At 41.5% G+C, this 142,472-nt stretch overlaps 12 protein-coding genes, 1 non-coding gene and 4 pseudogenes across 15 annotated transcripts; 7 read left to right on the forward strand and 10 right to left on the reverse strand.

The window, feature by feature from the left end:
* Positions 1-6,854: 6,854 nt before the first annotated feature.
* LOC135703112 (uncharacterized) lies at positions 6,855-8,861 on the reverse strand (annotated as a pseudogene).
* Positions 8,862-12,307: 3,446 nt separating this feature from the next.
* Positions 12,308-12,380, reverse strand: TRNAV-AAC (transfer RNA valine (anticodon AAC)). The gene has a single exon. It is a non-coding gene; the product is annotated as a tRNA-Val (tRNA).
* Positions 12,381-12,522: 142 nt separating this feature from the next.
* Positions 12,523-13,691, reverse strand: mIF3 (mitochondrial translation initiation factor 3). The gene is made up of 2 exons (XM_065224183.1): positions 13,276-13,691; positions 12,523-13,216 (listed from the first exon to the last, which is right to left on the reverse strand). The coding sequence occupies exons 1-2, from the start codon at positions 13,611-13,613 to the stop codon at positions 12,757-12,759; spliced, it is 798 nt and encodes a 265-aa protein (XP_065080255.1). The 5' UTR covers positions 13,614-13,691; the 3' UTR covers positions 12,523-12,756.
* Positions 13,692-21,493: 7,802 nt separating this feature from the next.
* Positions 21,494-23,273, reverse strand: LOC135703073 (ornithine decarboxylase-like). The gene has a single exon (XM_065224184.1). The coding sequence runs from the start codon at positions 23,050-23,052 to the stop codon at positions 21,805-21,807; it is 1,248 nt and encodes a 415-aa protein (XP_065080256.1). The 5' UTR covers positions 23,053-23,273; the 3' UTR covers positions 21,494-21,804.
* A 33,345-nt stretch (positions 23,274-56,618) lies between these two features.
* Positions 56,619-64,695, forward strand: LOC135703134 (ornithine decarboxylase 1-like). The gene is made up of 5 exons (XM_065224237.1): positions 56,619-56,808; positions 62,775-62,886; positions 62,958-64,274; positions 64,348-64,541; positions 64,602-64,695. The coding sequence occupies exons 3-4, from the start codon at positions 63,073-63,075 to the stop codon at positions 64,445-64,447; spliced, it is 1,302 nt and encodes a 433-aa protein (XP_065080309.1). The 5' UTR covers positions 56,619-56,808; positions 62,775-62,886; positions 62,958-63,072; the 3' UTR covers positions 64,448-64,541; positions 64,602-64,695.
* Positions 64,696-64,723: 28 nt separating this feature from the next.
* LOC135703114 (uncharacterized) lies at positions 64,724-65,734 on the reverse strand. The gene has a single exon (XM_065224215.1). The coding sequence runs from the start codon at positions 65,732-65,734 to the stop codon at positions 64,736-64,738; it is 999 nt and encodes a 332-aa protein (XP_065080287.1). The 3' UTR covers positions 64,724-64,735.
* Positions 65,735-73,198: 7,464 nt separating this feature from the next.
* LOC135703177 (uncharacterized) lies at positions 73,199-74,511 on the forward strand. Its single transcript, XM_065224299.1, has 3 exons — positions 73,199-73,267; positions 73,337-73,684; positions 73,744-74,511. The coding sequence occupies exons 2-3, from the start codon at positions 73,343-73,345 to the stop codon at positions 74,464-74,466; spliced, it is 1,065 nt and encodes a 354-aa protein (XP_065080371.1). The 5' UTR covers positions 73,199-73,267; positions 73,337-73,342; the 3' UTR covers positions 74,467-74,511.
* A 33-nt stretch (positions 74,512-74,544) lies between these two features.
* On the reverse strand, positions 74,545-75,224 carry APC10 (anaphase-promoting complex subunit 10). The gene is made up of 2 exons (XM_065224311.1): positions 75,093-75,224; positions 74,545-75,014 (listed from the first exon to the last, which is right to left on the reverse strand). Exons 1-2 carry the CDS (start codon positions 75,199-75,201, stop codon positions 74,566-74,568), a joined length of 558 nt encoding a protein of 185 aa, XP_065080383.1. The 5' UTR covers positions 75,202-75,224; the 3' UTR covers positions 74,545-74,565.
* Positions 75,225-75,455: 231 nt separating this feature from the next.
* Positions 75,456-77,371, forward strand: eIF2D (eukaryotic translation initiation factor 2D). Its single transcript, XM_065224263.1, has 2 exons — positions 75,456-76,263; positions 76,329-77,371. The coding sequence occupies exons 1-2, from the start codon at positions 75,541-75,543 to the stop codon at positions 77,325-77,327; spliced, it is 1,722 nt and encodes a 573-aa protein (XP_065080335.1). The 5' UTR covers positions 75,456-75,540; the 3' UTR covers positions 77,328-77,371.
* A 122-nt stretch (positions 77,372-77,493) lies between these two features.
* Taldo (transaldolase) lies at positions 77,494-98,489 on the reverse strand. Its single transcript, XM_065224292.1, has 3 exons — positions 98,233-98,489; positions 78,382-78,505; positions 77,494-78,322 (listed from the first exon to the last, which is right to left on the reverse strand). The coding sequence occupies exons 1-3, from the start codon at positions 98,333-98,335 to the stop codon at positions 77,539-77,541; spliced, it is 1,011 nt and encodes a 336-aa protein (XP_065080364.1). The 5' UTR covers positions 98,336-98,489; the 3' UTR covers positions 77,494-77,538.
* LOC135703096 (uncharacterized) lies at positions 88,132-89,771 on the forward strand (annotated as a pseudogene).
* A 4,480-nt stretch (positions 98,490-102,969) lies between the features above and the next one.
* Positions 102,970-103,589, reverse strand: LOC135703136 (large ribosomal subunit protein eL20-like; annotated as a pseudogene).
* Positions 103,590-108,653: 5,064 nt separating this feature from the next.
* On the forward strand, positions 108,654-109,273 carry LOC135703135 (large ribosomal subunit protein eL20-like; annotated as a pseudogene).
* A 2,308-nt stretch (positions 109,274-111,581) lies between these two features.
* LOC135703137 (coiled-coil domain-containing protein 22 homolog) lies at positions 111,582-114,093 on the forward strand. 3 transcript variants are annotated; one of them, XM_065224239.1, is made up of 5 exons: positions 111,582-111,805; positions 111,892-111,981; positions 112,050-112,221; positions 112,282-113,253; positions 113,311-114,093. In XM_065224239.1, exons 2-5 carry the CDS (start codon positions 111,932-111,934, stop codon positions 113,902-113,904), a joined length of 1,788 nt encoding a protein of 595 aa, XP_065080311.1. In that variant the 5' UTR covers positions 111,582-111,805; positions 111,892-111,931; the 3' UTR covers positions 113,905-114,093. The 3 variants fall into 3 exon arrangements, with proteins under 3 accessions (XP_065080311.1, XP_065080312.1, XP_065080310.1); XM_065224240.1 differs by having other exon boundaries at positions 111,582-111,772; XM_065224238.1 differs by lacking the exon at positions 111,582-111,805 and having other exon boundaries at positions 111,821-111,981.
* On the reverse strand, positions 114,051-115,657 carry LOC135703139 (uncharacterized). The gene is made up of 2 exons (XM_065224241.1): positions 114,485-115,657; positions 114,051-114,424 (listed from the first exon to the last, which is right to left on the reverse strand). The coding sequence occupies exons 1-2, from the start codon at positions 115,550-115,552 to the stop codon at positions 114,143-114,145; spliced, it is 1,350 nt and encodes a 449-aa protein (XP_065080313.1). The 5' UTR covers positions 115,553-115,657; the 3' UTR covers positions 114,051-114,142.
* A 220-nt stretch (positions 115,658-115,877) lies between these two features.
* RpL39 (ribosomal protein L39) lies at positions 115,878-116,497 on the forward strand. The gene is made up of 3 exons (XM_065224319.1): positions 115,878-115,986; positions 116,090-116,193; positions 116,280-116,497. Exons 1-3 carry the CDS (start codon positions 115,984-115,986, stop codon positions 116,326-116,328), a joined length of 156 nt encoding a protein of 51 aa, XP_065080391.1. The 5' UTR covers positions 115,878-115,983; the 3' UTR covers positions 116,329-116,497.
* A 17,924-nt stretch (positions 116,498-134,421) lies between these two features.
* Ranbp21 (exportin-5-like protein Ranbp21) lies at positions 134,422-139,262 on the reverse strand. Its single transcript, XM_065224242.1, has 7 exons — positions 138,872-139,262; positions 138,346-138,605; positions 135,824-138,288; positions 135,557-135,760; positions 135,110-135,467; positions 134,875-135,043; positions 134,422-134,802 (listed from the first exon to the last, which is right to left on the reverse strand). The coding sequence occupies exons 2-7, from the start codon at positions 138,462-138,464 to the stop codon at positions 134,437-134,439; spliced, it is 3,681 nt and encodes a 1,226-aa protein (XP_065080314.1). The 5' UTR covers positions 138,465-138,605; positions 138,872-139,262; the 3' UTR covers positions 134,422-134,436.
* Positions 139,263-142,472: the final 3,210 nt, after the last annotated feature.

A 142,472-nucleotide genomic window follows, 5' to 3' on the forward strand; every position in this document is an offset into this window, starting at 1 on the left:
TCAAATGAAGAAAGAATTTTATGTTTGATTCGTCTATGAACAATGATGGCAACGCCACCACTAGGTTCAACAAGACGATCATTTCTATAAATTAAATAATTTGAGTCCTTCTTAACCTTATGGTCAGGTTTAAGGAACGTTTCAGTTATAACGGCAATATGCACGTTATGAACTCTCAAAAAGTTAAATAGCTCGTCTTCATTATCTTTAAGAGATCGAGCATTCCAATTTAAAATATTTAAAGCTTTAAAGTCATGACAATATTATTAGCAAATTTTACTCCAGTTTGAATGGCATCAAACATGGAGTTAGATTTAAGCATATCAGAAATCATATCAATTAATGAATTCTGTAAAAAATCCATTTTAGGGGCAGTAATGCTTCCTAAGTCAAAATTGTATAAATTTTCGTTAGAACGTTGGTTAGTATTTTGATTTCTACCCGCTGCAATAGCAGCATAGGTAGCTCCATTAACTCGCTGAACATTGTTAGCAGCGAGGGGAGTAGGTACAGATGAAAAATTTGAAGCAGGGGTGATATTTGTACCTACGGGTACGAATGTAGAATTTGTTCCTCGCTGTTGTTAACAGCAGAGGAATTTGTACCTGGTCGGAAACGTGGAGTGTTTCCTACCTGACGGTTAGAACGAGATTGTAGGATCGCTTTGCGAGTCTTACATTCCCAAAAATTGGATTTGTGGTTTTCACCACAATTTGAACATTTAAATTTCTTAGGATCTTCCTTCACAGGACAGTCGTGCTTTGCATGAGAGGAATCACCACAATTCATGCATTTAGCTGGCATGTAGCAATTTTTAGTTCCGTGACCCCATCCCTGGCACTTACGGCACTGGGTGAGGTTTTGGAAATTTCCTCCAGTCTTCCTGAAGTGTTCCCACTTCACTCGGACATGGAGCATAAAGCTAGCTTTTTCTAAGGCCTTAAGGTTGTTTAGTTCACTAGACTTGAAGTGAACTAAAAAAAAATCATTAGAAATCCCGTTGCGCGAATCACCAGGACGGGATTTCATTTCCATTTTGATTACTTGGAGTGGCACAACTCCAAGTAATTTTGCCAGTTCATCTTTGATCTGATCCAGGGATTCACCACTGGGCAGTCCTTTCATGACAACCTTGAACACACGTTCAGTTTTGGTGTCGTAAGTAAAAAATTTGTGCTTCTTCTCAGTAAGATACTTGAGAAGACATTTAAATCCGTCCAAGGTTTCAGCCAATACACGGCATTCACCCCGACGTCCAATTTGTAGTGAAAACTTAACTTTCACGAAATTCAAAAGTTCCATGCGAAGAGCATGGAAATCGGAAGTGGTTATCACAATAGGGGGAATCTTTTCCTTCTTGGCATTAAGCCGGGAAAGTTTACTAGATTTTTTCTTGGATGATGGATCATTCTCATCATCCGTGAGCAAATCAAATTGATTACTCAAATTAATTTCATCAGAAGGGGATCAAGAGTTTGCCCCTTTCTTTTGCGTTTAGGCGCCATGGCGGCAGTAAATTTTTATCCAAATCAACTTCCAATCAGATTACTATAAGAATCTGAAGGATCGAAGAGGAATTTTCCAAATCGATATCCAAGAAGGATTACCTCGGGTAGGGTCCAAACAAGGATCGAAGAGGAATAAGAGTTGAAAAAAAAAAATTTTACAGGGTGAGCAATGAAAAGTGCTGTTTAAATTTGTTGTAGCTTTAGGTAGTAGTAACACTTCCTTAAGCAAAAAGTAAATAGATCCGCACGGCAAGAGAGCACGATGCGGACCGCTTCCAACTCCTTCAACACTCGAACAGCATCTCTTTTAAACTGTTTATCTCTTTCTATCTATCATCCATGATAGTGTCTTGAACAAATGTCAAAAGATTCGGAGAGTGATTTCCAGATTGTAGGATTGTCTTATTCCAGAATGCATCAAGTCTTTGCTCTTCCCTGCTGTATGCAGTGAACGCCAATTTTGCGTATGGTTCGGTTAGTAGAGTGCGATATTCGATCATGATTTTATCGGCCAATGTCCCAGACAAGTGATCCCTTTCCACTACTAGATGGTCCAAAACCAAAACAAAAGACAGCCTCTTTCTGGCTGTTTCCAGCGATTCCGCGATTATTTCAGGACTCAAACATGAAATGTACCTCGTTAGCGGATATGTTAAGGGAGATTTGTCAAAGATTTTCTGCAGAAATGCAACGTAAAATGCCTTGCAATCATTTCTAAAGACCAAAACCTGCGAGTCTTTGACACCAGTAACAACCTTCAATGCTGCCTTAGCTGCGAATCCAATATCCACGCTGTATAGTAGATAGAGTTAGTGTTGAATAAATAATGAGTAGAATCGAGTGAGCGTGAAGCGTGATAGTCCGTATGTAAACGGAATCTCATTGGTTAGAGAATTTTGATAGGTTAGCAGGTATAAATATGAGGTACCTAAGCTCGTTGAAGACCTCCAAACTTTTGATTCGGCTCAGAAATGTTCGTAGACGCCAGTTTCAGCGGACTGGGGATCTGCAGCGTAAATACGAAATGGTCGATCTGAATCGGCAGATCGCTTCCAGAATGGTCTCAATCCGGAACGAGAGTTTCGGGCGGCTCGTTCAGAACCTGGACGACCGTTCCAGACCATTCTGGAAGGTTGCCAAGGTGCTGAAGTCTCACCCCAAGCCCATTCCACCACTTAGAGTCAATGACGAACGGCTTATCACCAACGAAGAGAAGGCCAATGCAATTGGGGAGCACATTGCCCAGTCGCATTTGCTTGGCTCTACAATCCCAAGTCCACTCGAGAACCAGGTTGTGCAGTGCGTCCAGACGTTAGATGCCTCCCCTTGTGCCGTCCCTCCAGAAGAACGGATTACAGAGGAACAAATTTGCTCAGCGCTGAAACACAGTACGAACATGAAGGCTCCCGGGTTTGACGGAATATTCAACCTAGAGTTGAAAAATCTCAGCGCGAGGGTGCACTCGCTGCTGGCTGCCATCCTCAACAGATGCTTGGAGCTGCACTACTTTCCAAGCATCTGGAAGGTGGCAAAAATCATCCCGATCCGCAAACCTGGGAAAGACCCTTCACTACCGTCAAGCTACAGACCGATTAGCCTGCTCTCAGCGCTGAGCAAGCTGTTCGAAAAATTGATCCTCAGCCGACTAAACAAGTTTGTGGAGGAACATGACATTCTTCTTCCGGAACAGTTCGGGTTCCGTAAGGGGCATTCCACCAATCATCAGCTAGTGCGGGTGATGAATAACATCCGAAGTAACAAAGCTGTATCCAAGTCCACAGCCATGGCCTTGTTAGACGTCGAAAAGGCGTTTGACAATGTCTTACACGACGGACTTATATAAAAGCTTTGTAACTCCAACTTTCCACCATACCTTGTGAAAATCACCCGTAACTATCTCCAGCAAAGGTCGTTCAGGGTGTCGTTGAATAGTTCCCTTTCGGGACAATTTCCGATCCCAGCAGGTGTTCCGCAAGGGAGTCTGCTGGGACCACTGCTTTACAGCATCTACACGTCGGACATCCCTCCTCTAGGAGACGGTTGCGTGTTCTTTCTGTTTGCAGATGACACCGCGATAGCCGTCAAGGGTAGGATGCCTCGTGAAATTACGAACAAGCTCCAACGATGCCTTGACACCTTTACTGATTATGCCACCACGTGGAAAATCAAAATCAACGCCTCGAAAACCCAAGCGATCATGTTCCTTCACAGACAATCATTAAAACTTAAACCGTCTCCCTCCTGTACCGTAATAATGGATGGTACAAGGGTCGAGTGGTCCACTGATGTTACTTATCTCGGGATGTTGTTCGATGAGAAGCTCCTGTTCCGCTCGCACATAGAGAAAACCCTAGTTAAGTGCTCCGCCTTGGTTAGGTGTTTGTATCCGCTCATTTGCCGCAGATCCCGCGTCTCAAGGCAAAACAAACTGGCTGTTTACAAACAGATCATAGCCCCCGCGATCTTATATGCCGCCCCGGTGTGGGAATCGTGCGCTCAGACCCACAGGAACAAAATCCAGGTCGCACAGAATAGAGTGTTGAGGATGATCCTAGATCGTCCATTCGACACAAGAATAGCAGACCTCCATCAAGAGGCAGAAATTCCCAAAGTAGATTCCAAAATTGATGATATGACAACTAAATTTATTCAAAAATGCAATCTTTCTGAACATGCTTTAATAAGCAATTTGTACATAGTAGGTTAAGTGTATATAGTAGAGTAGGTTAGTTTTAAGCTGTAAATAGTAGTATTAAGTAGTTTCTCTTCAAATTCTAAAAACAAAACAAACCAATCCCACCAAGGTGGTCGACCGTGTACTAAGTCTAGGACTAATTCTGTAAAACAAATTTTGAATTTTGCCCATACCTAAAGATGAAGAAAGCAATTAAATCACTTAGTAAAAATTTATATGGTAATCGTCCAAGTTAAACTAAAATAAAGATCATTTAAACTTAAAAACTTAAAAACTCGTTGAAGACTTTCTTGTGACGAATTTTGATGGAGCAGCAGGAACTGCGGCAGAGCAGTCAAGGAGAGAGCAGCCGACAACATCGCAGATTCGTGTAGCCGTGACCGAGGCTGGAAACCTCGGTCCGGTCACGACACACGCGACTTGAAGGAAGTAGATTATTGTCGTTGAGTTCAATTAATGCCAAGGATTTTTTGTTTACATTCAAACATTCTGGTTTAAACACTCTTTCCATGATAGGTTTTATGAGCTTCAAAAGATCACCAAACAAAAATGGAGCCATTGGAGCGTCGGTTTGAAACTCTATTAGAAATGGCTCGACATAACCAGCCATCCAACAATCGATCGGTAAGTCTCTCAGCAATTGTAGCAAACACTTTGGAATTAGAGAGGCTTACAAAGCTTCGCTTGAAATCAAAATTCGATTCTTTGATCTTCTTGTCACAGTGTTTTTTTACGGCTTCAACGAAAATCCTTGGCAGCATCTTAGGCTCTGAACCATTTGGCGAATTTTTTTAACTTTTGGTTAAAATTTGACAGATCGATAGTTATTTCCCCTCAAATGGTTATATGTTTCTTTCAAGGCAACCCATTTGGAATTTTGACAGATGGGTTGTTATTTTGATTTGACAGCTGTTGAAGTGATAATTAATTATTTTTTCAAGTCAGCTGATAATTCAGCGGAAATGTGCATGCATTGTATGCTGCCCGCTCCAAGAATCGTAAGCAAGGTTGCAAAGACTCATTTCAGCTAAAACAATGTTTTTCTAAATTATGAAATAATTAGATGCCATGATCAAATTTTGAATTGGTAGGATACAAGAAGAGGTTGCAAAGAATGTGTTTGACATATTAAACCTGTTTATTTCACTTCATGAGAGTCACAATAAGCGATTTTTCACAAACTCACTCACTCACTCACTCACTCACTCAGCGATCAGCAAATCGCTGATTGTGACTCATAGAAAGCAAAATTTACAAGTTTTATGTTTCCAACGCATACTTTGTAACCTCTTCTTGTAAGTTACAAGTAAAACATGCCATCATACCATCTTTTGGTTTTATTATTCCGAAAAACATTATTTTAGCTGAAATGAGTCTTTGCAACCTTGATCGTAAGGATAAATATTTCGACTGAAAATTTCATGTTGTTAATAAATGTATATATTTTTAAGGGAATGAGGTACGCTGTGAAATGTCCAGGATCCAGGGTTATGACAGAGATATTGAACCTAAATCCTGATATTATAAAGGAGCACCTAAGGGTATCAGCTGCCGTGTTCCAGAGAATTTGTACCTTGGTTCCCGAAAAACGATCTGGATGGGAAATTGAAATAGATGTTGCTATCTTTCTTTTCTGGTTAGCAACAAGAACAAGCCGTCGGGTGGTTGGTGCAGTGTTTAACGTCCATAGGAACACCACAAAGAGAATCTGTGACAAGTTGTTAAATTTTACACTTAGCACTTTAATGAAACAAATCATCAAATATCCTCGTGAAGATAAACTGGCAATTATTGCATACAAATTTTGCAACCGAGCTAGAATACCGATATTTGACAACGCTGTAGGGGCAATTGACGGTTCCCACATTCGCATTAAATGTCCAACTTCTCTTCATGACCAATACATCAACCGTAAACTGAGTTATTCGATCCAATGCCAAGCCGTTTGTGACAGTAATTTTAAATTCATCGACATATGCGTAGGCTATCCCGGTAGTGTTCATGATACACGAGTAATGTATAATAGTTCTCTATATTGCAAGAGATTGTATCCTCCTGGCTACTACCTACTGGGTGACAGTGGCTATCCATGTAGCTTGTACCCAATTGCTATAGTAACTCCATTTAAGGAAACTGTTGGGCAGAGGCTTGCTGCGAATAAAAAACGGTTCAATAATCTCCACAGTAAAGCACGAACCATTGTTGAATGCGTTTTTGGTCAGATGAAAACAAGGTGGCGATGTATTTTCAATAAGGAACTAGAACTGAACATAGTGAACTGCATAAAAACTATTGTGGCATGTTGTGTCTTACATAATATCTGTGTGGATATGAACGATGTAATGGAAGCTGACTTGGAAGTAGCAGAAGAAACCACACAAAGTGGTCAAAATGAAGCAGAATATCAACCTGTTTCCGATACAGGAGAAGGTATTGCTTTTCGTTTGCAGCTTTTGGAAAAATTGGAAGCTATTATAAGTCAGCAAAACTCACGGCACAATTAATTTCTAATGTAACGGATCATTCATTGTGGTTCAATAAATAAACCTGTACAAATGAAGCTTTTTTATTTTCCCTCCAAATCGAACAGAACAACAAAGGACAATTTAAAATACGGGTTGGTATTAGATTAGATACTGTAGCGCATTTGCTCAATACATATCGGAATCTGATGAACTGGAGATGTCAAAAGGTACAGAAATGTTCTGTGATTGAGCGATCGATTTCGAGAGCATAAGGCACTGTTTGCTTTCTTTCCGCTTCCGTTTGGATTCTTTTCGAAAGTACTCAAACATGTCCTGCTGCGAGTACCGCTTCTTTCTCTTTTTCTCAGATTGAATCCAGTTTTCCGGATCTTCCATGCCAGGGCTTATTCGATGACGTTCGTCTGAGGGACCACAAACAGGTGAAACGGATGAATTTCTCGTAGCATCATCGTGAGAAGACAGAAACGATGGATCTGGATCGTATGCGATGTAGTCGCTCACGTTGAAATCATCATGATCACCACTTTCATCTTGAACCGGATCTGGTATGTTATGTGCATTTTTAATCACGTCACCATTGCTGTTCACTACAAGTGGAGGATAACACGTATTGACGAGTGCACGGATGGATTTGAGTTCACTCACTCGACAAAAAGTGACACAACAGCGGGGCCCTGTTTACTAAAAATGAACACATATGTGTTCATTTTTAGTAACACATATGTGTTCATTTTTAGTAAACAGGGCCCCGCTGTTGTGTCACTTTTTGTCGAGTGAGTGAACTCAAATCCATCCGTGCACTCGTCAATGCTGTGTTGACATAAATTCATGCATTTTCTCGAAGTGCACCCATTGGTCAGCTCTCTGCTCTCCGTTCTCGATGGCACCTCCAGTCGGAGGAGCTAGAGTCGGTGTATAATGAGTCACGCCAAGAGTGAAGCCAAGTCTACCTATTGAACTGTCAAACCGGCTACCTATCGTGCAAAGTAAACAAGCATTACGATGCTATGAAAGGTCCACGAAAGGTATTGCAATTAAATAATAAATATAACCGAAGAAATGATCGTATACACGCAGTGAGCATTACATTTGTCATGCGATACGTTTTGTAATGATCAGTAATGACAATTTTTACTATTTTTCCTTAAGATAATTCGACAAAATCACTGATATAATGATTTACTACAGCCGTTAATTTTTTTCCCCGCTAGAAGTCATTTGAAGTTGATGCAGAAGTCCTCTGTTGCCAAGTTAAAAGAAAGGGAATCTTTCGAGAACCGTGATGCGAGTTCAACTGTTTTTCTCTTGGCGTGACTCATTATACACCGACTCTAGGAGGAGCGATAAGTTGCTGGAATAAAAAGGGTTATTACTGTTTTGTTCTACGAACTGAAGCATTACATTTACTTTGTACTTTTTTGCCAAATTATTCCACTTAGCCTTGATCTGGTCGATGGAAAAGCTTTGCAGTCCCGAAGCTTCTAGGATGGTTCTGAAAATCATTGAATATAGGCAGGGTTACTTCCACTCACTTGCTATAAAAAGATGTTTTTCAGAATTATGAAATCATGCAATAGTATAATGTAAATTAGTACTTGTTAGTTACAAGAAGAGCTCATGAAGTATATATTTGACACATAAAATCTGTTGATATTGCTTTCAGTGCGTCACAATCAGCAATTTTAGACTTGTGAGCGCTCACTCAGAGTGAACACTCACGAATGATAAGATCGCTGATTGTGACGCTCTGAAAGCGAAATTGACAGGTTTTATGAGTCAAACACATACTTTACACCCTCTTTTTGTTACTTAAAAGAAGTACATACCATTATAACATCTAATGATTGCTAAATTCCGAAAAATATTATTTTATAGCAAGTGAGTGGAAGCAACCCTGAATATAGGTAAAATATTTGGACAGAGCACGAATAAAATAGTTCTTACCGCCAGGCCTCCTTTTTGTCAAAAAACTTATTGGTAAACATTCCGTTGTGTTGAATCCGGCTGTTTACCAAATCGGAAACTTCGGTCACACTCACTGGAAAAAGAAAAATGTTAATCATATTAATATAATAATATCACGATTTATACTTTTTTACGCCTTTTGCTTGCCCTCCATTTCGAACCACCAAATTTCACTCTCGATTTGACCAACAACAAAAAAACACTTGATACGGGATGCGCTCTTTCACTTCTACCGAGCCCCAATGAAGCTTACTGTCAAATCACTGAGATCTGAAAATAACTATCGAACTGTCAAAACTAACCATGCTCCAGAGTAGAGTTGTTTTCAACCGGAGGGGAAGTAACTATCGATCTGTCAAATTTTAACCAAAAGTTAAAAAAATTCGCCAAATGGTTCAGAGCCTTAGACGCTCTTTCGGCGACCCGATAATTCTCTACCCATCGGACGTCACAGAATTTCAATGGAAACAAAGAAGAACCAGCCACTGATGAATATTCAGCTCAGCGTAACGGCACATTTTTAAACAGACTGTACAACGAGAGCAAAAATTCGTCCAAGTTCCAATCTGTTTTCTTCGCTCCACATTTGAATGCATTATTCACTACGTGAAGACCACAGCTTCCAACATTCAAAATTTCAAACGTTGAACTTCCTCGAAGCTCTCAGCTCAACCGATAAGTCCTTCAGAAATTTCCAGTTCACATTCGGTCCATCCATTGAAATTTGAACGATTTTCTTCAAAGTACTAGGATTGATTTTGAAACATTCCTTCAGCCCAATCAGCAAGTCACTCGCACGCGTAGATGATAGAAACGCAGAACCGACATAGTTTGTTCGAACTTCACATTTTTCCTTGTCATAGTACCGAACAGAAATATCCATCTGCTGTCGTTGGGCGATTTTGTTCAGCGACTCGTCAAATCCAACGACGATCCTTGAGGTCTGATTCAAAGTTTTGAATAGGTCCTCCTGAAAGGATAGAGCCACGCCGTAACCTATTTTCATACGACCCACACGCATCTATGAGGCAATTTCGCTATCCGGGAACATCTTCTTGAAAATGCCAACATCAGCACTCGCACTTCGGTTGGAATTATGGGTGAAAGCCGTTTCAAGCACCCACCTGCTGTTATAACTTTCTCTCGTAACACATACTTTTTCATGTTCACTGCGTATCCACTACTGATTGGTTCTGCCTCTGCTGTACTGGCTCCATCGAAATCCTTGGCAAGTACAACAACACCTGAAATATAAATAGACAAATTGTAATATATGAATCGGTCATAAGGCTATATTTCAGAACGTTTACCATCAGACGACTTTACTTGTGACTGAAAACAGGTCAACTTCATGTTCGTGCGTCAAATATTGGCTTTGATGAAATTTTCCTTTTTCGTAGCTACTAAAAGCCACCCTACCCATCGTATCTATTTCATAGATCATATTTTTAATCAATTTACTTGGTTTTACAGCTTTAATAGTCTTCTTCGCAAACCTATTTTGACCACAACTTGCGAGGATCAATGAATAAAATCATTTAAATAATTTGAATCACTGCTTGCTCGGATAATACCATACTTCTCGATGATTTTTAGAAATTCTAGGTACGTCCACGCAAAGCAACATTACCGTCGGGTAATGAAATCATCGAAAGAAGTCATTGTTGAAGCCTTACACTACCTACTACACTACTTTCAAGAAATCATCAAAAGAAGTCATTGTTTACAAAAGCTGTTACGCTCTAATTCCAGCTCTATCTTGATATGGGAACTGACATCCGTTTGATGAGCTTGACAAATGTCCAACACATAATCTTACTAATTTATGGTGGTCTTGATAAGGTCTGTTTTGTCGTGATGGTTGAGTAATGCTAAGCTATTAGGGTGTTAAACACACGCTTGGCATAGATGACCCACAGCGACTCACCAAGAGCTTCTGATTCAGATCAATAGCGGTGCGGCTTCTTATTCCTTCTATGTATGCTCATGTCGGCTGCAGCTCGCTGCTTGCAAGCAGCCTTTTATTGTGTACTGGAGAACAATGTTGAACGTCACACGCCGAAAGCACTGCTGCTGTTGCTGCTCCTGCTGATGCCGACGACCGGACACCACCACACACGGTGATTGGACTGAATCCGATCAGCGGTTGAGGGCAGCCTTGATAGCTAGCTGCTTGCGGGTAGCCTTTCGTTGTGTACTGGAGAACACCACCACTCACCACGCGGTGGTTGAATAAACACCATTTGTTGAGACCGGATGGAATTCAACTTTGAAATCTGTGTTAGGGAAATCGCTTTCGCAGGCAATCGGTGACATTTAGAAAAATTATAAAGTCTTTTTATCAAATGCGTAGAAATTTTTCTGATCGATTGGTGATACAATTATTGAAATTGGTCGAGGGGCAGCTGAGTTATTAACGTTCAAAATCTTTCATAAATTTGTTACATGTTCTATTTTCGGTTTTCACTAAGTGTACTCCCATATAGAAATTACTTCCCGCTACAGATACAAGAGTGGATGCAATCTACACGGAAATTCGCATCAACTCAAAATTGAGTCGAACATGCTCATTTCAGCGGGAAGTATGGCTACTCAAAAGTGAGTACGCGCACTTTTACTCACTTTTGAGTAAACGACGTTCTCGCGCAGAGTGAGTCAAAACCACTCTGTGATATTTTCAGCCGGGAAGTTTGGTTTTTTATTTTTATTATTATTTTTTTATGAAAAATTGTTATTACCTGCTTCAGATTTATTTAGCTCGAGCTGAAGACGACTGAAAACCGTCTCCGCATGCAAATCCTACTTACCTTCATACATTTCGGTCGGTGTTATACAATAATTTCGCCGTTTCATACAGTGCTTGCTCCGACACGACTGGCATTTTTTCTAAGTTCCGGATTTGGCTGACTGAGTGGCTTTTACTCAGTTTGGCATTTCTCGTTTACACAGATTTTGACAACCTAATGCATCAGACGACATGGAGTACGATCGACTCACCCGGTGAGTAAGCTGAAGTAAGAGTGTAGGCAGTGAGATTGGGTACACTGAAACAAGGACCATAGTTAGGAATACTATTTTGCAGAAAACACTTATTTTCAAAAACCACGCAAAACCACGCTGCCAACAACCGTTAAATCTACTATGATTTCAGTATAGTTGACTATGAATGTTAATAAAATGTACTATGGTACTAGCAAAACTACTATGCTTGATCAAAATGCATAGTAATTTTTATAGAAATAATAGTAAAATGAAATGAAATAGTTTTCTGCTAAAATCTATTGGTGAGGGTATTTAATTTAAACCAGCAATATAGTATTTTTGCCAATGGATTTTGTTTCAGTGTAGACTTAGAATAGCGTGAAACGTACGCAGCCATATTATCTCAAAAATGTTTGGCTAAGAGGGTGTTTGGTTTTGTTTTCAGTATGTGTCGCCGTTGCCAGTTTTCCACATAATTCAAGCAGTTTGTTTACCCTGCCGTATCGTTCTGCACGAAACGAAACGTATTGTTGACGATTCTCTGTACACCGTTCAACTGTATGCTTTTTTTTTCATACCTACTTACAAAAAAATATCAACAAGCAACTCGTTTGTCAAGTTAAAACATAAGAAAGCCATTGGAAATCGGGACGAATCACAAAAAGTTTACTTGTTTCCGCCCGGGATCGAACCGGGGGCCTTCCGCGTGTTAGGCGGATGTGATAACCACTACACCACGGAAACAGATGGATATACTAGCCATCAATTTCAATCAGTTTATTTGTTACTTAACCAACATTCAATTTACTACAACCTAGGAATAGCTTCGACAAAGATTTAGTTCTACTTCAATAACCAATAACCTAAATGAAAAAGAACTCTCTCATTAATGAACTGACTATATTTTCCTTAACACAATAAAAATCTAGGAAACTAAAACTACCGCTAAAAGAAGTCATCTCTTCGTCGAATCCCGTTGCCATACGTAGGACCAAAACGTGTACTTTGCCACAAGGAACAGCCCTACGAAACCGATTGGCTTCATAAGCTGCACCTTGTATCGCTGTCGTCGTTGGCTAGCGGCATCCGCTTGCATTTTCTCGTCCTCGGTCTTTGATTGTCACGCCAGCTTCCGTTCGGTATGAAGTGCTCTTACCGACGACTGCTGGCCACCTGTTGTATGGGAAGACTGCTTTGCTTCCAAAACGGGTTTCTTGGCAGACGGCTCAGGGGGAGCATTTTCCACTGGATTGTTAACCGGAAGGATTTGAAATCTCAAATCGCTATCTCGGAAGCGTTTTTGAACGATTTTTCCCACATCCTTCGTCCAATTTTCGAACTTGGTAGCGACGGCCTCCTGTTTGGATTTGTCGCCATCGCCGGAAATAATGATACGGACTTCGTACTGTTTGGTGAGCCACTTTTGGACGTGATGAATCTTAGACATAAGATCATGTTCCGTGATCCGAGCACTGACGTTGAGCAGTTTATCGCCTTTGATGGCCGCTTCCTGTTTGGTACGTTTCTTCTCCTCACGGCGCTTCAAATCCTCCTCCAGGTATTCTGCGCTTGACATGAGTCTAAAAATGGAAATTCTCTTTAATTTATTTCATATTAACCATACCGTTACGACTATTACTTATAAACGGGGCGCTGTGTCTTCATGTCCAAATCGACAATCTTAACTAGTTTGAGGTCCCGTCGTTTCGAAATCTTTTGCGCCTCGTCCAGACTCACAATCGATACCGCTTGGTCCGGTCCGACTAGGGTGATCTTCGGTGCCGTTTTCGGTTTTCTCACCGCAGTAGCCGGAGTAGTTCCAGCCTGTGCAGCTCCCCCTACATCCGCAGGCGATTTCGACGATTTTGAAGCATACTGAACGAAATTACTTACCGCAGCCGGAAGAGCACGACTGGAAGCTGCGAGCGATGATCTATAATGGAACGTGGTACGAACGATTCTTCCAAGGACGTTCATTTCGTCGCATTCAGGTTCGTTTTCTTTCTCGCGAAGGTTTATTTTTAATGCGATACGCAAAAGATGAGCGATGAGCGATGTAAACACGGTCGAACGACGATGTTTTGTTCGAATTTTGCCATCAGCTGGTTTTGACACAACGAGTCTAACGAAGTACTAGATTGAAGTGATTGGAAGAACGCAGCCAACTTGCTCTTTAAATTTGCTTGTTGCGGAATGTTTCAGCGCTGAGCACGTGGTCACTTTGGTGTCTAAAAATTAAGGATCAGCCCGAGTCAGTGCTGAGATTTGTCATTGTCATTGACAGACTTTTGCGCGATATTGACAAAATTTTTTTTCACATAGTCAATGATAGACTTGATCCTCAAAAAAATCTTTGTCAAAATCTCATTCATTTTTTCGTCAATGACAAAGATTCACCTGGTAACAGAAAGTGTAATTTCTTGCATTCTGAGACGTAGACGTAGATGCTTATTCACTTTAATGGCTCCATGTAATTGTTTTGCTCAAGCCATTTAATTTCATCTCAAATTTAGCTAATAAACAAATCAGCACATGTTCGTCACTGACAAAAATGCTACTGACAATTGGCATGGTTTGCCTTGACGATGACTGTTAGCTCAAACGAGTGACCAAAGCAGAATTTTGAGTATCACCGTGTATTGTCGAAATTTTGCAGCACTGGCCCGAGTATTCGACCACCATAATATTTAAGTAAAAATGATGCCCCTTCCCTTATTAATTTAATTTCAAGGGAAAGAATATCGCGGAAAAATTGCCTCCTTAAATTCGTCTCCATGGCTCGTCGAAACGGAATTTCACAGAATATTTTGTCGTTTATTTCTTGTTTCGAAAATTTCGATTTTAATATATAGATTTTAACAGAATTCCGCATAATTTCGTCTATTTACAATATTCCTATTAAAAAAACAATCTGAAAACGAAGAAGTCCAAGGCCAATCAAGTGAAATTTCAGGGTTTGCACAATTTTGTCAATTTATCTATATATCTATCTATCTATATATATAAAAATGAATTTCTGTCTGTCTGTCTGTCTGTCTGTCTGTCTGTCTGTCTGACCCTTATAGACTCGGAAACTACTGAACCGATTGGCGTAAAAATTTGTATACAGGGGTTTTTGGGGCCGTGGAAGGTTCTTATGATGGTTCGAGAGCCTTCCCCCTTCTGTAAGGGGGGGCTCCCATACAAATGAAACAGAAATTTCTGCATAACTCGAGAACTATCAAGCAAATGGAACCAAATTAGGCATGTGGGGGCGAGTGTGGAGGTATAAGGAGATAATCATAGGGGGTAGCCCCTTAGATAATAGGGGGGAGGGGTTACGTACAATATATCATGCTTTTTTTTTAATTCGGCGCATAAACTCAAGCTAATATTGAATCCCGAGCAAGACCGGGCACACTCAGCTAGTAGGTATATATAAATGAATTTCTGTCTGTCTGTCTGTCTGACACTTATAGACTCGGAAACTACTGAACCGATTGGCGAGAAAATTTGTATGCAGGGGTTTTTGGGACAGGGAAAGGTTCGTATGATGTTTCGAGACCCCTCCTCCTGTGTATGGGGGGGGGGGAAGGCTCCCATACTAATTAAACAGAAATTTCTGCATAACTCGAGAACTAATCAAGCAAATGGAACCAAATTTGGCATGTGGTGGTATAAGGAGATGGTCATAGGGGGTAGCCCCTTAGATAAGAGGGGGGCTACATTCGATATAGCATGCTTTTTTTTTTAATCAGCGCATAAACTCAACCTAATATTGAATCCCGAGCAAGACCGGGAACACTCAGCTAGTTTCTAATAAAAATATTATTATTATTTAGCTTTATATAGGAGGCTTTCAGCCTTAGGCTGGTTCGCCTCCACCAAATAAAAATATGTTTTACAGTCGCCATCAAGATCTATGTTTTTAACATGCGTTAATGCAATCAAACCATTGGAAAAGTAAAATATCATTGTGCTCAGAAAACGAAGCTCTTTCGGAAACGGATACATTTTAAAAAATTGAAGAACCCAATTCAGATATTTTTTTGAAGACTGAAATATAAAATGTTCGAAATTGTTTGTTTGAAATTAAGCTATGCTACATGTTAATTATACGAAGATTGAGCATAGATATTCATATATAAAACAACTAGCAGACCCTGCGAACTTCTTTCCGCACAAAACTTAATTTTTGTGCTAAGCAATTCCGAGCATTCACGATTCAACCCCTTTTTTTGCTGCGGGCGGAGATGTACACAATAATAAAAAGTCAGCTCAAATCGGATGATCCGTTCTTAAGTTATATATATCATATGTTTATTTATTTATGTATTTTTTATCTGATGAGACAACAAAACCTTACCCCCAAGCTCCTCCCCTGATCCTATCCTTCAAAAATGTATCTCTCTAATCTCGAGTAAGCCGCGAGTATTCGGCCCAACTCCTACTAGACATAGAATTAAGTGAATTTTGTTAGTCACTAGAAATAACCCAGGTTGCTTGGTTATCCATTTGTATGCCTCTTTTCACACCTACTCAATAGCAGTCCCGTGGTTTCACAAAATCGGCATTTCAAATTCTGAAAAGGGACAAGTTTTAATGCAAGTATTTTGGTTAAGGGTCAAGTGGGGGCGGTCTGGTTTCTTCACCATTTTATTGTATTTTCTTGTGCTTTCAATTGCTCAAAGAATGGCCTGCTCATTTTTGCCCGTTTAGAAGCTATTGATATTGGAAGTTGGGTAATTTTCAACCAAAAAATGTAAATAACTTTTCAAATATTGATGGTAGCAATTTGCAGTCTTGTAAAAAGATATGTAATTTGATATTTCTAACATCTTTGTAGAACATGCCAGACATGTAGAAATATTGTAGAAAAAGTTACAGATGCAAAACTGATTTTAACGATGTCTCCAAAAAAAAAACCTTTTTATCTCAGAAGTTATAAGAGCTAGAAAGTTATAATCTTCAGCAAAGTTGTTCACAGTAATGTTTCCTACAGCTTTGCCCGGCACAATTATTTTGTATCTTATTATGTTAAAAAAATAAATTTTGCATCTCACTTTTAGGTGGATTAATCTTTAATTTTCTTTTACCATAAGAAGGAGTGTTGTAACCCAAGAAACTTCTCAGAAGACACCTAGTAGCTTTAATCAACCATTTCAGCGTAAATAAAAAAAGCGTGTGTTTTGATACCCTTGGCACCACTGTGCAACGCAGCCAGTTCTTGAAAGCCTCCTGGAAAATGATATACACACTGGAGTCGCTTTTTACGCGGGTGAAACGTCCCGCGTAAAAAAAAACCACGTAAATTCCGGAATCCGCGTAAAAAAACGTGTAAAAAACCGCGTAAAAAGCGACTCCAGTGGATAACGATAAACCGCGTAAATTCTGAAATCCGCGTAAAAGAAATCCGAAATCCGCGTAAAAAACCGCGTAAATTCCGAAATCCGTGTAAAAAAAACCGCGTAAAAACCGTGTAAAAAAACCGCGTAAAAAAACCGTGTAAAAAAACCGCGTAAAAAGCAAGCTACATCATTTTCCTTGTCTATTTGATATATTTTTCACATCGAAGATGCGTCACACATATCAAAACGGCCAGGCCTACTGTGCAGCATTTAAGGGGCAAGATGACCCAGAAAACATCGAAGATTTGAACACAATGTTTCAGAATCCAATAAACGGATGAAACGTGGAAATCTCGTACTGTACGATCCGATTTTGGTAATTATATGATTGGTTGGTCGTTGGAAGCATCAAAGCTAGAAAGGTTAAGTGATGCTCCATTTTCTTCTGACGGTTGGGGCATGAGCACTAACTCTTGTCCTAGCCTTTTATGACTTATGGCTATAGCGCCATTACTCGTTTTCTGAAAAGAGAAGAGGGAAAGGAAAAGGAGAAGGACAAAGAGGAAAGGATTATGTGAAATCTATGAGCATAAACAATATTTTTGATTTGAAATATACAATATAGAAATGCATAACGGCGCGGTCACTACCCGAGTCTTGTCACTATTATCAAGTCATAAAAAGTAACAAGGGCTAAAATGTGATCCTTTGATTACTGGAAAATCCTGATTCCCTAGTTTGAAGTTGTCACGACTAGGGTTCGGTGGTAGATCTTATACCAGTAACGCACCACAAAAAGGTGATCTCCCAACGTTACTGGTTTGAAAAGATAAAAATTTACAAAACGGAACGAACCCGCTTAAAGGCGTTCCAATGCGCTCAAGGGACTGATTTTTTTTTTGGACACAGCTGGATCGAGTAGAAACACCTAAAATCTACTCGAAGGTTAAATGTTGTCAGACACAATTAATTGTAACATGTATTGTTACCGCGAGGCAATTAATTTAAAACCAAAACCATAAGATACCCACATAGTTGCATCTCGCTTGCATAGCCCTAGCTGACGTTGATACCAAGGCCAAGAATATGAAATGAAAAGTAGGGCAAAAGGAGCGAGAGCTCGTTTTACATAATCTAACTGCAGTATTTACTTAGGAACGTTTCTGCGTTCAAGTAGGATAAACACGCCCACGCATGGCATGCTTGCGCATCTAGGTTACGTTTAGCTTTCCCTCTCTGTTTATTCTTAACGAAGGATATAATTATAATGTTTAAACGTTACAAATGTCTCATTCTTATTTGTAGAGCCATATCAGATCTGAGTTACGAAAATAAATAAACTTACAAGATATCTGAGAAATCCCTCTAAGGTCTAAACAACACAAATTTACCCTTTCAAGGGCGATCGGAATCCTAGCTAATTAGAATAGGCAAATTAGGTTAAAGTTCGGTATTGAAAGGGATATGTTAAACCCTGGACAAATCATGTAAAAGTTTTACATAATTATAAGTTGCTAATGCAACACGTAGCCGTAAGATCACTTTGTACAATTTTGTTGAATAAAATTAAATTTCGTAGGTTACTCCATATTCTTCTCTTTTGAATCCTAAAGAACTTTCGGCCTAGAAGTGAAAACTTCTCTCCTTAACCGGAGAAAAAAGTAGCTCCTAGAAGAACTCTTGACTTGGAAGTGAAAACTTCTCTCCTTAACCGGAGAAAAAAGTAGCTGCTAGAATCGAGAAACAGTGTCTGACCTAGTAAGCGAAAGACTCTCCCTAACCGGAGAAGAAAGTAGCTTTTGGCGGCGACATGTATTAAGAGACGCACACATAGCGGCGCCGGTAATCGTGATTGCATCTCACCCCAAAGGGCCTGGGTTCAATCCCAGTCAGCGCTGCTGGGATTTTCTGAGGCATTAAATCTCTGATTACAAATTCCTTCGGAAGGGAAGTAAAGCCGTTGATCCCCGGTCTATGAGTTTTGATGGGTTGATAGGAAGGGTTTTTCAGGTGTGGGAGCTGCCTCCCTGGCGTCGGTAGCATTGGTACTCAGTACGGAAAACAAGATCGACGGAAAAAAATCAAGAAAAAAAAATATTAAGGGTTGTGTCCTAGACACGACCGCAGTATGACGTAGAACTACGCAAAATTGGTGTATTTCGTGCATTTTTGACCATTATACCTTATCTTAAATTTTTCAAGTATTACAATGTTGGTTCAACGTACGTGTATCTCTTAGCGGAAGTGAATATTCACTGTAATTATTTTTGAGAGGCATTGTGTACTACCGCAAACTACTTTATTAGAAATATTCTCAGTGATTATTCACTTTCGCTAAGAGACACATCTACCTGGAAAAGCAACCGTTTCGTGATGAGTGTGTGTTTGCGATTTGCGATTTGCGTCCATTTTTACAGTGGACGCGCAATGCCCCCCTTTGGCAATGTTGCCATACTTTGAAACCACTGGAAGTGAATAGAGGAAGCTTTTTGGATAGCTGTAGATGCTGCGGTTTATATAAGGCATGAGGCTAATTGCGACCTTAAACGAATAAAACTTATCATGTGACACCTCAAATCACATTAGAATGAAAAAAAAACTAGTTCAATGGTAGTCATTTGGTGACCCTGTGACACATTGGCCATGTTTTGATTCCTCCGGACAAGTGGCCAGTTACTGAATATGGTCGAAACCATCGAATCACTACCACTGACTCACTCCTGCCTGCTGCAGGACCCAGTGCCACGCCACTTTTCAGGTTCAAGCAGAACGATGTGCAACCAAGTGGTACTCGATTATGACGACTGGGTTTGGGGAAAACATTTATTTCATGAAAAAAATTATAACATTATCATTTGCAAATTTTTCAAAAGTTTTTTATAGAAAATTGGAAAAGCATTTATTTCAGAAGATGCGTAAAGTAATATCCTATCGATTGGCGTATTTGGATTTTCATTTCATCTATAAATGACAAATTTATGAGCGTTGAAAACCTAACACTACTTCACCACACATATTTTTTGATTTGGACCCCAGTATCCAGCTTTCCATTCTCAGTAATGGCGGCCTGTTTGTATGAATAAATGTATCCTTCCCTGTGCTATCTGGAGGTTCGCATTTTGACCCCTCCTTTTCTCTCTCCCAGGAACAGAAGAAAATGAAACAACATACGCCCTCCAGATAGTGTCAAAAAGCACAGTGAAGGATACATTTATTCATACAAACAGGCCGCCATTACCGAGCATGGAAAGCTGGATAGTCGACAAAGACGTAGTTCTACGTCAAAAAACAGACGCACACAGAGTTGGTAACGGTCAGTTTGGTCAGTGACGTTTGACGAAAACCAAAAATAAATTGTCGTGGTACAAAAACCACCATTTCCATACATCCTTCGTCATTGACGAAAAGAGCCTTCACTTCTCTTTTTTCTATCATGCATGGACAAAAAAAAGCAAATCTCGATAACGTTTTCAAAGGGACGTATCAGCTTTTGTAAACAATGCATTTGATCGTTAATTTAGCGTAACCATATGGTTTCCTGTGGAAAACCTAAAAAATCTGCCGGAAAATGAGGAAATTGACGAAAATTTTATTCAGTCTCGGAGTAGTACCAATAGACTGAGTGAATCCAATCTTTACTTTTCTCAAATTCGGGAATTTTTCCCTGGAAAATCCTGGAAAAACCTGGGAGGCAAATTTACTCATCGCTGAGTTCCTGCACTTTTGGCGATTATGAGTGAACTAAACTCAAATTTGGGTCGTTCTCATTCGCCGTGTAGTTTCGTTCCGTTTCCCATACAAACTTCAAAGTACCTTCGCAAATCCATATAAATAATAACCAAATTCGTTCAAATGTGTTACAGCTGTTGAGGATCTCAATACACATCAAAAGAGCAATGTGGAGCTGAAGGTTGACCCACCCTAATGTAATAAGGGGAAAAAACAGAGAGCAAATAAAAAATATTAAAAACGAGAGCAGAACTCAAAATATTGCTCCTTAGTGATGTTTAACTGGCAAGGAATGTTATAATGAACTGCTCAAATGACATAATTAAATTAATGATACATTACATATAATGTTGTCAATACAAATCTCAAAGGCAAATTCTGCTTGGTTTACTATCAAAAGTGTTTGTAAATTTTTCATCTTCGTGAATCGTTGAGTGTTGATATACTTTTGTGAAAACCCGAACAAACAAACAAACGCCTAGGAGAAGGTACAGAATCTGTACGATACTACAGCAATGGGAACAAATCAGCATAATGAGATTAGATCCTCGGTCTCTTTTATACCGCATTATGTGCATTAGTCCACATTTAGAGCAGATTATGGAACAACTTTTGCAACGTAATTATTCGAAGTAATGTAAAAGTGAAAGGAATCGTATAATCAAAACAAACATCTCTACCAGTCAACTACACTAAAGCTAAAACTGATCACATGGATTTCACAAGTCCGATAATTAAAACCATTCACGAGATAACTCCATAAATTGATAGTTATAATTTATTCAAGATTCACAGGCATTAGACACTCGTTGCGAAACATGCGTTATCACTTTTTTTTTCCAATTCATAAACCTAACAAATAATTTACAATCATCATTCCAGAATCCATTCATACACATACTCCTGAATGAATCAGATCTTGCTACCAAGCAATTAAAGCTTCGTTATTATTCTCACGATCACGATCTAACATCCATCATTAAAATCATTCAAAGACCTTATCTTAGCTACAGCTAGCGCATTATAATATTCGTAGCATTTCACAGTCCTAATGACTTTTAGAGAGAAACCAAATACGCACATCCTATCTCGGAAAGGAAATTTCCGCTCCACTAGTGGTTTCTCCGCTTCAATCTCCGATCAAATTTGCCCAATTTCAGCTGATCCCACGTCGAACGACTAACGTTGACCATCACCTTCGGTTTGGGAAATCCGTTGAAGTTGGTGGCCAGTACCGTCCCATAAGCGCCCATGTTGTCGAACACGAGAAAATCTCCAAGCTGCAGTTCCTCCATCATCCATCCGGAAGCGATCAGATCCGTCGAATCGCACGTGGGGCCCCACAACGTTGTCGAGTAGTGATCTCGGCTACGAACTAGCTGACGATTTGCGGGAATCACAACCGGTGGATAGCGACGCGGGTTAAGCCAATCGAACGAACCGAACATCCCGTCGTTGAGGTAGTACATGATCTCCGAGATGATGCCATGAGGCGATCGGATGACCCTTTTCGATTGCACATGTGCCACTAGGGTTACGGCAGATGCAACGTAGTACGTTCCAGGTTCGGCGATAACCCGAACGCCGGACTTTAACGGGAAGTAGCGTTGAAGTGCCAGATTGACTGCCTTGACAAACGCGTCGATTGGTTTGTCGTGGTCACCTGGAAAGCCACCGCCGATGTCCAGCAGACGGAGATCGAAGTCAAGGTCGGTTGCAAGGTTGAAAAGGTTTCTAGCCGCTTTGATTGCTCCGTAAAACGATTCTGCATCGCTGTTCCCTGATCCTACATGGAAGCTGATACCGACTACGGTTAACCCGAGTGATTTTGCGTGCTTCAGTAGCCGAGGGGCTTCGTGTTCCGGATCGCAACCGAACTTCTTTCCCAGAGAAACCTGGGCACTGGCCGAATCGTAGCGTATTCTCAGCACAAGTGACGCATCCGAGTGCAGTCCTTTGATCTTGTCCAACTCGATCTCACCGTCGAAGGTCATCATATTGATACCGCACGACTTGGCATAGCTGATCGAGTCAACCGATTTTGCCGTGTGAGCAAAGATGATCTTGTTAGGATCGGCCCCTAGTTTGAGTACCTTTTCGATTTCCTTTTTTGATGCACAATCAAAGCCAGCTCCAAGAGCGATCAGTGTCCTAATGATCGCCGAATCGTCGTTGCACTTGACGGCGTAGAATGGCTCTACGCGTGGTAGCTTTTCCCGCCAGTTTCGATGCTTCGCCACAACATCATCTAGATTGAGGATATGTACTGGGTTCTCCTGCGGGCCACGAGCCACGACCGACTCGATCACCTCGTCCAGTGAAGACCCGTCCTCGATCAGGTTGTACCGAATATTGTGCATCTCACCCGCGATCTCCAGCTGATCAACTAACGTAAACAACTAAGCCCTTGAACTTCGTCTAAGGTACTTTTATAGTCTCCGGATGCAACTCGATCGGTGTTCCTCGCTGGGAAAAATGCGGATCATTTATGAATGAACATGATCCCCGCTCACTCCGTCAGAGCCCTACAGCTAATGGGGTTTGTGCAACATTCGGAAAATGTTCCCGGTGCGATTGTTGATCCGAGTAATGTCGGATATCAGAATGGGAGTAAATGTACAATAAATTACGCTGTTCCGAGCGCAATTAAAACACAATTCTATTTCATCTGACATTGAGATTACCTAAAGTAATCCAAATCGGTGACATCAAAGCAACCAATTTCGTATTCAATTTGATCTCCAGCTTTATTCGGGTCGGTCAGCATCTTGAGCTGGTGCTTGGTTTGGCACGAGCTAACAGGGAATTTCCCACGACACTCATCGAAATCGCACAACAGCGTTTAAACTGGACGACTGCTTCCAATCCCGCTCGTATTCGCACACGATCGCTGACAGGTCTATGCACACGCTAATTAAGTAATCACAATGTAAAGCAAAGATTTGTACCTGCGAGGCAATTAAATCTGTGATCAGCTCATTTTAAGACGTGATAATTGTTTATGTGCGTAATCTGGATTGTTTTGATGAGTTGTGATTGTTGAAGTCATTTTAGCAGGCTTCTTCGGTTGGTGCACATTGCTGGAATTACTGGGGTATTTTTCTATCGTCAACCCCAATCAAGATGTCGTGACGAATGTTTAACCACAAGATCACAATCGATTTCGGCGAATTGACAACCTTCGGCCTAATTGTTCGATGTTTCGTCGTTTCCATTCGCGAAAAAATACCCCAAACCAACACAGGGCTGCTGGGATCCCCGACCGTTCGATAAACGAGTAAATTGTGAGAGATTCACATTTATTTTAACATCATTTCTTCATGCACTGTACTGGGTACTGGATGATGCAATAACGCTGCGTACTTAATTCACCAAAAACACAAAAAGCAGCAATTGGCTGCCAAAGGTTAGCTGTTGTCTTGTGGCTATTGGGCTAGAAAGCAAATTTTTTTCTGCCGAACAATGACAATTAACTGCGATTGATTCAGCAGGCTTAATGCAGGTCCAAGACAAGATGCAAAACAAAAAGTGCAGCAATAAGAACGGAGTACAAAGGTAAATATCAGACTTTTCCGAACGAAAAATTTGAATTTGATAACGACAATCACTGCGAAGGATCAGTAATGATGGATGTGCTTTTAGTGCTCTTTAGATAAGATAGTTCAAATTATTCACGAAGATAGATTGCGAAAAGAATTGTGAAGATTTTTCCAAGATCAGGAATTTCCCAAAAACTTAACGAAGTCTCAGCATCTTGATCTTTTTTTTTAGGTCGTGCATGTATATTTTCAGTATCTCGAATCTTAAAAAAATGTGTCAATGTCAAAACAACCTTGATAATTCCACAGACAAACAGACGTACCTCTTTCTCCTCGTACGTCGTACGACTTCGTACATAAATTAAACGTTCAATTAAGGGGAGGTTCTCATTCAAAATTTCCAAAAAATCATGGCATTGAGGTAACTCTACACACAAAATCACGGCCTCCCTGTTCGGTAATTTTTTACTGGGTTTTTGAACAGCTGAAAAAGTCAGTAAACTTAAAAAAAATGTAAAAAATTGTATAAAAGTGATTTTTTCTTGAAATTTATACAGACTGTGTTCTTATTACATTTATTTGATGATAAAAATAAAATATGTTAAAATTGTTCGTTGCATTACGTGTGACCGTTATTTTCAGTTTACTGACTTTTTCAGCTGTTTGAAAACCCAGTAAAAAATTACTGACCCCAGTAAAATAATCTCTGTGTGTAAGACCCGAAGAAACGTGCTTAAAATTTTCGCTCAGCTCTGGTACTCTCTTCGGTCCCAAGCTAATCGATGCACCCCTCGAAACATAGGAAAATCTATGAATCTCTCATTTTATCTGTCTAACTTTCATAGTGAATCAAAACAAAAATAGTGTAGTACTAGAATTTCGACTGAAATGGGGTACGTTAATCGATTTGCTTGGGACCAATAGGCTAGTCAAGTAGTGAGCCAATTTTAAATCGTTTCACACTATTTTTTTTAGCTGGAAACCAGCAACATTTTGCTGGATTTTGCCGAACTGTAAAACCAGCAATCCGTCCAGCAAAATAAATGTTGCTGTTTTTCCAGCAAAACTAAATTTCATGAAACTGACAGTACTTAACTGTAGTTTCAGCAAACTGGAGTTTGGTTTACTGAAAGATCAGGAAACCCACAATTAAATTTATTTGCTGAATTTCCAATTTGATGGCACATAAGATTTAGGATGAAAATAAATAAATAAATATGAGATTGAAGATACTTCTTCGGACATCCATTGATTAATAAAATCAAGAGATTTAATATTATTTAAACTTTCCTTGATGTATAAATTTACGCAAAGTAACCCGTTACACAATTTTCTAGCTTTTTCAGATCCTCGACGAGTGGTTCTAGAATTATATTGTAGCTACCTCCACCTCTACAATTATATTGTAGCCGTACCGCTTGGCATCTGTTGACTTCGCGTATATCAATGGAAATACAGATTTTGTCGAAGGATTAAGTTGTCTTGGTAAGTTCTGAACTTTAAAACATAAAGATGCGATCTTTTTATTACCGCATCTTGAACTCAATGCATTACATGGCTCAACATCGTCCTCATAAATAATTAAATAATTATCATTCTAATGTGTTTTCAAAAAATGCACTGTTCTTAAAGGTGTTTCCGTCAGTAAAGCTACCTTTTTTTTTTAATCGTTATTTAAGAGATTTTTAGCCTAGTTCATCCATAGAGGTAACTCTAAGACTAGAAGGTCCCGAAATAACGTGCTCAACTTTTTGGCTCAGCTCTGGTACTCTCTTCGGTCCCAAGCTAATCGATTCACCCCTCGAAACATAGGATAAACCAATAACCCTTCATTTTATCTGTCAAACTTTCATAGTGAATCAAAACAAACATTGCGTAGTACTAGAATTCCGACTAGAATGGGGTACGTTAATCGTTTGCTTGGGACCAATAGGCTAGTCAAGTAGCGAGCCAATTTAAAATCGTTAGTTTTGTATTGATTGTTGGTTCATCTCTTTGTCATGGGGAGGTCTCAGAAGGAGAACCTCGGAAACGGAGTTTTTGTTTGACAGAGTGTTTTAATTTTACTAACATTGTTGTTGGGTTGTTTGCTGCTATTCTGCGGGTGGACACCGTCTCGAGGGCCGACGACTCATACCATGTGGCATCCCACCGCCTGCTAAGGCTGTAAAGTACAGCCTTCCTGGCTCTTCATAGGAAGTTAAAAAGAACATTTAACATTGAACTGAACAAGACGGCACCGTGACGTGACGTCCCGACAGCCGGAAGAAAACTCACAAACAGAAAATACAAGAGGACCTAACTAAATACAATGGTACAGTTTGGCATCCCTAAGGAATACCAAGAGGGCGTCAGCAGCGGGTGCGTTGTCCCCGAGGAGGTTCCGGATGCTGGAGGTAATCCCGTAGGCCTCCCTGAGGCTGTGGAATTCTGGGCAGACACAGAGGATGTGCTCCACGGTCGCTGGAACTCCGCAGATAACGCAGCTTTTTCTGAATGGTCCTCCGCCGAAATTGTGGCTAAGTCTGCAGTGTCCGATTCGGAGCCTGGATAACCTTCTGATCCGGTTGATTCCGAAGGTCCGTCCATGCCTCCATGCTTCCTTTAACCTTCCGGATAAAAGGTCCCCTGGTGCCGAACCACTGCTCGTTCCATGCCTTGCGCGTTATGGCTTTGATCCATCGTTTAATGTCTTGCAACGGCACCTTGTCAGTGAACCTGGGGCCGGATGGTCCAGATCCAGAAAGGTGGTCCGCTGCCTCGTTGCCTGGTATCCCACAGCAAACTTCAATGTGGCCTGGATCCACGGATGTGACGGAGCTGTCGAACGGAGTTCCTGTATGGCACTGTGGGAATCCTTCAGGATGAGGATAGGTTCGCTGGCAGGTACTGTGGCTGCATGAAAAATTGCAGCAGCTTCAGCAGAAAAAACGGAGCATTGCGGCGGTAAACTATTGCTGGCAAGCATACCACTTCCGGATACTCCGATGCCAACGCCTGAGTTGGATCGGGAACCGTCAGTGTACCGGTGTAGGAATTCGGCGTATCGTGAGCTGAGAAGTTCGGCAATGGACCAACGCTGGGCCTGAGAGTTGTCCCCTGCCTTGAACCGGCTCTTAATCCTGCTGTCTATCTTGGGGTCGGAAGAGAGCCAACTCCTCTCTCCGTGCCAGTGGGTCCTAGCCACCGGGGGGAGGTCGATGTTGGCGATCGTGCGCAGAATTTTGTTCCCCTCGTCGGGGAGGAAGATCCTGCCATTTCCAGAAGTTTTCGCAACAAATGATGCGGCTTTGATTACGGTTGCATTCATGACCTGGTACCGGAAAGGCATAATCGCCGCTTCCATGCAGGCCGAATCGGCAGGAGTAGAGGGCAGGAGACCTGATATAATCCGGATGCTGTTGTTAAACGTTGGGCCGAGGATTTCGTTATGTTTCCCGGATGCAATACACGTTATCTCGGCTCCGTATAACAGGCGGCTGTCGACGATAGTTTGCGCGACTCGAAAGCGGACCGCTCTATTGTTGGACCGGTGGGACTTGGATATTGTTTTGAGCAGGTTAATTCTGCTGCGGCAGTTCCGTTTAACCTCGTGGAAATGAGGGACGAACGACAGTGTGCGGTCAATGAGAACACCCAAGACCCGGACGGAATTTTTCGCGGGGATGGCTTGATCGGCTATTCTGATAGGGGTTCCGCTGACTCTGTGCCGCGATGGGCACACATAGCACCTCTCCGAGAGCTGAAAGCCTGATGACTCAGCCCATTTTGCTACCGCTGTAACTGCAGCTTGGGTAGCAGTAAAGCTACCATGTTGGCGCGTTAGGTACACTGTAAGCTGCTATTTGATTTATCATAGCAGTACGATTTTCAGCACATCTTAGAATCATTTTTAATGACTCTATAATTGGGATGTATTGAAATGTATCTTGAACTTGATAAATAACGGAAAAATAAGTATTTTGGCTTAAACATAAAAAGATACTACTATCTTAACGGTGGCTTATTTTCCTTTTACGAAACGTGTTCCTTCCCGTTCTTTCAGCATAATTGTCCTTGGTTCCGGAATCGTCCCAACTGTTTTGTTAAGGAAAGCTCGTTGCTTCGCAGGTGTAGAAACATCTTTGAAAATGTTGTCTATTAGTAAGATGTTTTGCAATTGGACAACTTGCTCTGAATCGATGTGAGCTGTGTATTGGTCCATGAATGTTTTCACCGTTTGAGATATATATCCGTTTATCTGATCCACTATCGCTTGACAGAAGGTTATGATCTGGGAAAGTTTCGTGTCTGTAGGGAAACATCAGCTTTCAGATGCCACACGGAAATAGCAGCAAACTGGCGCAAATGTTCCATATGAAGAGTTCCAGATTTTGACGTTCCAGGTACCTCGGGATTGGTGCAAAGATCACTGATACCATTTTCATCTAATGCTTCTCGTTCTTTATCGATATTTGGTGTGTATAACTTTGAGTGGCTAGGATCGAGATGTGCCGGAAGAGGATGTTTTGTGATTATGTGCTGTTTTAAGTTAGAGAACTTTCTGTAACTCATTTTGCACCCATCAGCTTTCATGCAGGTATGCACGAGATTTTTGTCAAAATCTTTTCCATAAGAATGATAGTTCAGATGCCACCTCAAACCATCCACATATCCTTCCACAAGCCGCTTGCAAAAAAAGCACTTCAATGCTTCCATGATCTCCTCGTCCTGTTGGCATCAACCTACCAAAAAAAAAAGGCTTTTTTGCATGAGATTTTACTTGCTGAACAATTCTTCGAAATCATAGCAGGTCTTCAACTTCAGTGCTTCAATGATGGACTGCAGTTCCAGATCCATTTTACCAGAAAATAATTAAACAAAAACTCACAAATAACCAATCAAACCAACTTTCCGTCGCGTGTTGTATTTCGTTGATACGTGACTTCTATTTGACAGATAAAAATTGTTACTGGGTTTTCAGTAAATTTTGACATTTGCTGATTTTCAGTAAATAATCAAACCAATTGCTGGATTCCAGCAAAAAATTATATTGCTGGTTTACAACCAGCAAATCGTTTTGCTGGAACGAAAGATGAAATTTTGTTGTGTAGTTTCCACCGGTTGCTAGTACCAAAGAAGAATACTAAGATGAAACAGTTGGAAGAAAAACTTTCTATTTTAGTGTCCTCTGTCACGGTCCCTTTCATCCAATGAATACCCCCGTATGCAAGGTAATTTTGTGGTTTTGCTGCCCCCTCGGTAGAGATGAAATTTTGTGCTCTTTTTTATCAAAAAATCACACGAAAATCAGAGATGTCCCATTTTTTTAAATTATTCGATTAACATCTAATCGATTATGTTTTGTTCGCTGTGCTGTCATTTTTCCACCAATGAGAGTGCAGCATATGTTTGAAACAATGGGTGATGATCCTCTGGAGATGTTAATGCATGATATAACCGATTACAAATATTTTACTTTTCGGTTCGTTAATCGATTAATCGATTATTCGAATGAAAATCGGCCATCACTAGATGAATGTGAAACGTCATTTCAAATTCAAGGCCGTACATAAATAATGATACAGTTTGAAAGGGACCGGGGCTAATCACAAATTACGTCCCCATGGTAACTGAAATAAACACGAGTGCGGACCGGTTTAGTACTCTTTAGACATGTATTGAATTTCCACGTTAAAAATCTGCTACGAGTCAAAACGTATTATACGAAAATTCGAACACAGATCCACGTATCATTCAGCAACCATCCTACTTCCCTTCCATAAATGCAGACTTGAGTCATTTTTTCGGAATTTAAATAAGCAAGAAGGGTCAAATCTCACCATAGGTGGATAAATTTCGTATTTTTTTTAGATTTCAATCATTATAAAACAAGGTCCCAAACTCACAATAAAGTTTAAGATCCTGGACACATAAAAAACAACAATAATGTTCCCTTGGAGAATATTAGGTCACTATCCCCGGAATACCCGGAATAGGTCTCGGAGTGACCAATGTGATCTTAAGCCACCAATGATAGGGTATTTAATCATCTTGAAATTTTGCTTGACATGTGTTCACTGCCCATATCTCCGGAACCAGTGCAGTGATTCCAAAAAATACGCAATAGCGACTATGGAAATTTTTGTGAATCCAATGAGTTAAAACATAGCTGCCACTGAATGCCAGACAACAATCTACATTCTCCATTCACACGATCACTGCAGCTCGGGCACACAGAGTGATAGATACCTGTCATTTTGGCTTACCATTTTGATGAGTATTGGTTCTGTGCAGTGCTACAAAATATCGACCATACACGGCGATATTGAAAAAACAGCTTTCGTCACTCACTTGACCTAAAGATCATCTCCAAGGGAAATCATGTCAATTGTCAGTGACGAACATGTGCAGTTTTGGTTATCATCTAAATTTGTAACGAAATTAAATGAATTCAGTAAAACAACCCAATCCAGTGAACTTAGCATCTACGATCGTAACTGCCTAGATAACAATAATGTGAAAGAGATCCCACGCAATTTGTCTTGTTGTTGTTATCAGATGAATCTTTTTCATTGTTTTGACGAAGGCTTATGCGAAAGCCAATTATTGCACTGGCAATGTCAAAAATAACTCTTTTCATATCGCGTGAAAACTTTCAATGACATTGACAATTCCCAGCATTAATAGATTAATAATCCTGCTTTTCAAAAATTCTCAACGCGTATCGCAGAAAGCGGCGTTGAACGGACTCGACTCTCTCAGTACCATTGTTGTAGTTCGGACTCCAAACCATAGATCAATATTCTAGAATGAAACGTACACACCAAAACATTCTGAATGTTACTGGCGATGTAAACATTCATGCATGTAAACTTTTCACGTAAACTAGCAGCTTGCAAGAAATGTTGCAAACAAAAGTGGACAGTTGCATACAATATATGGAATATTGCATGACATGTCTCATAAATTTACACGATCTATAATCTACACTTCTATGATATATGACGCTCCATTTATGTGCATCATAGTAACGGAAATTTACACTACTTTTTTTAGCTGTGTACCAGGGAACAATAGAGTGACTTGAGGCAATGGATATCGGAGAAATTGTTAGCTGTTCTGAAGATAAAGCCCAATGTCCTTGACGACTCGTCGACGACGTACGAGATGTGTTGCTTATATGTAAGTTGAGAGTCCAGGATGACACCTAGATCTTTTACATGGCTCACACGTTCAATAATGGTGTCCCGGAGCGCATAGTGAAAAATAACTGGTTCTTTCTTTCGGGTAAAAGTGATGACTGAACACTTCGCAGGATTTACCGTCATTCGGTTCAAATGGCACCAGCTGGCAAACGCTTCAAACTGACGTTGGAGGAATTGACGATCATCGATCGAGCAGATCCGTAAGTAGATTTTGAGATCGTCATGGACCTTCGATAACTAAATTCACGTCATTGAAGTAGAGTAAGAAAATCAACGGTCCCAGATGACTTCCTTGAGGTATTCCTGACGTAGCTGCGAAAATGTCGCCAATGTCGGACTGGCAGTCACCATGGGCTACCACCAACTGACGATCGGCGAGATATGAGCAAAACCACCTCAAAAGATTTCCGCTAATCCCAAGTCTATCCAATTTGGCGATCGCGATGGCGTGATTTATCTTATCGAAGGCAGCAGACAAGTCAGTGTAGATGACGTCTGTTTGTGACCTTTCAACCATACTTTGCGTGATGTACGATGTCAGACACAGTAGATTCGTGGTAGTAGATCGACCAGAGGTGAAGCCATGGTGATCTTTACTTAGATACTGCTTGCAATGGGAGAGCAACAACGATGTAATTCCACGATAATTATCCACGTTCCGTTTTCCTTTTTATACACAGGGAACATATGCGCAAATTTCCAGTTCGATGGAAAAATGCCACACGATATGGACAATCGGAACAGATGTTGTAGCGGTGACAGTAAGTTAGCGATATGCTTCTTCAGAAAGACTGAAGGGACACCATCCGGTCCAGGGTTGATAGAAGGCTTTAGTTTTAGTGCGGCAGTCGTTATCACTTCAGCGTTGACAACAATTTCACCCAAAGCTTGACCGGAAAGTGGCACGTTGCTTGCTGCTAGAGTCACGTATTCGTTGGTTAAGCTCTCATCAGAGAAGACACTTGCAAACTTGTTGGAGAACAAGCGGCAGACTTCCTGTGGAGTGGAAGCGACTTCGCCGTTCAATATCATGGATGATGGTAGATCGGACTCTCTCCGCTGCTCCTTCACGTACTTCCAGAAAGACTTCGGGTGCGACTTGAATTACCTTTGAATCCGTCGCAGATAATGCAAGTAGCATTGACGGCTGACTCGAGCTGATAATTGAGCTTAACGTAGTGACGTTACAGTGACATCGTTCGATATTTCAGTGCCAACATTTCAAAGGGGCGTAATTGCTTTTGTAAACAATGACTTTAGCCGTCAATTTCTCGTGAATGAAATCTTACCTCTCCAAAATAACAATGCTAGCTGGTAGAGGAGACATTTATCTACCTGCTGATGTTATTATTTTTCATTAGTGAGCTTTTATTCGTGAGAAATCGACGGCTAAAGCCGTTGTTTACAAGTGCAATTACGCCCCTTTGAAATGTTGGCACTGATTTAGTGAATTTCCTCAACGTGGCTCTCTTGATCGATTTCAGCTTCTTCAATTCGTTCGTCAGACACCTGCTAACGTAAAGTGTAATTCTGTGCATTCTTATTCACATTATTGTTATTCGTGCAGTTACGGACGTAGATGCATGTTTACTTCGACGGCACTATGGACTTATTTTGCTTAATTCATTTAGTTTTGTTAGAAATTTAGTGACTGTGTGGTAACTCACTTCACGGATTATCGATTCCCGGTCATGGATACTGCGATGGACACTCTGTAAGTGAAAATCGTTAAAATATACGATTCTAGACATACCGCTTTGCGTATTCACTAATACAAATGACATCTCAACCAAGGTGGCTACATATAGGTGTTCTAATGTGTCAAATTCATGATTTAGCTATGTTGTATTTTTATGGGACAGCGACCGAGTTGTCCGCATCGGTGTTCTTTTTGTGAGCATTCTCCAAAGCTTTGATTAACTGTACCAAATCGCCACTGTTGGCGCTGCCATGGCTTCCGTGTTCAGCTGAAATTGCGATACGACCGGTCCCAGCTGTTCCTATTGCAGAGCATTAGAAAACATGGACAGCGCTTGTTGGAATTGCGGTGAGGATGTTGGTTAACCCTAATAATCAAATACTATAAACAAACGAACCAACAAACAATTTGAGTTGATTAACAGCTGCAAAGGGCATTTTTCAGCTGAAGAAGCTTATTTTTGCCTGAAAAAGCTCTTAATCAACATTCAATGTTTTTTGGGGATAACCCAAATAGTCGAAATTTTCCACAAATGGTTTGGATGATACCCCGAACACGTCGTGAAGCAAAATAACCATACCATTTTTATTAGGAAAATGTTCCACTAGTGCATCAACCTTGTGCTGATCTACGACAACCGACGAAAAGGATTCTGAATTGACCACCGTAGAGAGATCATCATTGCCTCATTCCTGCCAGATCCGAAAGGAAGATACGGTTATTGCTGCCGCCACTGGTGCTGCTGCCTCCGTTTCTTCTATTGGTGCCTCCTCCTGTGGTTGAAACAGTCACAGATGTAACCGCTGCGGTTCCACTGGATTTGGATGAATCGGAAGTCACTTTTCGCGGAGCTCTAGGGGTTGAAGGTCAATTGTAGGTGGCTGTCGGAGTTTTCAACACAGTACCACTGCCTGCATTACTCGACGACAAAGTGCTACGGCTTTACGGTGTTGTGGCACTGGTACTGCTGCTAAAATTACCCGAACATGAGCGACGCATCAACCCGAGCAAGCTGCTTAGTCCTCCCGTCTGGCCAACGCCTGCTAATATCAACTTTGCGGGTGATCCATTCAATTAAACAAATCGCAGGAAAATCCTATGACAGTTCAAAGCGTATTGGTGTGTATTGAAGTCTATATTGACGTATTACAAAAGCATTACTGATTTATTGATGCATTGACATATTAGTGGCGTATTTGCATGAAATAAGGTATTTTTGTGAATTGAAATAGTAGTAATGTAGTATGTGAGATTTTTAAATATTTCTTTTAGAAATCGTATTTTCCTTTCAGCACACCACATAGTGATTTGCCCCTCATCCCAGACTGCATGTCATTGACAAATGACGTGGCATCCTTTGAAGATCATTTTCATTTCAAGCTGTTTTGACAATATCGTCGTGTACGGTCGAGATTTTGAAACACTGCACGCCAGGCCATAATTACGGTGACCATAATAAAATTCATACCTGATACATTTTATTATCTCTTGTGTTCAATTTAAATGACCATTGCCATTACCTTTGACGTCGGTACTGCTCAAGTAACAATATTAGTTTTATCATGGTCATCCCAACTGTCAATCTATGCGTAAAGAGCAAGGGCCATCAACGCGAGTTCCCGTTCATTAAATTACCATACAGGTGCTGCGCACGCTCTGCCCGCGTGGCTTCTTCTACCGATACATCATGATTTGATTTGATTTATCTACTTCAAACAAAATCACAAACAAAATGCCGCAAATTCGGCCATTGAATCAGACACAAACAGTCCACGAAGTGATTGTAGTGCTACAGGCTGTACTGGTTCAATTTCCAACATCCTCGTGCAGCTGTCACTCGGAGTTCGGTACACCATCTTTATCTGGTCTTACGTGATAACAGCGGTATCATCTACCGACGAATGTTTTTTTTTTTTTTTCGGAGAAGGAATTAGACTTCTGTTGCAGTGTGAAGTGCGTGCACAGCTTCCAACCATTGTTTTTCGTATCGGGTTTACCGAATGTCGTCGTTAGCAAACTGTTTTTAGCACGACTAGGTCTTCGGGTGCACAGCTTGACAGTTGCGGCTTAGGTGCATCCCATCATTTATCGCTCACTCGTTGAATGCTTAATCATTCCACCATTTTACACACGGACAATGACGTCATAGCACGCAGCATTGTTTATAATCAATTACAGGAAAACATTTGCGTCTCCATTTGAATTCTGCGTAGATAGGGAGTTGCTGGTTCTTCGAAAACATTTGAATGCTATCGCCAAAATACCGAGAATCGAATTTTCATGGCAATTTTTCGGAAGCTTACATTGACAGAGAATAAAGAAGCCAAGCCATTTTTACTATCTTTGCCATTTACTGCCGATTTTAGAGATCAAAATATCAAATGAAAGGTATCTAAAAGTACTTTTTAGAAAAAATATAAAGAAATTCAAAAATTGAGATTTTGTATTTCCGAAAATGTTGTCCAGCTTATCCTGGAAGTATCGTCCAAGTTACCCTGGAAATTTATCCCAGCTTTTCCGTTTCATATTTAGTCTGATTTCTCTCGAAAGTTCCACCAAATTTCTCTCAATTTCTCCTGAAAGATTCTAATGATTTCCCCTGGAAGTAACATCCAAAATCCTCAAAAAGTCCTTCTGGTTTTTGCAAAAAAGTGCATCCGGTTTTCTCCCAACTTACTTTAATCTTTTCCAGAAAGTTTATTTCAACAACCATTCCATTAAACTTCCTCTGGAAGTTTCTCCCAACGTATGGTGATATGTTTCTTCCCTGGAATTCTCTCCCGACTTTCAAGGAAGTGTTTTCCGACCTCTCCGGGAAGATTCTTCCAATTTCTCCTATAACGTTCTGCCTTATTCCCTCCGAAGTCTACCTGAAATATGTAAATTTTAGCATACCTATTGTTTACACACAAACTGCTGCGCATTTACCTGTTTTGTATCTTTTCTTCGCGTGTGCTTCAGAAACTGTGGGAAAGATGAATGATGCAGTTGAAGATTAAAATCGATTTGTCAATCACGCAGCAACCGTGATATGGCGATACGATAACCGCATAGTACCCGCCGTAGGGATTGATGGACACCCGAATGTCGAATGACAGCTGAACGGTGAAAAGATAGACCTTTGGATGTGCATCAGTCATCGATCCAGAAAAATATGCTGCCACACTTGCAGTCATGCTCGCAAGACGTGATCGAGCGAAATACATTTTTTTTCGGCGGAATGAATGAAATTCTGTTTGAGATGTCTGCATGCGATAAAATCGGAGTGGAATTTGGATTGGAAAAGTGAGTGGCATGTTAGAATCAATAGAGCAAACTGCAGCAATACGATGGACTTTAAGGGCTAGGGGAAACGCACCTATTTTAGCCTTGCTCCTATTTTGGTCATGTTTTGAGGACGTTTCACGTTTTTTATCTGTGTGAGACCTTTGCGATTGTTGATTCAAAGCTTATTCATCGGGATTCATAGTGTACACTCAATGTTGGAAACCAGAAAACCAACAAATGAAAATAGATTTTACTCTCGTTATGTACGTTATAGGGTAGGGCATTACTTCGGCCTAATCGCCTATTTCGGACCTATCGAGCAGAAAACATCAAATAAATCCATTGTTTCAGAGTTAAAAGTCAATTGTGAGTTTGGTACGATACTTTAGTTCAATAGCTATCTACCGAACGAAGTCAATGAGTGATATGAATGTTTACACCCATTTTTCTCAAAATCAAACGAATAGCTTCGACCGAATCAATTTTTATCTTCATTTGATAGGACGAAGTGAATTCAATGGCGTTTGAATGGCGTTTCAATGCATTTGGCCTAATTAAGAATCTATAGGCCAAGTTTGGGGTCAAGAAGCAGTGTTAGATTTTTAACAATATCTCAACAATTTGTTTATTTTTAGCAAATCTTACGGTACATACGGATAGGTAAATAAATTTAGAAGTAATCTGCAGTGAAAATATTCCATTTTGTGAAAAAAAAAAATTAACACGAAAAATAGAGGCCAAGGGCGGGTGAAATTTAGGCTGTGAACCTTTTGCTGAGTTAAATTTAACTCGTGTTTAATAGTGACATTTCTAAAGTTATTTTCTATGTTCGAAAATCCCCGTGGTGTCGATCGACCGGTTTTCGAGCCACGGTTGTCAAAATTTAACTTCTTGTCTGTCAGAAATAACCATGCTCGGATAGCAGGGTTCATCGATAACTTTCCATCTGTCAAATTTTAACCAAAAGTTAAAAATCCGCCAAATGGTTCAGAGCCCTAGGCCTAAAAAGCAACATTAAATGCTTTTTGTGCTAATGAAAAACCTAATGGTTTATGGTTGCTTTTATAACGATAGAACATGTTTATAAAGTAGTATATCAAGACATTAATAAACAATTGCTAATGAAGTTTATGCTTGAATTATAGAACAGTTTTAAGGAGAGATTGAGAACTGCTTTAAATTTATTTTTAAAACAAGAAAGTTTTTGACTTTCTTGCCAGACTATAAAAGGTTTTTAAAACAGCAAAAAGCTGAATTACTAAGCACGAATGTTCTACACTTTGAAATGCTGTTTAAATAAAAATAAAATAAAATAAATGGATTGTTCATTGCCGTTATAAAACCATCATAAATCAGAGTGAATGCCAAACGGTTAATGAATTGTTACTTGGGCTAGCTTGATATGAAGGGGAGGAAGCAATATTGAGTCTCTGGGAACGAGTGGTGGGTAGATTACATTAGATTTCCTTAGGTGGTGTTGTCCACACATTTCCCAATCAGTTTTCAGTATACGACCATCTTCCGGCCAACATTCCAAAGTTCATAAAGTTCGGTACCAAAAAATTAGGACGTGTTAGGATGTAAGTATGTTCTAGACTTTTACTTAGGGGACAACAAGAAAGTCAAATATTGTAAATTTTCTCAGTCCTAGAAAGTTGTGTTATTCTTATAATCAGAAAAGGCCAGTAATATTTTTATGTTGAATAAAATAACAATAGAGTATGGTTACATCGGATTTAGAGTGTTTTCAGTCTTTTGGGTTATTAAAATAATTAATTTATGGGAATCTCAACATACCAGCACATGCTATGGTTTTTACAGTGAATTTACATGAATTCTAGATTTTAAGGGGGGGGGGGGGTACCCAATTAAAAAAAATCACCTAAACGAGGGGTAAGACACGATATATCGTTTTCTAATATTCTAAAAAAATCCTTAAGTCATTTTCTACAAAACTCTTCGACGGCAATGTCGTTACATACTTAGGCAGTATACGACCGACATCGGGCCAACATACCAAACTTCATAAAGAGGGCGGTACCACAAAATTAGGACGTCTTAGGATATAGTTATGTTCAGGACCTTTACTCAGAGGTCTACAAGAAAGTCAAATATGGTCAACTTTCTCAGTCCTGGAAAAAAAAGTTTCCATTTGTTGCACAGTGTAATTAGATCTATTATGGTTTATCCCACACTCATAAAATTCGACACATTTTTAAAGTCGAATTTCTACGAACAAGATTTTCATGTGTCCACACATAAACAGACTCCACTCAGAAGTACACATGAAATTTATGAGTCAAATGAATAGTATGTGGGTTACACACAAATTTTATGTTAACACATAAAAACTATGTGTCCGACATATATATATATATATATATATATATATATATATATACAGCAATTCCATAGAAAAAAGTTATAGTGGGTCTCAGAATTTCATGAAAATTGGTATAGTTCTTCCTTATCAAAAAATATTAGACTCGTATTTTTTTATTGCGCCATTAGAGTGACCATTTCCGTGTTAGGGTGGCCCAAAAAATCATTTTTTTTCAAAAATGTCTTTTTTCAAAAATTTATAACTTCTGAACCTCTTGACTGATTTTTACGATTGACCCTTCAAATGAAAGATGTTTTAATGTAGTTTTAAGAAAAATTATGAAACACTCAGAGATATTTGATTTTGTAGGAAAAAAATATGTTACAAATGCTTTTTCTTGATTTTCACTGCGAGGGTCTTCAACAACTTCTTATTTTAGTATTTTTAATTGAAAGATCATTTAATTTTACATAACATATCAAAAAATTAGCGATGTCGGAGAAGCAGTTTTGGAGATACAATTTTTTTAAAATAAAAAATTATTGTTCCGCAATATATGCACCACACGTGCATGGAAACGATGAAGACGCAAGGTAGTTCACAATGCGTCTCCATCGAGTCACAGCAGCTGTGACTAATGAAATCTATGAGTAACTTACAAGCTGGGTGCAACATTCAGTTCAGCCTGGAGGCTGTCCATAAACCACGTAGACCAATTTTTAAACATTGAAGATCCTACCTCCCCCCGCGTATACTTTACTAAAATTTTAAAATATTTTTACCGAGCGTATACTGTGGCTGGACTCCCCTCCCCCATTGAAGTCTTCGTGGCTTTAAAACAGGCTCCAGTTTGACATTATTAATTTTGGTATCAACATTCTGGGAGAAGTACTTAAATGCTACAAATAATGACGAGGTCGAAGAAAAATAAGTAAAACATGAAGCATTTATTTTCTTTAATTACAATTTCACACATTTTTCTTCCGTTGAAAATGAATACCGTTTGACAATAATATACTTTTCGTTTTGAGGCTTAAAACTATGGAATGATTGTGTCCCCGAAATTTGGTTCACATGTATATAACGGTTTTTCAATTTTCTTTCCATTTTATTGTAATCGAATTCCGAAAAAAACTGATAGTGTATTTTTGAATCTGGCTTAGAAATAGCCCATGAGTAAAGTTCTTGGGCCGTTGTTATATGGTGGCCTTGCAAACTCGCTTTCGCAGCGTTTCGTTTTAATACTCCTCCCAAAGCATCACAAGGGCCCTTTCCATGACAAGTTGCGAAAAAATTCCACTCGGCAGCAATGCCAAAATCTTTTTGCATGTTGCATAAATTAAAAGCGGTCATCTTATTTTTATATTGGCTTCCTGATCCATCTGAGAAAAAGTAAATCTGTTGTAAGCTTGGCAATTTACATTTTATGAACGCTAGACAATGCGTAAGAAATAAACGAACTGCGACATGATTATGTTTAGTGAAATCAGCAATTGCAATAACACTAGTAAATTTCAAATCGTTAGATTCTTCGTCTTTAAAATAAATAGCACAAGGGTGAATAGTACATTGGGCGTTCGCCCAATGAAAGCCTTGAACTGCATCCTGCACAACGAAAGAATAATTCTCCGAAAAATCACAGATTATGATGCATTCTGTAGCTTTCAAATTGCTTTTGACGTGTTTCATGTAATTTGCCTGTTGCTCAGCTATAAAGTTATGCGGCAATAAATTGAATAATTTTTCTAAAAAAGTATCAATAAATTCCTGTGTGTCCATTTCAACTAAGTCCATAATGCATCTCTCTACTTGACGCCATTGTTTGAATTGTATTGATTCAACATGTCCGTTACTAAGAATAGTCATTAGTTTTGTGGCCAAAATTTGCGTTCCTGAACAATTTTTGCAACACTGCAGCCAGCATTGTTCACTTGGATTTTGACAAATTATTTTTTTAAACAAATCGTGATAGGAATCAACACCATCTGGGAGTGATTGTCTGCTTTGTAGTGTTTTAAAAATAAGTTTAACGTTCTGATGATATATACAAACGCATACGGTATGCGTGCCACTTGTCCCTGCCAAAATGCAGTGTTTCGGACGGTTACTGGCGAACATGGAAAATCCTATTTTAATATCAGGATATGTATTTTTAAAGATGGAGTACTCCTCCTGCAAGTTACACAAAACTAATCTTCTTTGTACGTAGATTTCGCCTTCATCATTTTTAGATATTAAATAATCTCTTTTCCCCGGACAACCACGACTTATATCGTCACTATTGTAAAAATCACGAACAAGCATTATCGTTGGTTCTCCTAATGAAGCTCTGCTTAACCTCTTTACAGGCACCGACATTATTCCTTTCTCTTGCTGCAGTGCTTTTGCTTGGTTGGCCATATGTTGGGAAACATTGAACTCCTTCATAATTTTATATGTAGACCAACTTTTGGGAAGTGTGGTTAAAATCCTGTATCTCTCATTGCTGTCTCTTGTTTCTTTATATTTACCCTTAAGTTGTATAAGGAATTCATTTTCGTCCGACAAAGGTGCGTTGTAGGTGGTAACGATCGATTCAGAACTGGTTGTTTCCACTGATTCTGAAAATAAATATAAAAAATGATTGATTATTAGAAAAAAAAGCATACAAACGATTTATTTTTTTATTATTTACCTTGGCAGGGAAAAGGAACCATTCTGGACGGTCCCGCAACGGAAATTGATTCAATGCTAGTTGCTTCGATGGACTCTGAAAAATGATTGCAAAAAAGAAGAGTTTAAGTTAGTAGTTAGAAGAAAAGAATTGAAATTTGAAGAAGAATCACATGAATTTTCAAATAACGTACCTGCAGCAGCGATTCTGGATGGTCCTGCAACGGCTTCTTCGGTCACGGCATCATTGGGTTCATATAGTTTGTGTTAGCATCGTTGACAAATGAAGGAGCTACTCTCATCTATTTTAATCTTTTTTTCCACTGCATAATCGTACAATTTTTTGGTGATTTTTCTGGCACATGAACTCAACATCCAAGCATCACACATTGAACACTTACGTTTCATTTTTAGATATTCTTCAATTCAACTGTTCTAGTAGGAAACTTTGATTTCTAATTGATCATTTCTTTCATAACATTCGTTGTTTTATGTGAAGCATTATATCGTACCTACGAGTGAGTGATACAACCTACGAGTCTAAGCTGTAACTGATAGGTATATCACCTGTTCGTAAGCAATGACGTCACTTCAAACAGCTGTTTCAGGTAAATAGATGAATATTGCGAACAAATACAAACACCACTAAATATTTCCAAATGTCACTAACACCGCGAAGCCTATTGGACTGGAGCTTATGTAAAAGTCATTGCCTACGAACGAGTGATATACCTATGAGGTACAGCTTGGACTCTTAGGTACTGATGCAACATGCAAAAAATTTTGGCATTGCTGCCGTGTGGCATTTTTTCGCAACTTGTCATGGAAAAGGCCCTATGGGAGGAGTATTGAGACGAAACGCTTTAAAATTTGAGTATACGAAGGGAAAGGTAGGATCTTCAATGTTTAAAACTTGGTCTACGTGGTTTATGGACGGCCCGCAGGTTGAACTGAATGTTGCACCCAGCTTGTAAGTTACTCATAGATTTCATTAGTCACAGCTGCTGTGACTCGATGGAGGCGCATTGTGAACTACCTTGCGTCTTCATCGTTTCCATGCACGTTTGGTGCATATATTGCGGAACAATAATTTTTTATTGTATCTCCAAAACTGCTTCTCCGACATCGCTAATTTTTTGATATGTTATGTAAAATTAAATGATCTTTCAATTAAAAATACTAAAATATGAAGTTGTTGAAGACCCTCGCAGTGAAAATCAAGAAAAAGCATTTGTAACATATTTTTTTCCTACAAAATCAAATATCTCTGAGTGTTTCATAATTTTTCTTAAAACTACATTAAAACATCTTTCATTTGAAGGGTCAATCGTAAAAATCAGTCAAGAGGTTCAGAAGTTATAAATTTTTGAAAAAAGACATTTTTGAAAAAAAATGATTTTTTGGACCACCCTAACACGGAAATGGTCACCCTAATGGCGCAATAAAAAAATACGAGTCTAATATTTTTTGATAAGGAAGAACTATACCAATTTTCATGAAATTCTGAGACCCACTATAACTTTTTTCTATGGAATTGCTGTATATATATATATCTAGAGTAACATTTGAAATGGGCCTATGTCCAAAACGTATACAAATCGGGTTTTGATACCATTCTTTAGCACCGCTTGATAGCTACTAATCATGTAAGAAAGTTCCGCATAATCGAGAAAAATCATTAAAAATAACTCGATTTTCGAAACGGCCGATCAACGAAATTTTTCGATTCATTTATAGGCCCGCACGCTAAAACGGCCAACCATTCATTTATTTCATTTCATTGATAAGCCTAGTGACGTAGAAGGGCCGATGATTGAAAAATTTCAAACCAAAGCTAGGCCCTACTGCTTGAGGCAGGGCCAATGATTTGTTTTGAATTTATTTGACGTTGCGAAAAAGCTTAGCAAAGGGCCTACCATTTCTGATGACAAGCACAACGGCTTAATAAAAAGGGCCTATCCATTGAAAGATTCACAAAAAGGCTTATTAATTTATGAAATTGTATTTTTATCTATTTTCATATATTTTTGAAAGCTTTTCGCATATTTTGGATGTTGTATACTGAGATACAGTTACTATTATTATTGTGAACAATATAAATGCCTAAAATACTTCAATTTTCTTAAATATGAATTGAATAGAGGCGGCCAAAATTTAAAATTCATTTTCTGGTTTGTTCACGTTTTGGACATAGGCCCATTTCAAATGTTACTCTAGATATCATTTGTTGATCACATTGCAAAAATTCATGTGTGGAACACATAAAAATAATCATTGAATTGAACATGATACAGTTGTCATTAATTGTAATTTAATTATGCGGTACCTATTTCATCTTTAAAGTACAAACTATGGAGATAACAGTCAACTTCATTAGGATGGTCAACGGTGATATCAGTTAAGGGCTTCTGGATGGAGTACAATCACCGTGTTCCCGGAATTATTTGCGCAACATTCAAGGTTTCAGTGCTGATATGAGTAAACTGATTTCCATGACCATAAAATCCCCTGAAATGACAGATTGATTGTCTACGCACAATAAACGCAGTAGAGCAATTCTCGCTGAATCCTGTTCACTTTTTGCACGAGTTTCTCAAACATCAATTCTTTGTAGTTCTAGTAATGAAACTTAAAAAAAAGGTCAGTTATGGTCAATTAGCGGTATAAGAGCATATTTCAAAAGTGCTCAATTTTTGCGTAATCTTGATTCATTCAAATCAATATATTTTTATTTATTCTCAAGAAAACCCCTAATGTTTACATACCAATGTAAAGGAGAAAGTTAGAGCTTTCATTTGACATGTTTAAAAATTTTGGCGACAATATTGAGTTTGGCCGCTATATTATATTTTTTTTTCTTAAAAATGCGCTGTTATGTGCCTACCTATCACCGATTTTGAAAAGAACCACATCATTATTGGCAAATCAAAGTTGGCACTCGTGGAGAATAGAAGAACTATGAAAGTGATGATGGTTTCAAAATTTTCCACGGGGAAGTATACGAGTGCAATCTTAAAATGCTTTTATTTTGAAAATGGAGCATTTTATTTAAATCTGGTTACTGCTACAGTGGTAGAAAAGCGGAAGTCTATGTTTACACCTAAAAATCTGAAAAGAAATTATGTTTTCTGTATTATATGTCTATTGAGTAGTCCTGAAGTTTTCTACTAACGTAGCACTAACCAGATTTAAATAAAATGCTCCATTCACAAAATAAAAGCATTTTAAGATTGCACTCGTATACTTCCCCGTGGAAAGTTTTGAAACCATCATCACTTTCATAGTTCTTCTATTCTCCACGAGAGCCAACTTTGATTTGCCAATAAAGCTGAGACTTTTTTTTCCATAAGTAACAGTTATGTTTATGCGTTAAAGGAATGTTTATGCGTTCAAGTAGGATAAACACGCCCATGCACGGCATGTTTGCGCATCTAGGTTAAGTTGAGCTTTCCTTCTGTGTTTATCCTCAACGAAGGATATAGCTATAATGTTTAAACGTTACAAATGTTCACATTCTTATTTGTAAATAAATTTACAAAATAACCGAGAAATCGTAGATCTGAGAGGGTATAGTGGTATAGTGTATAAGGTCTAAACAACACAAATTTACCCTTACAAGGGAATCCTAGCTAATAGAATAGGCAAAATTAGGCAAAAGTCCGCTATTGAAAGGGATATGTAAAACCCTGGACGAAGCAAGTAAAAGTTTTACATAATAATAAGTTGCCAGTAGCCTTTTATCACCGAAAAACCGACATGAATTATCATACAAATTACAAAGAAATTTCTGATCAAAGCACAAAACTGACATCTGCCGCCGTGTTCGCGGAAAATATTTATCCTAGTCACAAACACGCGTACAAAATGTATGAGCGCTGGTTCGTGTCTAATCTATTTCAGACAAATTATTTTTATCTAGATAAAATATTTCTATGGTTTTGACAGATGGGATCGCTGCACATTTGAATCGGCCGTTATGGATTCTCGATCAAGAGTAAAGTTTCAGTTTCATGTCGGTTTGTCGGTGCTTTTATCACAGAACAGAAGTGGAATTACTAGCGCACTAGCGCACCTAGCGGTAGAAGGCATTTTCTGCCTGCAGTTAAGATAGGCAGCATGCTATGATAGTTTGAGTGCGCATAGAAACCCCGTGTGGAACGCTACCACAACGCATCGCTTGTTGAGCAGAAAAATGTATCACTTTGATTCACCGATTTGTTTGCCCTGGCCCTTCTGTTCTGTGCTTCTATGGTTCATGATTATAGTGCCATTTTCACCACCCGAGTCTTGTCACTATCAACAAGGACAAAAATGTGTTCCTTTGATTACTGAAAAATCCTGTTTCCCTAGTATGAAGTTGTGAGTGAACGAAAAGGTGATATACCAGCGTTACTGTTTTTTCGTTTCCCCTACATTTTCCTATACAAACTTTAAAATTTTCCCATAAATTCAGATCATTACCAAATTTGGCACAGTTTTTCAAACTTATGTTGTTCTGATACCATTAATGCAAAAATCTCAACAATAATTGGTTCATTTACTTTTCCGGTGGGTTCAACTTATTTGCAGAGTCATCATCGTGAGCGGTTCCTCCACTGGTAATCAAAGCGATTAAAAATACAATCGATGTTTCTGAGAATTCACACGTGCCAATGCCACCGATTCAATCAATATCGCTGTCAGTATGTATTTAGATACGTAAGCTGAGCTTAATGGTTCACTTTTCAATCAATATTCAAAAACAGTTCAACTTTCATCGACTCAAATCGTCTAGACGGTGACATTCAAGATTTTTGTTTTTAATGTATTTTAACAAAACAAGATTCAGATTTGGAGGCATATCACCAAGTGCAAACACATTCAAAACCAATCCCCCAGCGCCGACGATCATGTGACACCCTCAGATAAGACACACGCCACGCTTCTAAAGTATTACAGCTTCGCAGTTTACAGCTCGTTACACGACGTAACCAAGTAATTCATAAACAGCCAACTTGGTCGTGATTATCACTCGGAGCAGAGCGAGGGATGCAGAGTCCGGTTCGAGCCCATTTTTCAACACGTCGGCAAAAAATAAAATGCTCAACAAAGAAACTACACCATACCTATCAGGTTCACACATCTAAGCAAGTCCACCAAGTGGCTGACGGAAATGAGGATGGGGAATAACTATCTGAATGGGTGAGGATTAAGGATCAACTGCAGTCAATGGACTAGGTCAGACTTTCATTGAATTGTGCAATGCTTAGACGAACGTGTAGATAGCCCATTTTACTCATGAACACTCGACACAAGGAAGCCGCTTCTGGGAAAATTCCTGTTGAAATCATCATTTTTAATAGAACTCAAATTGAATTGTTATTCGAAATACATGTGTCATAAATACAAACTTAAGTACTTGGAAAATAACAATGACTCGCGTTTGTTGCTCTTATCATTCTTAATATTCTAACTATTTTATTTTTTCATTTCCTTTACCCACCTTCAACTATGTACCCGAGTTTCCTTCGATTATCGATTCGACCTCCAAGCATTAGGACTTTACTTCATCGACCAAGAGTATGGGATCCAGCCAAATAATAAACGATCCGTACGTTCAGTGGTCAAACAATGACGCTGCATCATCGTGATCAGCGAGAAGCGAGACAACCCGTCGCTTGGCTGTTTTGACTGTGCTGTGTTTGTCGTCATCGGGCTGTGTATCGTTCGGTCGGTAGCGGCAGCCTCTTCATATTCCACTCCACTATTGCAGCATGACCAATGACCACTTGTAAACGGGTTTCTTAAGCCAAACACGCCTCGATCGACATTATTGTAAACAAAATACAAATCAAATCAAGCCGGCTAGTTCCGTTACTGTCGCGCACTCCGGAAGGAGCGAAAGAAACAGAGTGAGAGAAGCATAGAGCGAGGAAGAGTGTCGGTTTGTTAAGCCGGTTAGATGAGAGATAATGGTTGGTAGTGTGTGTGTGTGTGTGTGTTTCTCTCTGTCACTTATTTCAGCAAGAGATAGAGATTAGTGCTCAAGTAGTTCACAATATTTAAAAAATTTGCTCCGGTTGTTTGCTCTAACAAATTATGCAACTCTTTAAGACATTTTCTATTCTAAGAATAATTAGTCGAAACAAGTTTATTTTTTATAAATATTACCGTAATTCCAAATTCATTTGACAATAACCAGATCATGTTAGTGCTAAACACATATTACACTAAACGTTCATTATGTAAAAGCTCTTTAACTGAAATGTCTATTTACGGAAAGTCTGCTATCTGAAAAAAAAATCAGTCAAAGGACAAGATAATCGAATTCATATTCTCAATGTACTTCACCAGAAGATCCTTGTTTTGAGGTTCAATATCCTCGGGCTGATCGCCGAACGGCACTGTTGATATACCCAGCAAATCCACCAGCATCCACCACCTTCGTCGAATAAATCTTCAAGTTGACCGATGATCGGACAAAAACGCTTGTTCATACGCTTTAACTCTCCAGCCATAGCTCGCCGAAGTCTGAGAAGAACTTGTTTTTGAGGTTTGAACGTTGACCGTGCCATGAACGGCGGAACGGTGCTCAATACCATCGTTTACCGTATAAACCATCTGCAGGACCAAAGGCTGAATTGGTAACTATACGTTGGGTGGTGCTGAACATCCTGTTGACTTTATACCAGCCAGAGCAATCCCTGAAGATAACCCTGCAAATGAAAACCTGATGCAAGAAGCAACCCAAAACGAAGTTCTAGTACACGGCGAATGAGAACGACTCAAATTTGAGTTTAGTTCACTCATAATCGCCAAAAGTGCAGGAACTCAGCGATGATGCCTCATGTTTTCCCAGACTTTTCCAGGATTTCCAGGGAAAAATTCCTAAATTTGAGAAAAGTACGTTTCGTCGATTTTCGTTTCGAGCCGTTTCGAGCGTCCAGGATTGAATCGCGACGGGCTTGCTCTAAAGCCCTACAGTAAAAGTATGGACTCACTTACCAATCAGGCTAAGGCCTTGTTGTCATCTGCTGTCCGAAGAAGTCGTCTCCACTCTACTCGATCCATGACCACACTTCGCCAGCCTCGTAGTTTGCGAAGGGTCCGCAGGTCGCCTTCTACTTGGTCGATCCACCTTGCCCACTGCGCGCCTCTTCTTCTTGTTCCTGTTGGGTCGCTTTCTAGAACCACTTTTACTGGGACGTCGTGCGGCATTCTTCCAACGTGTCCAGCCCACCGCAGTCGCCCAATTTTTGCAATGTGCACGATGGATGGTTCTCCCAGCAGCTGGTGCAATTCGTGGTTCATTTGCCTCCTCCAAGTTCCGTCATCCATCTGCACTCCACCGTAGATGGTACGCAACACCTTCCGTTTGAAAACACCAAGGGCGCGTTGGTCCTCCGCGAGCATAGTCCAGGTCTCGTGGCCGTAGAGGACCACCGGTCTAATCAGCGTCTTGTAGACAGTCAACTTCGTGCGGCGGCGAATTTTATTCCTCCGGAGTCCATAGAAGGCACGATTCCCTGCCATAATGCGTCTTTGAATTTCTCTGCTGGTATCATTTTCGGCGGTCACCAGTGAGCCCAAATACACAAACTCATCGACCACCTCGATTTCGTCACCGTCAATCTGAACTCGGGGTGGGAGGCTAACATTGTCTTCCGTAGAACCTCTTCCTTTCATGTATTTTGTCTTTGATGCGTTGATGGCAAGTCCAATCCGCCTAGCTCCAACCTTCAGTCTGATGTACGTTTCCGCCATCGTCTCAAAGTTCCGTGCTATGATGGCAATGTCATCGGCGAAGCCAAGAAGCTGGATGGACTTCCTGAAGATCGTGCCACTCGTGTCTATCCCAGCTCTTCTGATCACACCTTCAAACGCGATGTTGAATAGCAGACACGAAAGTCCATCACCTTGCCATAACCCCCTTCGAGATTCAAAGGGACTCGAGAGTGTCCCCGATACTCGAACAACGCACATCACTCGATCCATCGTCGCCTTGACCAATCCCGTCAGTTTATCCGGAAATCCGTACTCGTGCATAATCTGCCATAGCTGATCTCGATCGATGGTGTCGTATGCGGATTTGAAATCGATAAACAAATAATGTGTGGGCACGTTATATTCGCGACATTTCTGCAGAACCTGCCGAATCGCGAAAATTTGGTCCGTGGTAGCAAGGGCACCCATGAATCTCGCCTGGTATTGCCCCACGAACTCTCTTGCAAATGGTGACAGGCGGCGGCATAGAATTTGGGAGAGTAAAGGGTGATACGGTCAAAATTTGGTCAAGGGAAAACGCGTGTAAATCGGTGAAATCGTTTATTTAAAAAATCAAATTAAATTTCTTTTTCAAGTTCAATTAGTATAAAATTCAGGAAAAATATTCAGTTAGGCTTCCGCTTTTCCAAATCCGAATTGCCGGGCCTTACGCTTGACCCCTGCCATCAGATTTTGTACAGCCACCTTGTCCACCTTCTTCGCCGCAGAAAGCCAGTTTGCCTTGAACTGCTGCTCGCCCTTAGCAGTTTTTTTGGTCTTCTTTAGGTTCCGCTTGACAATAGCCCAGTATTTCTCAATTGGGCGGAGCTCTGGCGTGTTGGGAGGGTTCTTGTCCTTGGGAACCACCTGCACGTTGTTGGCAGCGTACCACTCCATGGCCTTTTTACCGTAATGGCAAGATGCCAAATCCGGCCAAAACAGTACGGAACAACCATAGAGGTAACTCTAAGACCACTGGGTCCCGAAGAAAATCATTATTATTTTTGGCTCACTCAGTACCAGAACAACGGTCCCAAGCAGTCCCAAGCTATTTTACTCACCCCTGCATGTTCTGCATGAATCCACACACCCCTGATGTTATCTGTCAAACTTTCATAGCGAATCAAAACAAACATAGTGTAGTAATAGAATTTCAACTAGAATAGGGTACGTTAATCGTTTGCTTGGGACCAATAGTCTACTAAAGTGGTGAGCCAAATTAAAATCGTTAGTTTCGTATTGATTGTTGGAACAACCGTGTTTCTTCAGGAAAGGCAGCAGACGTTTATTCAAACACTCTTTCACGTAAATTTCTTGGTTGACAGTCCCGGAAGCTATGAAAATGCTGCTTTTCAAGCCACAGGTACAGATGGCTTGCCAAACCAGATATTTCTTTGCGAACTTTGACAGTTTCATGTGCTTGAAAACATCTGCTACCTTTCCCCTTCCTTTTGCCGTATAAAACTCCTGTCCCGGAAGCTGCTTGTAGTCGGCTTTGACGTAGGTTTCGTCGTCCATTACCACGCAGTCAAACTTCGTACAGCCTCCGGGATCGCGCTTTGGCCGTCGTATTTTGTTTATCATCGCGATTTGGAGTCACTACCTTCTTGTAAGTCGATAGTCCGGCTCGTTTTTTGGCTCGATGCACGGTTGTAGACGATACACCCAGCTTATTTGCGGCATCTCGGAGAGAGAGGTTAGGGTTTCGCTTGAAACTACCGGCAACTCTCTTTGTCGTCTCAGCGGCTTCCGGTTTTCGATTTCCCCCCGATCCAGACTTCCTGGCTGTCGACAAACGTTCCCCAAACACTTTAATTACATTTGTAACGGTTGATTTGGCAACTTTTAGCGATTTTGCCAACTTTGCGTGCGAGTAGCTCGGATTTTCGCGATGCGCGAGCAAAATTTTGATACGCTGATCTTCTTGCTTGGACGGCATTTTGACAACTGAAGAGTGAATTCCAAAATCAAAATAGGAGCAACATTCTACACACACACACCTTCAAAATGAGGGGTGTTCAGGTTTTTTAAATGCAAAATTGAAAGAAATACGTCAAGTTGATATTGACTAAATTTTGACCGTATCACCCTTTACCTTGTAGGCGGCGCTCAGCAGTGCGATCGCGCGGTAGTTGCAGCAATCCAACTTGTCGCCCTTTTTGTAGATTGGGCATACGACACCTTCCATCCACTCCTCCGGTAATATCTCCTCCTCCCAAATCTTGGCAATTACCCAGTGCAGCGCTCTAGCCAGTGCTTCACCAACGTATTTTAATAGCTCACTTGGTAGTTGATCTCCACCAGTTGCTTTGTTGTTCTTCAGCCGACCGATCTCCTCCTGAACTTATAGAAGATCAGGGGCCGGTAGCCTGTCGTCTTTGGCGCGTGTTTCAAGGTCTGTTGCCGTGCCACCTTCGTTTTCTGCTGCTTCACCGTTGAGGTGCTCGTCATAGTACTGCTTCCACCTCTCAATCACCTCACACTCGTTCGTGAGAAGGTTACCGTCCAAGTCCTTGCACATATCGGCTTGTGGCACGTAGCCTTTGCCCGAACTATTTAGCTTCTCATAGAACGTCAGTGTGTCGTTTACGCGGTACAGATTTTCCATCGCCTCGCGATCTTGGTCTTCCTCCTGACGCTTAGTCCTTCGGAATACCGAGTATTGTCTGTTCCGCGCTTGTCTGTATCGCTCCACATTCAATCTCGTGCGGTGTTGCAGCATTCTCGCCCTTGCTGCATTCTTCTCCTCTACTAACAGTTTGCATTCGCCTTCAAACCAGTCATTTCTTCGGTCCAGGATTGCAGTACCTAGTGCCGCTGCAGCAGTACTACCTATGGCTGAACGGATTTGCCTCCAGCCATCTTCAACAGAAGCTGCGCCAAGCTGCTCTTCCGTGGGTAGTGCAACTTCCAGCTGCTGCGCGTAGTTCTGGGCAACTCCGGCGTCCCGTAGTTGCTCAATGTTGGGTCGCGGCGTTCGACTTCGACGGGTGTTATGCACCGTCGAGAGTTTTGAGCGCATGCATACTGCAACTAGGTAGTGGTCCGAATCTATATTCGCTCTGCGGTACGTGCGGACGTTGATAATGTCGGAGAAGAATTTCCCGTCGATTAGAACGTGATCCATTTGGTTTTCTGTGTGTTGGTCAGATGATATCAAGGTAAAAGTAAAAGTATGGACGTATGTCAAAATTTGTTCCAATCGAACCGTCAAAATGTACCACTTTGCTCGATTGGAACAACTTTTCCAGTTTTGTGATGACAGTCGTCCATGCTTTAACCAGAGTTGATAATAGAAGATTTACGCAGACTGAAACCAAAATCTACCTATCGAACTGTCAAACCATCTACCTATCGAGCATAGTAGACAAACTGACTCTGTTGCGTGGGAAGTATTGTGTGCACAAATCAGGATAACAGAGAAAACTTTCACAACCCAGGTGAAGTCATCCGAGGTGTAAACAAAAACAAAGGTTACCAAAATGAACAAAAGCCCATTGATCGACATCAGGGTTCCAAGTTTCACTCTGCGTAACTCTTTTATTATCAACTCTGACTTTAACTAGCTTAACTGCTCCGGTGAAGCCACACGGTAAGAAAAAAGTACCCAACGACCAGTTCACTTTTACCTACTTTTGACTAGTTTGTCTCCTTTTCTCCTCCTTTGTCAGAAACGGAGGAGCAAAACCACCCAACAACACCGTTCGAAAAATTCATGTAAATTTCTGCGAAATATAGCGCACATAAATTTAACGCCAGATTTGGCATAAATTTACGCGATATTTCGTGTAAATTTTAGCGCAATATCGCATAAATTAGCAATATTGTATGCAAGCTTGTAAACGATTTCACTGTTTATGCCAAGTGTAGCTCAAAATTAAACGAAGGGAGATTTTACGCGATAGTTAAAATTCAGAATTTTTTTCTGTGACTACTTTTGGGTAGGGGAAATGACGGCTTCGGCATGACAGACTATTTTCGGCAACGCAAATTGAAACACTATTTTCACTGGATTTTCTTACGAAAACACTTCGCTGAATGCATGCAAACGATTCTTTATGCTTTCAGCTTCAATTTGACTATATTTTTACCACTGAGAAAAAGCAATCTAGCAAGGTTTTCTTGAAATGCAACACACGCACTACAAATTGTAGCTGATTTCGAGTTGCCGATAATAGAACAGCAGATTTACATGCAGTTCAAATGGAACGGTTGCCGAAGAAAAACTGGTTGCCGACAATACTCGCTCTCACTAGAGAAGATTGGAGCTTTGTAAAAGCGTTTCAAAACAGTTTTTGACAATTCTTTCGACTGCAATTGTTAGAGCAGCTGGCAGCAAAAGATTGTAAACAAACCAATACTGCATATGTGTGTGTTCCTTAGAGAAAAACGCTATAGAAAGAAGGTCGCTGCTTAGGTTGCCGAGAATACGTAAATTCCCCTACAACTAACTTACTTTTGAGTAAAAAGCTAGTGGGAAATTCCATACGAATTGCACACAAGTAAATGAAAACTACTTTGACCAGCTTTACCTACTTTCAAATAGACCAATCTACAATAATCGATTCTCTTGATCACCTCTCTCTTTCGTTAATAACTCGGCTTCAAAAACATGTTCAGCTGTTCTTATCGTCCAATACGCTTAATAATACTTTCTTTTAGCAGACTATGTAGACAAAATAGCCCTAAATATGAATGCAGCCAAGTAACTAACGAAAGAGAAAGTCGATGAAGAGAATCGTCTATTTTGAAAAGTGACGCGAGAAATGAACTTATTCTGAATTATAAAGAGACGACACGTCAAAATTTGAGCAATCGATTATCTGCAAAAGTCCTAGGAAAAGCTGGGGGGGACGTGCTGTCAAATTAGCCTACTGATCATTCTTGTATGAAACTGGTTCCAAACGTAAACAAACGCTGCAGGTTTCTTATGGCTTGTTTACGTTTGGAACCAGTTATGCGAGGTTATAATTAGACCGTGCCCTTGCTTGATCAATTCATACTTATTCTTCAAACACAAATTTATGGCATCCTTAAACCATTACCTTTATGAAGCATGAAAAATGCGCATGATGGGTTTGTGAGGTTGTTATATTGCTGATTGCATCTGAAGCTGGACTGCCCCAAATATGCAAAAAGTGTGATAGAAGTGCACGTTTCCATCAGATAGGTTTGGTGTCGAATCTACCTAAGATGCAGGAAAATTTTGCTTTGCTCTTGTGATATGAATGTGAAAAAAAAAACTTAGGCGTCCATCTCTTAGTTCGCCTTTTTGTCCACCTAAAATATTCATAAGTATTACGATCAAGAGTTAATGAGCAATCAGCAAAGCACCCTATACACTAGCCACCCCGCAATCTGATGCTATCATAATTTTCAGCAATGCAATGTCAGAAATGCTCACGAACCCCCAACATTTGCCAGAAAACTTACTAACTCATGGTGTCTTCCAAATTAGCTTCAAAGTTGTATTTTTTTTATCAATCGCAGATGCACTCACGTTTAATAGATAGAAACACGATTGATTATGATTTTGAAGATTTCCTGCAAAAAGGTGGAGAGCGAAACGAATAGATAGATTTAGATGCAAAAGATGAAAAAATATTTTTCGTAGATTGATTCGTTAGTGTGAGATTTTTCGACCATCACCCCTCGACTTTTTAACTAGTGAAAATGTCCAGTTTGGTGTGAAATGCGCAATAAAATTTCTGTAAGTGGCAATCGCAATCAATCATTTATTGATCGAGAAGAATAAATATCACCATTGGCCACATTTTTATTGTTTTAAAGTCACTAATTGGTCACTGTTTTCGTTATTTTAGTCACTAAAGTCACTACTAGTATATCACATAACCACCACCCTGACAACTTGATCCAAAGATAGAACGGTAGGTAGTAATTCGTTGTAATCTCCATACAAATTTCGAACCATTTGTACGCTAATATTTTGAGATTATCAATCAAACTAGCGGGCGTTTTTCGACATTATGCAATCATTTGATGTTTTGATAATATTTTGTACTTGCAAGTTACAATAAGAGGTAGTAAAGCTTGTGTTTTACTCATAAAACCTGACAAATTCACTATCGGAGAGTCGCAATCAGTGGTTTCATGATCGGTGAGTTCTCACTCACAATGAACGCTTACCGATAAAAAAATTGCTGATTGTGACACTGACACGCTGATTGTGACGCTGACTGTGACACTTGTCCTTCAAAAATGCATTGGTTAATGAGACTGTAAAAAATCATCAAAGGTTTTATGCTGGAAAACAAGGAAGACATGGAAAAGGAAAAGGAAAAGGTCCCATCTACATTGATCGATTGTCCTCGTCAATGATTTCTTCGGGTCACCGCAGAGCTATATAAGCACATTGCCGGCTACTTTCCCAATGCAGTTTGATTATTGATGTAAGTATGTAGCACCAAGATGATTTTATAGACTGCACGAAAACCACACAGGCCTCAGATAGCCTACCCAGTTAAGGCACGATATTACCAAGCCGGAGGCGGTAGGTTCGATTCCCGGTCCGGTCTAGAACATGTTTCGGGCTGGAAATACTTTTGACTTCCTTAGGCATAGAGCAGCATTGTGCTTTTGCCACACAATATTAAAATTTCCATTGATTGGCTAAGAAAGCTCTCAATAATCCGCAAATGCTTCAAAAGAACACTAAGTTGAAAGTAGGCAGAAGCTCGAGGAAGAGCGTCAAGACCAGGAAGATATTTAAATATTTTAAAATTAATTGACCAGCAAGTTCGGTGCCGCCCGGGTTAGAATACGGGAAGACTTCCAAACCTACCAAACCAGAAAGCAATCGAATCGAGCCTTCACTCTGTTCCACTTGTTAAATGGAAGACTTTGAATACACTTTCATTCAGTTTGTAGCGAAAAAACTGCTTTTGTTTTTCTTGAAAATTCTGTTATTAAAAATTTGACAAATTTTAAGCAGAAGTAATAAAATTTTATTTAAAAAAAAAATATTTAGTTCAACACTGAATTTTTCAAAAACCGATTGTATTCCAATTAATTATAAAAATCGAAAAATTACAACCTGATTCCGTCGACCAATCCCGATTAATCCCACACCTGCACACAGCTCACGACACACGACGCGAGTGCTGACTACTGCAGCTTCAGAGTCTTAGCCAATCGGTACGCTCGGTTCAAAGAGCAAAAAAGAGAACGACGGAGAAGGGCAAAAGGCAAAACAGCAGAAGAGAGAGAGAAAACAACTGCACGCGTGCTCGCTCCCCCTACCATTCGATCATTCTGTCCAAGCGTGAACTCACGCCGGCTTTGACACTCATATAAAAAGCCACGCTCTATCGGTGGCCATCAGTTTCACAGAGAATATCTCCGGGACAACGGTGTTATAACGGCGACGAGTCGCTATATCCGTACGAGCAGTTTGCCGTCTCTCAGTTCAGTTTCAGTTCTCGGTGTGGTTGGTGACAGCAAAACGACGATACATCTTCGTATACGTAATATTTTTGTCTAGAAAAAGTTTAGTGTCCAGTTGGCACCCATCATCGGTTTCCGATTTCCGATCGCGTTTGCAAAACTACCAGTTAGCCAACCTTTCAGTTGATTTTTCCTAATTCCGTGGAATAGCTGTATGGTATTCGTCAGTGATCGTGAAGCGTTAACCTTGGTGCTACATCATTCTTTTCGTTCGAAATAAAGTTTCGAGAATTTCTCTAAAGGTACGTCCTCTTCGCCTGACAAATCATCGAAAATTGTCATCTTGTGACTATCTGACTGTTGTGTTTGAGTAAGGTGATAAAAAAAAATCAGATGCAATCATTGCGAGTTCGATGGAAAAATTTTACCGTCTATTTTTTGTTCGCATCCGCATGGGAATTTTCCTTTCCCAACTGATGGTCGAGCGAGCTATTTATATGAAATGGCTACCTCAATGAGAAGAAAGAGAACAGGAAAAAAAGCCGTCTGCCAATGTCTCATTCCCGTCCGTCCGTCCGTCTGTGACGAAGGTAGACAATCTGAACCCCAAAAAAAGGACAATGATCTGTGTCATAGAGCAACCACAGGATGCAGGGATGCTATTCAGATGTGGCTGGTTGCTAAGCGAGTCAAAATGCAAAATCAAAATCAAAATGTCATCAATATGTCGTTCCATGATTGAAGACTTCAAGGTTTTTTTTCTTTTTGTTTCTGCATGAGCATTGATTGCAGTGGTAGCATGCTTGGAAAATTTTGACAGTCAACGCGAGATAACGACACAATAGCCAACATTGAGTCAACAGTAAGCATTCAAAAGGGCCAATACCGCATCATGTTTACACGCTATTTCAAAACTACCAAAATTTGGGTAGAATCCACCCAGATCGGTCAAAACTGAACCTACGCAAAAATGGGTAAACTGTGTAGGGAGTGACAAGTTGACAGATGAACAACGTCGAACGGATTCATGTCAATGTTGTTCATTGACATGTTTTCCAAAATTATGAAACTATGCGCTATTATAATAATAACTTTCATATGTAAGATGCAAGAAGAGAAGGTAAAGTTTGTGTATGAAACGTAAAACCTGTCAATTTTGCTTTCAGAGGGTCACAATTAGCGATTTTAGCTGTAATTATAGATATTTGAATCAAATTCCACGGGCGTTGAAAATTTTACTAGGTTGGTTGATTTTTGATTTAAAATCTGTGATAAATATTAGAAAATGTTGAATGATAAATATTCATTCCAGATTCTAGAAAATGTCTTCAAGTATATTTATAAGACCAGAATTTCAAAAAACCTTAATTGGTCAAGTTAAAATCTGTGTAAAATATCCATGTTTCAGAAAGAGCCTCTGAATTTTACAATTTATTTGACACTGAAGATAAATCTGCCCAGGATCTATTGAGTGCAAGTGAGTGAGTGAGTGAAATTAAATAACTAGGAAATACAATTTTTGCATTATAAAATGCATTCTTTTCTTAAACATTCCTTAGCAAGAGAATCCCTATCGCTAGTAAATCATTGTAGATTTATTAGAAACAATTGAAGAAGATAGCCCCAAAACATAATATTCAAAAAATTACGTTGATATTATTTCCTTTCCGGAAAAACATCGAAATCACCTAATTAATAATTATTTTCAGTACTAGTATTAGACCCAAGCACCCACTTACCCAAATAAGTGACCCTTCCCGCCTTGAACGGGCCTCATCAAAACTTACACTGAAACAAAGACCATAGTTAGGAATACTATTTTGCAGAAAACACTTATCTTCAATATAACCACGCTTATTACCGTTCAATATACTATGATTTCAGTATAGTTAACTATGAATGTAAGAAAATTTACTGTGATTTTGAAAAAAACTACTATGCTTGCTCAAAATGCATATTGATTGTGATAGAAATAATAATAAAACTAGATGAAATTGTTTTCTTCAAAAATCTATTAGTGAGCGAATTTAATTTAAACCAGCAATAGCAAGGCTGGTAGCAGGTCACTTTTTAGTGACTTTGTCACTATTTTGAAGTCAGTCACTAAAAAGTCACTTTTCAAACCAAAAAGTCACTTTTTCACAACTAAAATAGAGTGAAATGGAAAAATATCAACAACATTTTTAAATTAAGTACTTGGCACTAAGGAAGTTATAAAAGAATTCTGGGATGATTTCTGAAGATACTTCCAAGAGAACTCTAAACAGTTCAAAATAAATTCCTAGAAGAATTCCAATGGAATCTACTTTTGAGGGTTCAATCTCAAAGGAATTCTTCGAAGAGTTTCAAGGGTATTCTGTGATGGATTTTTGTTTTGAGAATTCTGAGGAGAATACGAATTGAATTTCCAATATAATTCAGGGGAGGAGTCCAAGTAAATTCTGAGAAGAATTCATGTAAATTTAAAATGGCTTTATGGGAAGAATCTTCATGGAAATCCTGGAACAATAATTAAAAAATCAAATATAATCTACTTAAACTAATTATGATTTATTAATTCATGCATGAAGTTATCAATTAACATAGTTGAAAATGCTTAACGTCAAATATCAAACTTAAAATGAACATTTTATACGATAGATGAGGAGATGAAAGTATAGAGTTGACTACGGTAGTGTGAAAATTGTATACAGAAAGTAGAAGTAGAAAGCGAGCAAAGGACATTTTTTAGGAAGGTACGAATCAGGTATATCAATCAAGTAGATGCTTACGTCAGTGTGGTGGGGTGAAACACCCCTCACTATCCCTCATCAACGGATGAGTTTGGTAAAAGGGATGCTCTATCCGATTCGTACCTTCCTCAACAGTGTTTTAAGCTCGCTTTTTACTTTCTATATACAATGTTCACACTGCCGCAATACAACGGAACTATCAACTCTATACTTTACTTAAATTTTCACTTTAAGTCTGTTATTTGACGTTCAGCATCTCCAACTACGAAAATAATCTATTTCCAAGAATGTTGTCCATTGTTCTGAATTGAATTTCCAGAATGTAATATTATTTTTGTTATGCTTGTTTTAGAAGCAAGTTTAAGAGGAGTGGAATAATTCTAAAAAAAAGTTCTTGAGATTGTTCTGAAAAAAATATATGAAATATTCTTAGCGAATTCAATTATCAATGTAGCTCAAAATTTTAAAGATTTCAATGGCAGAATCAAATTTAAGATCTTCGATAAAAAATGCTGTCGTTGTAATGATCTATTTGACCCTATTTAAGCTGGTTTATTGATTTATACATTAATTTTAACGTATATCACGGAATAAGTAACATTTTTTAACAAATCTTTGGGAAAATCCGGAAATTGCACTTGAGAGTTTTGATAAAATTAGAGGAATTCATGAAATGTGATTTTAAGTTCCATGACAAAAACAGTTTATTTCAAGATTAAACCTTATTTGAGTTACTGAGTCATCATATAAATGTAACTATTGGTAACTTATTTATTATTCAAAAGTCACTATTTGGTCACTATTTCCGTAATTTTAGTCACTAAAGTCGCTACTATTATATCGCATCAGCGCTACCAGTCCTGCAATATAGTATTTGCCATTGGATTTTGTTTCTTGTACACTGACATTGGTATAGAGCTTTTTGACGTTTAATCGGCGCACACTAATATGCATCATTTAAATTGAAGGAGTGCAAGCAAGATAGAAACAGATTAGTGGGAAAACAAACCATCCTTTCATCCCTGTTTGCAAGATAGAGAAAGACGATTAAACGTCAAAAAGGTATATAGCCGTTGCTCAGCTGTATACAGTGGACCTCCGTTAATATGAACCAAGTGACATCAAGTAATCCTACACTCCAAAAAATCTTCACGTTGATGCAACGTGAAAAATCACGTAACCCCTTAAACACCCCACCTCAATCATTTTCACGTGCCGCAAATCAATTTCAAATGGAATTTTGATATAATTTACGTGATTTTCATGTCGGTTGATACTACGGGAATTTCACGTAAAAGTATGTGATAAGCATGTAAACTCTACAAAGTATACACGTTCAACCTACGTGAAAAATCAAGTAGCCATTTCGATTTCTTCAACTTCCAATTTTATATGATGGTAGTAAAATTGACAAAAATACCATGTAATGTTCACTGGAGCTGATGATGAAAGTGCTTACGTGAAATGGGTTTACGTGATTTACATGTATGAAAAAGTTATTCAATGTGGCGTCGACGTCATTAGAGGAAGAGTTGCTCTCAGCTTTGGATTTCCTAACACTAACACTGCATAAACTAGGTGTTTTTATACTTTTTTACATCATTCGAAGACCGCACAGATGATTGTATTTATTTAGAAATCAGAGGCTATAATCAATATCATTACTCTGAATAAGACAGCGGGAACAGATATTGCATTTGAATTGTCCTGATCAAATATTTGAGGCAACGAAATGTTCAGTGTTAATTTTTTAATGGCAATAGAGAAATGCTTGACGTATCATTAAAAAAATCTAACAATATTTAAATATTATTTTCCTGGTATTTTTTAGATCCTATAAACGTTGCTTCAAGATCACGTAAACTTTACGTGAAAATTTATTTAATCATTTCAAAATCACGTGAACATTGCGTGAAAATCTATATCAAATTAAGTGGAAATCACGTAAAATTTACCACTAAATGAGAATATTTTTTGGCTTCATAACAATAACGTAAATGTTACGTGAAAAGTAGTATGAACGAAAGCTACCTATGTTTTCACGTAGATCGGACGTGCATAGTTTTTGGAGTGTATGACCTGATCAGAAAAAGGAGTTCGGCTATGCAAATCGCGGCAAAAAAAGTTTTACTGAGATCTCAGCAAACATTTAATTTGTTTTCTGATATTCAGCTAAGAATTATCCAAGTCTCAGCAATCAAATGTCAATTTTGCTGAGATCTCAGTGAAACTTATAGCGAATTCGTTTATTATTCAGTTTCAACCTGGATCGGGTATACTCGTTTGTTTTTAAAGTCTAGCTCAGGTTGAGGTTCGCACTGACCACAAGTTCGGTTTCGCACTGATAATAAACGAATTCGCTATTATTTTTGCCAAGATTTGCACAGCCGAACTCGGTAGAAAAAAAAGTGTCTACAACTTGTTAGGTCAGTATTGATTTAAAGACTTTCGGCTCCGTAAAGTTCTTTTTAACAGGGAAGTCTGACCAAATAAACAAATTGAAGCAAATCTTCAAAACTTCAAAAATTTGCATGTTTCAAGAAAATCATACAGTTTTCTTGCAGTTTTTTGGGTGCATTTTGCCAGTTATTTTTGAAAACCTGATGGCAACCCTGGTCTCTTATGTGATTAATGTGATCACATGTGATAAATTTGCATAGTCTGCGAACTGCGATACGCAGATAACAAAATAAATTCACAGCAGAAAAAAGCCAAATTTCAAGCTAAATACCGTTCCGATTCAAATTTCGGACACTTTCATTTTTAATTAAATATTACATCCAGTTAGAAACAAAGTAATAATGTTAGATGATCGTGGAGGGCACTAGTCAAAAAAAATAAAAATTTACAAGACATGTGGATCATATTCGACCGAGATAATCAACTTTTAAAAGTGTCCGAAATTCGAGTTTAAGTGTCCGAAATTTGAATCGGCACGGTATGTTGGCTCACTCACAACAAAACAAAACAAATTGTTTATGGAAAAACGTGCACGCGGTATTCTCGGTCTTCCAACTTGCTCGCCGATGCGATGATGTCGACGAAAAAACGGTACCTTGGTAACAAACCAAACAAACCAACCCATTCGATGATCGATAATGGCAGTTTCTCACACTCTCACCATCACCATGCCTCTCTCTCTCTCTCTCTCAAACAACGAACTCTACCGCTCTCATTTGCCAGCACACACACACATTCCGCGAGAGATCCCGTGAGAGCCTACCACAAACTACGCTCATTTTTAGGCGGCATTAGACGACCATGCGCTGCTTCCATATGAAGCCAAACCGTGAATCAAAATTGCCCATCAATGTACGAGAGGGTTGATTGGAGTGATAAGAGGAATATCGTCTATCGTTGTTATGTTGATTTCTGTCCAAAATTGCCATTCGTATGTACTCAAACACCGGACTAGTCACGATAGATGAACAAATCAATCGCCCGTTGGCCTTGAGCGTTCGAAAAATAACGAGATGAACGACCGCTCACTCAAGGGCCTCTCCATTCCTAACGCACTTCTTCTTTGTTATTTCCAGAATAAAAGCACGGGTCAGCTAGCCCTAGTCCAGGGCACTGACCACTTCCGCGGAGACCCTCCCTGGTGACACGAACTTACGTTGGCTAACCCCCACCGAGACTGGCTGCCTCGTAAGTATTTCCCTATCTAGCACGAACACCGGCACAATTCCTAACTTTCCTTCTTCTCTTCTTCATTGCAGTTCGTTTTAATTGAAATTTTTGAGACTACAAAACGCGCTTTTTTCCCCCATCGGTTAAAGATTTTTTTGAATTTCGTTTCTACCCACGCACGCATCACACACTTCTTCAATCATCATGAAATTCCTCACCCAAAACGAAACCGAAATGGTGCAAATCGTGGACGGCCAGGTCAATGTACCGGCCATCATCGACCAGCTGACCGGTCAACTGTCCTCCGAGGAGCCCTTCTACGTGATGGACATCGATGACATCGTGCGCAAGCACCAGGCCTGGATCGAAAAGATGCCCCGTGTCGTGCCGCACTATGCCGTCAAGTGCAACGACACCGAAGTGGTCTGCGCAACCCTGGCCTCCATGGGTGCCAGCTTCGATTGCGCCTCAAAGGGCGAGATCGCCAAGATCCTCGCACTGGGCGTCAGCCCCGATCGTATCATCTTCGCCAACCCGATGAAGCCGAGCTCGCATCTGCGCTATGCCGGTGCCAACAACGTCAAGACGATGACCTTCGACAGCGACATCGAGCTGCACAAGATCCGAAAATTCTGCCCGGACGCCAAGCTGGTGCTGCGCATTCGTTGCGAAGCCGAGAAAGCTTCCTGCCCGCTTGGAAAGAAGTTCGGTTGCGACCCAGTGGACGAAGCTCCCCGTCTGATCAAGATCGCTCGCAGCCTGAACCTGGATGTGGTCGGTATCAGCTTCCACGTTGGTTCCGGCTGTGCCGACTTTCCAATCTACTACAAGGCAATCTCCATTGCTCGTAAGCTGTTCGATTACGCCAAGGGCTTCGGATATGAGTTCAACCTGCTGGATATTGGCGGAGGCTTCCCCGGAGACTTCGGAACCTCGATTGACGAAGTTGCAATGATCGTGAATACGGCCTTAGACAAGTTCTTCCCAGACAAATCGGTACGCGTAATCTCCGAACCCGGTCGGTACTACGTAGCATCCGCATTCACACTGGTCACCAATGTTCAGTCGAAGCGTATCTGCCTAGATCCCGCAACCGGAACCATCGATCGTATGATGTACTATCTGAACGACGGCGTATATGCTTCATTCAACTGCATCTTCTTCGATAATCAGACCCCGAAGCCTAAACTGATCGGAGAACAGAGAGGTAAAACCTACAAAACCACCATCTGGGGACCGTCCTGCGATGCGCTGGATCAGCTAATCGAGACCATCCACATGCCGGAACTGCAAATCGACGACTGGGTTATCTTCGAGAACATGGGAGCTTACACAATCCCCATTGCGAGCCCGTTCAACGGATTTCCACTGCCCAAGATGTACTGCTACATCAGTAAGGAATCTTGGTAAGTTCCACCTTTCACCGAAGCAAAAATCAACCAAATCTCTAACCAACTCTCTCTCTCTCTCGTTCAACAGGGAAATGATCGAACACCTGACGACGCTCTCGGACGAAACCTTGTGCAACACCTCCGCCGCCGAACTGCTAAGCAACTACGAGAACGTAGTTTGCGCATGAATCATCCCATATCACCGTAAAAAACCCAAACTTATGTTATCGTAACTTTACGTTTTTATTTGATACTTTTTTATTATTTACATTTACATGATTCGTACCGTCTCATTAGGTGAGTTAATTTGAGTGTCAAACAAAAGTACACTCTATGTTTTAGGTAATCTAAATTCAAACTAAAACTGTATTTCAAATATTCCAATAAACGAAGAGGCAGCCCAAAACTGCTCCTAATGCTAAGAATAACACAAAAACACTTCAATAGTTCTTTTATATGCAATACCCGAATCAACCCTAACCGACCATCTTCTGGACCTTCTCGTACAGCAGTTCCATCCGGCCCTGCATCACCGGTTGACCCTTTTTGGTCTTGGCCGTCATCATCTTGTGCTTACGCTGCTTCTCGCTCTGCTTCTGTTGATGCTCCGCTTCCCGATCTTGCTTGTCGAACCGCTTGATCGCCCGCTCCTGGGCTTCCAACCGTTCCGGTGCCAGGCAATAGTTCAACTTTTCCGGTTTCGCTGTAAACAGCGCATCCAGATCCTGACCAGATCGTTGTTGTTGTGGCTGCTGTTGCTGAGTGTTGCCGGATCCACCACGTGGTTTATCACCTCCACGTTGTCTTTGGCCCTGACCTTTTGACTGGTTTCGGTCATATGGTTTACGTCCACCTTGCTGACCACCTTCTCCACCCCGTGGTTTCCATTGTCTTCCGGGGGGACCGGAACCATCCCCACCACGATTGTCACCGTTTTGGTCACCAGCTTTTGGTTTCCATTGCCTACCGGGAGGACCCCCATCACCACCGCCACCGGGTGGTTTCCATTGCCTACCGGGAGCGCCACCCTGACGATTATCACTATTATGGCCACCGCCCGGTGGTTTCCATTGCCTGCCGGGAGGACCGCCATCACCTCTTGGTTTCCATTGTCTTCCGGGAGGTCCACCACCACGATTGTCCCCATTTTGGTCACCACCTGGAGGTTTCCATTGTCTCCCGGGAGGGCCTCCGCCACCACGGCCACGACCACCACCACCACGACCACCGCCACTACCGCGACCACCGCCACCACCGCGACCACCGCGACCACCACCACCACGAGCACCACCACCACCGCGGCCACCACCACCGCGGCCACCACCACCGCGACCACCACCACGATTGCCACCGGTTTGGTTCGGCTTGAAGAACCGATCGTTCTTCGGTTTATCGTTGTTAAAGTTTTTCCTGTCCTGACCTGGTCCGGCGCCGTTGCGGGGACCGCGAGGACGAATGTTTTGATCGGTTTTCATTGTCTTTACACGGATTTTACTATTGGAAGATGAAAAATTACGAATAAATCGATCAGAACAGAACCCCAAAATGTTACTTACCCTGGTGGCTGAGGCACACGCACGTTGTTTGTTGGTAAATAAAAATAGAGTTTCAATTCACGGTAAATGAGAATAACTCAGAGAGAGAATCACTTTTGTACTCATTGTTATATAGACGAGGTGACAGGCGGTTTTCGAGGGGTTTCTTGGGCTTGTATCGGTAATATAAAATTACCACAAATTATTAAAATAATTGGCTTGTTTAGGGGTATTGAGGTAACTACATATTCGTTATCTGCATTAAAAATGGAACCAAAATCCAAATTTTCAGCATTGGTACAGAGGAAATGTTTTAAATAAGTACGATTACATTAGCAAAAATTACCATCTTAGTGCCCCTCGGCGGGACTTTGATGGGAGCGAGGTGTCAACGAATGGATTTAGTGTAAACGATCAAAAATTTGATCTACTTCAACGAGATCAATATCGATTCGGGAACGATAAATAGGTATATCGTTGTTCCACCCTAATAAAAATTGTATGGTTAATTTGCTTAACGACGTGTTCTGGGTATCATCCAAACCATTTGTGGAATAGTTCAATGATTTGGGTTATCGTTCGTTTATGGTTATTTTTTATTAGGGCAGTGTATTATGTGTGTTTTTGGGTGTCGGAAAGTGTTTCTCTAGGGGGAAGAGGAGACAATTATAGTCGCTATATTCATAGTCTGGCGGATAGAATCTCGGGAACCAATTGAGCTGTCAAATAGCGGAACCAATCGAGCAAATCACGAACAACAACAGAAAAGAGCACATCTGCAATTACGAACAAAACTTCGGAAACCCTTTTCTCGTAGCTCAAGGCTCGCCTACGCAAACTAACACCATCTTTGGGTTGAGAAAAGTTTCTCCTATCCGATGATGCTGATAATTTGCGTTCGACTGGCGAGGAAAGAATAATCAACGTTTTGTTCATAAAAGTTGATAGTACCTTTTCAATTATTGGTTTAAAATATATTGACTTGGTTCCGCTTTTTGATGGATCGAAATTCTATCCGCCAGACTATGAATATAGCGACTATAGAGACAATAGGGGGCCTTTTTTTAACTAATTTTCTGTCAAACGCGAACCAGCGTCTGATTGGTCGAGTGAACAAGATTACTTACTTTTAGAACTACTTTTTATAGAACTCAATTTTGGGTTGTTTTGCTCTTTTCAACAAAAGTGCAAGTGAGAGACATCCATCAGTAAGTTTAAAGAACTCCCCGTTGTACTCTCCCGATGTGCGGTATAAGAGGTGAGGAGAAAGGAAACTAGTGGACTCTTTCATTCTGACGGTGTTCTTATGCAACAGCAGACGTGACGTGTTTTCTGCAGGAATAGGAATTTGAGCGGAGTTCTCTCTGTTTATACTCTTTAATATGATGCGCTTGACATAGATGGCCCACACAGACTCACGAAGAGCTACTAATTCCGATCAATAGCTGTGCGGCTTCTTCCTCCTTATATGGATGGTCATGTAGGCTGCAGCTCGCTGCTTGCAGGCAGCCTTTCTCTGTGTACTGGAGAACACCACCACTCGCCACGCAGTGATTGAATAAACACCTAGGGGCATCCCACTCTAAACTATAGCTCTAGTATCAATTAAGTATTTCCAAGTATCTGATAAGTATTCTTAAGTATTTTTAAGTATTTTAAGATTTGGATTTTTTAATCGTAGTGACCGGTTACTAATGTAGTTGTTTGTTGTTGTATATTCCGTCAATGTATTTCTTTTAATCACATATTAAAGCATAATAATACTAGTTTCAATATATTTTAAATTAAATGAAGTAGTGTGCTCATGTTTATAAGTAAGTATTTTAATTCTAGTTATGAAATAGTTCATCAAAAACATTTTACTTTCAGCGAACCAGTTAGAGCAGGGATAGTGAATTATTTATGATTTCGAACTGGCTGTTTAGTACGATATCAAACTTTTGAATTAAATTGTTTAGCTGGAGGTTAATGGTGTAGTTGTCGTCCGAACTCGTACACTCCCGATCATAAGTTTAAAGACACCCCCAAAAAAGGTATTGAATGGAACTTTCCTCGTAGACAAATTGTTCAATATGATTTTCAAATTTTGTGTGCTAAAAGTTCACCCAAAGTTACAATATTTTTCAAAATTTACTCTGAAGAATCGTGACTGATTTTCTCAGAATTGGGTTGGCCAAATTTCGAAATAAAAGTAGTAGTAGAACACTTATGCTATATCATTCATACCATTCAACAAATATTGAACGTAAAATGAGAGATCATTGAACAAAACATATTTGCATGGTTTTTTGGGGGTGATCGGTAGTGCAACTAGATTTCAAACTGAACTGCCGAAATAAAAGCGTATGTTGAATGTTAATTCGGCTAAGAACTATCAGCAAACTGCATGATTATGAAATTCTTGACTTTAAGCCGGCCAAGGATGCTTGGACTACACTGGTTATTTGCCAGAGGCCAATGAAGCATAACTACCAGCAATTCGTTGTGCTGGTGGGCTCGAAGTTAAACTAATTGCAATTGCCACTGGTGGTCGTATCGTACCGCGTTTTGATAAATTTACATCGGTAAAGATGAGTTATAACGGACTGGTGAGCGAGTTGAGTGAGTATCCTGATAGCAACCGAAAGCTTTATGTGAAATCAACATGAATTTCTCACTTTTACCCGTAAGTAAAGATAAGAAAATATTAATCTGTTCTGTAATTATAATTTATAACAAACCATTGATATACCAAATAAAACGATTTAGTTCCAACACGTTACTTATTTGTATCAATTTCATGTAAAATAATCGTAAGTTAAAATGTATGAATTTATTTAAAACCATTCCCCAAACAGTCCAAATTAAAGTGATAGAATCAATTAGAGAACGGTTCTGAGATTAACACGGAACGAATATGTTAGTTTGACCATGTCCAGCCTTATTACGGCTTAGATCTTATTTTGGGCCAAGTAAGCACAACCCACCCTTTACATCTATTTTTAGAACGAAGTTTTTCACAAAATGGAATATTCTCACTGCAGATGCCTTCCAAATTTATTGAACTTTCCGTACGTATCGTAATATTTGATAAAGAGAAACACATTGTGGAGATATTGTTAAAAATCTAACACTGCTTCTTGACGCCAAACTCAGCCTTCGGATTCTAAACTCGGCCTAATGCATTGAAACGCCATTCAAACGCAATTGAATTCACTCTTTTATTTTTTGAGAATAATGGGTGCAAACATACATATCACACTTTCTTATTGACTTCGTTCGGTAGATTTGGAACAGAAGTATCGTACCAAGCGCATAATTGACTTGTTAACGCCGTAATCATGGTTTGATTTGATGTTTTCTGCTAAATAGGCCCAAAATGGGCGATTAGGCCGAAGTAGCTCTCTACCCTAATAAGCCTTAAGCAGGAGAGCATCGAAGGTTCCAAATCCGAGGAAATGTGATTCTCTTCTTATTCGGCGGCAATCTATAGGAGATGTGGCTTTGCGAAAGGTGCAGAAAGCTTTCACAACTTCTTATTCAGCTTCAATCAGCCTAAAGGCCTGAAGTTATCGTCCAACGGTCAAGAACCTGATGGATGAAAAATCCATCTTTATGGAGACATGGTTTTGGGATAGAAACATTTGCTCAGGGAATTTGCTTCCACACGCAGTTTCTTCCACAGTAACTTTCCAAATAGTTCCTTATTCTTCCTTTGAATGACATGTGAATCGGTTTGGCAATGTAATATTCCTTGAATCAAAATCGTCTCCTCCTCGATTCCTACAAAAAAGGAATAAATTACTTGATTTTTCTAAATACGCACACACAAATTCTCGGAAGACACCGAGTAAATAATCGAATGAAATCTGTCTAGCAACGGAGGTAACAAACTAGCGCTAAATATTTCTTAAGTATTTTTAAGTATATGAAGGATTCTTAGATATCAGTAAAAACTTTCTGAGTATAATGCGAGAAATACAAAGTTTAGAGTGGGATGCCCCTAGATAAACACCGAGATAAACACCATTTGGTGAGACCGGAAGGAATTCAACTTCGAAATATGTGTCAGGAAAATCGCTTTTCGGAGGCAAACGGTGATTATTTTAATTATCATAGCAACAGTTGCACATTGGTGCAATTTTCAATAGTGACATTTTGAAAAATGATATAGTCTTAATTTTAAAAGATTCGTAGAAAAAAATCCTATCGATTGGTGTATTCAGAATTAAAATCGATCATCTCTGGATCAAAATCAGACCACTTTCATGCTACGACCGACTTTGGTGTTTGAAATTGAGTTGTTTAGGGGTATTGAGGTAAATACATATTCGTTATCTGCATTGAAAATGGAACCGAAATCCAAAATTTCATCAATTTTGGTACACTTGAACTATTTTAAATCAGTACGATTACATTAGTAAAAATCACCATCTTAGCGCCCCTTGGTGGGGCTTTGTATGGGAGCGAGCTGTCAATGAATAGATTTAGTGTCAACGATCAAAAATTTAAATCTTGATTTAAAAATCGAAATGAATGTCTACGAGATCGATAAAAATATCGTTGTGCTCAGAAAACGAAGCTCTATCAGATAATGTTTAAAAATTGGTATATTTTTTGAAGTTAAACAACCCAATTGCACCCCGAATGTTGCCTTTAAGTACATCCCTAATAAAAATTGTATGGTTAATTTGCTTAACGACGTGTTCTGGGTCCACGCAAACCAACATCACCATCGGGTACAGAAAGTGTTATCCAACCTGATGGTGACCCAAATGATGACCTTGACCACCACACACGGTGATTGGAACTGAATCCGATCAACGATTAAGGCCAACCTTTATAGCTAGCTGCTTGGTGGGAGTCTTTCGTTTTGAACTGGAGAACACCACCACTCACCACACGGTGATTGAATAAACACCGTTTGGTGGTGGAATTCAACTTTGAAATCTGTGTTAGGGAAATCGCTTTTCGCAGGCAATCGGTGGTAATTTTAATTATCATAGCAACAGTTGTACATTCGTGCAATTTTCGACAGTGAAATTTTGAAAATTGACAAATTCTGACAAAATGACAATTTTTCTGATCGATTGGTGATAAAATTATTGAAATTGGTCCAGGGGCAGCTGCGTAATTAACGTTCAAAATCTTTCATAATTTTGTTACATGTTTCATATTCGGTTTTCACAAAGTGTATCCCCATATAGAAATAACAAGTAAATGAAAATTACTTTGACCCGCTTTACCTACTTTTGGGTTCCTGCACTATAGTGCCGAGATGAGTGAAAAGAACTTAATGTTGGGTACTTTTTTCTAACCGTGTAAAGCCCTATACAGCAAAAAAAATGTAATATCGATCAACGTAATTCAAGCTGATGTACGAAATAATGATGTAATAGCAAAAAGCAGATACAATATTACATCAATGGATGTAATTTTGTTCGCAAAATAGATGTACATCGTACAATGTAATATTACACAACCGATGGATTGACCTGGTTGCAGCAGTTTCGATGTAATATTCAACAACTTTTTTTGCTGTGTACAGTAAAAGTATGGACGACTGTCACCACAAAACTAAAAAAAAAGCTGTTCCAATCGAGCAAAGCGGTGCATTTTGACGGTTCGATTGGAACAACTTTTGACAGACGTCCATACTTTTACTGTAGGGCTTTAGTTTCATCGTGTTGACCGAGCTGTCGAAACTTCAAACGAAAAAATATATTTACTGGCAACCATATCCTCAACCATAACAACATAACGCTAACGATCCTCCTGCGACTCCTTTGCTCCCTTGATTTTTGCCTAAAGGCCCACGCACATTAGATCCGGATCGGACGCGTTGCGGCAAAGTGACAGCTAAATCTATTGTATAACTGTCAAATTTACGTCAACGCAACGCAAACGGATCTAATGTGGGTGGCCCTTAAGAGAAGAGGTGACAATACGGGCATAGAGGTTACGGGGGCGAAAATGAACCACTTTGACGTGAACCAGCTGGCTGATTTCATGTGCGTAAGATAGAGCTACACAGAAAAAATTTTGTTGAATTTACATCCAAACTGCTGCAACCAGATCAATCCATCGGTTGTGTAATATAACGTTGTACGATCTACATCGATTTTGCGAACAAAATTATATCCATTGATGTAATATTGTATCTGCTTTTTGCTATTACCGAGGCTATTACATCATTATTTCATACATCAGCTTGAATTACATTGATCGATATTACATTTTTTTTTGCTGTGTAGTACGTTCAGACTACAGAGTTATAACATGTTATAGCGCTATCTTGATGGTGGTTTCTGTGTTGCAATTATTTGACAACCGTTATAACATGTTATAACCATAGAGGTAACTCTAAAACGCTGTAAAGACTGGATAGTTATAACATGTTATAACGGTTGTCAAATAATTGCAACACAGAAACCACCATCAAGCTAGCGCTATAAAATGTTATAACTCTGTAGTCTGAACGTGCTATAAGACCACTGGGTCCCGAAGAAAATCATTATTATTTTTGGCTCACTCAGTACCAGAACAACGGTCCCAATCAGTCCCAAGCTATTTCACTCACCCCTGCATGTTCTGCATGAATCCACACACCCCTGATGTTATCTGTCAAACTTTCATAGCGAATCAAAACAAACATAGTGTAGTAATAGAATTTCAACTAGAATAGGGTACGTTAATCGATTGCTTGGGACCAATAGGCTACTAAAGTGGTGAGCCAATTTAAAATCGTTAGTTTCGTATTGATTGTTGTTATAACTCTCCAGTCTGGACAGCGTTTAAGAAGCCAATTGGCACCTCTTCCTCTTTGCTAATGTAATCGTATTTATTTTTAACAGTTCCAGTCGTTCCAGTTTACCAAAATTGGGTTCTTTAAGGGTATTGCGATAAATGCATATTTGTAATCTGCATTAAAAATGGAACCCAAACCCTAAATTTCATCAATTTTGGTACACTGGAACTATTTTAAATAAGAACAATTACATTCGCAAAAATCACCTTATTAGCGCCCATCGGTGTCACTTTGTATGGGAGCGAGCTGTGAGTTTAGTGTCAAACAGTGAAGTTATTTTTTTTTGCTTTAAATCTTGATTTAAACATCAAGATGAAAGTGTGTGGGTTCGAAAAAATATCGCTGTGCTCAGAAAACGAAGCTCTTTCAAATGATATAAATATAAAAATCGATATATTTTTCAAAATTAAAGAACCCAATTGACAAAATTTTGGATTTCGGTTCTGATTTTAATGCAGATTTGCATTTACACCCTTAAAGAACCCCATTGAGTGAATGAAACTCAAATTTGAGTTGGTTTAATCGACCGTGAAACTTCACGCGTGAAGTAACGGATTACAATTTTGAGAACTCTTCGACCCCTCGCAATCTACTGATATCGCGTGAAGAAGAAAACCCTCAGAAACACAAACAAAATTTTTCCACCAAAAAATTAAAGTTCTCTGGTAAAAAATAAAATTCGACAGGTAGGTAAATGTAAACCGTTATTTTAAAACACCATATACCTAATTCAATTTTACTATTGATATCGTCAGCTCAAAATGACGCACACTTGCGTGATCTGCAACGACTACCCGGAGAAGAATCCCGACTGTCTGCTGTTTCCATTTCCGGACAAAACCGACTACCCGGTCCAGTATCAGAAGTATCTCACCGTGTGCGACATCCAGGAGGCATCCCTGCCGGCCAACGTCGTACCGCACATTTGCGCGACCCATTTCAACGATGACTGCTTCGACGAAGACGGCAATCTGATCGAAGGTTCCCTGCCCAGTGCCAATCTGGAGCGGATCGAAATCGAAGCTTACGCCGACGAGGATTTCCAAATGCTTGAAGAATATGAACCCCTGTTCAATGTGAAACCAACGGCTGCGGTAACGGTGGTATGTGGAATTTTGATATTAAGGTTTGAGCTCGCTACAATTACCATTACAATTTTCAGGAGGAGCCGGTTACATCTTCAAGTGAGCCTCCGGCAATTGAAACGGAAACGCTTCTCGTTCCAAAGACAGAACCACTTGAGATCATGGATGATGTGTGCATCGTAGAAGAGGCAGAGATCAAAACCGAAGCACCAGAGGTGGACGAAGGCATTCCGGATCCGTTCGATAATATCAAACCGGCTGAGGATGGCGGCAAATGCTGTATCCTATGCGGCGACAGTGAAGTCAAAAACCCCAACTGTCGTTTGTATGTGTTTCCGAGAAAAATTCCAAAAATCTATCGCAAATGGATGCTAGCTGCCAAGTTGAATATGACTCAGTACCAGGACAAGGACATCTATAGCTGCCAGAAACACTTCCCGGAAAATGGATTCTTTGCCGATGGGAAGTTTATTCAGAGTTGGGCTACTCCAAAGCTAAATTTGCCTGCTAGAACAGCGAAAAATTCAAATCCAGCTGTACCATCCGAGCCACAGATGATCTTGCTGAATGCCGAACCCGGACCGTCATCGTCCGGGGCTGGAAGCTCAACTGGTCCTCAGATAGTTATCAAGGTGAATCCGGCGAACAGGAAGAATGCCGAAGCGTTGAACATTGATCCGGACAGCTACGCCAAGACGTTTGCAAAGGTCGTAATGGAACTCATGCCCCGCAAGCTCCACTACAACGGCGAAGAACGGCCGGTAACGGGAACGATCGTATTCCAATCGAATTTGTTTTAATTCAACTTGACAATAAATTACTTTATTCCAACCAAACTAAGATATCAAAAGAACTTTCGGATCATTAAATTCTTCCAGTTTATACTTTTCCAATCTAATCTACCGTATCGTGCGGAACTGCTGAAATTCGATCGTACTAAACGGGCCGAACTGTTCCAACGGATAGGTCGTCCCTTCCGTCGGCGAGTGGACCCTAATCTGCCGCATGTGCGTGTCCCTCCCATTCTGATGGTTGCTAATGACGGCAATCTGAATCATAAACGTCCGCATCGGAATGTCCCGTACCTCCTTGATCGGAATACACACCCACCCGGATGGTTCGCACAGGTCCACCACTTCGACCTCTTGCAGATCGTTGAAATGCGTCCCGCAGCGGATCGAAATCCGGCTCGGAGTGTAGCTCTCGTCCAGCTTGTAATCGGAATAAATATAGATCTGACTTACCGTGGTTTTGCGGGGGAATTGAATGTTGACCAGATGCGGCAGCTGGCCGTCCGATTGCCAGTACGTTTCCATCGAATTATCTCGCAACTGTTCCACGCCGAAACCTGGTGGAACAAATCGAATAAATGGATGAGTGAGCGAAGTGATTTGATCGAACCATCAGGAGGAACTGGAGTACAAACCGGGTTTACAAGAAGACAAACTCCACACCGCTTGAGAACCGACTTCCCGAACAGCGCCGGACCTTTCCTCGGTTGTGGGACAAACGTTTGCACCTGTTTTCACACTCATTTTTGAATTAAACTTTTACCAAATTAGAATTCGACTTCAATCTTCGCTTACCGGCGTTTGTTTGCATTTTGTTTAAACGAGCTAGCGTCTGAATCCAACGTTATTTACATGAAATGAACTCGAAATGAACGAAATCAACCAGCTTCACGAACCTCGACACATTTATATGGCAACACTGGTCACACGACATTTTTGGACCCCTCGCTTCTTAAATCCGTTTGACAGTTAAGCACAACAACAAAAATAATCTCGATCCCACTCGTTCGTCATCATTCGTGACACCGCAGCAGTAAAATTTCGCTCCGACATTCGTGAAATTTCCCGTGAAAACAACGCATCATGTTCATCAAACCATTCAAAGTGAAAAGCAACATTCTGGTCACGGGATCGGAACGAAAACGCCTAAAGCAACGGGCCCAGGCTCAGTTCGGAGCGTCCGAATCGTGCTCGCTGGCGGAACTGTTTGGCAACAAGTGCAAGGTCTGTGTAGTCAAAATCGTGACCTACAGCGAAACCCCCGTAACCGTGTATACCAGCGATAAGCGACCAGTGTTCTTCGAGCTGGACACCAAGCTCATCCCAACGGTTTACACCCTGTGGACGTGCCCCGATGTAGTGCCACACTTTACCACTCAGCCGGGAGTGCTTCCCAAGCTGGCAAATGGTGCTGATCTAATGATTCCTGGTATTGTCCGCTCGGGGAACGATATGAAGTCGTGGGGAAACCACCGAAGGGACGATATCGTGGCGGTGAATTTGACATCCAACAAGGCTGCGGTGGGGGTGGGGCTACTGGCCCACTCGAGCGATGATTTGTACATGTGCGGTGGTCGGGGGGTTGCCGTCCGAATGATGCACGTTTTCGGTGACAAGCTGTGGGGAATGGAACCATCGGTTTGCCAGCAGGTTCCCCTGATGGACGCGATGCAATCCGTTCCGAAGGCTGACGATTTTCCTCCTCTGGGGGCGGAACCCGTGGTGCCGGTGGTAGATAAGAAACAAATGGCCGAAGTGACAGAGAAGCTTGCCAACGTGGGCCTAAATGCCGATGCGGGAGAAGAGGTAAAGACTGTGCTGAACTTAGGGTGCGAATTTTTTTTTTAATATTGCTTCTTATTTTTTTCTAGGATGGCGAACCGGATGTAGAATCGGAAGAGGAAACCCAGCCTGATCCAGACAAGCTTATCAAGTCGGCCTTTCTCAATGCCATCAAGCTGCAGGGCAAGAAAGTTGCACTACCAATCCTGACGAGCACGTTCTACCCGCAGTACGTTCAACCGGAACTGCCCGATGGAATCGAAATGAAGCGTAGTTCGTACAAAAAGGTCGGCACCTTCTTGAAGGAAATGGCCAACGATGGGATAATCCAAATTAAGGAAGAGAAGAAGGGTATCGAGAAGATTGTTGCAATCAATCTGGAACATCCCGATGTGTTGTCATTCTTTCCTTACAAAATGAAGAAACCGGAAGATCCGGAAGCCAACACGGTTGAACAGACCGCTTCTACTCCACTACTGCTGACAAAAATGGTTGAAATGTACGCCGTGAACGAAGCGACTGAAAAGTTTTTCGGTAGCGTTGGAGTTGCTTTGGGAAAAGCGTTGGATGAAACTCAGGCTCGGAATTACGTCAAAGACTACGTAGGCAGGAACAAGCTGATAGATCTGCAAAGTAAACTAGTCACCCCGGACGATACGTTGGCGCAAATTTGTGGTGGATCGGAAACGATGCGTTACACCTTACCGCAACTGTACGAAATAGTTTTACGGAACATGACCAGCACCTTTGAGATGCGCAGCCAAAAGGGACCGGTTACGAAGGGCGGCAAACGAGCAATAATCCATCTGACGACCGCGACTCGATCAGGCAACAAGAAGGTCACCCTCATCAGCAATCTGGAAGACTACGGAGTGAATGTGACGGAATTTGCCAAGGCCGTTAAACTGGGAGCGGCTGCCAGTACCAGCATGACGGAGGTGCCCGGAACGAAGGGCGAACAGCTGCAGGTCCAAGGTAACCACATCAAATTCGTGTTCGACCTGCTCACCGGAACCTACCAAATTCCGAAAGCATGCATCACGGGGTTGGAGTTTGCCAAGGAGCAGAAAAAGAAGAAGAAAAAGTAAGGTAAGTGCGGGACTTGTTTGATCTAAAATATATTTATTGCGATCGTGTAGAAAAATGTTGTGATCAATTCGGATGACATTGAGTCCTTAAAAAGGTCGCTTAAAAAAGGTACGAGAATTTTTATTGCAAAAAGTGATTTGTAAACAGGAAACATGGAAATTTCAGTTAAGTGCTCCAAAGAAATGCACCATCCTGCGCTGCCCCCTTTCTTCAAGCAGCCTGTTGAACCAATCCGCGAAGCAAAGCTTCCAGTTTGCGTCCATCGGCGGCAAATTTCCTGATGCCGTCCGACAGCTTGTCCGTCGACATTTGATCCTCGTTCAACATCCAGCGGAATGTGGCTTCGTCCAAATTGATCTTCTTCAGGTCGCAAACCTTGGCCGTCTCCGGATCCAGATAGCGCTTGATTGGCTGCTCACTCTTCTCCAGCTCTCCGAGTAGCTTAGGGCTGATGGTCAACAGGTCGCATCCAGCCAAGGCACGGATCTCCCCGGTATTACGGAAGGACGCTCCCATCACGACGGTTTTGTAGCCAAACTTTTTGTAGTAGTTGTAGATCTTGGTCACCGAAATCACTCCCGGGTCCTGTTCCGGTTCGAACGATTTCTTATCCGTATTGGACACATGCCAGTCCAGGATGCGACCAACGAAGGGCGAAATGAGAGTTACTCCCGCCTCGGCGCAGGCAACGGCCTGGGCGAACGAGAACAGCAGTGTGAGATTGCAGTGAATGCCGTGGTCCTTTTCGAGTTCACGAGCCGCTTGGATGCCCTCCCATGTGGAGGCCAGTTTAATCAGAACGCGCTTCCGATCGATGCCGTTCTCCTCGTACAGCTGGATCAACTTGAGGGCCTTGGCCACCGAAGCCTTCTTGTTGAACGATATCCGGGCGTCGACTTCGGTTGAAACGCGACCCGGCACCAGCTTCAGGATTTCACAGCCGAACAGGACGAACAGCATGTCCGCTGCTTCCGATACTTGCTCGTCTTCGGTGCTATGGGGGGGGGATAAGTTTTGAATAATTTTCGCTTCTAAGGGACAAATAAAACTTACGATCCCTGCTTTAGACCGTACTTGACGGCTTTGTCGATCAGATGCTGGTACTGTTCCATGCCGGCTGCCGACAGGATCAGCGATGGGTTGGTCGTGGCGTCCGTGGGCTTGTAGACCTTCATGGCTGGAAAAAGAGAATGCATTCGTTCGTAAATTTCTGGTTTGCACTGTGTAATAGTTATGAAGTTGTTAATTTATCAAGTAAAATAATTGTGTCTTAAAACAAAAAAAAAGTAGAAAAGTCTGTGCCCAGGGATACGAATGGAAGTTTGTCGTAGGACAATAGACTAACACAAAGACCAGGGGGTCCCGAAGAAGCATGTTCAATCTTTTGGCTCAGTACGCAGTACCAGACATTCTACTTGAAACCGGCAAATGGGAATCTATTGTGGACGGTTAAATTGCCCAGGAGTGGAAACACAGGTGGACAGACACAGACAGATAAACGACTTCAGGCCAATCTCCCTCACCTGCTGCGCTTCCAAAATCACGGAGAGGATGCAAAACAGGCGGCTAATGAACTTTCTGGAATTCAGGAGTCTGCTTGATCATCGACAGCATGCCTTCCGTCCAGGACATGGAACCAACACCTACTTCGCAACACTCGCTCAAGTTCTCCATGATGCCACTTCCGCTGAACACCATGCTGCACTAGATGCCAGACGTGCATTTAGTTAAGAATTTTCTGCTTAACCGCACCTTCCAAGTGCTCCTGGGAAACCATCGTTCTGCTACATTCCGAGAGGAGACCGGTGTACCCCTCCCCCGAGACGGCTAATACATAGGTGTAACAGTCGGAAGAAGTGTTAGTTTGTTTACTTAAATGAACCATGCCCATTTTGTTATGGCATGTTTGCTATACGAAATGCGCCTCGTGTTTATTAGCGAATTTCACATCAAAGATTGATTAATTGAGTAGGAAATCAGTTTGGCACGGCATTTGTGACCAGCATACACCTTCCGGTAGTATGAAACAGGTCAAAAACTGTTCAAATCCGCAGATAAAATTTTTGTTTTGAATTTCTGTATAGCAAAATAGTGAACTTTTCGTGAACATTAACGGCAAAGAACTCACCAACACTGGGAGACTGTGAGTTCCTGCCCACCTGTTCATTTTCCATCGTGCCCCTCCCCCTCCCCTTCGACGAGGTTCAAGACGCGCCTAAACCTCCTCCGATCCATCGCGGGACGACACCCGGACTGTAACCGATACACTGGGCTTCGCGTCGTTAGAACTTCGGGAATCACATCTGCTTTACGGGATAGAAATCACCTGCCTAGCCATTAAACTAGCCTCCACGTACCATCAAGCAATACGTATCTACTCTGGTCTCGTACCACACCCGGAACCGCAGCTTGCATAGAAAGTGGAGTACTACCGTTTAACCGACTAATTATTCAGACTTTCAGCAATCGATCCATCAGCTTCGAGGAGAAGACAGAAGGCTTGGATGAGAGAGCATTCCTCTTCTCGGAGACTAAATAGCTCCTCTCTGATACTGCAAACCTGGAGCTCCATCCGCTGTCCAGGGTCCACTGGTGCGGAGCCAGAGGTTGGAACTTGACGGTAAAGAGTACAAGCCCTTGACTCTGATCTAGCCAAACACCCACGGATTCAAGCCATCCAAAAATACGCACCCAGCAATACCACCTTTGTCTGGATCCCTGAACACGTTGGCATTCATGGAAACGCGGAGGCAGACCATCTAGTGGCCTCCGGAAGACAAAGCACCACTGTTCACCCGGGAGATCCCATTGGGATATCTAAACAAAGGGTTAAAACGCTATCTGGAACTCATGGTCCCAATCGAGGGACCTATTCATTAGATAAATTAAGGGAGACACTCGTAAGTGGGAGGTTCCTTCCGACATCGGCGCCTAATACATAGGTGCCACAGTCGGAAGAAGTGTTAGTTTGTTTACTAAAATGAACCATGCCCATTTTGTTATGGCATGTTTGCTATAAGAAATGCGCCTCGTGTTTATTAGCGAATTTCACATCAAAGATTGATTGATTGAGTAGGAAATCAGTTTGGCACGGCATTTGTGACCAGCATACACCTTCCGGTAGTATGAAACAGGTCAAAAACTGTTCAAATCCTCAGATAAACATTTTTGTTTTGAATTTCTGTATAGCAAAATAGTGAACTTTTCGTGAACATTAACGGCAAAGAACTTACCAACACTGGGAGACCGTGAGTTCCTGCCCACCTGTCATAAAACCGTCTTGCCTTCCGACCAGGGCTGGAAAGCACCTCAGAGCGTTAGCAATTCAACTTTGTGCATGCATCTCACAACACTCGACAAAGAGTGTGTGGTTCTCCCATTTACTTCGCACACTCTTTTTCAACTAATCTGTGAGAAAGCGATCCACACAATGAGCGGTACAAAGACGGTTTTATGACAGGTGGGCAGGAACTCACGGTCTCCCAGTGTTGGTAAGTTCTTTGCCGTTAATGTTCACGAAAAGTTCACTATTTGCCTATACAGAAATTCAAAACAAAAATGTTTATCTGAGGATTTGAACAGTTTTTGACCTGTTTCATACTACCGGAAGGTGTATGCTGGTCACAAATGCCGTGCCAAACTGATTTCCTACTCAATCAATCAATCTTTGATGTGAAATTCGCTAATAAACACGAGGCGCATTTCTTATAGCAAACATGCCATAACAAAATGGGCATGGTTCATTTTAGTAAACAAACTAACACTTCTTCCGACTGTGGCACCTATGTATTAGGCGCCGAGGAGCGGTACACTCCGAGCGGCACAGGGAGCGAATATAATCCAACAAGCGCTAATGTCTTCTTTAAATTATTTGCAGACTTTGCTTGCCACGACTGCATGCATAGGAGATGAAGAAGAGCATAACGGAGAAGAATTTTGTCTTTTTGCTGGGTTTCCCATTTGCAACCCTACACTGAGTGCCGCTTTTTGCGTCGGAGCCGTCGGAGCGATGGCTACACATTGAGCTTTCGTTATTTCTGGCGGTGTGTCTGTCTTTTCTTCTCCAGTGCTTTACAGTTGCGCAGGGTGAAAGACAAGCAAACTTTGTGTTTGCTTGATTCTCACTTTGTTTATTTCAGAAAATCAGTACTTTGCGCACATTGTTGCGTTGGGCGCCAGTGTTGCAAGTTCCCCGGTAGCGGTAGAGCAAAACTACCATAGGGCGGACTAATCACAAACACTTAAAGCAATGTGCACCAACAAATCAAAATAAGGCATGACAATCATCTTAAAATCAGTTGCTATCCATCTCTCGAACCGATCAGTCGCTTTATCACCAGATACTATATTCGAGATTCTTTTGTGCGGCGTGCGAGCGTGTGCTTTTTACTTTACTATGAAAGTGTTACGAGAAAACTGTGTCGTATTAGACACATCGACCGTGTATTTCGGTCATAAAAACATTCTTGGACAATGAGCTGCAGCTCGATATGTCGCTTGTGACAAGTATCCAGCCTCACAACGTAAAGAACGTTGTGTACCTGGGTATGCGAGACAAGGACGCGGCCGACAACATTGCTTCAGCCCATCATTTGAAGCATTGTATTGAAAGTGAGGGGAAAAAGTTTCCATTACCCATCTACGTCGAGAGCAGTGCTGTTGACGTACGGATTCACGATCTCCCGTCGGATATGGATAATGTGGTTATCGTTAACCATATGCGCCAGTATGGAGAGATAATTGCAATCAGAAGTGAAGTTTGGAAAAGCTACTTTCCAGGCTTCATTAATGGAGTTCGCGTCGTAAGGATAAAGCTTAATCATCCAATTCCCTCTTACATTACTGTGGACGACGAAGTGACTTTGGTGTCATATAAAAACCAAGTCAAAACTTGCCGTAAGTGTGACCGAAAATCTCACCCGAAACAACGTTGCTCCAAAGTGGCAACAGCGGTAGCAGCAGCAAAAAAACAGAATTCACAATCGGAGATGGGGAAAAATAACACCAGCAGCGATAAAAATCACAGCAACAGTAACATCAACAACAACAACATGAAGACCAACGGCAATAGCAAGCTTGCGGACGCAGCTAAAGATAAGCAGTGGCCTTCTCTTCCTAAACCGGCAACTGATGCAGATCTACACATAAACAATAGAGCAGTGATGAACAAGCGACAAAGGTCCGTTGAATCGGAAACAACAAGCAACCATACGAGAAAAGTTAACACGAACGAACCAACTTCCAGTGATAGTGATTGCAGCCTGACCACCGTGAGTTACATTTGTCCCTACACGCAGCGACCATACAAGATCCCTTCGTTTGAGTGGATTGAAGATGAACAGCAGAAACGTGCTTTGATCGAGGATTACAAGCAGAAAGTGGATGCTTTGTACCTAGCGCAGCAAAATGAACTAGACAAAAATATTTGAATTGTTTTTTTTTATGATACTTGGCTCCTGTCTTTTTTAGACATATGAGCCTTACAAATAAACAGATTGAAAAAAAAAAATCATCTTAACAACCGTGTATTATGGCTATCATCTTCCTGAACATCCTTTCTAATTTCCTTTCTCAACTGTGAGATTCTTCAAGAACTCCCTGCCATTTTCTTTTCTACTCTACTACTATGTCACATAAAAGTTTCACTACTCACGATGGGCCCATCTTCTACCTTTGGCTGCTGCTGATGGGTGCACCTGCATCGCCGGTACTGCTTGGGTGGATGTACTTCAACGTTTCGGCCGTGGACGCACCGTGTACCGCTTCCCTCGTACGACACTACCAACTTCCGTGTTGGTGCGACACCGTTGGATTTCCGTCTAGATAGCGAGCGAACGTAATCGCTGGGGCTCACCTTGCTTCCTGCTTCTGCTGCTGTCTTCGTCCGCTGAGCTGTCACGCAAGCCAGCGCTTCTCCGCCCGGATAGCGAACGAGTGTTGCTTCACTTCGACCGTGCACGTGGACGCTCGTGTCCACACCGGTTGCCACCACTGTCGTCTTAGTCAGCACGTAGCTGCCCGAGTCTCGATCGGCCACCGATGCTCTCGTTCGTTTTCTATTGCTGCGGTCGCAAACCGAACTCCGGAATGCTAGAGGAAAAAATTAAATCAAAAGAAAGGCCCTGTGGCCAATTGAGGTTAGGTTTGGACTCATCTCACAAACCAGCACGTGACCTACATCTCTTGAAGGCCTTTCTTGTTCGGATGTAGACCGGTTCGCCTTGAGTAAACCAGCCAGTTCGTTTGTCATGCGTGCAACGTAGGTCAGCCTGCAGAAGAGGTTGATTTAGCCGATTTGTTCTCGGAGGGTGTGCTGGCTACTAACCTTGCTATACCACGCGAATTTGCTCTGGGTGCTTTCCAAAGGGATCGCTCTAGTCGATAGTAGATCTTTTCGCTCCGTTTGCCCACCAACCCTCGGTCTGCGTGAGAAAAATGCTTGCTTTATGGTTTGCAAAAGCTTCTACAGCGTGTTACCTTTTTGCGGTGTTGATTCCTCCAAAATGGACCTCTGTGGCTTGGATGTCTCACAAACGTCAATGAGCAGCCAGTGATCTGTGCGTTTTCGCTACGCCCGTTCGTAGAATCTCAATCGGACGCAGCCGTCTCGCCAACACCAATTGAGGGCCGAACAGATCCGTTGTATGCAACAGCAATGGCTGTCTTCTCTTGCACTGGTAGCTTATTTCTTACGCCTGGATCAATAACCACACGCGAGTCGCTTTCGCCTATCTACGCACTCTTTTCCTTTGTTTTCAGCGGAAGCCGACGGGTTCGGTTGCATTCAACACCTAACCGGGTGCAATATAATCCGCTGTATAAAGTCAGCTGTCAAGCAGTGCACCCATGCAGCATACGGTTTCACCGTTGACACGGAAACTTTTCGTTTACGTTTTTGTTTTTTACCGTTAATTTTGCTTATTTACATCTACATATTAACTTAAACCGAAATTAAACGTAACAACATTGAGTGATCAGATGACAGCCTTGATTCTGACCACCGAATGCAGGTGATCATGTCGAGGCTCAGAACGGGTCACACCAGAATATCGCACAACTTCTCCGGGAACGGACCATTCCGGAAATTTGGGAACTCTGTCGAACACCCCACTCGGTGGAACACATCATCTGTCTTCTTCTTCTTCTTCTTCTTCTTCTTCTTCTTCTTCTTCGCATTTCAAGGTTATTGCATATCGCATATTAGCTTATAGCGTGCTCTCAACTTAGTGTTCTAGATGCACTTCCACAGTTATTAATTGAGAGCTTTCGATGCCTGTACCATTTTTGCATTGGTATAACTGTGTGGCAAGTCCAATCATACTTCTATGCCCAGGGAAGTCGAGAAGTTTTCCAACCCGAAAAATTCCTAGACCGGACCGGGAATTGAACCCAGCCACCTCCAGCATGGTCTTGCTTTGTAGCTGCGCCTTTACCGACTGAGCTAAGGGAGGCCCCACACATCATCTGTCACTGCCCACAATATGAGGGTCCCCGTGAATGCTATGACATTTCAGGCAGCATAAGAGATGCACTCAGCGACGACCCGGCCAGGACTAAGGCACTGATGTGCTTCCTTCGTGAGGCCGGTCTCATTAACCAAATCTTATCTCCTCACCTTAAAACCTGACGCCACACATTGGACGCACTCTAATCACCAAAATGAATTACGCTCTGCATAACAATACAATGACTCCTGATACCTACACAACAACTCTCAAATGTCTTGCTTAAGGACGCAATTGGGTAGTTAAACTTCGAAAAATATACCGATTTTTATACATCATCTCATAGAGCTTCGCTTTCTGAGAACAACTATATTTGTATCGATCCCGCAGACATTCATCTCGATAAATCAAGATTTAAATTTTGTTGACACTAAATATATTCGTTGACAGCTCGCTCCCATACAAAGATCCACCAAGGGGCGCTAAGATGGTGATTTTTGCTAATGTAATCGTACTTATTTAAAATAGTTCCAATGTACCAAAATTGATAAAATTTTGGATTTTGGTTCCATTTTTAATGCAGATAACGAATACGTATTCACCTCAATACCCCTAAACAACCCAATTGGGTTCTTTAAGGTTATTGAGGTAAATACATATTCGTAATCTGCATTAAAAATGGAACCCAAACCCAAAATTTTATCAATTTTGGTACACAGGAACTATTTTAAATAAGAACGATTACATTTGCAAAAATCACCTTATTGGCGCCCCTCGGTGTCACTTTGTATGGGAGCGAGCTGTCAGTTTGTCAGTTTAGTGTCAAACAGTGAAATTATTATTTTGCTTTAAATCTTGATTTAAAAATCAGGATGAAAATGTGTGGGTTCGAAAAAAATATCACTGTGCTCAGAAAACGAAGCTCTTTCAGATGATATATAAAAACCGATATATTTTTCAAAATTAAAGAACCCAATTAAGGAAAACTAGGCAACAAGATGACTGCAATTTTGACAGCAAAAAAATTGTTCAAACTCTGTAAAAGGGGACCCCCTCAGGGGCTCCACTTGTTTCTGGAGACCCCCTTGCAGCATTCCTGGGAAACCTCTTTCTGGGGGTTTTCAGAGACAAACCAGCCCATGGCTGAACGTCTCTTTAATAAAGAAATCTAAATCTATTCCAATAGATTCTGGTTCAATTATTATAGGAAATTTAGAAATTTTAAATATATAGGTTTTCCCGGGAAGCTGACCAGACTGATCAAGGCTACGATGGACGGTGTACAGTGCTGCGTGAAGATATCGGGTGCGTTATCGAACTCGTTTGAAACTCGCAAAGGACTTCGACAAGGCGATGGTCTTTCCTGCCTCCTGTTCAACATTGCGCTAGAAGGTGTTATGAAACGTGCGGGCTTTAACATGCGGGGCACGATCTTCAATAAGTCCAGCCAGTTCATCTGCTTCGCTGACGACGTGGACATTGTCGGAAGAACGTTTCAAGCCGTGGCGGAGCAGTACACCAGGCTGAAACTTGAAGCAGAGAAGGTTGGATTGAATGTGAATGCGTCGAAGACAAAGTATCTGTTAGCTGGAGGAACCGAGCGGGATAGGGCTCGCATAGGCAGAAGCGTGATAATCGACGGAGATGAGTTCGAGGTGGTGGATGAATTTGTGTACCTCGGATAATTGGTGACGTTGCAGGATGCAGGAGGAGATTGGAGGGCGGGTGTTTGACGCATAGAGCCTGCCAATTTTGCTCTCAGAATGTCGCAGTCAGCGGTTTTATGATTCGTGAGCGCTCGCGATTCGTAGAACCGTTGATTGTGACTGCAAGTGGATTTGGCAGGTTTTGTGAGTCGGACGTTTGCTTTTTGGCCTATTCTTGTGTCTAACATGTGCTGAGTATCATTATAGGGTCTAATGGTTTTGAGATTCCTGGTTGCATGAAATATATTTGTGAAAATATCTTATTGAGATTTTAGTAGTCACGTTTTGTTTGTAGTTTATATTTTATTTCTTTCATGTAATTATCGTAAATAAAAGTTATTCAATAATAGATAGTTCATCCATATATTCGGACTTTGACGCGAAGCGCTGTGGATTATGAGATGCTTGATGACCCTGGAGGGATCGATTTTGCTTACTGAGCAGAAAATCATGGATGTAATTTCAAGCTCTTCCACAGCACAATAAATCGCCACCATCATTTGTATATTTGATATTGAACATTAATCTGGGAAACTATTTGCATATCAAGCGAAAACGTAGTCCTGTATTGTCGCGAAGCGTTATGGTTCTGAGATGCTCGATGACCCTGAAGGGATCGTTTTTGCTTACTGAGCAGAAAATCATGGGTTTAATCCCAAGCTCTCCGTCATGACTCTTAAAATTCATGATCACTAAACAAAATGAATATGTTCTTTCGATAGCCGGCTATCGATAGATTAAATAAACAACAAATAAACAATACATACTTTTGGTTGCATCGCCAACTTGAGGTGAATCCTAACCGAATACCCTACCCAACCCTCCAACTCCGTAGCACTTATGAGGGTGTCGCTAAGTCGGTGGCCTCTCGTTAAGTAAGTACTACATCAACATTTCCTTCCCTATCCCTAGTTATGGTAAAGATGGGCGTGGCCGGGAATAGCGGCAGTCATGCTTCTGTTACTCTTGTTTAGATTGGAACCAATGTTTACTCCCCAGGATTATTCCTGAAAGTAGTCTTACTGAGAATTTCAGAAGAGACGTGAGTGTCGCTAGTATCCAATCTACGAAGTATATCATAACAACGCTAACGCTCGGATAATTGGTGACGTCGGATAACAACTGCAGCAGAGAAATTCATCAGCGTATTATTGCCGGAAGTCGTGCTCACTACGGACTCCACAAGATCGTGAGGTCGGGTAAACTTCACCTCCGTACTAAATGTACCATGTACAAGACGCTGATAAGACCGGTAGTTCTCTACGGGTACGAGACGTGGACAATGCCTGGGTGTTTTCGAACGACGAGTGCTTAGGACCATCTTTGGCGGGGTATGTGAGAACGGTGTATGGAGGCGAAGGATGAACCACGAGCTGGCGCAACTCTATGGCGAACGCTGTAGCTAGAAAGTTGCAAACGCTGAACGGGTACGATGGGCGGGACACGTTTTAAGAATGCCGGACAACAATCCCGCAAAAATGGTGTTTGCCTCGAATCCGGCCGGTACCAGACGAAAAGGATCACAGCGAGCAAGGTGGTTAGACCAAGTGGAGCAGGATCTTGGAAGTGTGGGACGGTCAAGAAACTGGAGACAAGCAGCCACGGACCGAGAGAATTGGCGTAACATTGTGATGCAGGTGCAATCCTGAGGGATGTCGGACCAGGATAAGTAAGTAAGTGATTTGATTGATTGGATCTGTCTACCATTATTTTCCATGTGAACTTCTCACGCTTGAGACTATCATGACATTGTATTTTCACGCACTCACACTCACCAAGCCAATTGGACACATTGGAGCTAATCGAAGTAGAACTGGCACTCAAATGGGACATCGGACTTGGATCCGGGGGACTTCCTCTAGATGTCTACCGCCGGCCAATTGCCCTTGTTGTAGATGTTACGGTTTTGGAAGCTGACGATGAGCTGTCCGATTCATCGTCTGTTGAAATTGTGTCGGTGTGCGACGAAGTTATCATTGATCTGACGCTCTCGACAGATGAGGAAGTCACCTGCCGGAAGAAACGGAAACGCAAGCGAGTCAACAAGACTCGAAAACGGCAAAGACTGGAAGATACGGGTTCGACTGATGATGAGCCGGAGTTTTGGATCGATTTGATGGACATGGACGATAATGAGAACTTTAATAGTGTATGTATGAGTATGGGTATTGCAGAAGAGTACCTCTAGGTATTTAGTTCCCTCCCTCTAATTTATAAGAGTAATGTTTTCGCTGAGATTATAATAAATTATAAATTAAATTTTCTAGGGTGTATTGCAGCCATATGATCTGAAGTGCTCGTCCCCTATTCCCGAACATTGGTCACCACTTGAAAACGCAGGCAGCATAACCAACCTACGTGTTGGTATATTCTGTCCTCGCCCAATCCGTTCTCGATTGATGAACGCTATAATGAACGCGATGGATAATATGCAAGATTGGGAACCGCATCCCCAATATAAACGTAATGGCTTTTCCTTGGACACTTTGTGGTTCTTGGCCGCTAATGAATATTCGGCATTGTGGATGATTTCAACCGTCGAACAAATATCAAAGAAAAAGTATTGGCGTCGAGCCTGTCTGATAGTCGAACCATGGAGCAGTAAATTTGTCGTGAAAAATGTCCTACAGCTAACGCTTCCTTGGAAGCAACATCGGTGATCGAACGTCTCCGGAAAGCAAACTTGATGCACGGATCGAACCGCTGGAATCTTATCGGTTGTAAGTTAGGAAACTTGAAAATCCAAGTAACGCTGGCCGTCAACGAAGAGACGATGGATTCATTGAAGCAAACTCAGTTTTACATATTCTATGGGTTCAGTCAGTACCGCTGCCAGGTCGTAAAAACTGCATTGAAGTAACAGAAGAAGCGTAATGGGTATACTCTTATCTTAGACTACAAGATATCAGATCCATTTTAATTAACTTTTTACGAGGTTTCAAAACGTTGCTATTAATTAATTCCTTCAATAAATATCGTAATTTGATAGTTGTTAATAATGCAAATATCCTGCCTCATACACTTAAAATAAGATAAATCAGATCAATTAAATGAAAAGGGCGTACACGAAAAAGGAATATTAATTATTAATTAAAGCAAGCAAACAATATTATGCCCTAGGTATAGGAATAAAATGCTAATTTTATTTTTGAGAATCTTTCTAAACTTTACGTGAAACTAGCGCGTGTCTAAGCTGACATTCGCTCTAGATAAAGAAAAATTAATTACTAACAGATTGGAAGCTCTCATTATCATTGAGGACATAACAAATTTGAATATGTTCTTTTATTTCTTGTGTTGTAATCACCCATATTATTGTTTTCGTTCAAACGGTATTTTCCATACAAAACAACTTTTTTTTTATGGAAAATACGGTTCGAACGAAAACAAGAATAACGGTGAATAAGTATGACAATAAACTTTCGCTAACTCAAAGGGACATTTTCATTTTTGTTAAAACCGCTTCTTTCTTCAGCGTTTCTCCCTGCACTTTGGTCGGATAGCGTATAGGGCGTCGTTGTGCCAATTTGGTCGTGGCACGTTTCGAGCATGAAAGAGTGATTGCAGTTTGCTCAAAAGTGCCTGAGTAAAATCGAAGACAACATATCAAGACCTTTTTTTGCTATTTTATTTAAAGCATTCCGCTAACAACCCAATTTCATTACTTCATTATGATGACTACCAAGCCTTTGGGAATTTCCCTTATTAGATTTATCGATGTATCGATGTATCGATTTTTCTCATTTAGTTTACTTAAATCTTTTGTTTTTTAGTTAGGTAGATTACGCTTCTACACATTGTAGTTTCATTTTTATACCTGTAATCTTGATATATTTACCTAGGGGATGAATACTTAAGGGGGTTAGGTTTTGGTAAGTTCTTTACTAGGAATGACACTGATGAAGACTGCACATTGTAGTCGTAATACGTATCTGTCATTATGTGGAATTAAATGGAAAATAACCTTTTTTGCTACAATAATAATAATAATAATCGCTCCCTGCGCTTCGGTCAGAGAGCGTATTGGGCGTCGTTGTGCCAATTTGGTCGAGGCACATTTCGAGTATGAGAGAGTAATTGCAGTCAGATCAAAAGTGTCTGAGAAAAATGCCAGTACTTTCGCAGATTACCCGAAGTTGCGATAGTGAAGGTATGATCACTGAAAAGCAGACATAACACTCTTAAAACGTTCATCAAAATCGTTTTTAACGGTAAATTTAAATGTTTCTTAGTTGATAGTACTGCCATTTGTGGTGCACATAATCAATTCCCTAGCGTTTGACGTTTACACACTACAACCATCTGTTGAGTGTATTGCCCATCAAAGTATATACGACAGATGGCGGTAGGGTTTACAATTATAAATGTTCAATGTGTTGTGTCTGCTTGTCTGTGATATAACATTGAGGTAACGTTAGGATAAATTCAAATATTACGCTTCACTTTCAGAAATACTTCACTTCGCAACCGATGAACCATTCTGACGGCCATATGAGTACCCAAGTAACCATATAGTCGCAATATAGCGTGTATATTCTTAGTTTGCTTGAGTATGGTTAGTTGGGGAATCTGATGAAACTGTCACTTCTTGAAACTGATCCCTTTCTTATTTCTTTCATTCTCCTTTCGCAAACGGAGCGCTCGATTGACCAGTGACTTTGGACGTGAGCCTCGTCCCAGATCACCATGGCAATTCAATAACATATGGTGGACATCAAACCGACCAAAAAAGGCGGAATCATATTAGAACCAACCAATCAAGGACGGTCTACGGAAGGAAATTGCCGGTAAAGCACGGAATGAAATACGAAGCGTTAGAGAAAAAGTCCAAGGGATTCCAAAAGAAGCAAATAACGACGACGGAAGAGCAGAATATGGTGAGAGCTTTCCATTTATTTAAAAAAAAATAAATATCAAAATTACACTAAATACATGCCAGGGTTGAAAAGAATATTTTCGAACCTGGAAGTGTGTATGTATCACCAATATGCATTTGATAACGGTGATGCATACATGCGGGGCTTATTGTGAGTGAAAGTAACCTCGGAATGGGCGTGACTCTCCAGACATTCTGAAATGGGTTGCTGGATCTGCAATAGAGCTATCACCTTCTAACTACCGGACTAAAGCTGTCTACAATGACCATAAATGCGATATTGTAGAGAGAGTTCTTCCATAATAACACTGCCGGCCAGTGGGGGTTTAAGGAAATACACACACACACACACACTCACACTCACCAAGCCAAAAAATCATTCCAACTTAAAACTCATAAAAACCGCTCAAACGTCAAATGTTCATGCATGTTGTGTTAGTTTTTGTTTATCCACTGATGGAAAAATAACAGTAATAACAATGAATAACGCAAAAAAAAACAATGAACTTTTGATCCTGAAAACTCATCGGTGATTTTTGCGCAGTTGAATTTTGCAAGGCTCATAGGTGAATAAATTCAGGCATTTGAGCTTTTCCGAACACTAGTAATGCGCTTTATCTGTAATAGATCAAAGCAAAGCAGGATCGTTAATATTAATGGTTTATTTTTGAATATATCAACTAAAAAAATGCTTCCTTCACAGACAAACAGACATAACACTCGCAAGTTGTTCATCGAACAAGCATTTAACGGACAATTTAAAAGTATCGTAGTTGGTAGTACCGCCACCTGTAGCGCGCATAGTCAATTCCCTTGCGTTTGACGTTTACTCACTACCGCCATCTGTTCAGCGTAGTGCCCACCACAGTGTACTCAACAGATTTGAACATTGAACAATCAGGCTAAGGCCTTGTTGTCCTCTGCTGTCCGAAGAAGTCGTCTCCACTCTACTCGATCCATGGCCACAGTTCGCCAGCCTCGTAGTCTGCGAAGGGTCCGCAGGTCACCTTCTACTTGGTCGATCCACCTTGCCCGCTGCGCGCCTCTTCTTCTTGTTCCTGTTGGGTCGCTTTCTAGAACCATTTTCACTGGGTCGTCGTGCGGCATTCTTACGACGTGCCCAGCCCACCGTAGTCGCCCAATTTTTGCAATGTGGACGATGGATGGTTCTCCCAGCAGCTGGTGCAATTCGTGGTTCATTCGCCTCCTCCACGTTCCGTCATCCATCTGCACTCCACCGTAGATGGTACGCAACACCTTCCGTTCGAAAACACCAAGGGCGCGTTGGTCCTCCACGAGCATAGTCCAGGTCTCGTGGCCGTAAAGGACCACCGGTCTAATCAGCGTCTTGTAGACAGTCAACTTCGTGCGGCGGCGAATTTTATTCGACCGGAGCGTCCTCCGGAGTCCAAAGTAGGCACGATTCCCTGCCATAATGCGTCTTTGAATTTCTCTGCTGGTATCATTTTCGGCGGTCACCAGTGAGCCCAAATACACGAACTCATCGACCACCTCGATTTCGTCACCGTCAATCTGAACTCGGGGTGGGAGGCTAACATTGTCTTCCCTAGAACCTCTTGCTTTCATATATTTTGTCTTTGATGCGTTGATGGCAAGTCCAATCCGTCTAGCTTCAGCCTTCAGTCTGATGTACGTTTCCGCCATCATCTCAAAGTTCCGTGCCATAATGTCAATGTCATCGGCGAAACCAAGGAGCTGGATGGACTTCCTGAATATCGTGCCACTCGTGTCTATCCCAGCTCTTCTGATCACACCTTCTAACGCGATGTTGAACAGCAGACACGAAAGTCCATCACCCTGCCGTAACCCCCTTCGAGATTCAAAGGGACTCGAGAGTGTCCCCGATACTCGAACAACGCACGTCACTCGATCCATCGTCGCCTTGACCAATCGCGTCAGTTTATCCGGAAATCCGTACTCGTGCATAATCTGCCATAGCTGATCTCGATCGATTGTGTCGTATGCGGATTTGAAATCGATGAACAAATGATGTGTGGGCACGTTGTATTCGCGGCATTTCTGCAGAACCTGCCGAATCGCGAAAATTTGGTCCGTGGTAGCGCGGGCACCCATGAATCCCGCCTGGTATTGCCCCACGAACTCTCTTGCATATGGTGACAGACGGCGGCATAGAATTTGGGAGAGTACCTTGTAGGCGGCGCTCAGCAGTGTGATCGCGCGGTAGTTGCAGCAATCCAACTTGTCGCCCTTTTTGTAGATTGGGCATACGACACCTTCCATCCACTCCTCCGGTAATATCTCCTCCTCCCAAATCTTGGCAATTACCCAGTGCAGCGCTCTAGCCAGTGCTTCACCACCGTATTTCAATAGCTCACTTGGTAGTTGATCTACACCAGTTGCTTTGTTGTTCTTCAGCCGACCGATCTCCTCCTCAACTTCTTGAAGATCAGGGGCCGGTAGCCTGTCGTCTTCTGCGCGTGCTCCAAGGTCTGTTGCCGTGCCACCTTCGTTTTCTGCTGCTTCACCGTTGAGGTGCTCGTCATAGTACTGCTTCCACCTCTCAATCACCTCACACTCGTTCGTGAGAAGGTTACCGTCCAAGTCCTTGCACATATCGGCTTGCGGCACGTAGCCTTTGCGCGAACTATTTAGCTTCTCGTAGAACTTCCGTGTGTCGTTTACACGGTACAGATTTTCCATCGCCTCGCGATCTCGATCTTCCTGCTGACGCTTCTTCCTTCGGAAAACCGAGTTTTGTCTGTTCCGCGCTTGTCTGTATCGCTCCACATTCAATCTCGTGCGGTGTTGCAGCATTCTCGCCCGTGCTGCATTCTTCTCCTCTACTAACAGTTTGCATTCGCCGTCAAACCAGTCATTTCTTCGGTCCGGGATTGCAGTACCTAGTGCCGCTACAGCAGTACTACCTATGACTGAACGGATTTCCCTCCAGCCATCTTCAAGAGAAGCTGCGCCAAGCTGCTCTTCCGTGGGTAGTGCAACTTCCAGCTGCTGCGCGTAGTCCTGGGCAACTCCGGTGTCCCGTAGTTGCTCAATGTTGGGTCGTGGCGTTCGACTTCGACGTGTGTTATGCACCGTCGAGAGTTTTGAGCGCATGCATACTGCAACTAGGTAGTGGTCCGAATCTATGTTCGCACTGCGGTACGTGCGGACGTTGATAATGTCGGAGAAGAATTTCCCGTCGATTAGAACGTGATCGATTTGGTTTTCTGTGTGTTGGTCAGGTGATCTCCAGGTGGCTTTGTGGATATCCTTGCGGGGGAAAAAGGTACTTCGAACTACCATACCCCGGGAGGCTGCAAAGTTCACGCATCGTTGGCCGTTGTCGTTAGATACGGCATGCAGGCTGTTTGGCCCGATTGCCGGTCTATACATTGCCTCCCGTCCTACCTGAGCGTTCATGTCGCCGATGACGATTTTGACGTCCCGTTGCGAACAGCCGTCGTACACCTGCTCCAGCTGCGCATAGAACGCTTCTTTCTCGTCGTCGGGTCTCCCTTCGTGTGGGCAGTGCACGTTGATGATGCTGTAGTTGAAGAAACGGCCCTTAATCCTCAACTTGCACATCCTCGTGTTGATCGGCTGCCAACCAATCACGCGTTGGCGCATCTTACCCAGCACTACAAAGCCGGTTCTCAGCTCGTTGGTGGTGCCACAGCTCTGGTAGAAAGTAGCCGCTCGATGCCCGCTTTTCCATACCTTTTGTCCCGTCCAGCAAAGTTCCTGCAGTGCTACGACTTCGAAGTTGCGTGGTTGAAGTTCGTCATAGATTAACCTATCGCAACCCGGGAAGCCGAGCGATTTGCAGTTCCATGTTCCGAGTTTCCAATCGTAGTCCTTATTTCGTCGCGTAGGTCTGTGCCGATTGTTCCGATCCGTATTTCTTTCTTCGGTATTTGCAACTTTGTTTTTTTTCCAGGGCGGCTTGTTGGGCCTGCCCCAACCCCCTGTCTCGCCGGGGGACCATCGTGCACAGCTCTGTTTAGAGTCCCACGCTGACGGTGATCAGCCGCTCCTAACATGGAGAACAGACGCCGTTTTGAGCCGCACCTCCATGGTGAACAGACGCTCGGGTTTGGTGAAGCATTTCCTCTATCACCGTACTATGGTTACCGCGCCAGTGTTCGCGTCGCACCTCTTCACTTTGCTATTGCCGGACTGGCAACATTGCCCAGGCTACGCCAACGTACTCAACAGATGGCGGTAATGTTTTAGCGACGATGTTTTAAAGTGAGAAATATTCAATGTGTTATGTCTGTTTGTCTGTGCTTCCTTTTTTTTGCTAATTATAACAATATACCCCATCCCCCTCACTCATATCAATAGTTTCAGTTTGAAATAACTTCGGAGTTTCATATTTTATCGATTTGGTATGTTCAGGATGAATTATTCAAAAACGTTTGCTCAATCTCATAAGCATTGTTTGGCAGCGGGGTGGGGGAGGGGGGAATGGCTTACGGGATGCAGTTTTTAAAACGAAAATTGTTGTAGTGTAAATAATTAATATCCACTTGTTGGTTCATTTGTTAGTGAGGAGATGTTGTTTGAATTATTAGCAGCTGGGAAATTTTAAATTTCTATACAAAGCTTTCATTTGAAATATTAAACTGCCATTCGGGCCACCCGCATATAGAAAACACAGAAGTAGTCGTACGTCAAGAACCAAAAACAAGAGAAAACGAAAACTGTCTTCACCAGTTTCGTCTCAGACACAGGTAAAGTCGGATTTCGCTTGTTGGGCTAACTTTAAGTGGGCTAAGTTTCAGTTGGGCTCCCAAGCCAAACGTCACTTCTAACAGTGCTAATTCCTTTTCGAAATTTCAACCGGCTTCATGCAAAATCCTGCAAACGAGTGGAGTAATGATACAGATTATTTCAATGCGATACAACGAGTTGCTTCCTTGATGGTTGTCAACGATATGGCTGAATGAGGGGTGAAGCTCATTTCTGACTTATCAAGAAATCCACCCGAGACCTAGTTCAACAGCAATATTTAGTCTTTATCTTTACTTTCATTGATATAAGTGAGGGCCGGAAAGCATACAGTAAGCCCCCCCCATATCTAACTACGCCTATTAAATGGAGCACATGATTTGGAATACATTTGAACATACCAACTTGACAAGATCAGAAACACCGAAGTTATTGCAGTTTGAAGCCTTACCTCCATTTATATGGGTGAGGGGGCGGGGTATAGTTAGCTCTCCTCCCCCTCATCTCTTAATATGCCTATGAAATTGAAAAACTGTTTTTGAATAATTCACCTGAACATACCAAATCGATAAAATAATTAACTTCGAATTTGGAGTCTGACTTTCATTGGTACACCGGCAGTGTTGGCAGAAAAAGGATTTTTGACATTTAATTCGAAACATTGATTTTTGAACAGCGATAACTTTTGTTAGGGGCATTCTAGCACAATACATTTTTGAGCAAAGTTGTTAGGCACTTCCTGGGCTATACTTTGACGTATTTATATGCGGGGTTTGTGCAAAATTGTGGCCCCTAGTAATAAAGATACAAATTACAAATGCAATGCGGAAAGCCGGGTTACAACCAATCGTCCCCAAATTTTGCACAGTTGTTTGGCACCCCAAATGGAACCAAAAAAACATTGTGCTGAAAAAATGATCATGATGACCCATCCTTACTGGTTCAAAAGTAAGCATAACCACCTCGAATAACGTTCGATGACTAGGCCTGATGCAATCGACAGACAATTTCTTCGTCTGCGATAAGTAATTGAATTTCAGTAAATAGCTTGAACTCTGAGTCTGAGCATCGCACAACGGTAGCGCGCTCCGATCAGTATATTTATATGTGCCGTGCATCATTCGTTCCATACGTTGATAACAATACAACGCCCGATCCAAATTACGTGTAAAGACACAGACGGTTGTAAAATTTCAGCAGTCGCCATCACTGTCTATCGCACACGTTATATAGATTGTGTAGAAACGATCATCGCTAAACCAATTCCACCAGCTAATCCCTCATACACTTTGACCTTCCAACGCACTTCGTTGGTTGCATTTTCAAGTGAACTTACATTCAGCTTCTCTCATTCAACTCCTTTCACTTTTTGTAGGTGCGTGCATTACGTTTTGATTTGATCGATATATTGATACCTATCTCTAAAAAATTTGCTAGGTCAGTCGTCTACTACGTTTTCCTTTATTAGTGTGATAAATCGGATTCGATATTTAGCTTCAACAAATTGATTTGTTTACCGATTATAAGGTTTTAAGCAAGACACTCTAATACCTTAAACCTGTTGCTAGAAGAAAAAACGATCTCAATGTAAAATCGTGACCGAATGTAGGGCAATAACAAGCGAGGCAAGTTCACGTGAGTCGGACAGTAAACCCACAAGTTTTCGCTACTTGTGATGTTGATGTTATTCTATCACGTATTCGCACCCGTTGAACTTGGCTCCAGTACGCAATACCTATTCGGTGGCAACCACAATTCCCTACATGACCCTAAACATTTCCATAGCTGTACTGATGTTACTGATCTTGAAGCACGCAAACACTCCACTTTCCTCGCGATGACAGTTCAAATATAAGGTAACAGGAGAGTGTCCCACTGCACGTTATCTGTATTGGTTTCCCTTTGCCACCGGGAAGCCTCCGGCTTTCGCTATGGATGTTAACATTAGCAACAGAGTAATATAAAAAAAAAAACGTTACAGGCGAACTGCTATAGAAGGTTCCATACGGTCACCTTCACAAAATATTTAAACTACCCTCTATCTCTGACGTAGATGCATCACTCAATAACACCATCGATTTGATGACTACACATATTGTTCTAGAAGCTTTCCCGTTCCAGTTGATGGGTACCCTTCATCACGATAAAAACTATTGCCGCTTACCTTCGAAATCGCCCGTATCGGCCACGATGGTGGTCAGTTGCTTCAGCTGTTCCAAACTCGAGACCATCTTGGATTTCTTGACCTGCGGTTCACTACTGCTCATAATCGACTGAAGTGTGGCTGAAGTGCCTTCTCGTTGTTCGTGTGGAAATAAATACGCGACAAGGATGTCAGTTCCCAAATCGGAAAATGCAACTTGGTATGTACCAAAGTCAGCGAGGCGTAGGTATATGGCGAACGGATATTCGCGGACCGAACTTGATGCCGTGCAAAGTCGTAGTGAGAGCGAACGATTGTACAAGACGGCGTCGTTTGACACACTAGTGCACCACGGAATCGAAAGGAGGTTCACCGACATGTACCTACAGCAGCCTATAGGTCAAATATACGAATGTAAGCAACAATACATTGACATTTGCGCTATAGCAACTCCGCTTTAAAGCGACTGAATCCAAGTGTGTGGATGGTGAGACAAAATACACAAAAACGCTTGGAACTGATAAGTGCACAAAAAACAAGCAATCGAAACCGGCTACAGCAAGCAATCACCGTATAACCATGTCTAACCCTTTGCTCGCCAGCGCTGTATATTTAGTAGCAAACATTTTGTATCCGTCATAAAGATGGATTAAGTTCGTAGAAGATTTCAAAAGATTAAATTTGAAAAACGCATAAGGAGGAATAAATAATTTTTTTAAGACTTTATTAGGGAGATTTTGGGCCAACTGGCTAGTTCATATCCAAAGGGAACTGTAAAATCATTTTTCTTATCACACTTCGCAATTTCAAAAGCACAAATCTCAAGATTTCCGAGGTTTATAAATCTGAAAAATTTCATACATTGCTTGCTTCTCCGCAGCAAACATCAAGTAACTACTAGTTCGTGCTACGTGCTACGTGCATTCACAAAAACCATACCCTAAGCAAATGAAAATGATTTTTGAAACATTTTAGTCTGGAGCGGTGCGCATGTCGCTGGGTGGGTTAGAGTGGGAGGTAAAGCAAGCTCTCACGTTCGACACGAAGGTTCGCATTATGAAATGTTTTGGTATCCGAGTGCTCGGCTTATGCATCAATCGTCATTTAGAATGTCCACCGATAGGTGGCGCAATAATGCATTAAAGAGAACGGTATCACCACCATACTCGGCCGATTGGGAGATTGCCTTAAAAGCTCGACGCAGATGTCGCCACTGCATGATGATGATAATGTTGACAGGCTCATATAAAATTCGTGAAAATTAGCATTAAATCATAATTTTCATCAAGCCTGCGTATAATCCTTCCAATATAACATTTGAGTTGAAGAAGAAAATGTTTTCACGATCAGACCGATGTGCATCTTTGACTTTTCCAGATGAACTTTCATAAGATATATTCATTTCATTTCACAGCTCCATCAATGCTGCATCGTACATATGATGTAAACAGAAGTAAATTGCTCAATTACTCAAAATAAAGATGATTTATCATCTTGTTATCTCTTTGAAAACCATCTAGCACTATTTTATAGTATGGTGCGTGTTGAGTACATCAAGTTCCGTTACGTTTTCCGTCGAAAATAAGTGAGTATCAATATGTTTGCCTTAAAACGGCCAAAATGAACATTTATTGAATATTGGCGTCCTATACAACCAATTCTCCATTACCACCAGCATGATACAAACTTTCCTAAGTAAATTCACTTAATTTTCACTTTCATCTTAGTGGAAATCGCACATCACCATTTTCCGAAAAAGGCAGCTGCGCAGGAGGTAACCTCTACCTGTGGGTGCAAACTTCAAAAGTTTCCACCAGAAATTATTAGTTTTTCTTTATGTACCGATTTGCCCCAAAAATCGTCTGGTTTACTTGATGAATCTACGTTACGGTCGGCCAGCCAGATGGAAATGATGTGAAAATGATAATGACGTTTTGCTATCTGTCAAATCGTATGGAATATTTTTTAGTACATCATCACTTTTGTGGTTTTGGATTTCAAACCTAGGTATCGCATGCACTGGTGCAGTTTCGCGTAGATTCATCACTTGGAGAATTAATTATATGATTTGAGTAGTAGCTACACTGAAGATCCGAGAGATGTCGCCCACTCAGTCGTAGGAAAATCATTTTTGCAGTATGGAGAATATAAGAAAATCCACGATTTGTGACTAAACATGCTTTCACAGAAGGAAACAAATAAACGAGTGTTTACCTTTTCACTATAGTAATGTACTCGTGCAATTTTTGTGCATCTAAAACTGCCCATAAAGACGATAATGAATAAAAACTGAAAATTTCCATGCATTTCCAAATGGTTTCCTACCATTCCCATACATTCGAAAGTGACTGGCCCTCTGGATGTGGATGATGTGAAAAACAACAAAACATGATTAATTTGGAAAGTATCCTCCTTCTAGTAGTTCTCACTTCGAAATGTAGGTGGCGAAAGTTTGGAAAAGTTTCACTGCAAGACGCCAATCATTTTCGACTATTTTCCATTAATATTTTTGAAACGTTTACGTTGCAAATATTAGTTCCAGTGCTCTAGGGATGATAGTGTAAGAAATTTTTAAAATATCTCGGCATAATCGAAATGCAATTAAAAATACACAAGTGCGTCACCATTATGAACTGCGTCAAATATGGTGCTGGCACGGTATCCCCCTTCCCCCCGCTAAACTGACGACACGATAATCAGCCAATTACGGTCTCTTAATAAGCTTTTTACGTTGTTATACCAACAATCAATACGAAACTAACGATTTTAAATTGGCTCACTACTTGACTAGCTTATTGGTCCCAAGCAAATCGACTAACGTACCCCATTCTAGTATAAATTCCAGTACTACACTATGTTTGTTTTGATTCGCTATGAAAGTTTGACAGATAAAATGAGTGGATTTTCCTATGTTTCGAGGGGTGAAGCGATTAGCTTGGGACCCAGGGGGTAAGTCACTCTGCCACCTTGTGTTAACACCCACAAAAACACACTCCAAACACCTTGCCACCCAGGCAGTCTCCACATAACAGATAGTTTTTCATCAATCCTGGCACCACTTCCAAGAATGTTAACATATTATGTTGTTTATAATAGACCAATCCATGATCTGATTTTATCATTCATTTTTGACAGTATGATCTGCTTTTTATTGATCTGAACCTCTCAAATGAGGAAACAAACCAAACTAATCTGCCAAATTATTTAGAACGCTTGGTTTATTTATGTGACCCAGGATATCAGCGATTTTTTGCTGTAGGTTTTTATATAGCTTATTACCCTACTTACCGTGCATTTTAATCTCTATTCTGCGGTTATTTCCTGGGTTGTTTTTAAAATTTGTAAATTTATTTTCGTGATATTATTACAGTTCATCATGGTAAAGGCGCAGCTACAAAGCAAGACCATGCTGGAGGTGGCTGGGTTCAATTCCCGGTCCGGTCTAGGAATTTTTCGGGTTGGAAAATTTCTCGACTTCCCTGGGCATAGAAGTATGATTGGACTTGCCACACAATTATACCAATGCAAAAATGGTACAGGCATCGAAAGCTCTCAATTAATAACTGTGGAAGTGAATCTAGAACACTAAGTTGAGAGCACGCAATAAGCTAATATGCGATATGCAATAAGCTTGAAATGCGAAGAAGAAGAAGAAGAAGAAGAAGAAGAAGGGTTGCTTCGTCTCACTTTGCTACAAACATATTTTTCTGAGGTATAGAATAGAAATGCCTGTAACATACAAGAAGAAGTTGAAAAATGTGTTTCACCCATAAAACCTGTCAATTTCACTTTCAGAGCGTCACAATCAGCGCAACCACTTCGTGTAACTTACAAGTACTAATTATCATTACAACATCTAATAAATTCATAATTCAAAGAAAAAATTTATAGCAAGTGAGTGGAAGCAACCCTGCTGGGAAGAAAAAAAAATCAGGTCATATACTTTTGTCTTGTACTGTTTAAGCATATCGTTGGAAATCATATTTATATATTAAATTATTATTCTATTTTCACAACTGTTTAGTTTCTGTCGAATTTTTGAAGAATAATCCTGAGGACCCTCTCGAGGACATCCCTGAGGACATCATTGAGTACTGTCCTGAGGACAACTCAGACGGTATCTGAAGATATACCCAGCTATAGCTATGAGCACATCGATAAGGACCCTGCTAAGGACATGGCTACAGACAACGATGCTCTTGCCCAAGGTAATAATAAAATAAATATATTTGGAAATAAATTGTTCCTGATGCATGTGGGCGTCTATAGTGGAATACCTGTATACAGAAGAGAGAATAATTAGTTAAAAATGGAAATTTTTCTATTCTCGCAACTTGTTAGTTTCTATCGAATTTTTGGACAGTAATCCTGAGGATAATCCTCTGGACGAAGACATCCTAGAGTACAGCCCTGAGGACAAATATGACGATATCTCTGAAGACAGACCCAGACCCAGACTCGTGCCCGTAGAGAACTACCAGTCTTATACACTTAGTACGGGGCGAAGTTTACCAGCTGTGAGCTTTCATTCGCGAGTAATCGACGTCTAAAGCCATTGTTTACAAAAGCAATTCGGCCTTTTTGAAATGTTCACACCGCATTACAAATTTAATGCGGCATGAAATCGCCAATTCAAACTCATCCATCTTCACAAAATAGTTGTTCTCAAGGGAAGCATTGAACCAACTTCCTCCAACCAGTAGGATCCACTTTTTATCCCACTCACGGATTTTCTTTCTCAATGAATCACGAAGAATGTTCACATGGTTTCTTACGGATCTTCATCATTTTTACTCCCTAAAAAAGAGTGGAATTAACAGTACATGAACGGCGGCTCCTGGTTTACTGATAGTAAGTATCCGGTCGGCGGAAAGAGAACAGCTTCCTGTAGCGCTTGTGGTGGTATCTTTGCGCCAGTGGGAAGCGGATCTTCGAGTCGTGGAACTGCTTGATGTGAGCACGACGGGTCTTGGAGGCCTCAACCGATTCGACCTTGATGATCTGTTGGGAAAACATTCGCATCAGTGATTCTTTCCGGGTCAATACTACAAAAAAGCAACTCACCTGAATGGAGTGGGCACGGGTACGGTGGCGCGAAGCCATATCGCTATAGCACTGCGTGACAGCACCGCCAACGGTCAGATCACGATTCTCGCGGTTCATGTTGTGGGTACCGGAACGGGAATCGTAGCGCAGCCAGATGCCGAAGTTCTTCACGCACAGCGGAGTTTTCTCCAGGATACGCTTGACCGAGGCAATCTCACGGGTGGCCTTCTTGAACTTACGCAGCTGCCGCAGGAGTACCAGAAACGGGACTTGGCCACGATCTGGTCCGGTGCGAAGATGTGCATCAATTCCGCCATGTATCACGCACAGACTGTCGTTTGCTTATTGGATTTTACAGGATTTTACCATAGGAGTAAAGAGCTATAGCTGGTATACAGTCACCGTCAACGCCAATAAACAACGACGATCGCAGGGGGATCTGTCATTTTCAGCGATGTGGAAGTCATGGTTGCCAGTAAACATTGTATGTTGCCGCTTGACGTTTTGACAGCTCATTCGACACAGAAACACCCTGAAACACCCAAAAACACACAAGAAACACAATCAGCACAGTCACAAGGTGGCAGAGTGACTTACCCCCTGTTGGGACCGCAGAGAGTACCAGAGCTAAGCCAAAAAGTTGAGCACGTTTCTTCGGGACATTCTGGTCTTAGAGTTACCTCTATGGTATTAGCATAGAGGCTTGGCTCAGCTCTGGTACTCTCTTCCGCTGCTTTCTTGTCCATCTTGTTTCACTATGTCAAGGCTGGTAGTGATGCACTTTTTAGTGTGATTTGGTCACTTTTTTCAATTCAGTCACTAAAAAGTCTCTTTTTTTAAGGCCAAGTCACTAAAGTCACTTTTTCTTGTAATAAGTCACTATTTTCAACCTTTTTAGCGTGATTTTATTTCAAGATTGATTATTCTTTGCGTTGTGACGCTTAATCGTCTTTCTCTATACACAGGATGTCTACTCATTTTTCTGGATAAAATAACCAGAGTTTTCCAAGTAAGTAAGTCCAAGATCAAAAATATTCAATGTCTTGAAGTTTCGTATTCCACGTACAAGTTCAAGATATTGAAAATATTTAAAGTGCCTGAATTAAGTAAAAAAAAATGATTTATTTCAAGTTCGTAATTAACTTTATAATAGATTAGAGATCTTCAATGCAGTCCCATTAACTTTACAACAATTGTAGCAACTTTGGAGAAGTTCTGAGGAATGAAAGGAAATGCTGAGAATTTCAGTGAAGCTCTATAAACAAACTGCAGAACATAAGGGGAGCTGAAAATATGGGAAAATTACTGGAAGCTCAAAGCGGTTCTTTTAGCATCCGAGACTTTTCAGGAACTTTTATGAAGTTCCTAGAATTTCAGAGAACTTAACAGGTGTCAAGTGAACTTGAGAAATTTAGAAAACTTTAGAGGTATTGTCAGGGGTATTGTGCAAATTTTTAAGAAATTCTTAGCCCCTCAGAAAAGCTAGATAGATTAAAAATCTATAATCGTAAATTTAGATAAATTCACGATAGTTCCATGATGTGCTGAAAAACAAATCGAGAACCCTTAAGATGTTATGCGAATTTCAGGGAAGTAGGGGGAGGAGGGGCATAGTGAGCATCTCTCAATTTGGCCCTGGATCTCTAGCTGCATGAAACAAATCAACTGTTTGTAGGTTCAATATCATTATGATATTGATTTTAGCACCAACCAATTTGTTCCGAACAGCCGGAAGTCCAAGCTGGTGCACGGGATGCTCACTATGCCCCTCTTACCCCTACACAGACCTTCAGAGAATTTCAGGGAAATTTGAAGGTGTTTACGGGAATTCTATTTATTTTCGAGCAGAATCGAGATCTTCAATAGAATTAAGAGCTTTATAGAAGCTTCGGTAACATCAAGACAGGTCAGAGAATCAAAGGCAGTTCAAATAATTTCAAGGAAATATTTGAAACCTTAAAGAAATATCGAGAAACTCAGTGAATTTCCGAAAACTTCAGCAAAGCTCCGAGAGAAATCCTGGAAGTTTTATGAACGTTGGGAAAACGTGAGAGTATGTTAAGGGTGTTATGCGGAAATTTAGCTGAGTTGATAAGAGAACATCAACGAAGTTACATTAATAACAAAAAGCGAGAACTTTTAGCAAGCCAGCGATATGTTCAAGAAATTCCAGAGAACTAAATTTAGATATTTTTATATAGTTTAATGATATTCAGCGAAGTTCCGAGTACTTCGAGGACGATCAGATAGCGTCAGAATAATCCCATTAACTTAAAAAAAATTTGCAGCGACTTACAAGGAGTTCCGTGGAATTATAGGGTATTCCAAGACTTCTATGATTGATCCTAAAACGTCAGAAGCGTCAAGGAATTATAAATATATATACCACAAAATTTGCTGAATTATTAAACAAATTTAGAGAACTCCAGGTAAGCATAGATAAGTTCAGTGAAAAGCGAGTGTTAATAATCGTTATAATACTTGAGTTACATTTTCAAAACTTCAAGGAAAACTAATTAATTTCAGTAAAGTTGCTGGTTCTCTAAACTACTGATAACTTCAGGGTAGTGTAGAGAACTTTTAAGAAATTCAGTAATCGTTCAGGCACAAGGCAAGTTTAGATGATTGAAGAAGTTTTAAATTAGTGCCGATAATTTAGGGGAAGTTTTATGAACTTCAGAAAAATCTTGAGAACTTCATTGAAAATCATAGAACACCATTTCGTTCTAATTCCATGAAAATCGAGGGAGCATAAAAGTTCAATAAATGTAGAAAAACTTCGGAAACTTCACAGAAGAACAGTGGTCTTCAGAAACCAAAAAAAAAAATATTTTTAATTTATTTCTTACAAGGGGGTAAGTCACTCTACCACCTTGTGCTAACACCCACAAAAACACACTTCAAACACCCACTAACACGCGTCCGTCGCATAAAAGCTAATGTTTCATGAATTCTGGCACCACTGCCATTAATTTTTACGTTTGTTGAAATATTGGCGTTTACGGCGACTCTGTAGCTCTTTACTCCTATGAGAAAATCCATAAGCAAACGTCAGACTGTGCGTGAAACATGGCGGACTTTGTACTATCCTTTCACTCCACCGAAAATTCCCATAAGAAACTGTCTAAATTTGCTGGAAGAGCAAATTTTTCGACGGTGCCGTCAACGCCAATTTAGTTGTTTTTTTCTTCCAAGACTCAATCCCTTCAAATAGAACAGTGAATTATTCTCCACCACCTGCTGTTGCTGCTGTTGCGGTGGCATTCCAAACTTGTCGAATTTTCTACCAGGGGACAGGTATCAGAATTTCATTTCATCTTCAGCGCGTTTGGCTTCGCTTTCCCTGAGTTGCTCTTTACGGGCGTACGGCTGTTTGTTTGAACTGTATAGAGATAGGAGCATTGTCAGGTTATATTTTGGGAATCTAGCAGGTAAGTGTTAGATCTCATAACTTAGGATTATTGCTAATGGAATATATTATTTTCTAGATGGTGTGCAACATTGTGCAGATGAACTCGTTCCTAGAACCTAATCAATTTGGAACGAATTCTCATCGCCACTAAAAATGTAAAATAAATCGACATAGTGAAACAAGATGGACAAGAAAGCAGCGGAACACCTACGTGAAGATGCCAAGGATGGTGACCATCTGAAACAATTTCGGAGGAAGTTAAACGAGAGAGGTTCTAAAGTTGGGTAAAAATGATTACTACCAGTAAAGAATAAAATGTTTTATAATTTAGTTGTGATGAGAACTTTTAATGATTAACTGTTAATGAAAAAAATCTTCCGGTTACTCCCAGCCGAGCTCCCAGCTTTATTAGGCTTCCATATTAAATTTAAAATGGTTAGAAAAGTCAACAATGTTTTGTCGGTAGGTACGGCTAAATCTTCATCTTGGTTGACCCACGAAACGCTATTAATTGTATGCTTCGTTGAAATGTCTGGTGGTAGTGGTGCAACGGAAGCCGATCCCAGTGGTATGGATATCGGATCGTCGCCTTCGATCTTGATATTCACCAATTCCACATTGATCGAGCCATTCTCATGCATCAAAACGGATTGTACAGCTTCTCAACTGTTGGGTTGGTCCCGAATAGTCAACATTCAAAATTAATCTGAAACAAGCATTCAAAAAGGATTAAAAATATAATATATGAGTCACGCTTGAATGCCATGATTAATACCCCGTTCACATTCTAGCCTATATCACGTAATATAGGCTGTTTTGCAATGAGCACTCATACATAGGATTTCCAGGACGTTTTGTTATAATCACAGTTACATAGGCCATTTATGTGTTCAACATTATTTGTTTGTTTTTAAGCATTATGAGTACATAATTTAAGTTATACGAGTTAAACGAACAATATGAGTATTGGACAATGCATCAACTTTTTTTCAACGGTATATCGCAACACTGCCCACAGATTGTTTTGGTCGATCGTTGGTGGTCGCGTGAGCTGCTTTTTATTTGATAACAGTGTTAGTTTAGGGGCTGTTCATTAACTACGTAGACAGCTTTTCCGTATTCTTGACCCCGCCTCCCTCCCCATGCGTAGACAATTGTCCATATTAAAATTTCAAAATTTGTATGGGCCGTGGATAATTGTCAAACACCCCCCACCACCCCACGCGGAAATAGTAGAAAAATGCTTGACATGAAAATTCCGATATGCACAATCACATTGTTTTGGTTTGTTTGAACATTTTAGACGTTTTACTCGTATAAACACAAATGACCGAAGTACAGATCTGCATTGTTTTGGTTTTTTTTCTGAAAATTCAAACGTTTGTCTTGATGAACATAGTCAAACGTCTTATGTAACAGTGAAACATCGTTAATGCAAATTTGGACTTCAGACGTTTTGTTCATTTAGAATTTTCTCAATTCAATTGACATTAATCTGAATGTGTGTGTGTGTGCATAATGTTCTTAGGTACAAATGTTACAATGTGCATTTATAAACTCGATTTGTTTACATTTGTTACTTAGGACCTTTTGAAAAGTTAGGCGAGAATTGCTTCATAAAGCAAAGCTAGCCTTTTGCCGGGGAAGCAGTTGCTTAAATTGCGTACACTCAAAAAATAAATCGATAAATTAAAAAAATTAAAGCGTTGGTAGCAGGGGGTAAGTCACTCTGCCACCTTGTGACTGTGCTGATTGTGTTTCTTGTGTGTTTTTGGGTGTTTCAGGGTGTTTCTGTGTCGAATGAGCTGTCAAAACGTCAAGCGGCAACATACAATGTTTACTGGCAACCATGACTTCCACATCGCTGAAAATGACAGATCCCCCTGCGATCGTCGTTGTTTATTGGCGTTGACGGTGACTGTATACCAGCTATAGCTCTTTACTCCTATGGTAAAATCCTGTAAAATCCAATAAGCAAACGACAGTCTGTGCGTGATACATGGCGGAATTGATGCACATCTTCGCACCGGACCAGATCGTGGCCAAGTCCCGTTTCTGGTACTCCTGCGGCAGCTGCGTAAGTTCAAGAAGGCCACCCGTGAGATTGCCTCGGTCAAGCGTATCCTGGAGAAAACTCCGCTGTGCGTGAAGAACTTCGGCATCTGGCTGCGCTACGATTCCCGTTCCGGTACCCACAACATGAACCGCGAGAATCGTGATCTGACCGTTGGCGGTGCTGTCACGCAGTGCTATAGCGATATGGCTTCGCGCCACCGTACCCGTGCCCACTCCATTCAGGTGAGTTGCTTTTTTGTAGTATTGACCCGGAAAGAATCACTGATGCGAATGTTTTCCCAACAGATCATCAAGGTCGAATCGGTTGAGGCCTCCAAGACCCGTCGTGCTCACATCAAGCAGTTCCACGACTCGAAGATCCGCTTCCCACTGGCGCAAAGATACCACCACAAGCGCTACAGGAAGCTGTTCTCTTTCCGCCGACCGGATACTTACTATCAGTAAACCAGGAGCCGCCGTTCATGTACTGTTAATTCCACTCTTTTTTAGGGAGTAAAAATGATGAAGATCCGTAAGAAACCATGTGAACATTCTTCGTGATTCATTGAGAAAGAAAATCCGTGAGTGGGATAAAAAGTGGATCCTACTGGTTGGAGGAAGTTGGTTCAATGCTTCCCTTGAGAACAACTATTTTGTGAAGATGGATGAGTTTGAATTGGCGATTTCATGCCGCATTAAATTTGTAATGCGGTGTGAACATTTCAAAAAGGCCGAATTGCTTTTGTAAACAATGGCTTTAGACGTCGATTACTCGCGAATGAAAGCTCACAGCTGGTAAACTTCGCCCCGTACTAAGTGTATAAGACTGGTAGTTCTCTACGGGCACGAGTCTGGGTCTGGGTCTGTCTTCAGAGATATCGTCATATTTGTCCTCAGGGCTGTACTCTAGGATGTCTTCGTCCAGAGGATTATCCTCAGGATTACTGTCCAAAAATTCGATAGAAACTAACAAGTTGCGAGAATAGAAAAATTTCCATTTTTAACTAATTATTCTCTCTTCTGTATACAGGTATTCCACTATAGACGCCCACATGCATCAGGAACAATTTATTTCCAAATATATTTATTTTATTATTACCTTGGGCAAGAGCATCGTTGTCTGTAGCCATGTCCTTAGCAGGGTCCTTATCGATGTGCTCATAGCTATAGCTGGGTATATCTTCAGATACCGTCTGAGTTGTCCTCAGGACAGTACTCAATGATGTCCTCAGGGATGTCCTCGAGAGGGTCCTCAGGATTATTCTTCAAAAATTCGACAGAAACTAAACAGTTGTGAAAATAGAATAATAATTTAATATATAAATATGATTTCCAACGATATGCTTAAACAGTACAAGACAAAAGTATATGACCTGATTTTTTTTTCTTCCCAGCAGGGTTGCTTCCACTCACTTGCTATAAATTTTTTCTTTGAATTATGAATTTATTAGATGTTGTAATGATAATTAGTACTTGTAAGTTACACGAAGTGGTTGCGCTGATTGTGACGCTCTGAAAGTGAAATTGACAGGTTTTATGGGTGAAACACATTTTTCAACTTCTTCTTGTATGTTACAGGCATTTCTATTCTATACCTCAGAAAAATATGTTTGTAGCAAAGTGAGACGAAGCAACCCTTCTTCTTCTTCTTCTTCTTCTTCTTCTTCGCATTTCAAGCTTATTGCATATCGCATATTAGCTTATTGCGTGCTCTCAACTTAGTGTTCTAGATTCACTTCCACAGTTATTAATTGAGAGCTTTCGATGCCTGTACCATTTTTGCATTGGTATAATTGTGTGGCAAGTCCAATCATACTTCTATGCCCAGGGAAGTCGAGAAATTTTCCAACCCGAAAAATTCCTAGACCGGACCGGGAATTGAACCCAGCCACCTCCAGCATGGTCTTGCTTTGTAGCTGCGCCTTTACCATGATGAACTGTAATAATATCACGAAAATAAATTTACAAATTTTAAAAACAACCCAGGAAATAACCGCAGAATAGAGATTAAAATGCACGGTAAGTAGGGTAATAAGCTATATAAAAACCTACAGCAAAAAATCGCTGATATCCTGGGTCACATAAATAAACCAAGCGTTCTAAATAATTTGGCAGATTAGTTTGGTTTGTTTCCTCATTTGAGAGGTTCAGATCAATAAAAAGCAGATCATACTGTCAAAAATGAATGATAAAATCAGATCATGGATTGGTCTATTATAAACAACATAATATGTTAACATTCTTGGAAGTGGTGCCAGGATTGATGAAAAACTATCTGTTATGTGGAGACTGCCTGGGTGGCAAGGTGTTTGGAGTGTGTTTTTGTGGGTGTTAACACAAGGTGGCAGAGTGACTTACCCCCTGGTTGGTAGCATTAAAAGTTTGCGTTGGTTCTTTTTGGTAGAAAGCGGTTTGCTTTCAAAACAAAATTCATCTAACTGTTAAATCAAAAGTAGCGCACACACTACCGTTAAAAGTATAAACTTTTGAAATGAATTGTACTACTGTCAAATGGATAGTGTTGAAATTAAAATAGATTATTTTTGTTTCGAAACAAGCATGAAAGTTCTTTATCGCTCAGGCGCTGAGTAAACCGAGAGAAAACCTCAATTTTTAGAAATTTGACCAAGCAACTGGGTAAAAGTGACTCTTTTTGAGTTATTCTCATTGGCCGTGCACCCACACCATCCCTGCAGCCAGCATTTAATTTTTACCCGACCAAAGTAAATAAAGCATAAATTTTCGCATGCATGTATTGGTTCGTGTGTATGTTGACCAAAAATTTCACAATCTGTCAGAAGACGAAATAAATTATTAACATTATTATTTTTACAACCGAGTAGCTGTTTGCTCGCCGATTTGATAAGCAATTTTTATTTAATTTTCCGCTGATGGTGGTTTGAGTGAGTGCTTAGTGAACTACGAAAAGTGCAACGTTCGTGTCGGTCCGTTTGGACGTCCTGCTGTTGTTGCTCGTTATCATCTAGCAGCAGCTCCGTTTACACTCATATTAATCCGTCGGTTTGTGGGTTCTGCAGAGTTGAGAAAGTAAAGAAAAGAGGCAAATACCTATGCGTATACGTGAGTGAGGAAACTGAAACGTCCCACTTCTTGACAAACAAGCACTCGCTAGCACTGACTGATTAATCAATTGAACAACTCCACAGGCATCGGTGACTTGTAAGGTTTCCATTTGCAACCGGAACCATGGATGAGATTGACAATATCATTCTTCACTCGTTGCGGCAAATTGAATGGTTTGTTGCATAGCGGTCTTTCATCTGTAGTAAATAATTAAGCTTTTTAATTCTCATATCTATTCAAGCAATCTCGATGAAGAAGTCACGAGCTTGGAAGACATCAGCCCGTCGCTGTTGGTTCAAATTGTATCGAAATGTATTACGCTGATCGACCCCAGTCTGGATCTCCCTCGATCGTTACCGCCCGGAATGGCGCAGAGGTTCACCGTCACTGCTAGCCTCGCGGAAGCATGTCGGGTATAATTTGTTCAGGGGGCGATGGTTTGTTCGTTGTGATTGAAAGCCTGATTTTTTTAGACGATAGGCTACCGGCGAGACATTGGCTACCAGACGTTTCTGTACTCGAATGTGGCGGAAGTTCGTCGGGTGTTGATGTTTTTGGTTGAAAAGCTTCCGAAGGATTCGGCCGATAAAGCTGCGGGTAGTGGACAACCGCTGGACAGTGCCACTGAGTTGGAGAATCGAATTTTGAGTACCTTGCAGAGCCAACTGCACGCACCCTGGATGCCAGAGTTCTGCCGAATGGGATTACTGGAAGGTAATCGGGATGGTGGAGTCAGCGATTCGCAAGCACAAATAGCATTCCGTCGGTTCGTTCCCAAGAAGATTAGCGTTCCATTCATTACCCAGGCCGATGTCGCTGCAGAAGTCAAAGAGTTTTGGTCCCGTAGAAATTTGGACGGCCTCGATGAGGGTAGTTTGATTCCGTCGTTGATAGTTGCCAACGATGGAGGAATGAAATCGAACGCGACCGGCGGTGCCATTGATGAGGTAGATCGCCAGTTTAGGCTACCTTCGTCGAATGAAAAGTTACTAGAGTACTTTTCAAATAGTGTGTCAAATCAGCGGAAGGTTGAACCTAGTGGTGCATTGGGTGCGGTGGTTCAGAAAGTGATTTTGGAGCAGGTTTCGGTTGAGTCGAAACCGGGCAAGACCCCGTTAGAGTCGCTCCAGGACGATATAGATGCACTGCGGGAGGAGATCGAGCAGAACGTTGAGGAAAATGCGGCTGTGCACGGTAGTCGAACTGAGCTGGGAGAGTCGATGGAGGTCTATCGGAGAGCAATTGTTAAATTGAAAGAGGAGAAGAAGATCAAGGAACGAACGCATATTTTGCTCGAAGATCCGGAGGTGAACGTGAAGAAGCTGGAGGCGATCATTGCTGCCGGGGGAGAACGGATGAAGAAGCTGCAGGATCAGTGGGATGCCCATCGGACTCCGCTCGTTGAGACACTGGAAGCGCATCGCGTGAAGAATTCCGATAAATTGGTGAGCTGGTTGTTTGATTTGTTGTAAAACTTATAAAAATCCTTTTTCATTCCACAGTCCAAATCCCAGCAAGTTCTAGACCAAATCGAATCTACCCGACAAAAGTGCGAGGAAGTGGTCGTCGATTTGCAAACCAAGGGTGCCATGCATGTCCGTCTACAGAAGGAATTCGAGAAGCTGAACAAAACTATCAGCCGGACGGCCTACACCAGTCGGATTCTGGAGATCATTGGTAACATTCGCAAGCAGAAGAATGGCATCGACAAAATCCTGCAGGACACGCGCACACTACAGAAAGAGCTAAACACCATCACCGGCCAGCTGGACCGACAATTTACCGTGACGGATGATTTGATATTCCGCAATGCCAAGAAGGACGAACACTCTAAGCGGGCCTATAAGCTGCTTGTTACGCTCCATTCGGACTGCGAGGAGCTCATCAAGCTGGTGCAGGACACCGGTGCCATCAAGCGTGAGTTGCGCGATCTAGAGGATCAGATCGAAAGCGAGAAAACCCGGAACACAGCTGCCAATCTCGGACAGATTACGCACGACCTGACCGAGATGCAGAGCGAAAGTCAACGGCTTGAGGAGAGCATACGCCGGTTGATGGTTGACGGAACATTAGGGCAAGCGAGTAAGTTTGTTTAAATTTGTAAAACTGATCATTTTTTTTAATTATCCACACGCAAGACTAACGGAATATTTTAGGAACGAATGTTAAGAGTTAAGGAAGGCAAAGAAAGATGTAGCATCAGCTTCTGTCCACACAAAATTGATTAAGACGATACTCAAAAGAGAAGAGAACACACTAAAGTGCCCATGGAAAGCTTTATTCAACTTTTGCTGGTTTGATTTATACTATTGAAAGAACGGCCCCATCCATCGTTTACTGCTGTTCCTGTCGCTGACGAACCTCCGGCGGAATGTAGCCTTCGTCCACGACACGTGGCTTCTTCTTTTTACCGAACCAGCGTTTCGGATAGAACACCTTTTTGCTGTCGATTTGCAGGTCGATCTTGTCCTCGTTTTCAAAGAACCACAACTTCTGTTCTTCCTGTTCCATTTCCCTCGCCACCCGTTCCACGTCCTGGATGCGTTTAGCTCGCTGCAGCCGAGCCAGTTCCTCTTCAAGACGCTGCTGCCGTACCTCGCACCAGTCGCTGTAGATCTGTGAAAATTAAAGGTTGATCAATACACGAAATTCAACACTACTTTACCCCGTCCGCACCTTGACCTGTTCCGTGATCTGTCGCTGCTCGTTATCGGCTACACTCTTATTGACCTCACCGAGCAGAAGCTTTTCGAAGCTGTCGTTGTTCACCTTCACGCTCGATTCAATCTTCCCAACTGCCTCCACCAGTCGAGTATAATCCTCGTCCTCCTTGTTCTCCACTTTCTCCAGGAACGTCCGCACCAGCTTCACAACGTCTCCGTTGATTTCTAACCCTTTGCCACACGTATACTCCACCGCCTTGGTCCACTTCTGATGTAGCACCAAACCAAGCAATTTGCAGCTATCTCCCACCACTCCGGTTCCCCAATTCAATCCCAAAGTACAGAAAGTCTTCCCGAGCAGCAGCTTCGAATCCCTCAGGTCGAAGTGATCATCGAAGTACTCATTCCGAAGGAACTTGACCCGAACCTTAACCTCGTTCTTTTTCTTTTTCTTCTCCTCCGCTGGATCGGCCGGCGGCGGTGGAATCAAATCATCAAAATGGTCAATCTCATCACCCTTGACGTATCGATAGCATCCGTACGTGGCCAGGGAACGCGTAATGGGATTGCTGAAATCCTCCTGCAGTCCCAGCAAGGTGGCGAACCGTGCTGCCCATTTGAACTCGTTCGTCGTTACCAACCGATCCAGTGCTAGATTTGCCGTAAAATCGTCCAAAAATACACCGTAACCGATCCGGTTGTCCAGCATTTCAATCAACTCCGCATAGTGACTGTGCTCGATGTAGTTCCGGGCGACGGCATGTTGTGTCGAGTGCAAAATGTTCGATGCTTCTTCCGTCAGGCGGAATTTGTACATCAAATCGGCCACCTCGTCGATATGCGAATCGTCCACCAGCTTGTTGGCATAGATATCGATATCGATGGCCGAAACCTTATTCTTCTGTTGGAATTTTTGTTCCAGCTCGTAGTAGAGTGCTTCATGGTTCACCTTCGACAGCACCGGTGTGCTGAGCCTTGCTTGCCATGCTTCCCTGCATAAATACGCCTCCGAGAGGAAGTTCCTCTGAATAGTCAGCAACGTTCGATAAGTGGAACCTGATTTTAGCACTTGCTTCAACATTTTGGCGACAAACCCTACTTAAATGGGCTTAGAAATTAGTATTTTAATTTTTCACTGAAACACACGACTCTGTTATGAAAGCACCCATGACACAGTGTGGCCAGATAGTTTAAATTCTTTGTAAACAAACCCACTGCTGTCATCTGAGCATAGAATTTATGCTTTATTATTAATTTTAGTTGGGAAGTACTTACAGCAGGGCTGCACCTCAGCACCTCCTTTCTACATTTTCCAGCGACACCTGTTGGAAGCCCGACCAAAAACTAATCTTCGCTCACCAAAAGAGAGCGCCCTCGTCGCCAAAATGTTGCGTTTCCGCCTGAACCCCTCACCTGTCAAAAACCTCACAAGTTTGCGTTCGTCAACTTCCGACAAGCCGCTGACGATCTCTTTTCCGTCAAATTGCACTGAGGTGAACACATTTGACCGAGATGGTGCGTAAAAACATTGAATTTTCTACCGGTTTCGGGCGAGCAAATCGCTTGTCGTAGTTGAAAAAGTGTACTAACTAACAATGCCTTTCGTTTCCCGTTGCAGTCGGCCCACAAGACTTTCCGGATTAAGCAGAAGCTGGCCAAAAAGCTGAAGCAAAACAGACCCATTCCACAATGGATCAGAATGCGCACTGGTAACACGATCCGGTAAGTTTGTTCGATTGTTACCTATATACGTAGGAAATCTCCGAGTTCTAATGAGCGGTTTTTTTTTTTAATTTCGATCCCTGCAGCTACAACGCCAAGCGCCGTCACTGGAGACGTACCAAGCTGAAGCTGTAAGCTTCGGACGCGGACCGGTTATACCACGATTCTCTGTTTACATCTTATCGATCTATCGTGGAGAATGTTTGCTTCCTGGCTTCGCTGCTGTTCCGAGATTTCCAGTCTCATCGGATAATTGACTTCCTCGGAATCGGGGAAGTGTTGTTATAAAGGTGCAGACGACAAATGTAGGCGATTTAAATTTTTTTTGTCTGAAACAGTATGAGTGTCTAATGAACGGTGAAAGTGATGTCTGTCGCTGGATCCCGTGGATTAATCGCTAAAGAATAAACTGTGAAGTCTGGAAGTGGAGATTCTGCTGAAAAACACTGGTGATTAGTTTGAGTTGCACGGAACTGAAAGAAAATCTCCGTATATCCACGTCGGTTGTAGAGGATCGCAAATTTTCGAACCCTGTGAAGAATCCAATTCGACATCTATCCAACGGTAGGGTGACCATCTTTTTTGTATTCAAATTTTGATCACGATGGAGCCGATTTCGATTGAACTTCGGTGTCAATCCTCCCTATTTTGCGAGTCGTGATTCTCCGTCACTAATGTGGTGGTTCGTCTTGTGAGGTTACTCTCAGTGCAAATCAAATGGACAGTCACCTAACTAGTTACAGAGTTTCACACAGGGTTGTTACGACAACGCGGATTTGCTTATCATTATTTTTTGTATTGTTCGAACAAAAACAACAATATGGGTGCATATTTTGTTCTGACGCGATGTTACTTACCTCAGATTCGTTATAGTGCGGATTGGCGCGTTTTTAATTTAAAATTCGCGTGGATTTGATGCGATTTTGATTTAAAGTTCGCGCGGATTTGGCACGGATTTTATTTCAAATTTCTCGTAAAAAAAAGTCGTCACACGACTCGCTGAATAGGAAGAATGCTTGCATTATTTACTGCCGTCATTAACGTAACATTTTCATGTCCTGTTAAATTCCTTTTCGTGATTACCTCTCACCCCAGCAGGTCTGGGTTCAATCCCAGTCGGCGCCGTCGGGTTGTTCTGAGGCGATCACGAGGAGGGAAGTTAAGCCGTTGGTCCCCGGTTTATGGGTATGATGGGTCGATAGGTGGTAGGGTCCAGGTGTGTGGGAACTGCCCTGCCTTCCTGGCGTTGGTAGCATTGGTGCTCAGCACGGAAAACAAATCAAGGAAAAAAAAGGACACAAAACAGAACAATTCAAGAGCAAATTTTCATTACGTCGAAAGTAACAAAGGTAAACAAATTCGAGATATCAGTGTCAATCGATGCTCCTGCTTATTACACTTATACTGTCCGAATATAGGATCACATCCCATTTTTAAATTCATTTACCAGTCAAATTGCTTTTTGACGTAATCACCTTCCGATCAAAATATGTTCAATGTTACCTACTTAAGTCACCCGATTTCTATGGAGATGCCGTTTGTCTTAAGTAACAGCGCAGATAAACCCGTGAAAAGTGTACGTTCGTCGTTTCGCTCTCTTATTATTAAAGTGAATAAATCGAACTGTTTGTTGCTAAGATGATTTCGTCTTAAAATGATGAAGGGGCTGTACTTAAGGAGACGTGATTGATAATTCTTCCGAATATCCTGGTAAATACACTTTGACTTAAGTAACATTAGGGGGCCAGCAAACGACTTATAATAACTTTTGACTCGCACACGCTTACTAACACCACAAGCAGGAAGGGGAAATTTCCCCTATCTGATGGTAGTGTTAGCATGCGTGGGCGAGCTACTAGTTACGCCAAATCGACGATCAAATGCACTGATACGTCCCTTTGAAAAAGTAATCGTAAATAGCAGAGTTGATAATAGAAGATTTACGCAGACTGAAACCAAAATCTACCTATATCGAGCTTAGTAGACAAACGGACTCTGTTGCGTGGGGAAGTATTGTTTGCACAAATCAAGACAATAGAGGAAACTTTCACAACCCAGGTGAAGTCATCCGAGGAGTAAACAAAAACAAAGGTTGCCAATATTTAAAAAAAATAATGCCCATTGATCGACATTAGTGCGTAACTCTTCTATTATCAACTCTGATTACATTTATTTATTTATTTATTATTCTCTTCATCGGACTTTTGTTGTCTAAATGAAGATTGATAGGGAAAAGCCTATTTGCGCAAATACACAGAAAAAAAAGTTGTTGAATATTACATCCAAACTGCTGCAACCAGGTTAATCCATCGGTTGTGTAATATGACGTTGTACGATGTACATCGATTTTGCGAACAAAATTACATCTATTGATGTAATATTGTATCTGCTTTTTGCTATTACATCATTATTTCATACATCAGCTTGAATTACATTAATCGAGTTTACATTTTTTTTTGCTGTGTAGGCGTAAAAAACCCCATATCTTTTCAAAATACAAGGAACAATATACAAAGGACAGAAAAACACATCAATTATAAAAATAAACACCGAATAATAATAATAATACCACAGACAAACAGACATAACACTCGCAAGTTGTTCATCGAACAAGCATTTAACGGTCAATTTAAAAGTATCGTAGTTGGTAGTACCGCCACCTGTGGCACGCATAGTCAATTCCCTTGCGTTTGACGTTTACACACTACCGCCATCTGTTCAGCGTACTACCCACCACAGTGTACTCAACAGATGGTGGTAATGTTTAAGCGACGATGTTTTACAGTGAGAAATATTCAATGTGTTATGTCTGTTTGTCTGTGATAATACTATGGTCACAGACAAACAGACATAACACATTGAATATTTTTCAATATAAAACATCGTCACTAAAACACTACCGCCATCTGTTGAGTATACTGTGATGGGTAGTACGCTGAACAGATGGCGGTAGTGTGTAAACGTCAAACGCAAGGGTTATTGACTATGTGCGCCACAGGTGGCGGTGCTACCAACTAAAAACATTTAAATTGACCGTTAAATGCGTGTTCGATGAACAAATTGCCAGTGTTATGTCTGTTTGTCTGTGCTATGGTCTTCATCATAAAAAAAAAAAAAAAATAACCTCGTCCTATGGCATGGAGTTGTCTTTGGATCAGTCGAGGCCGTCATCGCAGAGTTGATCGGGAACAAAAAAGGAAACAGGTAGAGTCGGTGTATAATGAGTCACGCCAAGAGAAAAACAGTTGAACTCGCATCACGGTTTTCGAAAGATTCCCATTCTTTTCACTTGGCAACAGAGGACTTTTACAACAACTTCAAATGACTTCTAGCGAGAGAAAAAATATTGCGGCTGTAGTAAATCATTATATCAGTGATTTTGTCAAATTATCTTAACAAAAAATAGTAGAAATTCTCATTACTAATCATTACCGAGCGTATCCCTAGACAATTTAGCGCTCACTGCGTGTTTATGCTCATTTCTTCGATTATATTTTATATTTTATTGCAATACCTTTCTTGAACCTTTCATAGCATCGTAATGTTTATTTACTTTGCACGATAGGTAGCCGTTTTGACAGTTCAATAAGTAGACTTGGCTTCACTCTTGGCGTGACTCATTATACACCGACTCTAGAAACAGGTAGCAAAATGCATCAGATGTACATAAATGGACAGCTACTCACCGTCTTGCAACAATTTGCTGATTGAAAGCAGTTGCATGTGTCGAACCGTATCGTCACCTTTCCCGCAGACTACGTTGAATCCGTTGACGAAATGTTTCCACTGTGCAGTTGAAATCGAAAAAAAACATAGAATTCATTGAAACGGGCAGACCATGAACCGTATTGGATCATGTAGTCCGTAATTAGCTGCACGGGGTCCGAGATGCAGGAAACTTCTCGATCGTAGAACTCGTTCAGGTGCATAGATTTCGAATTCAGCCAAAATCCCGGGAGAGTCGATTTCGCTTATCAGCACTTTTGCTGCAAAAATTGCCTGGTTAATCTTCCGCCTACGTTCAAGAGTTTCAATACCCAGTAGTTGGCAACGATCTTCGTAGGGTGGAAGGTTCGTAGGATCTACCAAGGAAGGTGGCGAAGAGCGTAACGAACGAATTTCCTCTGAACAGACTCGATCCTCGCTATCCAAACTGTTTCATATGGATACCATACTACTACACCAAATTCCAAGATCGATCGCACTAGAGAACAATATAGAGCTGTCAGGCAGGTAGGATCCCGAAAGTCATCAGAGATCTTAAAGATGAATCCGAGTTGCCTGTTAGCTTTGGCTATACTATCCGTGTAATGTAGCTTAAATGTCAAAGCAGAATCAAGTGTAATTCCTAGATCACGAACGTTGTCCACACGCTGCAGAGGTTGGTTATCGATCTATAATTGAATGCAATAGGTTTTAGCTTGCGATGGAAAGTGATGATATTGCATTTTTGAACACTCAACGTGAGAAAATTCCTAGAGCACCACTCTTCGAAACTATCGATCAGGTGCTGCAACCGCAGGCAGTCAGTGACCACGTACCAACCACGTACATCTTGACATCGTCTGCATAGAATGACCGGCAGCCAGTTGGAACACGCTAACTTGAAAGTACCCATTAATGGTTGAAAAAGACTCATTTTGAAGAAAAGTGGCTTAACTCATTATATGAGTAAATTTTTTACCCATTAATGAGTATCTGTTACCCATTAATGAGTAATTTTTAATCATTAATGGGTAACAGATACTCATTAATGGGTAAAATTGTTTAATCATTAATGAGTTAAGCCACTTTTCTTCAAAATGGGTCTTTTTTTACTCATTAATGAGTACTTTCAAGTTAGCGTGAAGCACAAACGAAGTGACAGACGACTAAGGCTGTGAACCATTTGCCGAGTTAAATTTAACTCGTGGTTAAAAGTGACATTTCGAAAGTTATTTTCTATGTTCGAAAATCCCTGTGCTGTCGCTCGACCGGTTTTCGAGCCACGGTTGTCAAAATTTAACTTCTTGTCTGTCAGAAATAACCATGCTCGGATAGCAGGGTTAATCGATAACTTTCCATCTGTCAAATTTTAACCAAAAGTTAAAATAATCCACCAAATGGTTCAGAGCCTAACTGGCGAAGAAATCCATTAAAATAATGTGGTTCACTGTAATAGAATTTTCTTGGAAGCTTGTGCCATCATCCACCAGATGGGTTAGTTTTTTTGTTTTGATTTGAACAAAGTTGATTTTGTGTACAATGATTCTTTGACAGTGTGCAAAGAGTGTATCATTTTGTCATTTTTTTATGCATTTCAGTTTTGAGTAGAGTGAATGAGATAGAACCAAAACATTCTAATACATTTGGTGAAAATGCTAGAACAATCCAGTAGTAGTTTTGCCATGTGGTACAATCTAGTAGTAGTGGTGTTGCCATGTGGTACACTGAAAAATTGAAACAGCAGGTTAGTCACCAAAGTTTTCGAGCCGCTCCGTCTGTCACTTCGTTTGTGGTTGGAAGTATCAAACCGATTTGGTTAATGAATATGGAGAATAGCAGCGGTCCCAAATTGTTGCCTTGAGGAACGCCTGAGTTGTTTGAAAAATATTCCGATTGATCAGACCCGATTTTCACACAAAGCTCTCGATTGGTACGAGTGAGTCCATGAGAAACACCAAGCTTCTCGAGTTTGGCAATTAGAATGGCATGATCAACCCGGTCGAAAGCAGCCTTGAGATCCGTGTATACGAAGTCCACCTGTTCCCCTGCCTCCATATTCCGTAGGCATAGGGAAATGAAAGGAGCGAGGTTTGTTGAGACCGAACGTTTGGGGTGGAAGCCATGTTGGTCAGGAGAAATGTAGTTTCTACAGCTGGCAAATAAAGCGTCGAAATAGCGCTCCCTAAGCTATAATTAGTTCGAAGAAGTGGAAGTCTCAGCATAAGACTGTTGCGTAGTGATCGAGGTTGAACGTTTGTTCACTTGTAGTAGAATTGCTTCGCAGTCGATTCTTCCTTGCAGAGTATCGGCGACGGTTAAGGCTCTGAAAACATCTCTTCTGATACGTAAGGGCTCGACATTGATCAATTGGCAGCGATTCTCGTAGCTTGGAAGACGAAGTGTGTATCTCCAAGGCAGCTTACGGAGCGCGAAGCGAAGAAAACATCGTTGAACAGATTCAATTCACTCGGCCCCATTATTGTAGTTCGGGCTCCAGACTGCAGAGCAGTATTCCAACGTAGATCGTACGAGAGAGCAATAGAGCGATTTTAAGCAGTAAATGTCTGTGAAGTTCTTAGTGATCTTGAAGACAAAGCCAAGCGTTCTGGACGCTTTGTCGACGACATACGATATATGGTGTGAGTATGTCAGCTTTGAGTTGAAAATAATCGGTTGTTTCTTGCGTGAGAAAGTAATAACTGTACACTTAGCTGGGTTGACCACCAGTCGGTTTAGACTACACCAGTCAGCAAAGATGTCAATCTGATTTTGGAGAGAACGGCAGTCGGCGAGTGAGCGGAGGCGCAAAAAAACTTTTTTTTTTTTTGCTTTATTAGAGAGATTTTCAGCTTTGGGCTGGTTCATCTCTTAAAAACGAGGAGTGGGGACTTCAGACGGGAGTCCCCCTAATTACAGAGCTAATAGGAAGGGGAGGTGAGGTTCCAGAGGAGAACCCCGAGGATACGGAGTTAGGAGATGGGCGGGAGCTCCAGAAGGGAGTCTCCATAATAACAGAGTTTTAATATTTCAGAGTTGGGAATTTTCCTTTAATGCTACCGATGTTCCTGTCCTTTTGGATTATCGTGGTCAAGTGGTCAAGTTCCGTGTCCTGTTCCTTTGTAGTCGCTGTGTTTAATTTTAGTGCCGTGATTCGTCCATTTCCGTGTCCTTGTACTTGCTTTGCTTGGTTCAATATCTTCGTTCATCCGTGTCCAAGTCAGTATTTGTTGCCGAGGTATAGTTTTGAGTCCGAATCATTGCCTGTTGTCGTTACTTGGGTGGGTCATCCCTCAGGGTATCCCTGATGCTACCTGAGATCCCGACAAGTACCCAAAGTTACTGTCAATTGGCGCGCCGTGAGGTATGAACGAAACCATCTCAAAAGATTTCCACCGATCCCTAGCCTATCAAGCTTAGCGATCGCAATTTCGTGGTTCAGCTTATCGAAGGCTGCCGTAAGATCTGTGTAGATAACGTCCGTTTGGGTCCGAGCAATCAAACTGTCTGTGATGTAAGACGTTAGGCACAGCAGGTTCGTAGTTGTAGAACACCCAGTTCTGAATCCGTGTTGATCTGTACTTAGATATTGCTTGCAATGCGCATGTAGGGAGTCTATGACAACCAATTCAAAAAGTTTTGATACAGCACTCAGCGACGTGATTCCCCGGTAGTTGTTTACGCCGCGTTTGCTTCCCTTTTTATGAACAGGAAACATATCCGCAGTCTTCCAGCAAGACGGAAAGATGCCGCTGGAAAGAGAGAGCTGGAATATGCGGCGCAGTGGATCTAAAAGACAAGTGATGTTCTTTTTAAGAATAATCGACGGAACACCATCGGGTCCAGCCTTAGTTGAAGTCTTAAGTTTAGATGCTGGTCTAGAAATCGTATCTGTAGTGACTTCGACCATGCTGAGTGTTTGGTTGATCAAAGGAACATTACTGGCCACGGAAGTAATGATATTAACGGAGAGTTGCTCGTCTTCAAACACACTAGCAAATTTGACTGAGAACAGGTTGCAAATGTCTTGTTGATTGCCAGCAGTTTCACCATTAAAAATCATGGAAGAGGGTAAGCCGACTTCCCTGCGTTGCTCATTTACGAAGTTCCAGAAGGATTTAGGGTGTAATTTTAGCCGCCGTTGAATCCTCCTTTGATAGCGTTGAAAACAGAGACGACTTAACCTTAACCCGAGGGGGGCGACACATCTAAATCTCAAGTTTAGATGGTCAACAAAAAAAGATTTAATCTCACACTAGCGAATCAATCTTCGAACAATCTTCTTTCATTTGTCGCATCTACTTTCATCGCTCATCTATTTTTTGCAGGAAATCTTCAGAATCGTCATCAATCTTCTTTCTATCTACTCAGCGTGCGCGCAGCTAGCTACAGTAAAACACAATCTTTTTTGCATCGTAGATAGAGTCGTCCCCCTTGCCTTAACCGCTTATACTCGTGGTTGAGTCTGACATAGTAGCATTTCAGCGGCAGTGTGCGGAATTTAGTAAATCTTCTGAGAGCAGCCTTCTTAGTTCTTTTCAACGAGCGAAGATCTGTCGTCATCCACGGGACGCGAGAGTCGATATGGATGATCTTTTACGAAACGTGCCTGTCAATGACATATGCGAAGACGTGAGAAAAGGTTTGTACAGCTATGTTGACGTCTTCAGGATTTAGAATATGCTCCCAATCTAGGTTAGACAGCACATGGACGATACTGCGATGGTCAGCTCTACGGAAGTCATATGACACAGCGTTTGGAGTGCTGGTGAAAACAAGGACAATTTTATTTTCGATCACGATAACTAAAGCAGGGTGCTGATGCACTTCCTTGACTAAAGGTTCGGGTACCGTGGAGAGGAATCACGGGCACTCACAAAGCAGAGATCCAGGGTGCGGTTGTTTTCATTCAACAGGCCATCGATTTGTGACAGAATTGCGGTACTATAACACTATAACCAACAATCAATACGAAACTAACGATTTTAAATTGGCTCACTACTTGACTAGCCTATTGGTCCCAAGCAAACGATTAACGTATCCCATTCTAGTCGAAATTCTAGTACTACGCAATGTTTGTTTTGATTCGCTATGAAAGTTTGACTGATAAAATGAGGGGTTATTGGTTTTTCCTATGTTTCGAGGGGTGAATCGATTAGCTTGGGACCGAAGAGAGTACCAGAGCTGAGCCAAAAAGTTGAGCACGTTATTTTGGGACCTTCTAGTCTTAGAGTTACCTCTATGCTATAACTGTCCAGGAGGTGGATGGTTCCTACGTGGAAAGTTGAACGCTCTTGATCAGGACAAAAAAAAACCACTATGGGTTGGAGTCCATGCAATGTCCGGTAGGTTAAAATCGCCAGGAACAATAACTTCGTCGGAAGGGCCTGCTTTGTCTGAAGCGGCCAAGACGGATCGACAATGTGCGTCCATAAGCTCCAAGTCACGGGTTCGATCTGGAGGGATGTACACTGCACAGAGAAGCAATTGACGATCACCAAGTTGAATAGCCACCCACACTTGTTCAACCCTGTTCCAGGAATCGTCCTCGATAACTTCTGCTTTCAGCTTGGAATTAACTGCGATAAGGACGCCTCCCCCAGTAGTTTTCCTACTATTATTCGTGCTTCGATCGTAGCGAAATATTTCGTAGGCAGCACCAAAGACATAGTTTGAAATGGCTCGAGTGTTGCAAGCTTCACTCTGCGTAACTCTTCTATTATCAACTCTGATTACATCCAAACAGAGGTCATTCCGCTGGTTGTGTAATATTACGTTGTACGATCGATTTTGCGAACAAAATTACATCCATTGATGTTACATTGGGCAGTATGAATAAATCGAGTAAAGTAGACTCTCTCGTGCTTTTCTTATGGGGAAAGTAAAGTAAACTCTTTTATTCATACGGCCTATTGTATCTGCTTTTTGCTATTACTCATTATTTCATACATCAGCTTGAATTCAAGCTTGAATTACTCTGATCGATACTACATGTAATGCAAAAAGCAGATACAATATTACATCAATAATAAACACTATTTCTATGCGCTCTGTACATTCCACCTGATCGAGTCGGGGATAATGAACTCATCGATACTCACTGTCGGTCAGTTTTCACAGTTATCGAAAGTGCCACTCCAGTTGATGAGATCTTCATTTTTGGTGACTTTTCAATCTGCCAGGCGTTTCGTGGAGTCCTATCTCATAGCGGATTCCTGTATTCAGATCCTGATAGCTCTACATTTCACGCTGGAGCTATTAGCCTTCTTGACAACTACAGTGCAGCGACGCTTTCTCAAATTAACCATGTAGTTAACGAAAATGATCGTAGTTTGAACCTCTGCTTCGTGAGCACACAGGACAGGGCTCCATCAATTTTCTCGGCTCCTTGTGCACTAACTAAGCTAGTTCCACATCACCCACCTCTAATTGTCACTGTTGAAGACAAACTCGTGCGTGATTTCGACGACTATCCTGCACGGGTTTCTTATGACTTCCGTAAAGCTGACCACCGTAGCATCATAGATGTATTGTCTAGAATGGCATGGGAGAACATCCTTGATCCAGATGACGTTGAGGCTGCAGCGCAAACGTTTTCACATGCCTTGGCATATGTCATTGACAGACATGTCCCGAAAAGAACTCACCATAAAGTGTCTCACGCTCCCTGGCAGACGAGAGAGCTACGTAGGTACGTAGGTTGAAGTCAATCAAGAGAGCAGCATTGAGAAGATTTACGAAGTATCGCACGCTTCCTCTGAAACTACATTACTTCTTCTTCTTCGCATTTCAAGCTTATTGCATATCGCATATTAGCTTATTGCGTGCTCTCAACTTAGTGTTCTAGATGCACTTCCACAGTTATTAATTGAGAGCTTTCGATGCCTGTACCATTTTTGCATTGGTATAATTGTGTGGCAAGTCCAATCATACTTCTATGCACAGGGAAGTCGAGAAAATTTCCAACCCGAAAAATTCCTAGACCGGACCGGGAATCGAACCCAGCCACCTCCAGCATGGTCTTGCTTTGTAGCTGCGCCTTTACCGACTGAGCTAAGGGAGGCCCCAACTACATTATGTGAGGCTGAATCACATGTACCAGCGAGTCAGTCGTGAATGCTTTTCAAGTTTCCAACGAGGCATCCAGCGCAAACTTAAGCTACACCCGTAATCCTTCTGGAACTACGTGAACGAGCAACGTAGGGAATCCAGCCTTCTATCGTCTATGGAATTCAACGGAGAAATCGCTGCCACAGTTCAGGATATATGCCACCTTTTTTTTCCGAAAAGGCGTGTGCCAGTGTATTCACTAATGAGATACTAACTGACGACCATATTAACCTGGCTGCTAGGAACGTTCCAGTAAATGATCAAACGCTGGGTGCAATTGATGTTAATGCTGAGATGATTTCTAAGGCCGCGACTCTGCTCAAGTCATCCTTCAATCCTGGACCTGATGAAGTTCCATCTGTATTTTTGAAGAGACATATTGCTAGCTAGTTAATTTCGCTTCTTCACCTGTTCCGAATGTCTCTCTCCAGTGGCATATTTCCATCTTGCTGGCGAGTATGTTAGTGATTCCGAACTTTCGGTACCTGATGTCCTTTCGATTTCTAGTGCCCGTGATTGCTCCTCGAATGGTCTCCGGATTTACTACCAAAACGTGCGTGGGCTGAGGACTAAAGGGTGATACGGTCAAAATTTGGTCAATATCAACTTGACGTATTTCTTTCAATTTTGCATTTAAAAAACCTGAACACCCCTCATTTTGAAGGTGTGTGTGTGTGTAGAATGTTGCTCTTATTTTGATTTTGGAATTCACTCTTCAGTTGTCAAAATGCCGTCCAAGCAAGAAGAGCAGCGTATCAAAATTTTGCTCGCGCATCGCGAAAATCCGAGCTACTCGCACGCAAAGTTGGCAAAATCGCTAAAAGTTGCCAAATCAACCTTTACAAATGTAATTAAAGTGTTTGGGGAACGTTTGTCGAAAGGAAGTTTGCCAGGAAGTCTGGATCGGGGGGAAATCGAAAACCGGAAGCCGCTGAGACGACAAAGAGAGTTGTCGGTAGTTTCAAGCGAAACCCTAACCTCTCTCTCCGAGATGCCGCAAATAAGCTGGGTGTATCGTCTACAACCGTGCATCGAGCCAAAAAACGAGCCGGACTATCGACTTACAAGAAGGTAGTGACTCCAAATCGCGATGATAAACAAAATACGACGGCCAAAGCGCGATCCCGGAGGCTGTACACGACGATGCTGACGAAGTTTGACTGCGTGGTAATGGACGACGAAACCTACGTCAAAGCCGACTACAAGCAGCTTCCGGGACAGGAGTTTTATACGGCAAAAGGAAGGGGAAAGGTAGCAGATGTTTTCAAGCACATGAAACTGTCAAAGTTCGCAAAGAAATATCTGTTTTGGCAAGCCATCTGTACCTGTGGCTTGAAAAGCAGCATTTTCATAGCTTCCGGGACTGTCAACCAAGAAATTTACGTGAAAGAGTGTTTGAATAAACGTCTGCTGCCTTTCCTGAAGAAACACGGTTGTTCCGTACTGTTTTGGCCGGATTTGGCATCTTGCCATTACGGTAAAAAGGCCATGGAGTGGTACGCCGCCAACAACGTGCAGGTGGTTCCCAAGGACAAGAACCCTCCCAACACGCCAGAGCTCCGCCCAATTGAGAAATACTGGGCTATTGTCAAGCGGAACCTAAAGAAGACCAAAAAAAACTGCTAAGGGCGAGCAGCAGTTCAAGGCAAACTGGCTTTCTGCGGCGAAGAAGGTGGACAAGGTGGCTGTACAAAATCTGATGGCAGGGGTCAAGCGTAAGGCCCGGCAATTCGGATTTGGAAAAGCGGAAGCCTAACTGAATATTTTTCCTGAATTTTATACTAATTGAACTTGAAAAAGAAATTTAATTTGATTTATTAAATAAACGATTTCACCGATTTACACGCGTTTTCCCTTGACCAAATTTTGACCGTATCACCTTTTAAAATCGACTCGTTTTTCCTGGCTGTTGCGGAGGCCGAATATGATTTGATTGTGCTGACGGAAACGTGGCTGGACGACCGAATTTACTCATCGCAACTTTTCGGGTCACTCTATTCCGTCTTTAGAACTGACCGGTCTGCCCGCGGTGGCGGAGTCCTGATTGCAGTATCTACTAGACTAGCCAGCTACGTAAGTACGTCACCCATTTCCAGTCAACTGGAACAGCTGTGGATTGTCGTAGAACTTCCACAAAGTAAGCTTAGTGTAGGCGCAATCTACCTGCCTCCCGACCGCAAAAACGACTGCACGATCATCCGTGAGCATGTGGAATCGTTAGGGTCAATTTCGTCACAATTAAGTCCCTGCTCTCCCGCTTTCGTATTTGGTGACTACAATCAAGCTGGTCTACAGTGGCGCTTTACAGACAGTGGCACACCATTAATTGATCCACTGCTTTCGCATATGCCGGTTGCTTGCTGTGCTCTTTTGGACGGTTTTAACTTTTACGGGTTCACACAAGTGAATACTTTTCCGAACCGAAATGGACGTTTGCTAGATCTTGTCCTGGCAAATGATTCCGCACTACCGGGCACTTCTGTTTCCTTGCCCGTCGAGCCACTGATTGATCTAGATGCCGATCATCCCGCTCTCGTCGTGTCATTTAGTTTACCTGCGCCGATTCTTTTTACGCCGTCATCTGAGTGCTACTCTTTGGACTTTCGCCGGGCCGATTATGTTGCATTGAACAATGCGCTTGCGGAAATTGATTGGCAATTTATCGAAACTGCCGCTAGCGTGAATGATGCAGTGGATTTTTTCAGTGCTGCACTGGAAGATGCTATTTTCCGCATTGTCCCAGCTCGACGACCTCCGCTAAAGCCTGCATGGTCTAACCTACGCCTACGCGTGCTAAAACGTCAACTCTCTGCCGCCCTCCGAAAGTATTGTAACTCTCGCTCGCCGTACTACAAACGACTGTTCAATTTTGCGAGTCGTAGTTATCGAAATTACAATCGTTTTCTCTATAATCGACACATGAGACGCACGGAAGCGAACCTTCGCACGAATCCGAAAAGTTTTTGGTCGTTTGTCAACTCAAAACGGAAGGAATCCGGATTGCCTTGTTCCATGTTTCTCGGGAATGACTCGGCTAATAGTGAAAGAGAAAAATGCGACTTGTTTGCTCGTCATTTCAAGCAAGTGTTCGACGATTTCTCCGCTTCGCCAACACAAGTGCTGGATGCTGCTGTTGGGATGCCACGTGATGTGTTTAGTTTCGTTATTCCGCGCATTTCAGAAGACATGGTGATAGCCGCAACACGCAAACCGAAGCTCTCGTTCGCCGCCGGAACTGACGGCATTCCTTCATCAGTTCTAAAACGTTGTGTAGCCAATCTCTGCCTTCCACTTGCGAGGCTATTCAATCTCTCGGCCCAGCAATGTGAGTTCCCCTGCCGCTGGAAACTTTCTTATCTGTTCCCAGTACACAAAAAAGGAGATAAACGGAATGTCATAAATTTTCGTGTAATCACCTCCCTGTGTGCCTGCTCAAAACTGTTCGAGATTATCATAAATGGTGCTCTGTTCGCACGCTGCAAAAATTATATCGATACAGAACAACACGGTTTCTACCCGAAGCGCTCCGTGTCCACGAACCTGGTGCAGTTCACTTCTAACTGTCTGCGATGCATGGATTCAGGATGGCAAGTCGATACTGCGTATATGGATCTAAAAGCTGCATTTGACACGGTGGACCATAATATCCTGCTGGCCAAGCTGGAGATACTTGGCATCTCGTCAACTGCTGTGGATTGGTTCAGATCTTACTTGGTGAATCGCTATGTACATGTCAAGATTGGCGCGTCGGAATCGGATATTTTCTCAAACAACTCGGGAGTCCCGCAAGGCAGTAACCTAGGACCGCTACTATTTTCGATCTTTTTAAACGATGTCGCCTTGCTGATACCATTAGGATGCCGCGTTTTCTATGCAGACGATACGAAAATCTACAAAATTATTAAAAGCCTCTCGGACTGCTGGAATCTCCAGAATATGTTAGGTATTTTTGCTGACTGGTGCTCAAGAAATTTGATGAGTCTAAGCATAGAAAAATGTAACATTATTTCATATCACCGAAAAATTGAACCAATCATGTTTGACTATGTTCTCTACGGACGCTGTCTTGCTCGTGTAGAGCACATAAAGGATCTCGGCGTTACCTTGGACTGCAGACTCACTTTCAGAATCCACTACAATGACATCATCTCCAGAGCTAATCGACAATTGGGCTTTATTTTCAAAATTGCCGACGAGTTTCGTGACCCGCTATGTCTCAGGTCACTTTACTGCTCGCTTGTGCGATCCTTATTGGAGTCAAGTTCAGTTGTTTGGTGCCCTTTCCATGCTAGCTGGATCACTAGAATTGATTCCGTTCAACGCTCTTGTTTTCCTCAACTGGTGTGACCCAACGAACTTGCCACCGTACGAGGAGCGTTGCCGTCTCCTGGGAATCGAGCCATTAGAGGTGAGACGGACGGTCGCTCAAGCTATGTTCGCTGGAAAGCTGCTTACAGGTGACATTGACTGCCCAACACTGCTGTCACTGAGATGTCTCTTCGTCAACGCGACTTTCTGTTTTTGGAACCACGGAGCCGGAATTATACACAACACGAGCCAATTCGAGCAATCAGCCGGCAATTCAACAACTTTTTTTATATCTAGATAGAGCTGGAATTAGGGCGTAACAGCCTTTGTAAACAATGACTTCTCTCGATGATTTCTACGAATTCAAGGCACGCCTACATAAAGCAACATATCCATAGAGTATGGGAAGTCTTCCCCTAATCGCTGGGGATGTCGATTTGCCAGGGCGAGCAATATGACTTTCGAGAAATCATCGAGAGAAGTCAATGTTTACAAAAGCTGCTTCGCCCTAATTCCAGCTCTGTCTAGATATGTTCGACTTCAATGTATCAGCTGACGTGTTTCGTCATCGGCTACTTGGCCTTTTCCGTACCGTTGACCGTAACTATTTAGTTTAAGTTTTATTCATTTAGACAGTATTTGTCAGTTGAATTTTTCAATAAACAATAAACAATAAACAATAAACAATGTTTCCCGTCCACAAAAAAGGAAGGAAACGAGCTGTGGATAACTATCGAGGAATTACATCGTTAAGTGCCGTTTCGAAGCTAGTCGAGCTAGTGATTATGGAACCGTTGCTGTCCCATTGCAAGCAGTATTTGAGTGCTGATCAACATGGGTTTACTGTCGGCCGCTCTACAACCACCAATCTGCTGCGTCTCACATCGTATATAACCGAAAGCATGTCGGATCGGGTTCAAACGGACGTTATTTATTCAGAGTTGGTTTCGATCATATCTTATCGGTCGGCAACTAAAGGTTGCCATAGGAGATTGCAGATCAGTTAGCTTCTTCGTCACATCAGGTATACCTCAGGGAAGCCACATGGGACCGTTAATTTTTACACTGTACTTCAACGACGTGCATCTGGTCATCGAAGCTCCTCGGGTATCATATGCAGATGGTCTCAAAATCTGCCTACGAATCTGCTCCATTGCTGACTGTCACTTTCTTCAACGTCAGCTGAATGTATTCGCTAGTTGGTGCAGGTTAAACAGATTGGTAGTGAACTCAGCCAAAAGCTCCGCAATTACATTCGCACGAATACAACAACCGATAATATTTAGCTATGACCTGCTTGACTCGATAATCGAACGCGTGAATCCGGTGAAAGGCTTGGGTGTGATCTTGGATTCGCAGCTTTCATTCAAACAACACATGGCATATGTTGTCGATAAGGCGTCAAGAACTTTAGGGTTCATTTTTAGGATAGCTAAAAACTTCACTGATAACTACTGTCTAAAATATCTTTATTGCTCGCTTGTTCGATCGACGCTTGAGTATTGTTCAGCGGTTTGGAACCCAAACTACAACAACGGTGCCGAGAGAATTGAATCTGTTCAACGTCGCTTTCTTCGTTTTGCGTTGCGTAGATTGCCTTGGAATGATCCGTTTCGATTACCTAATTACGAAAGCCGTTGTCAACTTATCGACCTAGAACTTCTCCGGACTAGAAGAGACACAAGCAGAACCCTAACCTTGGCCGATATCCTGCAAGGAAGGACAGATTGCGAGGCTTTCCTGAGGCAAATTGACCTGAATGTTCAACCCCGACCGCTTCGTAATAGCCTTAAGGCTAAGACTGCCTCTACGTCGCACAAATTACGGAGCATACGGTGCGATTTGCGGACTGCAGAGAACATTCAACAGTGTTGCATCTGTTTTCGGCTTTCATCTCTCCCGTGATGCGCTTCGTCGAAAGTTTTCTTCTGTTTTTCGCCGGCAGGAGTAACTGACTATTAGATATATGTTTTTTTATGTTATTACTTATTACCATGCTTGAATGTATTTTTTTACTATAGTTGAAACATCATTGGGGCTTCATCCAGCCTGTTGATGTAAAACAACAATAAACAATGTAATTTTGTTCGCAAAATCGATGTACATCGTACAACGTAAAATTACATTACCTCTGTGCAGCTGTTTGGATGTAATATTCAGCAACGGTTTGTAAAATGAAAGCTTTCTGCAAAACAAGCTGCAAAGGCTTGAGCGTCTTCACGTGGTGAGTTTTTTTTAAACTATGTGTATCCGCTATAATCATAACCTATCAACCCTATTCTTTATTCATATGATGGCGAAAATGTGATATTCACTACCGACGTAGCAACGACCTTTCACTCAAATTGATAATAAAAATCGATTATTATTGGTTTTTATTTTTACGGTTTATGTTTCTACAATTTCAATATGATTTCCCGGTCTTTTCAACACCATAATTTAGGTTTTACATTTACTTGAACAAGTAGGTATAATAGTACTTACAAGAGTGTCTCGAATTTCCATACCATCCCAGAAGTGATGCCTCTTTTCCGTTCACAATGGCTTGCCACGTCGCCATCTTCGCACATTCTTTCATACCGTCTCGCGAACACATGCACATACCGGCGGTTAGCGTATTTCAGGTTTCTTTCTCTAACCTTCTTAACTGCTCACTACTTCTTATATTAGTCGTTCTCACATTTAAGTTATTCAGTAATTTGAATCGTTCTATACGTACTGATGGTTTGCTTGTTTCCTCTCTTCTATTACAGTAAGTGTAGAATGTCCTCTATCCAGCAGAAAGCTCAACAATCAAACAAAAAGTTCTAATAAATACTAAACATTAAAAGTAAGGAAAACACTTGCCTATTGAATTGGTGTTGCATGACAACAGAATACGGGGTAGGAAACTGCGGTTTGCATATGAATCCAAACATGATTTAAAATGTTTCGACCTAAAGCCACGCACAATTGATTCCTTTCTGCCCGGGGAGGGTTACCTAAATGCTTAGATGAGATGATGGCCTACGATTACAATTTTTCCATTTAAAATCTAAGCAACAGCGCCTATTTGATAGGTCCTAGCAGAAGTGTGTAGTTAGTATAGTAATAGTAGTAGTGGCATGATTAGTTTCGCGGACACTAGCTCCGAGTGACGAAGAGATGCGCCAGGCCGGTTTCCTGTGAACCATCGGTCAGATTGTTGTACGAGTTGTGACCCCCGGCGATCGGCTGTACGATCGGCGGGAGGTTCAAAATTCGAACCTCCTTCTTGCCCTGCTGACCGACACTACGCCCGGCAATGTGCGAGGTGATTTTCTTGAACAGATCTTTTTTGGCTTTGTCGATTTTGTTGCCCTTGGTGCTTGTGGAGAGCGAGATTTTTTCGTCCAGCTTCTGGATGTCCGCCGCGCTGATGTTCGGGATCTGCTGCAACACCTCCAGGATATTGGGAAACTTTGGCCGGAGGATTTCGTACGCCGTCACACCCAGGGTGTTGAGGGCGGCCTATTAGACGAGAGATTGAGGGGATCGTGAGCGAATCAATCAGGAAAACATTGACGGATCTCTTCTAGCTACCTGATTCGATTCATGCTGTCCGTGCAGTTGAAGTCCTTGGAGGACGGCAATGATGATGTTCGATGCCAGGGTGTCAGTGATAAGCTGTTCTGAGGCTAGGAACCGAATGATGGGGCCGCTGAGGAAGACGGCCTTTAGACTTGAGGTGCTATCGTTCCAGGTGATGACACTTGATTCGGAGAAAAGAGAATTGCTTCATTTGAATATAACCATTTTATGAACGAGTTGAACTCACCTCAGCACGGTCATCACGATTGGCGTACAGGTGTACTGGTTGCGCAGCAGCTTAGTACCCAAGTCGCTAATCACATCCGAAGTCATGGCAGTTTGGGCCGCTCGGGTCAGTGCATGCGGTGGCCCGTCCATACTCTGGTCATCGTGATCCATGCTGGCCTCGTTGGTAGCATTCGGTGTCATCGGATCCACCGTGCTCCCCACCAGGGCCACTTTCATCACGTCGATGTACTCCCGCGTCAGCGTACGGTTCAACATATCCTCCAGCACCTCCTGAGTGTCGTTGACGTCCTCTCCCAGCTCACCCGATTCGTACAGTGCCGTGATGTACTGCCAACGGGCGGTCAGTCTTGAAAGCACTATCCAAAGGTAAATAACAAATGTTGACATTAACGCCTGGGATCGATTGCGTATTGGGTTGGAGGGTCGGGAAATAAAACAAACTCACTGAATGGTGCAATATGGGCAAAGATGGGCAGTAGGACCGCTTCGTGAAATATTGGAGCACAGGAGTAGACGAACGGTTTGAAGAAGACGCGTATGATCGTACGCAGACGGAAGTCCGGCACGTTTTCCAGCGAAGCAAAGATGCTACCGATCAGCGCATCCGCAATACCCGGCAGGGCGTACAGATCGCGACCAAGGGAAGGTCCTAAGAGGAAATGATTGATTGTTAGTTATCAGATGCAGAATACTAGTTATTACGCTAACTCACCGGCAGATCCCATCATGTGGTAGCAATGCTCAAAGATCAACGACAGAAACGTCTGCATCCGATCGAATGCCGTCGGTGGTTTCTTTGTCGTAGGATCCATTGGATCTTGGTAGACCAAAGTAACGCCGAGCAGTTGTTTCTTCTCGTGTTCCTGCATGCCGTTAGCACCTTTGAAGTGCGCATTTAGCGCACCCAAAGAATCCGGCTTCCAAAGCTCGTTGAGCACTCGCATCAACGCTAGGATGTGTGGCAACAGAGGAACCACGTGCGACGTGGCCGGATTCCGACAGATTGGATTTCCTGACTCGGTGAGGGCAACTACGAACCCACCTCGGGAGCAACGATCCGGATCATCCGGCCAGGAGCATCGCTTAATGATACCGAGGATTAAATTGAGGGCGTACACTATTTGACCCCTGGTGACGTTGCACGGGTCTTGAATGCCGGAATTCGGTTCCACCGGGGGTTTGTTCAATCCGACAAAGTCGATAAAGCTGTGAGCATTTCTGACTACCGGAGCCAACTGCATCCACAGTGAAACTCCTTCGCGGGTAATTTCCGTGACGAAATTACTCTGTCGCTCGTAGTCGCAAAAGTGGTTTGAAATCAGAAGAAGAGCCTCAAGCAGGGTGATTTGTTCCACATTGCTAAGCTGATCTTGTTGTCGGATTAGATTATGCACGCTGGTGTTGATTTGGTCAAAGATGGGCAGCAACAGTAGGGGATACTTGTGAGCTATTTTGACCATCAGTGAAGCTGCATGGCGTCGGAGGTTCTTCACGGCGATGCATTGATTGATGCGGTTTGCACCGGGTAGTTGGAATACCAACGCGGCAAAGATCTTATCCAGAACTCTCGGAAGCAGTTGCACTCCCGACATGGCAACACAATTGGCGGCGGTGATCTGACACGACGACATGCTGAGAAACACGAACAGCGACGAAATGCAGGATAAAAGCACAGAGAAGATCAACGGGTCCGTGGAGTCGACCTTGAGGCATTCCTCCAGCAAACGTAACCCTGCAGGAACGGAGGGACGTTCCGTCACCATTAGAATCCGCGAGAGGACACCATCCAGCACGTTAACCAAGGCTTCCCATTCCAAGTAGACGGGATCGGTTACGCTACAGGTCGTATTTCGTTCGGAATGCGCTTTCTGTAGTCTTGCGTTGAGCCATTGTTCACAGTAAGAGAAGGTCACGAGGGGTGCCATGAGCGTTGCCTGACGGAATATTTCCAGAAAATCGGTCCTAGCCCGGGCGAAGAAAATTAACCATTCTTCCTCGTCATCATAGTCGAGACTGATGAAGGTTTCCGGATGCATTGTAATCTCCGTTGGCCGGGACGCTGGGTAGCAAACTTTGATTATCTTAGGACCGAACAGCTCGATCAACTTGGGAATGTACTCCATCAGCAACGGATCCCGCGAAATTTGTTCGTGTTTCAGCAGGCCCATCCAAACCAGGGCGGCATAGTGAGACAAGGTGAAGCTCGAATGCCGGGTGAAGATGAGTACCGTTTCCAGGAATGTGATCAAACTTTGTCGCGGAATTTGACATTCCTCTTTGCCCCACAAACCGGTCAATTGAGTAGTCAGACCCATCAGCACCTGGACCAGCTTCTTCAGAAACTGATAGTAGGATTCAGTTCCCATTCTCTCCGTTTGCAATGCTGCACGATAGTAATGACTCACAGGAACTTCATCAAAAAGGATCAACAATGGCTTCCGGTCCTTGACCTGCCCTTTGCGATTTACTACATGCAGCAAACATTCAGCTGCAGGTTGCTGGAATTCAACGTCAACCAGTAGAATGCACAGAATTTGCAATAATCTTCCATTGGCAGCCATTATGTGGTTTATAGACACCCATTCCACGAACCCAGTCAGAGTCAATAAAGCGACTTGAACAACCCGACTATGACCAAGTGCCTTATGCTTGTCCCCGATGGCCGTTGCGTTCCGAAATTCTCCCACGTGCAATTCAATCAGCCTCAGAAAGAAGTCAAAAATTTCCGCCATGTTCGACGTCAGCGCCTGGTAGATATCCTTTCGCCGCTGGTTACTTTCAATTGTCTGTAGAAGAGCCACATCTTCCACCAATCGTAAGAATACTAGCAGAACCAGCTCCGTCTGGGCGACACCTTTCGAACATGCCTCGCTAAGTTCTGCCAACAGGGTCGTCCATTGCTGTGGCCACTCGCGCTTTATCATTTCTACAATGATCCTCGACAAGCCATCCTTAATGTGCGAAACGCTCTGGTCCTGTGCCTCTCCAACCCCCTCGCCAAGCAACTTCATGGAATTTTCTTTGATGAATATCTTCTCCTGTCGAGAAATGTTATTCCAGTTGAATTTAACCGTATGCTCCATCAACTGCAGTCCAAAGTGCCGAACTACAGCTGGATAGTTTCCTGTGACAAGAAAGAGCCCTGCTTGGGCACAGAGGGGTGATACTTCCTTAAACCTGAAAGAGGAAAAAAATGTCTCTCATCGATTCAAGACAACAGCAAAAAACATTTACCTTTCACAGGCAACGTAGGCATCCATACGAGCCTGTTGCGAGGCAGCTGGATCCATCGTTATCTTCACTGCCCGGGCCAATTCATTTGCCAGGCCTACAACTTCACCTGCGGGTTCCATTTCGCGATGAAATCAGTTCCACAACCTTCTTATTACCCTCCCTCAAGGTCTCTCTCGAAAACAATTAAAATTCCTCTAATTGTCGGCCAGTGCACTGCACACTCGGTTTCCTCCCGATTCTACCTTCAGTGTATGTGTCAACTGCAAAAACAACGCAAGGAAATCCCAGTTCATTTTACGATGCAATTTATGGTAATGTAAATTTTATGAACTGCAATAAAGAAAAACAAAGCTCAACCAAAACATGATTGGCTTGGCTCGGGCCATCATCAGCACCATCAGAAGGCTGCTGCACTCCATGTTCGCATTATTTTTTTTTTCTGCTGTCACCTCATCATGTTGCTTCGCTTTTGCTCGTTGTGCGACGAAACATTCATTTCTTGCCGGTCAGAATTTTCACTACTTACCGGACTTTCCGCCAGCTACTAATGGTTCACCATTTCCGGTTGTTTTCGGTGTTTGTTTTGCAGATATCTACGGGATAAATGCTTCACGATAAATTAGATAAACTTCCTTTCGATTCGCAGGATCACTTCTTATAACCACAAAATTTTTCTTTCTCGCAGCTCACAACTCCGGAGAACTTTCAGATTTGGGCGTAATTGTTTTTGTAAACAAACATGTCAATCGCTGATTTCTCGCAAATAAAAGAGCAATCTCTCAAACGAACTATACCAAATAATAGAAGAACCATTCGTCTACCTGTTTGTGTTATTAGTTTTTGAGATTGAGCTTTAATTCGCGAGAAATCGTCAATGAAGTGTTGGTTTACAAAAGCAATTACGCCCTAATCTCGAAGTTTTCCGGAACTTCAAACTAAAGCCCTACAGTAAAAGTATGGATGTCTGTCAAAAGTGTTTCCAATCTGTTCGTCAAAATGCACACACGCTATTTCAAAACTCCCCAAATTTGGGTAGAATCCACCCAGATCTGTCAAAACTGAACCTACCCAAAAATGGGTAAACTGTGTTGGGAGTGACAAGTTGACAAATGAACAACATTGATATGAATCCGATCGACGTTGTTCATTTGTCAAGTTGTCACTCCCAACACAGTTTACCCATTTTTGGGTAGGTTCAGTTTTGACAGATCTGGGTGGATTCTACCCAAATTTGGGTAGTTTTGAAATAGCGTGCACGCTATATCAAAACTCCCCAAAATTTGGGTAGAATTCACCCAGATCGATTAAAACTTAACCTACCCAAAAATGGGTAAACTGTGTTGGGATTGACAAGTTGACAAATTAATAACGTCGATAAATATGGACCAACAGGTCATTGATCGGACACAAATGTGTAAACGCAGTTTATTCAAAATAAATGTTTATAGTATAAAGCAAATAATATAACAGTATGAAAATGAAAATTTGTCTCAAATATCACTTTTAAAATGAATGTTTACTACAATTAAAATGATTTTTAAATCTTTCGTTTTAAAAATTGGATATTATTGCTATCACTATTCTTGTTTTCAAAATAAATGTTTATGGATCTCAAAAAGTTGAGCTGAGCCCAGGAGGTATGAAGAGATAATAAGAGGTATAGATGAAGAGAATCGATCAACAAGGATAAGCCCTTTTCCAGTGGCGTCGCGTAACCTCACTTTTGACCTGTGCACCAACTTTCAAAAACAGATTTAATGCCATATTCATACTCGAATCGGTTGAAAAATACACTTAATCTTCTAGTTAACTCGATATCTATCCATTGCAAGCAATATTTTGATAATTGTTTATGTTTTGAGAGTTGGTGCACAGGTAAATTGAGGTTAAGGCGACGCCACTGCCCTTTTAAAATGTTACGCGAGGGTTTTGAAATACACCGAAAATAATTTTCATGTACACAGAAAAACAAAACTACCCACCGCTTGGGTTTTTTAAACTCAAATTTGAGTTATTTGACCTCTGTCCGTTTCATTTCCTCTCGCTATTGTTGTCAAAAATAGAACGAAAGATTCGACTCAACCGTCTAGTTCCGTACAAGAAGCCAAAATTGAGTAATATGCGATATACCCAAATTTGAGTTAATTGAACTTAATTTTGGGTAGAAAAAATTGAAAATAACTTAGCGATGGGTAATTTTTTTTTGCCGTGCTTAAATGCAAACTACTTTGAGCCGGTTTACCCAAATTTGGCTTATCGTACGGAACATGGGAGATGAGTGAAAAGAACTTAATTTTGGGTTGTTTTGAATTTCTGTGTAGCTTCCATTGGAAACACATATGATTTTCATCCATAATCAAAATTAATGGTATTCTCGCCTAACTTTTCAAAAGGTCCTATCTAACATTTCACTCTTTTCGAGAAAAACGAGGTTGAAGATTGACAAAATCTTTTTTGATACTATTTTAGACCAAATCAACTTTTGACATTTTTAAGACCTTTAATAGTAAAATGCGATAGTAAAATTGAAATTGAAATTATAATCTACCCGTTTCATACATTTTTTCTATGAAAACGTGAAAAATGTTACATAGGACATTTTGCTCTTGTCAGGTGTACATTGGACATGTTATAACGTCCTATATACGTTATAATCACAGTTACATAGGTCATTTATGTTTTCAACACTATTTGTTTGTTTTTAAGCATTATGAGTGCATAATTTAAGTTATACGAGTTAAACGAACAATATGAGTATTGGACAATGCATCTACTTTTTTTTAACGGTATATCGCAACACTGCCCACAGATTGTTTTGGTCGATCGTTGGTGGTCGCGTGAGCTGCTTTTTATTTGATAACCGTGTTATTTTAGGGGCTGTTCATTAACTACGTAGACAGCTTTTCGGTATTCTTGACCCCCACCCTCCACATGCGTAGACAATTGTCCATATAAAAATTTTAAAATTTGTATGGGCCGTGGATAATTGTCAACCCCCACACGCGGAAATAGTAGAAAAATGCTTGACATGAAAATTCCGATGTGCACAATCACATTGTTTTGGTTTGTTTGAACATTTTAGACGTTTTACTCGTATAAACACAAAGGACTGAAGTACAGATCTGCACTGTTTTGGTTTTTCTGATACTTCAGACGTTTTTCTTGATGAACATAGTCAAACGTCTGATGTAACAGTGAAACATCGTTAATGCAAATTCGGACTTCAGACGTTTTGTTAATTAAGAATTTTCTCAATTCAATTGACATTAATCTGAATGTGTGTGTGTGCATAATGTTCTTAGGTACAAATGTTACAATGTGCATTTATAAACTCGATTTGTTTACATTTGTTACTTAGGACCTTTTGAAAAGTTAGGCGAGTATTCATCTGAATTTCACATAATATTTATGTTATCACATTAATTTTATATGATTTTTGATATGAATTTCATGGACCTCATAATATTCATGTGATTTTGTGGTGGGATTTGCTGCTATGTGATCACAGGAAAGCTATAGAATTCTCAAGATGCACAAAAGTGTGCGTGAGACCGCGCGCTACCTTTTTAAGTAGTTGTGATATCGCGATACCTTTTTGTATCTTCTTCTTATTCATTTTTATATATGGATGGTGGATTTTAGTGTTCGTGAGATTGCGCTTAGAGATCTCTATGTGAAAATCACATGGATTTCATCCATTAGATATGCGATAAATTTTTTGAGTGTAGACATTCAAACGCAATTTCACACTAAAATCCATCATCCATATATAAAAATGAAGAAGAACAAGAACCAAAAAGGTATCACGATATTACAACTACACTCAAAAAAATTATCACATATCTAATGGATGAGATTCATGTAAATTTCACATAGTTTTCCTGTGATCACATAGTAGCAAATCCCACCACAAAATCACATGAATATTATGAGGCCGATGAAATTCATTTGCAAAATCACATAAATTGAATGGGATCGATTCAGATGAATTCCATTAATTTTGATTATGGATAAAAATCATGTGCATTTCCAATGGAAGCTACATGCAAACTTTTTTCGGTGTACTTAAAAAGGTAGCGCGTGGTCTCACGCACACTTTTATGCATCTGGAGAACTTTATAGCGCAC

The sequence above is a fragment of the Ochlerotatus camptorhynchus genome, unplaced genomic scaffold (assembly GCF_037179485.1).
Source record: "Ochlerotatus camptorhynchus isolate MF236.1 unplaced genomic scaffold, CSIRO-AGI_Acam_v1.1 ptg000209l, whole genome shotgun sequence".
Lineage (NCBI taxonomy): Eukaryota > Metazoa > Arthropoda > Insecta > Diptera > Culicidae > Ochlerotatus > Ochlerotatus camptorhynchus.

Excerpts from the sequence above, each read along its gene's own strand:
- mIF3 (XM_065224183.1), bottom strand. The coding sequence starts at position 13,613 with ATGAACGTCCTTGGAAGAATCGTTCGTACCACGTTCCATTATAGATCA. Across the intron at positions 13,217-13,275 it reads ACACAGCGCCCCGTTTATAA|ACTCATGTCAAGCGCAGAAT; the intron begins GTAATAGTCGTA and ends TTCCATTTTTAG.
- LOC135703073 (XM_065224184.1), bottom strand. The coding sequence starts at position 23,052 with ATGCACAATATTCGGTACAACCTGATCGAGGACGGGTCTTCACTGGAC.
- LOC135703134 (XM_065224237.1), top strand. The coding sequence starts at position 63,073 with ATGAAATTCCTCACCCAAAACGAAACCGAAATGGTGCAAATCGTGGAC. Across the intron at positions 64,275-64,347 it reads TACATCAGTAAGGAATCTTG|GGAAATGATCGAACACCTGA; the intron begins GTAAGTTCCACC and ends CTCGTTCAACAG.
- LOC135703114 (XM_065224215.1), bottom strand. The coding sequence starts at position 65,734 with ATGAAAACCGATCAAAACATTCGTCCTCGCGGTCCCCGCAACGGCGCC.
- LOC135703177 (XM_065224299.1), top strand. The coding sequence starts at position 73,343 with ATGACGCACACTTGCGTGATCTGCAACGACTACCCGGAGAAGAATCCC. Across the intron at positions 73,685-73,743 it reads CAACGGCTGCGGTAACGGTG|GAGGAGCCGGTTACATCTTC; the intron begins GTATGTGGAATT and ends TACAATTTTCAG.
- APC10 (XM_065224311.1), bottom strand. The coding sequence starts at position 75,201 with ATGAGTGTGAAAACAGGTGCAAACGTTTGTCCCACAACCGAGGAAAGG. Across the intron at positions 75,015-75,092 it reads TTTGTCTTCTTGTAAACCCG|GTTTCGGCGTGGAACAGTTG; the intron begins GTTTGTACTCCA and ends TTGTTCCACCAG.
- eIF2D (XM_065224263.1), top strand. The coding sequence starts at position 75,541 with ATGTTCATCAAACCATTCAAAGTGAAAAGCAACATTCTGGTCACGGGA. Across the intron at positions 76,264-76,328 it reads ATGCCGATGCGGGAGAAGAG|GATGGCGAACCGGATGTAGA; the intron begins GTAAAGACTGTG and ends ATTTTTTTCTAG.
- Taldo (XM_065224292.1), bottom strand. The coding sequence starts at position 98,335 with ATGAGCAGTAGTGAACCGCAGGTCAAGAAATCCAAGATGGTCTCGAGT. Across the intron at positions 78,506-98,232 it reads CGATACGGGCGATTTCGAAG|CCATGAAGGTCTACAAGCCC; the intron begins GTAAGCGGCAAT and ends CTCTTTTTCCAG. Across the intron at positions 78,323-78,381 it reads TACGGTCTAAAGCAGGGATC|CACCGAAGACGAGCAAGTAT; the intron begins GTAAGTTTTATT and ends CCCCCCCCATAG.
- LOC135703137 (XM_065224239.1), top strand. The coding sequence starts at position 111,932 with ATGGATGAGATTGACAATATCATTCTTCACTCGTTGCGGCAAATTGAA. Across the intron at positions 111,982-112,049 it reads TCGTTGCGGCAAATTGAATG|CAATCTCGATGAAGAAGTCA; the intron begins GTTTGTTGCATA and ends TATCTATTCAAG. Across the intron at positions 112,222-112,281 it reads GCCTCGCGGAAGCATGTCGG|ACGATAGGCTACCGGCGAGA; the intron begins GTATAATTTGTT and ends TGATTTTTTTAG.
- LOC135703139 (XM_065224241.1), bottom strand. The coding sequence starts at position 115,552 with ATGTTGAAGCAAGTGCTAAAATCAGGTTCCACTTATCGAACGTTGCTG. Across the intron at positions 114,425-114,484 it reads AGATCACGGAACAGGTCAAG|ATCTACAGCGACTGGTGCGA; the intron begins GTGCGGACGGGG and ends TAATTTTCACAG.
- RpL39 (XM_065224319.1), top strand. Across the intron at positions 116,194-116,279 it reads CGCACTGGTAACACGATCCG|CTACAACGCCAAGCGCCGTC; the intron begins GTAAGTTTGTTC and ends CGATCCCTGCAG.
- Ranbp21 (XM_065224242.1), bottom strand. The coding sequence starts at position 138,464 with ATGGAACCCGCAGGTGAAGTTGTAGGCCTGGCAAATGAATTGGCCCGG. Across the intron at positions 135,468-135,556 it reads TGCCCATATTGCACCATTCA|TGCTTTCAAGACTGACCGCC; the intron begins GTGAGTTTGTTT and ends ACCTTTGGATAG. Across the intron at positions 135,044-135,109 it reads ATCGTGATGACCGTGCTGAG|TGTCATCACCTGGAACGATA; the intron begins GTGAGTTCAACT and ends CTCCGAATCAAG.